This window comes from Coregonus clupeaformis, chromosome 7, assembly GCF_020615455.1.
Source record: "Coregonus clupeaformis isolate EN_2021a chromosome 7, ASM2061545v1, whole genome shotgun sequence".
In the NCBI taxonomy this organism is placed as follows: Eukaryota; Metazoa; Chordata; class Actinopteri; order Salmoniformes; family Salmonidae; genus Coregonus; species Coregonus clupeaformis.
The window spans coordinates 9,857,721-9,996,480 of NC_059198.1; the positions used below are offsets into that span (position 1 = coordinate 9,857,721).

General features: G+C 43.7%; 7 protein-coding genes, 2 long non-coding RNA genes and 3 other non-coding genes across 24 annotated transcripts in view; 5 read left to right on the plus strand and 7 right to left on the minus strand.

The window, feature by feature from the left end:
• The window catches only part of LOC121568986 (phosphoribosyl pyrophosphate synthase-associated protein 1), a 17,430-nt gene extending 11,792 nt beyond the window's left edge, over positions 1-5,638 (minus strand). The window contains exons 1-2 of one of the 2 annotated variants that reach the window (XM_041879538.2): positions 5,207-5,638; positions 4,583-4,635 (exon numbers count right to left, since the gene is read on the minus strand). In XM_041879538.2, coding sequence (XP_041735472.1) covers positions 4,583-4,635; positions 5,207-5,289 — 136 coding nt within the window. In that variant the 5' untranslated portion in view covers positions 5,290-5,638. The remainder of the gene's footprint in view (positions 1-4,582; positions 4,636-5,206) is intronic. The other variant, XM_041879539.2, reaches the window with a different exon arrangement.
• Positions 5,639-10,229: 4,591 nt separating this feature from the next.
• On the plus strand, positions 10,230-20,162 carry LOC121570399 (cytoglobin-2). The gene is made up of 3 exons (XM_041881858.1): positions 10,230-10,541; positions 18,821-19,052; positions 19,161-20,162. The coding sequence occupies exons 1-3, from the start codon at positions 10,399-10,401 to the stop codon at positions 19,317-19,319; spliced, it is 534 nt and encodes a 177-aa protein (XP_041737792.1). The 5' UTR covers positions 10,230-10,398; the 3' UTR covers positions 19,320-20,162.
• A 918-nt stretch (positions 20,163-21,080) lies between these two features.
• LOC121570398 lies at positions 21,081-29,104 on the plus strand. Of its 2 annotated transcripts, none has more exons than XR_006001449.2 (4): positions 21,081-21,267; positions 23,044-23,605; positions 23,707-23,750; positions 27,732-29,104. It is a non-coding gene; the product is annotated as an uncharacterized LOC121570398 (long non-coding RNA). The 2 variants fall into 2 exon arrangements; XR_006001448.2 differs by having other exon boundaries at positions 23,044-23,158.
• An 11,281-nt stretch (positions 29,105-40,385) lies between these two features.
• Positions 40,386-51,273, plus strand: LOC121568983 (fas-binding factor 1 homolog). 7 transcript variants are annotated; one of them, XM_041879533.1, is made up of 30 exons: positions 40,388-40,815; positions 41,070-41,094; positions 41,200-41,241; positions 41,865-41,943; positions 42,084-42,144; positions 42,240-42,290; positions 42,380-42,607; positions 42,748-42,787; positions 42,986-43,099; positions 43,204-43,348; positions 43,485-43,648; positions 43,734-43,827; positions 44,026-44,466; positions 44,597-44,659; positions 44,781-44,854; positions 45,816-45,865; positions 45,983-46,033; positions 46,193-46,324; positions 46,418-46,518; positions 46,617-46,823; positions 46,995-47,102; positions 47,595-47,734; positions 47,868-47,986; positions 49,217-49,339; positions 49,467-49,652; positions 49,895-50,071; positions 50,244-50,381; positions 50,613-50,712; positions 50,810-50,943; positions 51,112-51,273. In XM_041879533.1, the coding sequence occupies exons 1-30, from the start codon at positions 40,813-40,815 to the stop codon at positions 51,193-51,195; spliced, it is 3,474 nt and encodes a 1,157-aa protein (XP_041735467.1). In that variant the 5' UTR covers positions 40,388-40,812; the 3' UTR covers positions 51,196-51,273. The 7 variants fall into 7 exon arrangements, with proteins under 7 accessions (XP_041735471.1, XP_041735470.1, XP_041735467.1 ...); XM_041879534.2 differs by having other exon boundaries at positions 44,799-44,854; positions 50,807-50,943; XM_041879532.2 differs by having other exon boundaries at positions 43,488-43,648; positions 50,807-50,943.
• Positions 51,274-51,281: 8 nt separating this feature from the next.
• On the minus strand, positions 51,282-55,440 carry LOC121568985. 4 transcript variants are annotated; one of them, XR_006001317.1, is made up of 7 exons: positions 55,264-55,440; positions 54,628-54,701; positions 52,483-52,518; positions 52,155-52,216; positions 51,900-51,928; positions 51,628-51,687; positions 51,282-51,373 (listed from the first exon to the last, which is right to left on the minus strand). It is a non-coding gene; the product is annotated as an uncharacterized LOC121568985 (long non-coding RNA). The 4 variants fall into 4 exon arrangements; XR_006001319.1 differs by lacking the exon at positions 54,628-54,701; XR_006001320.1 differs by lacking the exon at positions 52,483-52,518.
• LOC121570811 lies at positions 51,769-51,841 on the minus strand. Its single transcript, XR_006001550.1, has one exon. It is a non-coding gene; the product is annotated as a small nucleolar RNA SNORD49 (small nucleolar RNA).
• Positions 52,297-52,369, minus strand: LOC121570812. Its single transcript, XR_006001551.1, has one exon. It is a non-coding gene; the product is annotated as a small nucleolar RNA SNORD49 (small nucleolar RNA).
• LOC121570810 lies at positions 54,459-54,528 on the minus strand. Its single transcript, XR_006001549.1, has one exon. It is a non-coding gene; the product is annotated as a small nucleolar RNA R38 (small nucleolar RNA).
• A 2,831-nt stretch (positions 55,441-58,271) lies between the features above and the next one.
• Positions 58,272-74,890, plus strand: LOC121570397 (sphingosine kinase 1-like). Its single transcript, XM_041881857.2, has 5 exons — positions 58,272-58,758; positions 68,343-68,492; positions 70,493-70,587; positions 70,750-70,865; positions 72,206-74,890. Exons 1-5 carry the CDS (start codon positions 58,332-58,334, stop codon positions 73,098-73,100), a joined length of 1,683 nt encoding a protein of 560 aa, XP_041737791.1. The 5' UTR covers positions 58,272-58,331; the 3' UTR covers positions 73,101-74,890.
• Positions 74,891-76,565: 1,675 nt separating this feature from the next.
• Positions 76,566-79,224, plus strand: LOC121570396 (serotonin N-acetyltransferase-like). The gene is made up of 4 exons (XM_041881855.2): positions 76,566-76,646; positions 77,090-77,377; positions 77,684-77,838; positions 78,023-79,224. Exons 2-4 carry the CDS (start codon positions 77,227-77,229, stop codon positions 78,476-78,478), a joined length of 762 nt encoding a protein of 253 aa, XP_041737789.1. The 5' UTR covers positions 76,566-76,646; positions 77,090-77,226; the 3' UTR covers positions 78,479-79,224.
• Positions 79,225-92,808: 13,584 nt separating this feature from the next.
• LOC121568982 (envoplakin-like) lies at positions 92,809-105,620 on the minus strand. Its single transcript, XM_041879530.1, has 21 exons — positions 105,470-105,620; positions 103,432-103,531; positions 103,019-103,173; positions 102,613-102,736; positions 100,651-100,782; positions 100,503-100,544; positions 100,037-100,306; positions 99,821-99,916; positions 99,616-99,726; positions 99,364-99,510; positions 99,089-99,243; positions 98,890-98,987; positions 98,566-98,738; positions 98,273-98,451; positions 97,977-98,115; positions 97,629-97,822; positions 97,361-97,511; positions 97,157-97,240; positions 96,932-97,039; positions 96,719-96,811; positions 92,809-96,613 (listed from the first exon to the last, which is right to left on the minus strand). Exons 1-21 carry the CDS (start codon positions 105,511-105,513, stop codon positions 93,116-93,118), a joined length of 6,093 nt encoding a protein of 2,030 aa, XP_041735464.1. The 5' UTR covers positions 105,514-105,620; the 3' UTR covers positions 92,809-93,115.
• A 6,489-nt stretch (positions 105,621-112,109) lies between these two features.
• On the minus strand, positions 112,110-117,721 carry LOC121568981 (probable ATP-dependent RNA helicase DDX5). 2 transcript variants are annotated; one of them, XM_045221136.1, is made up of 13 exons: positions 117,570-117,718; positions 116,586-116,760; positions 116,327-116,423; positions 116,079-116,212; positions 115,893-115,958; positions 115,667-115,808; positions 115,417-115,577; positions 115,141-115,313; positions 114,911-115,021; positions 114,762-114,823; positions 114,621-114,680; positions 113,143-113,361; positions 112,110-112,893 (listed from the first exon to the last, which is right to left on the minus strand). In XM_045221136.1, exons 1-13 carry the CDS (start codon positions 117,608-117,610, stop codon positions 112,478-112,480), a joined length of 1,857 nt encoding a protein of 618 aa, XP_045077071.1. In that variant the 5' UTR covers positions 117,611-117,718; the 3' UTR covers positions 112,110-112,477. The 2 variants fall into 2 exon arrangements, with proteins under 2 accessions (XP_045077071.1, XP_045077072.1); XM_045221137.1 differs by having other exon boundaries at positions 112,764-112,893; positions 113,130-113,361; positions 117,570-117,721.
• Positions 117,722-138,760: the final 21,039 nt, after the last annotated feature.

Genomic DNA, 138,760 nt, shown 5'->3' on the forward strand with positions numbered 1-138,760 from the left:
AAAGTTCCTTCATAGAAGTCGCTCCTCGGTAAGCATAATTCTGTGGGACTACAGGCCTTCTGTAGCTCAGTTGGTAGAGCATGGCGCTTGCAACGCCAGGGGTGTGGGTTCGATTCCCACGGGGGGCCAGTATGAAAAATGTATGCACTCACTAACTGTAAGTCACTCTGGGTAAGAGCGTCTGCTAAATGACTAAAATGTCAATGTAATTCAGATAATGCATGTCATAACAACAAGATGCCCAGCGCGTCAAGCCAAGCCTCCTCCTCCCTCTCTCGCTCTCAATTTCAGTCGCATCTCGCACCCTACAAGTGTCTGTCCAATCCATGTAAATAGCTTGCTTGGTCCATAGCAAGCTATTCTAGCTGCACTAATTGATGAAGTGATTTAATGTCGAGCTAAATGTTTAAAAAAAAATCAATTTCAGAGGTTTAAAAAGGAACAAAAATGAACAACATAAACCGTTAATTATTTTGGGTTCGAAACGGTTCACAACTTCATTTTGGTGGTAGGAACAGTGGAACAGAACAAAAAAAATAATAATATTTTCAGAATGAAACGATTGGAAAATAATTTTGGTTCCAACCCCTGGTTTCAACCAATGATTTATACAGTGCATTCAGAAAGTATTCAGACCCCTTGACCTTTTCCACATTTTGTTGTTACAGCCTTATTCTAAAGTTGATTAAATAATACCCCATAATGACAAAGCAAAAACAGGTTTTTAGAAATTTTTCCTAATTTATTAAAAAGAAAAAACTGAAATATCACATTTACATAAGTATTCAGACCCTTTACTCAGTACTTTGTTGAAGCACCGTGGCCAAGCACGCCTCCAACTAAATCATCAAGTTTGCAGACGACACAACAGTAGTAGGCTTGATTACCAACAATGACGAGACCGCCTACAGGGAGGAGGTGAGGGCTCTGGGAGTGTGGTGCCAGGAAAATAACCTCTCACTCAACATCAACAAAACAAAGGAGATGATCGTGGACTGAAACAGCAGAGGGTGCACCCCCCTATCCACATCGACGGGATCGCAGTGGAGAAGGTGGAAAGCTTCAAGTTCCTTGGCATACACATCACCGACAAACTGAAATGGTCCACCCACGCAGACAGTGTGGTGAAGAAGGCGCAACAGAGCCTCTTCAACCTCAGGAGGCTGAAGAAATTCGGCTTAGCACCTAAAACCCTCACAAACTTTTACAGATGCACAATTGAGAGCATCGTGTCGGGCTGTATCACCGCCTGGTAAGGCAACTGCACCGCCCGCAACCGCAGGGCTCTCCAGAGGGTGTTGCGGTCTGCCGAACGCATTACCAGGGGCAACTACCCGCCCTCCAAGACACATACAGCACCCGATGTCACAGGAAGGCCAAAAAAATAATCAAGGACATCAACCACCCAAGCCACTGCCTGTTCACCCCGCTATCATCCAGAAGGCGAGGTCTGTACAGGTGCATCAAAGCTGGGACCGAGAGAATGAAAAACAGCTTCTATCTCAAGGCCATCAGACTGTTAAATAGCCATCACTAGCACATTAGAGGCTGCTGCTGCCTATTGAAATCACTGGCCACTTTAAGAAATGGAACACTAGTCACATTAATAATGTTTACATATCTTGCACTACTCATCTCATATGTATATACTGCATTCTATTCTATAATATTCTACTGTATCTTAGTCCATGCCGCTCTGTCATTGCTTGTCCATATACAGTGGGGAGAACAAGTATTTGATACACTGCCAATTTTGCAGGTTTTCCTACTTACAAAGCATGTAGAGGTCTGTAATTTTTATCATAGGTACACTTCAACTGTGAGAGACGGAATCTAAAACAAAAATCCAGAAAATCACATTGTATGATTTTTAAGTAATTAATTTGCATTTTATTGCATGACATAAGTATTTGATACATCAGAAAAGCAGAACTTAATATTTGGTACAGAAACCTTTGTTTGCAATTACAGAGATCATACGTTTCCTGTAGGTCTTGACCAGGTTTGCACACACTGCAGCAGGGATTTTGGCCCACTCCTCCATACAGACCTTCTCCAGATCCTTCAGGTTTCGGGACTGTTGCTGGGCAATACGGACTTTCAGCTCCCTCCAAAGATTTTCTATTGGGTTCAGGTCTGGAGACTGGCTAGGCCACTCCAGGACCTTGAGATGCTTCTTACGGAGCCACTCCTTAGTTGCCCTGGCTGTGTGTTTCGGGTCGTTGCCATGCTGGAAGACCCAGCCACGACCCATCTTCAATGCTCTTACTGAGGGAAGGAGGTTGTTGGCCAAGATCTCGCGATACATGGCCCCATCCATCCTCCCCTCAATACGGTGCAGTCGTCCTGTCCCCTTTGCAGAAAAGCATCCCCAAAGAATGATGTTTCCACCTCCATGCTTCACGGTTGGGATGGTGTTCTTGAGGTTGTACTCATCCTTCTTCTTCCTCCAAACACGGCGAGTGGAGTTTAGACCAAAAGCTCTATTTTTGTCTCATCAGACCACATTACCTTCTCCCATTCCTCCTCTGGATCATCCAGATGGTCATTGGCAAACTTCAGACGGGCCTGGACATGCGCTGGCTTGAGCAGGGGGACCTTGCGTGCACTGCAGGATTTTAATCCATGACGGCGTAGTGTGTTACAAATGGTTTTCTTTGAGACTGTGGTCCCAGCTCTCTTCAGGTCATTGACCAGGTCCTGCCGCGTAGTTCTGGGCTGATCCCTCACCTTCCTCATGATCATTGATGCCCCACAAGGTGAGATCTTGCATGGAGCCCCAGACCGAGGGTGATTGACCGTCATCTTGAACTTCTTCCATTTTCTAATAATTGCGGCAACAGTTATTGCCTTCTCACCAAGCTGCTTGCCTATTGTCCTGTAGCCCATCCCAGCCTTGTGCAGGTCTACAATTTTATCCCTGATGTCCTTACACAGCTCTCTGGTCTTGGCCATTGTGGAGAGGTTGGAGTCTGTTTGATTGAGTGTGTGGACAGGTGTCTTTTATACAGGTAACGAGTTCAAACAGGTGCAGTTAATACAGGTAATGAGTGGAGAACAGGAGGGCTTCTTAAAGAAAAACGAACAGGTCTGTGAGAGACGGAATTCTTACTGGTTGGCAGTTGATCAAATACTTATGTCATGCAATAAAATGCAAATTAATTACTTAAAAATCATACAATGTGATTTTCTGGATTTTTGTTTTAGATTCCATCTCTCACAGTTGAGGTGTACCTATGATAAAAATTACAGACCTCTACATGCTTTGTAAGTAGGAAAACCTGCAAAATCGGCAGTGTATCAAATACTTGTTCTCCCCACTGTATGTATATATTCTTAAATCCCATTCCTTACTAGTTTTGTGTGTATTGGGTATATGTTGTGAAATTGTTAGATATTACTTGTTAGATATTACTGCACTGTCGGAGCTAGAAGCACAAGCATTTCGCTACACCCGCTATAACATCTGCTAAACACGTGTATGTGACAAATACAATTTGATTTGATTTGGCTGCCACCACCACGCTTCACCGTAGGGATGGTGCCAGGTGTCCCCAGACGTGACGCTTGGCATTCAGGCCAAATAGTTGAATCTTGGTTTCATCAGACCAATCTTGTTTGTCATGGTCTGAGAGTCCTTTAGGTGCCTTTTGGCAAACTCGAAGCGGGTTGTCATGTGCCTTTTACTTACGAGTGGCTTCGTTCTGGCCACTCTACCATAAAGGCCTGATTGTTGGGAGTGCTGCAGAGATGGTTGTCCTTCTGGAAGGTTCTCCCATCTCCACAGAGGAACTCTGGAGCTCTGTCAGAGTGAACATCGGGTTCTTGGTCACCTCCCTGACCAAGGCCCTTCTCCCCATATTGCTCAGTTTGGCCGGGCAGCCAGCTCTAGGAAGAGTCTTGGTGGTTCCAAACTTCTTCCATTTAAGAATGATGGAGGCCACTGTGTTCTTGGGGACCTTCAATGCTGCAGAAATGTTTTGGTACCCTTCCCCACATCTGTGCCTCGACACAATCCTGTCTCTGAGCTATACGGACAATTCATTCGACCTCATGGCTTGGTTTTTGCTCTGACATGCACTGTCAACTGTGGGACCTTATATATACAGGTGTGCGCCTTTCCAAATCATGTCCAATCAATTGAATTTACCACGGGTGGACTCCAATCAAGTTGTAGAAACATCTCAAGGATGATCAATGGAAACAGGATCCACCTGAGCTCAATTTCGAGTCTCATAGCAAAGGGTCTGAATACGTATGAAATAAGGTTTGTCTGTTTTTATACATTTGCAAAAACCTGCTTTCACTTTGTCATTATGGGGTATTGTGTGTAGATTGATGAGGATTTTAGAATAAGGCTGTAACGTAACAAAATGTGGAGAAAGGGAAGGGGTCTGAATACTTTCCGAATGCACTGTATACCAGTGGAGGCTGCTGAGAGGAGGACGGCTCATAATAATGTCTGGAACGGAGTAAATGGAATGGTATCAAACACGTGGTTTCCATGTTATTATTCCAATTATTATGAGCTGTCCTCCCCTCAGCAGCCTCCATTGTTATTGCATAATTGGTTTCAACTCACCTCTATTGGACTCTTGATAGACCACCGACTTGCCCAATTCAACTCCCAGTCGTCTGTGGAAAAACACACCAGACAAACCAGTACAAGAGGTATGACACTGTGATGTGTCTTATTCAGACAGGACAGAGGCCCTGCATGGACACTGATCCCACTCTGACTAAGCCTACTGTACCTCTACCATTTGATACCCAAGCAAAAAAGCTACATTTTGGAATGTGTTACATTGTAATTCCGAGACAGTGGGCCCACTACCTCGCACATCTAGACATGGGAAGAGTTAAGCTAGATCACAGGCACTCCCTCGCTGTTTCAATGTCACTGATAACAGACAGTTCCCAGTTTCACACAGCCGAGACACCCAACATTGTCTCACATTAAATAAATTCCCTTATGCCTCTGAATGTCATTGTCAACATCTAGCAGATTACCAACTCATAAACCCAATAGATGAATGACAGTAAGCAAGAACTCTGGCTAAATTCAAATGACTTCACCTGTGGTCATGCACCTGCAAACAGCAGCATACACATTGTAGCGTGCTAGCTAGCAACATTAGCTGGTTAGCTATCTAGCTAGCTATCATAACAACACGTACATTTAGCTATTACAATAAAATATACATACTCAGTTATCTTCTTGGCTAGTTCTGTACATGCTGCAGTAGAATTAGCAGAGAAGACCCGATAACCACTTTTTGCGACATTCATTCTGGCAGCTGGTTAGCTAGCTAGCACCTGTGTAAACCGCTAGTACTAACGGCGCTAGCTACTTCTCAAACTACCACACTTGCAGCTTGCTAGCAAGCTGAGTTAACTGTTCGGTAGTCATACGAAGAAAAACACAAAAACGTCAGACATTGATGTTAAAATGCACTTTGTTATTATTAGACCTTATGATCTCCCAAGATAGCTACGCTAGCTGAGTGAAATAAATTGATTGCGTCTAGCTCCTCGTTAGCTTTGCTGTCTGTCTGATTGTGTGTGTGGTTGGCTGGCTGTGCAAGAGATGAAAAAAAGAATCCTGAACCAAATCAAAATACCAATCTAGGAAAAGTCTTATTTAATTAATGTGACAGACCTGAAGCATGTTATTAGTTGTTATCCATTTGAGTTAGCAATGTATTTATTTTTAGGTGGAAACGGGAGTGTTTTTGAATCAATTAGTTATATTGATTCTTACACTGGGAGTCAAGTAGCCGGCAGATGGCGATATTGAGTCGTTTCAAGTCGTTACCGTCCATCTTATTCTACTAACCTGCTGCGTAAATTCTCTTAACCTGCTGCTTAAGTTTTCATTACCTGCTACGAAAAATCACTTCTGCTAGTCAAAACCGGGAGACTCGCCCTGAGAACAGTATTGGTTTCAACTAGTGATGTGAAGTTCGTGAACAATTCATTATTTTTGAACGACTCTTTTTACTGACTGTTCAGTTAATGACAATGACTTTAGTGGTTCGTTTGACCTGCTAGTGCTGGCTGTAATGAGTCCTACCTGCAGCAGGATTTATGAAATGTGAATGAGAGGCTTGTAAGAATCATGACTGTTTGGTGTTTTTAGTTCATCATTTGCTGGTCAGTGGTCCTGCATGCTCTGGGCATTACTTACTCAAATGAACGAAATGAGTCAAAAGATTTGTTATTTTGACTGAATGAGTCGAAAAGATCAGAGTCGGAGTTTCCAGGGATTTGAGGTCTTGCATGATGTCTACTTTGATGCTAATTAGCATTTTCGAATATGAGAATAAATAGAGCAGAATATGCTGATAAAACTCAGAGAGATTTACATGGTTATCAAAACGTCATACCAATGTAAGCCTACACGAAACACAGCCCTTATTTTAAGTGTTTATAAAATCCCCTATGGGGAAAAAAACGAATGGTGTAAAAATGATTGGAACCATTTCCCTGTTTGACCACTAGGTTTTATTAGTATTTTGACACCTCCACTGTTAGGGGTGAAAAAACAGTCTGCCGCAACCTGATTGGCTGAATGTGAAATACAACATTGGGGATTAGCATTTAGCCACTGTAGCAGGGCGGTGGAAAATGTTTTTTTCCGACATTCTCTACATTAAATAAAGCTAATGAGGAAAGTGAAGCCTATGCAGCCTGAATGGAGAATGTTTTAGGTAGGAAGAGGTCACTAGGGATACGAATGTATTGCCGGCTGCATACAATGCGTTTGGATGGTAAGATGAAATGACTCAATATCGCCATCTGCCGAACTTTGGGCTTGAAGTCAAGAGTTTAGTTGAACATCTGATTTGCTTCTTGCAGCAATTATCATGCGGATGGTACTGATGTGATGCACTACTGCTGTGTTGACAGGACATCTCTGATCTATATATACGCGGAAATCTAATTAGCATAATAAATATTAAAACAAACATCCAAATCTGTCAGTTTAAGCTATTGATATTGTAACGACCCTGTATTGTGTTCTGTGTTCATGGATGTGTTATCGTTCTCATGGGTACTAGCAGGGGTTAAATATGCCAGGACAGATGGAAAGGTTGGGGGGGTATGATGGGTAATCCCGCGGGGTTTTGGAATGATTAAATAGGGGTTACGGTCTCATCTCTCTCTCTTCTGTTCGGGACCATTGATTTGACATGTTCTATTTGTGTATGTTCGAGGTTTAGCGGCGTGGGCTGTGGCCTGAACAATAGCCCATTCAGGAATAAACCTGTGTTCTGCCTGTACACCTGGTGCCCGTCTCTCTTTTACTTTATGACCCAGCTGGGTCATTACAATATGTTTAGTTTTTTTTTGCATTGGATGCGTCTCAATCCACCACGTCTGCCTATGTCGCAATTTCGCATCTGCGGTGAAAGGTGACAGAGCTAGAGCGGTGTTTGTCAGACCATGAGACATCCCGAAAATCAGTCTTTTTCACAAAATCGTCTGTAGCGTCCGAACGGTTTGGCCTAGAAAACTATTAGGACCCCTCTTTTGGAAGATGAGACTCTCACGAACACGATGGTGTTCTCAAGTGTCTTGGGACTCTGAAGTCAGTACAGGCGATCTGCCAACTTCTGTCTGTAGCGTCCGAACAGTTTGGGCTACACACTAATATGCCAGGACATAAAGAGAAAGATCAGTGCTGCAACAAATATATTTTTTATGTGAAACACTTTGCAAGCCGTGTGAGTGTAAGCTAAAGCCTACTGAAGACCCTGGAAGATCATTAGCATCATGTGGAAAGCAGTCCAGAGTATCAAATTCACAATATCAATGACAGTGTCACAGTGGCACATGCTCCAGCTTGTTGTGCACTGCTCACCGCTTGACTAACCTACTCCCGATATATTTTTGATTGACAAAACAACATCCACACCCAGCAAACCTGTCCTTAATCCTTGGTTATTACAATGGTATGTGTTCAAGTGCACACTACTTTACTGAGATGACAAATTCCTTCAAGTTTATATCTTACAAAACGTCGATCCCTCTCATATGAAAGATTACAAATGAAAAACTGTCCTCTCTATGGACAGCTTTCATGTTTTACATAGATTTCCTTGACGGAATTTTTGAAGAACTTTTACAGAAATTGGACCTCACAAAGCAAGGTGTTCAACATGTATCAACTCAAGCTTGTAACCCTTATTACAAGCTTGTAACCCTAACCCATAAGACTCCTGAACAGCTAATCATGGCTACCTGGATTATTTGCACTGCCCCCCACCCCCACCCCACACCCCACACCCCATCTTTTTATGCTGCTGCTACTCTGTTAATTATTTATGCATAGTCACTTTAACTCTACCCACATGTACATATTACTTAAACTACCTCAACTAGCCGGTGCCCCCGCACATTGACTCTGCACCGGTACCCCCCTGTATATATAGCCTCCCTACTGTTATTTTATTTTACTTCTGCTCTTTTTTTCTCAACACTTTTTTGTTGTTGTTTTATTTAACTTTTTTTTATAAAAAATAAATGCACTGTTGGTTAAGGGCTGTAAGTAAGCATTTCACTGTAATGTCTGCACCTGTTGTATTCGGTGCATGTGGCCAATAAATTTTGATTTGATTTGATTTATTTGATAGTTTTTTCTAACTACCATGTAACCTACTTCCTGTTTACACATCCAATCCACAAGTCTCTTGTTAATTAGGTCCCCAACCCCCTATGTAGTTACTGTATCTATTATTGCCAAACCACAAGGAAGTAAAGAAGTGTAATGAATACTCGGACAGAGTGGTAAGATCCAATCGCAGAATAGCGATGCTTTATTAGAGTACAGACAAGGGAATAGCTTAATCGTGGTCGGGCGGGCTGTGGTCAAAACCGGGCCAGGCAGAGACAGGCAGAGGTACCAAGGGAGCGGGCTTAGTCGTAGTCGAGGTCACAGGCACAGGATCAGAGGACGGTAATCACTGGGGTAGACAAGTAGAGGATTAAGCAATTCGGGGAGTCAAACAACAAGGCACAGGTCGGATACACGGGTAATCAAAAACAACAAACTCTCTCTCTCTCTCTCTCGGAACAAAACGCTTAGCAAGTCACAATGGAACAATACCTCGCACCGACTGAACTTCTGAGCACACCTTAAATCCTACACTAATTACTGACAGGTGTGCTCAGAACTCAGGTGAACCAGATCGAGTCTGATGACTCCCCCTCTCTGTAGATCGGGGAAGTGTCAGACTCTGTCTAGACCCAGCCAACCCCCGATCCCTTACAAGAAGGAGATTGTGAGATAATAAGGTAACTTCTGCACCAATGTCAAAGCACAATCTCAAAAGAAAAAGGAGGGTAAAACTTAATTCATAATCCCTTCATAATTCTGTAGATAACACTGCCAACAGTTAACAAGCCAAGAAATGTCAGGGTTTGTAAACGTGCAACGTGATACTTCAGGGAGTGTGCCTGTGGACAACAGAAATACAATTCTAGTTACTGATATGATCTCTCCTTTTTTTATGGAGGAAGACTAAACCAACAAAAGACTGCTGCATTTCTAGCATACCTTAATCTGTTGAGCAATGCCCTTTATCTGTGTTCATATGAGAGAAAACATAACGTTTTGTCTAATGCAGATCATTTTCACGATGCCCTATAGCTGTTAACTGTCTTTTACTTTTAGATTGTGTATATTATGTGGATTGTTGTGAATTGTTAGATATTACTGCACTGTTGGAGCTAGAAACACAAGCATTTTGCTACACCTACAATAACATCTGCTAAACATGTGTATGTGACCAATAAAATTTGATTTGATTTGATTTCGATTTGTTTTTCACATATTACTCTTGAAAAATCTGAATGCTTTTCCTCTCAATATCCCCTCCCATAACACACACACACACACACACACACACACACACACACACACATGAACACACAAAAACATAAAATAGGCAAGTACCAAATTGGGAGAGGGGAGAGAGAGAGAGAGAGAGAGAGAGAGAGAGAGAGAGAGAGAGAGAGAGAGAGAGAGAGAGAGAGAGAGAGAGAGAGAGAGAGAGAGAGAGAGAGAGAGAGAGAGAGAGAGAGAGAGAGAGAGAGAGAGAGAGAGAGAGGGAGAGAGAGAGAGAGAGAGAGAGAGAGAGAGAGAGGTGTGTGGCTCCTCCTTACTCTGTGTGCACTCTCTTCCTCTCGCTTTTTAGTGTGTGCCTCATTCACTCACTCAGAAAAGGTTGAGAGAGGGGACCAGAGGGTCTCTCAGCAAGAGAAGGGTAATAAAAAGGGGATCGTTTGAACAAGAGAGTGACTGTGTAAACAAAGGGAACTGGGTGGGGGTTGTGTTCTTTGGGACTCATCACTTGTCTTCAACACACCGCTCCTGCAGCACTATAGGACTCCTGGATGGAGAGGGAGCAGGGAGAGGTAAAGGCAGATCGCCTGGAGGGCCCAGACCCACTCTCTGACTCAGAGAGAGAGATGATCAAGGACACCTGGGCCAAAGTCTACCAGAACTGCGATGATGTCGGGGTGGCCATTCTCATCAGGTAAACTTTACCTATACTCTCTTTCCCTTGTTTCTTGCCTATAACATCTTGAAATTGTCAGTCTAAAGACACTAATAAACTTGCCTAGGTGCACACATTTCCATTTGGGGAGTTGTGGAGGGCTGGTGACAGAAGAGCTGTAACTTATTGAATGCTAACACTTTCAACACACCACACACATATTGTTCTTGCTGTGTGAGTTTGCTTCTCCTTATTTATTACATTGCAACATGGCAATTGCACATGGCTCCTTATCTTGCTCATGGTTGTTTTTACCTAATCGTGTTGCAATAGTTGATTGTAATAAATAACAATGTTCTTGCAACCTAGATTACAATCTCTCCATGACCCTTGCATGATCCCCACTATAGGTGATGGGAACTAAAAGTTATTTTAACAAAGTGTGAAGATTGTAACATGACAATTGACTTGACTTGCGCGCTCTCAGTCTGTTAGAGAGGGCGCCATCACTCATCTCTGAGCTATTGCATCTGAAATTGGCTCCCTTACTATCCATATTCCTATCAGTTGGCAGAAGCAGAGGGAAAAGTGTGCAGCTCAATCCATCTTGCTGCTTATTCCAAGCTGACATATTTGGCTCTGCAGGTGCTCCCTCCCTGAGGGCAGATCATGTTTCACATATCTGCAGACCAGGGATCTCTGACCTAACTCACTGAACCCTCACAGGGATGTCTCTGTCTAATCCCTCATTGAGCCCCATGAAGATGAGTGATCAGGGACACTCCCTCCATTCATCATTACATAGTGGACAGGAGGTTATTATACTGTATCAAACCATTCAAAGGCAGATAGCTTTGGGTATACTACCGTACATGACTTACTGTATACTTACTGTCTATATATTACAGCAGACAAGCAGCAGCTAACCTCTGTGACCATTTGTGATGAGCAAGGCCTTTGGAGTGGTGAGGTTTGCACCATGAGACAGCATTGCCCCTCACAAGTCAATAACTATGTACCAAGAGAGTTTTCATCTATATTTTTTGTAGCCGTCTATTTACCACCACAAACCGATGCTGGCACTAAGACCGCACTCAACGAGCTGTATAGGGCCATAAGCAAACAAGAAAATGCTCATCCAAAGGCTCCTAGTGGCTGGTGATTTTGATGCAGGAAAACTGAAATCCGTTTTACCTAATTTCTACCAGCAATTTTAGATCACCTTTACCCCACACACAGAAACACATACAAAGCTCTCCCTCGCCGTCCATTTGACAAATCTGACTATAACTATATCCTCCTGATTCCTGTTTACAAGCAAAAACTCAAACAGGAAGTACTAGTGACACGCTCAATACGGAAGTGGTCCAAAGAAGCAGATTTTAATCTACAGGACTGTTTCGCTAGCACATACTGGAATATGTTCCGGGACTCATCCGATGGCATTGAGGAGTTTATCACATTAGTCTCTGGATTATAGGCAACATGCGGACTGAGCTAAAGGCTACAGCTGCCGCTTACAGGACTAAGATTGAATCCTACTACACCAGCTCTGATGCTCGTCGGATGTGGCAGGGCTTGCAAACTATCACAGATTACAAAGGGAAACCCAGCCGCGAACTGCCCAGTGACGCAAGCCCACCAGACGAGCTAAATGCATTAAATGCTCGCTTCGAGGCAAGCAACACTGAACCATGTGTGAGAGCACCAGCTGTTCCAGATGACTGTGTGATCATGCTCTCCGTAGCCAATGTGAGTAAGAACTTTAAACAGGTTAACATTCACAAGGCCGCAAGACGGATTACCAGGACGCGTACTCAGAGCAAGCTCTGACCAGCTGACAAGTGTCTTCACTGACATTTTCAACCTCTCCCTGAACCAGTCTGTAATACCTACATGTGTCAAGCAGAACACCATAGTCCCTGTGCACAAGAATGTCAAGGTAACCTGTGTAAATGACTATTGCCCCGTAGCACTCACATCTGTAGCCATGAAATGCTTTGAAAGGCTGGTCATTGCTCACATCAACACCATCATCCTAGACACCCTGGACCCACTCCAATTCGCATACCTCCCCAACAGATCCACAGATGACGCAATCTCTATTGCACTCCACACTGCCCTTTCCCACATGGACAAAAGGAACACCTACATTAGAATGCTGTTCATTTACTATAGCTCAGTGTTCAACACCATAGTACCCTCCAAGCTCATCACTAAGCTAAGGACCCTGGGACTGAACACCTCCCTCTTCAACTGGATCTTGGATTTCCTGCCGGGACGTCCCCAGGTGGTGAGGGTAGGCAACAACACATCCGCCACACTGACTCTCAACACGGGGACCCTCATGGGTGCATGCTTAGTCCCCTCCTGTACTCCCTCATTACCATCATTAAGTTTGTGGTCCTCTGTAGCTCAGCTGGTAGAGCACGGCGCTTGTAACGCCAAGGTAGTGGGTTCGATCCCCGGGACCACCCATACACAAAAAATGTATGCACGTATGACTGTAAGTCGCTTTGGATAAAAGCGTCTGCTAAATGGCATATTATTATTATTTGCCGACAACACGACGGTGGTAGGCCTGATCACAGACGATGATGAGACAGCCTATAGGGAGGAGGTCAGAGACCTGGCAGTGTGGTGCCAGGACAACAACCTCTCCCTCAACGTCAGCAAGACAAAGGAGCTGATTGTGGGCTACAGGAAACGGAGGGCCGAGCATGCCCCCATTCACATCAACAGGGCTGTAGTGGAGCGAATTGAGAGCGTCGAGTTCCTCGGTGTCCACATCACTAAGGATCTATCATGGTCCAAACATACAAACACAGTCGTGAAAGGGCACAACAACGCCACTTCCCGCTCAGGAGGCTGAAAAGATTTGTCATGGGCCCTCAGATTCTCAAAAAGTTATACAACTGCACCATTGAGAAAATCTTGACTGGCTGCACACCACTTCTTATGGCAACTGCTTGGCATCCGACCACAAGGCACTACAGAGGGTAGTGCGGACAGCCAAGTACATCACTGGGGCTGAGCTCCCTGCCATCCAGGACCTCTATACCAGGCTGTGTCAAAGGAAGGCCCTAGAAATTGTCAAAGACTCCAGCCACCGAAGTCATAGACTGTTCTCTCTGCTACCGCACGGCAAGCGGTACCAATGCACCAAGTCTGGAACCAGCAGGACCCTGAACAGCTTGTACACCAAGCCATAAGACTGCTAAATAGTTTGCTAAATAGTTAACCAAATAGCTACCCGGACTATCTGCATTGACCCTTTTTGCACTAACTTTATTTGAGTCATCACATATGCTGCTGCTACTGTTACTATCACTTTACTGTCACTTTATTCCTAGTTATATTTACATATCTACCTCAATTACCTCGTATCCCTGCACATCGACTCGGTACTGGTACACCTTCTATATAGCTAAGTAAATGTGAATTATTATGTGGATTATAATGGAAATTGTTGTAGGGATTTATAAAAAATGTAATAAGGGAAAATCAAGAATGAAATTTCAAAGTGGAAATTACAAACTTCAGAACCTCCAATACACTACAATTTGTAAATGTCCTGCATTGCAGTAAAGTTCTCCTGCAACAGGGTGATCAAATTAAGATCTTACACCTGTAGGAGTTGAAAGAAAGGTTGACAAAGAATATCATATGAAGATACGTGCTCTGTCACAGACTGATGTGTGTCAGTGTCTTAGTGCAATGTTGCAATTTAGATGTGTCAACGATCAGAGTACTGTACCAGCTTTGAAAACTGTAGAATAACTATAACTAAGCCACCACTTCAGACACAGTACAGATGTAGTAGGATCTTAATTGTATCACCCTGTTGCAGGATAGCTCTCCTGCAATGCAGGAAATGTAAAACTTGTAGTGTGTATTTGAGGTTAAAAAGGCTTCTGAAGTTTGTAATTTCCACTGAAATTTTAGACTTGATTTTCCTTTACGAAAAATGTATTAAACCCTACAAAAATGTTAATTAATTATAATCCTCATAATAATTCACATTTCCTGTTTCTGCAGGATTATTTTCCTACTGTAGAAAACTGGTTCAAAGGAAGATCCTACATCTGTACCATATGAAAAAAACATTTTCAGTATACGTTGGAAGATTCTAAAATTACTCCTGGAAACAATATGATTACCTAAATGATATGGTATTATACCTGAAGGCAAAATCGCACTGTGTGACCTGAGAATTTCCCTTTTTCTAGGACTTCAGAGTGTCTCTTACACACAGGTCTTATGACAGCTTGATTAGATGTCCTCTTCTTCCCTCCGTTCACGTCCTCTACAGTCTTTAGATCCTCAGCCAGGAATCCCAAGAATGAGGGGTAATCAATAGAGCCAAGTTAAATTATCCACTTGACCCCGAAAGAGCAGTTCCTATATTTTCAGTACAGTTACCTCCCTAGTCTATCCCAGCCTCTGTCTGCTTCCCTTCTGTTTTGATGTTAAGAACATGTTTATCAAAAGGACATAATCTTTGTCATAAATTGCAATGCTTTCATTTCATGCAATACTTGAGTACCGGTACTTAAAACCTCAAATTGCTCTGAGGCATTCCAAATGCCCGTAGTATTATATGGTGACATGGAGCACTTACAGGGAGTAAACTTTAGCTGTTAAGGGGTCTTTGAATCTTTGGAGATTTGAAGGCATGTTCAGGTATAATGTCAAACCTCAAACCTCAACTTCCTTCTCTCTCTGTCAGTTTAATACTAAAAGCTATGCTTGGTTCATTTAGTCCTCTAAAAACTAAAATATCCAATGCAAAATACCCATAGCTCTCTGAAAAGTATTGTATCGGTGATGCATCTCATTGTAACAAAATCCAGGGTATCCATAGGTAGTTGTATTTGCATTTATCAAATACCTATTCAATTTCCACTCAGGGCAAGTATGTAACTTTCATAATAACCATGAAACTATTTCAGAAATGAGCCCTATCCCAGAGTAGGATCAACAGGCTGATGATATAAAACACTAATGAGGCTATTTATATGCAGCAACCACAGGTCATGGGAGAGATTAAACACCACTGTCTTCACTACTTATGAGTGAAACAGACGATCTGGCTTTACAATTGAATGTCATTGAATTAGCACATGCATAGACCCTCCACTTTAAGCAGAAGAGAATGAGACACCCCCTCCTCTGTCTTCCTTCTCTGATTCCTCCCAACACTTGATTTCACAGGTGAAGATAGTGGAAGCAATGTGCTTTCATCGAAACACAATGCCTTCCCCATAGGGCATCCCTTTTCTGTTATGGGTTTAAAAGGATAGAGGTATGGGACATCTGGAACAGATACACACAGACAGCTGTATTGTATCTGTCCTGGTCACTGTAGGCTGTAGCTTATTGCTCAGTACTACTCTCTTTCACAATGTGGTCTCTGGTGGTCAAACCAGTTAATTCCACAAAGAAAACCTATATCATCATTTGAGGTATTCTGTTTTTAAATTATATAGAATTAGATGGGTGGTAAGTAAGGTATATGTCTTATTCTAATACATTGTTTGGGTGTTTACAAGAGCTGATAGGAATACACAAATACTGTAGCACACCAATGTTGAACATGAGTGTGGGTGTAGGTGCATCCGTCCAAACCAACCATATGGTATATCCCTATGATGTAGAGCTAATTGTCTCCAACCCCGACTAACACAGTGAGAGGGAAGCAGCAGATGAAGTCACTGCTGCCTGAGTACACACAGCCATTCTGACCGTTTATTTCAGTGTGTAATTACACGAGCAACCAACTAACCATCTCAAGCTCATTAGCGCACTTCACTGTTGGTCCACTAATCATACGGCCAGACATGGAGATTATGAAAGGCAGTGTGAGGGAACATGTTGTTGTAACCTCTCCAGTTAACTGATAATAAAGAGTGATTCATTTAATATTGACTTCAGGTGTCCCTGCTGTTGAATTTACACCACAGCAGCTTTGTGAGTTTTAGGGGAGCGCTGTGCAGCTTGTATCCAGTCACTGTCAGCCACTGAGACCAGACATCAGGGACCACATTGGAAACAATTGGAATCGCTATACCGTGTTATTGCCTGGGTTGTACTCAGTGGATATTCCAAATAAATCAATCACCGGGACCAACAGATCTCCTAGACTCAGGAGAACATAGCGGTAGCCACTGAAATGCCAGGATGTACACAGACCTGTAGCATGATGACAGGCTGGGTGTCATACTGAATGGATTCTTACCAATGCCTTGCTCTACATTGTGGTACATGATATAATTGTGCTATTTATTATTATTTTTATTCATTTTTTACATCACTCAGTTTGTTTTTGTTAACTGACAAACATTTATTCTGCCTTATCAGCTGGAAGAAATGTTCAGTTGAAGTCGGAAGTTTACATACACTTAGGTTGGAGTCATTAAAACTAGTTTTTCAACCACTCCACAAATTTCTTGTTAACAAACTATAGTTTTGGCAAGTCGGTTAGGACATCTACTTTGTGCATGACACAAGTAATTTTTCCAACAATTGTTTACAGACATATTATTTCACTTATAATTCACTGTATCACAATTCCAGTGGGTCAGAAGTTTACATACACTAAGTTGACTGTGCCTTTAAACAGCTTGGAAAATTCCAGAAAATGATGTCATAGCTTTAGAAGCTTCTGATAGGCTAATTGACATAATTTGAGTCAATTGGAGGTGTACCTGTGGATGTATTTCAAGGCCTACCTTCAAACTCAGTGCCTCTTTGCTTGACATCATGGGAAAATCAAAAGAAATCAGCCAAGACCTCAGAAAAACAATTGTAGACCCTCACAAGTCTGGTTCATCCTTGGGAGCAATTTCCAAACGCCTGAAGGTACCACGTTCATCTGTACAAACAATAGTACGCAAGTATAAACACCATGGGACCACGCAGCCGTCATACCGCTCAGGAAGGAGATGCGTTCTGTCTCCTAAAGATTAACGTACTTTGGTGCGAAAAGTGCAAATCAATCCCAGAACAATAGCAAAGGACCTTGTGAAGATGCTGGAGGAAACAGGTACAAAAGTATCTATATCCACAGTAAAACGAGTCCTATATCGACATAACCTGAAAGGCCGCTCAGCAAGGAAGAAGCCACTGCTCCAAAACCGCCATAAAAAAGCCTGACTACGGTTTTCAACTGCACATGGAGACAAAGATCGTACTTTTTGGAGAAATGTCCTCTGGTCTCATGAAACAAAAATATAACTGTTTGGCCATGATGACCATCGTTATGTTTGTAGGAAAAAGGGGGTTGCTTGCAAGCCGAAGAACACCATCCCAACCGTGAAGCACGGGGGTGGCAGCATCATGCTGTGGGGGTACTTTGCTGCAGGAGGGACTGGTGCACTTCACAAAATAGATGGCATCATGAGGAAGGAAAATTATGTGGATATATTGAAGCAACATCTCAAGACATCAGTCAGGAAGTTAAAGCTTGGTCACAAATGGGTCTTCAAAATGGACAATGACCCCAAACATACTTCCAAAGTTGTGGCAAAATGGCTTAAGGACACCAACGTCAAGGTATTGGAGTGGCCATCACAAAGCCCTGACCTCAATCCTATAGAAAATGTGTGGGCAGAACTGAAAAAGCGTGTGTGAGCAAGGAGGCCTACAAACCTGACTCAGTTACACCAGCTCTGTCAGGAGGAATGGGCCAAAATTCACCCAACTTATTGTGGGAAGCTTGTGGAAGGCTCCCCGAAACGTTTGACCCAAGTTAAACAATTTAAAGGCAATACTACCAAATACTAATTGAGTGTATGTACACTTCTGACCCACCGGGAATGTGATGAAAGAAATAAAAGCTGAAATAAATCATTCTCTCTAATATTATTCTAACATTTCACATTTTTAAAATAAAGTGGTGATCCTAACTGACCTAAGACAGTGCATTTTTGCTAGGATTAGATGTCAGGAATTGTGAAAAACAGAGTTTAAATGTATTTGGCTAAGGTGTACGTAAACTTCCGACTTCAACTGTATGTTTTTACAAACACAGTTATCTTGTATTTGAATAGCACATGCTTGTGCTCAGGCCATGGTTGAGTAAATGAAGCGTAACCTGTACAGATCCTGGAAAGTGGTTAAACATTAAAAGGGCAGTCATGCTCTGCAGCTGTTTCAACACGCTCCAATTATGTTTACTTATAATATCTCACTGGGCCAAGTACTGCACCTGGAGTTGAGGGATAGCTAGCCAGCTCTGGTGGAGGGCTGAAGGGCAATGAGATCAGGTGAGCAGCTGGTCAAACTCTGGTCTCCCACACTCCTCCTCTCCTCTACAGGCTCTTTGTGAACTTCCCCTCCTCCAAGCAGTACTTCAGCCAGTTCCAACAGGTGGAGGACCCTGAGGAGCTGGAGAGGAGTGCCCAGCTCAGGAAGCACGCACGCAGGGTGATGAACGCCATCAACACCCTGGTGGAGAACCTCCATGACGGGGACAAGTTGGTGTCTGTGCTGAAGCTGGTGGGCAAGGCCCATGCACTCAGACACAAGGTGGAGCCTGTCTACTTCAAGGTGAGGAAGAACCGGGCAACATGTTTTCACATAACTAGCCACCATTATCCACAGGTACACCAAAGCAAATGTATCACTCATTCCATTTCCCTATCTCTCTCTTCCCAGATCCTGTGTGGGGTGATTCTGGAGGTGCTGGGTGAAGACTTTCAAGATTACATCACTCCAGAGGTGGCAGGGGCATGGACCAAACTGCTGGATGCAGTCTACTGGCACGTGACAGGCGTGTATGAGGAAGTGGGTTGGGCCTCCAGTTCTGCTGTGTGAACCATCTGTCTGTCTGGGTCAAAGTGACCGTCAGTGACTACTGTGGACTCCCGGAGACCGACTGCTACTGGGCCTTGGTTTAGGAGTAGGACAATCTACGTCTGACCATTCAAGGGAAGAAATGTATCTTTCCAGAGCTCATAGAATCTTCCTATGTATCATCATGGCTCCCTCCCTGTATCTTTCCCATGCCCCATTGTGGGGTGTGTTCTTCTGATAGACTCTCTTATGAACGATGGGGTGGTGGTTTGTGCTGACTTTGGTTGGAATGTGTGAATGGGTATATGTTTATCTGCATTTATGTTTGAGGTAGAGCATAAGCCCTACACAGACTAATATAATCTTGGATGTTTCTTCAGTTACATTACCAAGAGATTATGTTGAAGATTGAGGATTGGCAGATATAAGAACTGTATGTAATGTCATAGAGACAGTCTACAAGTACACTCCCCTACACATGTTTTTATCTTTACACCAAAAACATACATACAGGGGAGTGTATGTCTTCTGCTAATCACTCACTTGTTAACCTGGGTTGTGCCTTTCTTTATCCCTAACACTGGCATCAAGGCCTTCGTTCATTTCATATGATGCTTTGCTGGTGTTTCCTGTACAGTATATTGTACTTCAGAATCAGATCCACTTCACTCTCTCTCACCTCGGACTGATACAAAATGAGAAATAACTTGTGAGGTGTGGTGTCCACATTTAAGCAATGTAAATGTTTCTTATCAATCCCTGTATCTGTATAATAACATATTAAACCAAAACAATTATGAGATCTATAATGGACGTCATGATCCTATTCATCCCATGCTCCTATTACATGCATATTATTCTTAATCACTTGTTTTTCACTGTGAAGTATTTGCACTCTCTTTCATCCTGCTGTGGCCTACTCCCTGTGAGTCAGCAGTCCTAAGGATAGGTGGATTAGCAGGAGGCCTAAAGGTATTTATACATGTCACGAGACCCTCAGAGAGAGCGTTGCTCAGTTCTGAATCCAGCCACCTCTCCCTGCACATCATTGATTGTTGTGGGAATACAAGTGCACATGTTGCCTTTCATTCCAGCATCAACAAAGACTTGTGTACCGTATGTGCTCTCCCATACCAACCTATATAGATATCATTACACAATAGAAGGTGCTGTAACAATACATTAGTATAATGAGTCTGGATTACTCAATGACTTCTATGAAGGTGCAATAGAACTGGTAGTGATATGTTATTTACATATATGCCGAATCTGATACTGAAAACAATGACATGAACTTGAACACACACAAACATTAAGACAGCTATGCTTTGTCCCCAAGGTGAAAGCTTTCCTTATATAATCTAGGTTTTTGTTACATAAATGATTTTACACAAGGTCAAGTTCAAGTAAGTTCAAGAATTCTAGTAGCCTACAAGTGCATGCATTCTTTGTTTAATATAGGCTACACACCCTGCGCTGTCAATGCACTGAGACATTACACAATAAAGACAAAACACTAATTGTGACTCTAAGCATGAGTGTGCTACTACAGCAAAATCAGGGTCCATGATAGCCCTGCAGTGCTAGTTCGACCCACACCACATGAATGGCCACAGCACATAGTGCCCCTGTAAAGCTACACTGGTGGCGATGGAGGGTTAAATGGTTGAGCTCAGACCACAAACACTAGGTTCTGTTTACCTCCTGCCCCTGCAACGGGGCCTAACCCTTCCCCTGATCTGAGCTAATCCCACAGGCTAATCTTGCCACTAGCTAGAGAGACACAGAAATTGTCTGATTGTTACCACACTCATTCTACTCTCCCTCAATGAGAGCAATGGTCCCAGTGTTCTAACCCAGCAGCAGCCCCAAGACGGGATACATGTGATAGGACTATGTGCACCACTACGATGGTCCTCACCACTATTGCTGTCATCCTATACAGAAAGTTCTCAAACCGAGTCGAACCGTAAGTACTCTTGTTTTTACTCTTTCTCATCCTCTGCCTCTTGCTCTGGTCACGTTCACTTCTTGAGGGAAAAGTTAGTTGATAATACACAGAGCCACATGTATCTGGTCACATGTACAGGTAAGGTTGATATACAGATTTTGTGAAATGTATCTTGGTTGGTTCAATACTTAAGTTTTTGGTTGCTTTGAACTTACCTCTTACATCACAGTGTTATGTCACACAGTGCATCAGAACTGTTAACGGTAGTGTATTTTGATACTGCCATGGAATTCTCTCATGGGATTTGTGTACTGTTTGTAAGTGTTCTCATGCCCTTCATAGAAAACTACAGCAAATGTCTCAATAGCACTTCATTATTTGAACAGATATCTAATTACTGTAGAAACTCTGTCTCAAATGGACAGAATACAACCTAAAGATGGCAGACCAATCAAACATGAAATCAAACATTGATCAACGTGTGATTACTCCAAGGGGCAATCATCTAAATGCTAGATCAATTATGCTATATCATTAAACTATCCTGGAAGTCATGGCTTGTCTTCCTCAAATAATACACAATCTTGATCTAACATCAAGTGGAAAGTTTCCAGGTTAGTGCTGCGGCTGCAACCTGGACTCAGGGGTAGACGTAGCATAGTAAACAAAAATCTGGGACACTCACATAAGTATGACATGTTACATTTGCTATGGTATGTATTAATTTGTGGAATAATTTGCTAAGTAGTTGAAAAATAGCTAAAAAGTAGTAAGTAGTTGCAAAGTTGTTAATTAGCTATAATGCTAAAGTTGTCCATGATGAAATTCGAACACGCAACCTTTGGGTTGGTAGTCGTTCATGTTATACCTCCCTCCTTTCGTTTTTGCCTTAAGTAACCTTCTGTCTTATGTAACCATACCAAACACATCATACTAATTTGAGTGTCCCGGACAGAGTGACTATATATTAACAAAATTGCATCTAATGTAGGGATGAATAAAGAGAAATGCATCTGAGCTCTTGAGTAGAGGGCTACTAATTGACTCAAAGTGCAATCCTCTCAGCCCCCCTGGCCTTGCATGACCACTCACATGGCAACAGCACATAATGTCATGTGGCTGCAGCAACATATCAAGCTCAGAAGCATGGACACATCTTCATTATTTGATCATATCAAATTAGGCTTCATAGTGACTATATATCAACAAGTTTTATCAGTTTTCCTGACAAGTCAAGGGTTGTAATGAAGCTGCAATATATGCTAACATCAACAACACTGGATTTGTTACGAATTCCAATTTGTTGTGGCTAATGTTAGCTAGGTGGCTAACGTTAGCTAGGCTAGGGGTTAAGGTTAGGGGTTAAGGGTTAAGGTTAGGGTTAAGGTTATTGTTAGGATTAATCTTAGGGTTAGGAGTTAGGTTAAAGGATTAAGGTTAAGGTTAGCTAACATGCTAAGTAGTTGCAAAGTAGCTAAAAAGTAGTAAGTAGTTGCAAATTAGCTAAAATGCTAAAGTTATCCATGATGAGATTCAAACACGCAACCTTTGGGTTGTTAGACGTTCGCATTATACAGCCCTCCTTCCGTTTTTGCCTTCAGTAGCCTTCTGTATTATATAACCAAACCAAACATAACATACAGTATCATACTAATTTGAGTGTCCTGGACAGAGTGACTGTATATTAACAAATTGCATCAGTCTTACTGGCAAGTCAAGGACTGTAATGAAGCTTCAAAATGTGCTAACATCAACAACACTGGATTGATGAATGTCCCTCAACTCCCATTTCAGGCACAATGTTGATGATGCCAATGAGAAAGAGGTGCCCTACACGAAGAGCAATGGAGTGGACCCTAAGAAATGACAACCCTCACAGCATATGCAGCTCTAGTCTATAGTCTACATGGTACATAAAAGTCAAATAACAAGTAGCCTACAGAACTGAATGCTGTCTGATATTTCAAGATGTGGAGAGGAATGCAAGAGGAGGAGAGGAAGCGAGAGGCAGGGAAAATTGAACATGTGGCAGAAGCAGAGATGCATGAAGTGAGAAGATGTATGCCCGTTCCACATTTAGCTTTCAAGTACTCACCGCTACGCTGCTCCCACTAAATTATTTAGTGGGAGAACAACAATCCATCAGCTCTGTGGAAGGTTATTATAAATGCATTACCTCCCCAAGCCTACCAGTTCAATGGAGTCATGCAGGGTCTCATAAATATGGGACAATAAAGGGACACACAAAAAAGACTCAGGATGAATGAAATAGGCTTTATTGTATTAGTGTGAACTTTCACTCTACCTGTGCGTAGAAGCTCTCAGATCTGAGGTGGGTCTTTTCAAATGAAGAGACGTGAGTTTATTCATTTATTCATAGCATGATATCTTCCTAAATGATTAATGTCCCCCCGCATGTCAGCTTTTATGTACCGTCTTTTCTCTCTTTTCTTCTAGACATGAACTGAAGACAGGTCTTCACCTTGATGGCTACACATCTGGTGAGTTCTCTCAATGGCTGCATCCTACAGTGCCTTGCAAAAATATTCACCCCCCTTGGGGTTTTTCCTATTTTGTTGCATTACAACCTGTCATTTAAATGGATTTTTATTTGGATTTCATGTAATGGACATACACAAAATAGTCCAAATTGGTGAAGTGAAATGAAAAAAATAACTTGTTTCAGAAAATTCTAAAAAATTAATAATGGAAAAGTGAAGCCCCTAAATAAGATATGGTGCAACCAATTACCTTCAGAAGTCACATAATTAGTTAAATAAAGTCCACCTGTGTGCAATCTAAGTGTCACATGATCAGTCACATGATCTCAGTATATATACACCTGTTCTGAAAGGCCCCAGAGTCTGCAACACCACTAAGCAAGGGGCACCACCAAGCAAGCTGCACCATGAAGACCAAGGAGCTCTCCAAACAGGTCAGGGACAATGTTCTGGAGAAGTACTGATCAGGGTTGGGTTGTAAAAAAATATCCGAAACTTTGAACATCCCACAGAGCACCATTAAATCCATTATTTAAAAAATTGAAAGAATATGGCACCACAACAAACCTGCCAAGAGAGGGCTGCCCACCAAAACTCACGGACCAGGCAAGGAGGGCATTAATCAGAGAGGCAACAAAGAGACCAACGATAACCCTGAATGAGCTGCAAAGCTCCACAGCGGAGATTGGAGTATCTGTCCATAGGACCACTTTAAGCCGTACACTCCACAGACATGGGCTTTACAGAATAGTGGCCAGAAAAAAGCCATTGCTTAAAGAAAAAAATAAGCAAACACGTTTGGTGTTCGCCAAAAGGCATGTGGGAGACTCCCCAAACATTTGGAAGAAGGTACTCTGGTCAGATGAGACTAAAATTGAGCTTTTTGGCCATCAAGGAAAACACTGGCGCAAACCCAACACCTCTCATCACCCCAAGAACACCATCCCCACAGTGAAGCATGGTGGTGGCAGCATCATGCTGTGGGGATGTTTTTCATCGGCAGGGACTGGGAAACAGGTCAGAATTGAAGGAATGATGGATGGCGCTAAATACAGGGAAATTATTGAGGGAAACCTGTTTCGGTCTTCCAGAGATTTGAGACTGGGACGGAGGTTCACCTTCCAGCAAGACAATGACCCTAAGCATACTGCTAAAGAAACACTCGAGTGGTTTAAGGGGAAACATTTAAATGTCTTGGAATGGCCTAGTCAAAGCCCAGACCTCAATCCAATTGAGAATATGTGGTATGAATTAAAGATTGCTTTACACCAGTGGAACCCATCCAACTTGAAGGAGCTGGATCAGTTTTGCCTTGAAGAATGGGCAACAATCCCAGTGGCTAGATGTGCCAAGCTTATAAAGACATACCCCAAGAGACTTGCAGCTGTAATTGCTGCAAAAGGTGGCTCTACAAAGTATTGACTTTGGGGGGGGTGAATAGTTATGCACGCTCAAGTTTTCTGTTTTTTTGTCTTATTTCTTGTTTGTTTCACAATAAAAAATATTTTGCATTTCAAAGTGGTAGGCATGTTGTGTAAATCAAATGATACAAACCCCCCAAAAATCAATTTTAATTCCAGGTTGTAAGGCAACAAAATAGGAAAAATGCCAAGGGGGGTGAATAATTTCGCAAGCCACTGTATGTCTCAAACTAAAACACCAGAAATGGAAAAGTACTACTGAATTACTGCTCAGCACTACTACCCGAGATCTACACAAAACCTGCTGGTTTTACTACTTGATTGCTATTGAGATGTGTAGTAAACCAGTAGTGATATATGTAGTAATTTAAGTAGCAATGAGTGATACATTGGGACGTTTCACTACTGGTGAACACTACATATTTCCTATTCAAGTCACTACATAATTCTCCCTTGATGACTACTGTGTAACTACTGAGCTTTTGGGTATCTACTACTCAAAACCTACACATATCGACACAATTCCTACATTTTCACTATTGAATTACTATGTAATGCCTACACATTACTGCTGTTTGCCTACTCAATCCCTATTGAATAACTACTGCCATTTGTGTGTGAAGTGTTATGTCACTACTGAATTGCTCCTGATCCTTTTTCATTTCCTACATAAACCATTTTGAATTACTATTGAAAACGGACACATTTACTACTGTTAAAAATCACTATTGACATCTTCAGTGTTCTGAACCCTGCTTTACCCCCTTCTGTCCTCCTGAGTGGCGCAGTGGTCTAAGGCACTGCATCGCAGTGCTAGCTGTGCCACTAGAGATCCTGGTTCGAATCCAGGCTCTGTCATAGCCGGCCGCGACCGGGAGACCCATGGGGCGGCGCACAATTGGCCCAGGGTAGGGGAGGGAATGGCCGGCAGGGATGTAGCTCAGTTGGTAGAGCATGGCATTTGCAACGCCAGGGTTGTGGGTTCGATTCCAGTATAAAAAATAAAAATGTATGCACTCACTAACTGTAAGTCGCTCTGGATAAGAGCGTCTACTAAAATGTAAATGTAATCTTGTTTGACTACTGTGTCACTACTAGACGAGTGCACATGTTATTTCCTCAAGTTTCTAACTGAAGTTATGTAATCAAACAAAATATAATAAGCTTATATATATTACCGCTTTTTTAAAATAAAATAAATTAAATATTAAATTACATATTTAAACTTTTGTTAATTCCTTTGAGGCCTTGTCTTCATTCAGCTTTGACTTAACTATATTCAGATCCTCTTTTTTGTTGCTGCCACATTACTCCACCATATACATTTTTGAAAATAAAGACAAGCACAAGAGACAACCAAATATAAGCATTATCAATCATTTGCTAACAGAGGTCATTTAAGACAACACAGAAATAAATTTAATAAACAATGTTAATCTTACCAACAAAGGCCTCCAGTCTTCTTATGGCAAGGGCCTCCTTGGCAATAGGTTAAAAGAGATTAGTAGAATGGGTAAGTATACCAATATGAACATACTGTACATTTGCATACAAACACACATACTTATTAGCTAGCATGACGAAAACAGAGGCTACATAGCTACATTCCAATGGGGCTAGCAAACAACTAGGCTAAACACAAGACCGTTTTGGCTAGCAATCTTTTTGATGTGGTAAAAAGTTATATAAACGGCTAAACAACAACATGAAACTATTCATAAAACATAAACTAAAGTTAAACTTACAGATGGTGCCAGCATAAGGGCTATTAAAGACAGGATGACGAAGGATGGAAGATGATTACATTCGGGATTGTCAAAAACAGTAGCTAGCCAACAACAACCAACTACTTCCTGTTTTGCCTTCATCTGCGGTTGGTTGGCAGTAGTGTTGAAATGACTTATTTCCTACCAACATCAAGCATAAAAACTCTACCTGATTACTATTGAAAAGTATGTGTAGTAAAGCTGTAGAATTTTGACTACTTATTTACTACCTGCATCATGTAGTAAAAAGCTCTACCTGATTACTACTGTAAACACTACTGTTTTCCTACTGAACACTACAAAACTCTACTTGTGTATCTTGAGTAGTGCATAAACTATACATTCACTACACAATCCCAAGTCTCTACATAGTCACTACTGCACAAATAGGTTTTGTGTAATAATTCAGTAGTACTTTTTCATGAGGGCTACTATACCACTGCTGAATGAAGCCCCTTGCTAACATGTTCATCTCCCGAGTGGCGCAGTGGTCAAAGGCACTGCATCGCAGTGCTAGCTGTGCCACTAGAGATCCTGGTTCAAATCCAGGCTCTGTCGTAGCCGGCCGCGACCGGGAGACCCATGGGGCGGCGCACAATTGGCCCAGGGTAGGGGAGGGAATAGCCGGCAGGGGATGTAGCTCAGTTGGTAGAGCATGGCGTTTGCAACGCCAGGGTTGTGGGTTCGATAAAAATAATGTATGTGCTAACTGTAAGTTGCTCTGGATAAGAGCGTCTGCTAAATGACGTAAATGTAAAATGATGTTAACTCCTGTGCTTTGGGTATTTTTCCAGTGTAGTTGGACAGGTCAAATATCCTATAACCTAAACCCCAAAATGGATATGCTACAGACGACAGCAGCAGCTTCATCTCAGTCATCTGGTATTGATGAAGCTGGCACCATTATCTCTCCAGTATTCAGAGACTGCACAGCGCCATGAAAGGCATCCGGAATTAATAACAGGCCAGGGCAGTCCAGCTCAACAAGGCCCTTTTCTATCACATCTTCAACCCTCCATCTGTCCTGCAGATCCCTCTAATGTTATTTCAGCAGAGGACAGTCCCAGGAGGCCTCCCTCCTCATGCTTGAGGCAGGAGAATTCCATTTCTGGGAATGAAACCTCAACCAATCACATCTTGGTGCAGCTGAATCTACAGTACAACATCTTGGTTTATTGTGTGTTTCTTGAGTTGGACGTTTCCTTAAGGCTTAAAGTAGGCCTATGGTCAATGTAAAACTGGTGGAAAGTGTTTCCGTGCCTCAACAAACAGCCACAATTATTTTATTTTATTGTCATTTTTGGTCTTTGAGCAAATAGGGCTATACAGATTTGTGTCCATTGAGTAAATTATAATGGCTTTTAAAGAAGAGGCAGAACTTTAAAATGATGCACTTTAAATGGTAGGCTGTTTTTGGTAATCTTTCACATTCCTCAAGTGACCTAAATCTTGTTTTTGACTGGCGCTTTGGATAAGCAATATGTTTAATATGAATCGCTTGAACCCATAAATATTTTACCAAATGTCAGAGAACATAAATGTCTTGTAGTGAAGATGTGTATGCCATGGCTACTCAATCTAAAGAGCAATGGAAAGAGGCATATGTTTTGTACCTCTCTGTCACTCCTCTCCAGTCACAATGCATTGTTGTGTGATGAAAGAAAGCCTGCAAGTGAATCACCTCTTCCCCTACACCTGTAGCATCCCGTTGGTCCCATTGAAGGAGCAACAGTCAGAAAGAGGTGTGTTACTAGTCTGCCTATGTTCAAAACACAGCTCCAACTTTACTTTACATTTTTAAAAGCTGCTTGGTGTCACCTTAGTAAACGTCTGCCTTGAGTCAGAGCCTGGTGATGATGGTGGTTACTGGTAGGACGGTTTGTTACAGAATCGACTTTCCTCTGACATGTCATCTTACAACCTGCTTCTTCTCTCTAAAGCAAAATGATGTCTGTTCTTTGCTCTCCCCACCTGATTGAAAAAATAGATTGAAAATGTTTTATTTAGTTTGTACATATTTTGATGGCCTTGGTTGTAATTTTCCCTTGTTGTAGGCTACCTACTCCCAAATGTTGCATTGTATGTACTGCATGATGACCATTACTGCATTACCACCTATGGGAGACCCTTCAGCATGTAACAAACACAGTCTGAGATATTGAATCTGTTCATGTTTATGTTTTTTTAATCACTCCAAACAAGAAGCATTAAGCGGATACCTCAGGAAGACATCACATGACCTCATAAGGATTAAACAGTGATCATTCCACTCCACAGTATTAATCCACAAACGTGAGCAGGTAAATATAGCTCTGCTGCTGACACAACAGCCTTGTGTCATTTACTTCCAATCTCACCAACCATCAACATGACAGTGGTTACTATAAAATCATTAGACTGGCAAATGACCCCACAAATTGATTGAAGGACCTTAAAAAAGGTCCATAAAGAAGTCAAACGAAAATACCTATGGTGTTACAGGCAACACAATATTATCTTTGCTAATAACACTAGTTTCATGACAAGAACAAGATGTTCCTGAATAAATAGTTTATAAATGCAGACTTTGGGACAGGGTATAGAAGACTTTCATTACCTCTGATCTCCTTTCAATATCACTACTCCTGAGTGGCGCAGTGGTCTAAGGCACTGCATCGCAGTGCTAACTGTGCCACTAGAGACCCTGGTTCGAATCCAGGCTCTGTCGCAGCCGGCCGCGACCGGGAGACTCATGGGCGGCGCACAATTGGCCCAGCGTCGTCCAGGGTAGGGGAGGGAATGGCCGGCAGGGATGTAGCTCAGTTGATAGAGCATGGCGTTTGCAATGCCAGGGTTGTGGGTTCGATTCCCACGGGGGGCCAGTATAAAAAAATATGTATTCACTAACTGTAAGTCGCTCTGGATAAGAGCGTCTGCAAAATGTAAAAATGTAATCTCCCCACCTCCCTCAAAACTACAAAAGGATGGCAATACCCACTAGAGATAAATGGACCAGGTGCTGTTACAACAGCCATGAACAACCCCAAAAAATTTAAGTGGTGGTTAGAGGTCCCTCCATCTTCTACAAGCCTCCTCAGAGTAAGGCCTGGAGTGGAGACATCTGAAAGGCCCTTTGAGTCCTGGGGGAGTGGTGGCGGGGGGGAGAAACATGGTGCTTGTTGGTAGGGCTGTTACTGTCCCACTGGACACACACTGGTTGAATCAACTCTGGCGCAAATGCAATTGAAAATCAAATCAAACACTTCATGAGAGCTCTGGCATTCAGAGTTTGAGCGGAATATATTGTGTTCATATAAGCCCATGTTGTACAACATTTCTACAGGCTACGCTTTGAAAACAGAGTTTTGATGGCCTATATTAAAAAGAGGAGGATCCCATAAGCTTTCTATAGGCTAGGCTTACTACATTGAACAAAAATACAAACGCAACATGTAAAGTGTTGGTCCCATGTTTCATGAGCTGAAATAAAAGATCCCAGAAATGATCCATATGCACAAAAAGCTTATTTCTCTCAAATGTTGTGCACAAATGTGTTTACATCCCTGTTAGTGAGCATTTCTCCATTGCCAAGATAATCCATCCATCTGACAGGTGTGGCATATCAAGAAGCTGATTAACCTCTACGGGATCGGTGTCCTGTATTCGGGACGGTTGAGCTAACGTGCGCTAATGTGATTAGCATGACTGTTGTAAGTAACAGCAAACTTTCCAGGACATAGACATGTCTTATATGGGTAGAAATCTTACATTCTTGTTAATCTAACTGCACTGTCCAATTTACAGTAGCTATTACAGTGACAAAATACCATGCTATTGTTTGAGGAGAGTTCACATCAAAAAACGTATATATTCACCTCTGAAGGTAAATAATGTACTTACATTCAGTAATCTTGCTCTGATTTGTCATTCTAAGGGTCCCAGAGATAAAATGTAGCATAGTTTTGTTTGATAAAACCCATTTTTATATTTAAATGTAGGAACTGGGTTCTACAGTTTGAACCCCTGCTGTCTCTGGCTCCACACCCACCCCGCCCGGCCATCTAGATGTGTGAAAGTTAGTGTATAAGCTAATGATCTATCATGTATGACATTCCTGGGAGTGTGTAAACTTACATTTTGTATTACCATATAATTTTTTTATGTTCTCTATAGTTAAGTACTTGAAAATGTATCAATTAACCAATTAGGCACATTTGGGAAGACTTGATATATTATTATTATTATTATATTATTGATACAAAATAGTCCAGTATTGCAATGCTTCACTGGATCAATCTGAAACTTTGCACACACACACACGGCTGCCATCTAGTGGCCAAAATCTAAATTGCGCCTAAACTGCAATATTATATTGTGGCCTTTCTCTTGCATTTCAAAGATGATGGTACAAAAATAACGCATGTTTTTGTTTGTATTACCTTTTACCAGATCTAATGTGTTATATTCTCCTACATTAATTTCACATTTCCACAAACTTCAAAGTGTTTCCTTTCAAATGTATCAAGAATATGCATATCCTTGATTCAGGTCCTGAGATACAGGCAGTTAGATTTGGGTATGTCATTTTAGGCGAAAATTGAAAGAAAGGGTCCGATCCTTAAGAGGTTTTTCAGGATTGTGCAATTGGCATACAAACTGCAGGAATGTCCACCAGAGCTGTTGCCAGAGAATTGAATGTTCATTTCTCTACCATAAGCCTCCTCCAACGTCATTTTAGAGAATTTGGCAGTATGTCCAACCGGCCTCACAACCGCAGACCACGTGTATGGTGTCGTGTGGGCAAGCGGTTTGCCGATGCCAACGTTGTGAACAGAGTGCCCCATGGTAGCACTCTGTTGGGGTTATGGTATAGGCAGGCATAAGCTACAGACAATGAACACAATTGCATTTTATTGATGGCAATTTGATACTGTACCTTGATGAGATCCTGAGGCCCATTGTCGTGCCATTCATCCGCTGCCATCACCTCATGTTTCAGCATTATAATGCACGGCCCCATGTCGCAAGGATCTGTACACAATTCCTGGAAGCTGAAAATGTCCCAGTTCTTCCATGGCCTGCATACTCACCAGACATGTCATCCATTGAGCTTGTTTGGGATGCTCTGGATCAACGTGTACGACAGCGTGTTCCAGTTCCCGCCAATATCCAGCAACTTCACACAGCCATTGAAGAGGAGTGGGACAACATTCCACAGGCCACAATCAACAGCCTGATCAACTCTATGCAAAGGAGATGTGTCGCGCTGCATGAGGCAAATGGTGGTCACACCAGATACTGACTGGTTTTCTGATCCACGCCCCTACCTTTTTTTTAAAGGTATTTGTGACCAACAGATGCATATCTGTTTTCCCAGTCATGTGAAATCCATAGATTAGGGCCTAATGAATTTATTTCAATTGACTGATTTCCTCATGAACTGTAACTCAGTAAAATCTTTGAAATTGTTGCATGTGGCATTTATATTTTTGTTCAGTATATAATTACTACTGTCTAAATAAAAATATTCAAAAATACTTCACCAGAGAGCATGACTTAGCAACACAGGAAGTTTAACTTTTTTTTAAAAATAGCTATGAGTGTGTAAGCCTATGCTTATTTGGGAATCCCGGAATTTGGCATCATGAACGGCAATATGTCTATCTGATTGAGTTGCGTCTGTCAGTGAAAAGCATCTAAAATATGTGTGAAGATAATGTGTCTTGAGTATAATTTAAAATGTTGCAACAAGAGGGGAGGGGAGAGGTGTGTGGAGAAGACATGTCTCTCTCCAGAATGCATGCACTCAGCTCTCCAGAATGCGCTCAGTGGTCTCCTAACAATTCTTGCGCATTCTTTGTTTCATTATGTGAATTGTTTGCCCTTTGTTTGTTTCTTTTTTTTTTTATCAATTCCCCATTACATACAGTACCAGTCAAAAGTTTGGACACACCTAGTCATTCAAGGGTTTTTCTGTATTTTTACTATTTTCTACATTGTAGAGTAATAGTGAAGACATCAAAACTATGAAATAACACATATGGAATCATGTAGTAACCAAAAAAGTGTTAAACAAATCAAAATATATGTTAGTTCAATGCTTTAATTTCTTTAGCCACAAATGGACCACAGTGTATCAATGTGCCAATATGGCAGAGGCTGGTGCTCTCGCCTTAGTTGATTTTTATAATTTTACCTTAGATTATTATGATTAACCACGTGACAATGATTTTCAGAAACAAAAACGTTATTGTTGAAATGAAACTGTTCCACGAAAATGCACATATAAAAATAATCATAACTGTCACGCAGATGGGTAGAAATGGTAGGATAAATTGTAATCTTCCCCAAACTTGAAACTCAGGAGCTGCCTATGGTCTTTACTATAACACCCATAAAAAAAATTATGAACTCACAAGCATGTGCACACATAGGAGGTCCCATGAAAAAACGTGCCCGCCTATGGAAATTTAAGGCCCATCCAACGGATTCATTCTGGCGCCGACCCTGGTGTGCAGTCTAAAGAAACAGTGCATGCATTTTTTTTGCAACTTTTGAAAATCATAGTCGCATGCATGTATCCTAGCCCATAGGCCTACAGTGGCTTGCAAAAGTATTCACCCCCCTTGGCATTTTTCCTATTTTGTTGCCTTACAACCTGATTTTGGGGGGGTTTGTATCATTTGATTTACACAACATGCCTACCACTTTGAAGATGCAAAATATTTTTTCTTGTGAAACAAACAAGAAATAAGACAAAAAAACAGAAAAGAGCCACCTTTTGCAGCAATTACAGCTGCAAGTCTCTTGGGGTATGTCTCTATAGCCTTGGCACATCTACCCACTGGGATTTTTGCCCATTCTTCAAGGCAAAACTGCTCCAGCTCCTTCAAGTTGGATGGGTTCCGTTGGTGTACAGCAGGGTTCTTCAATTCCGGTCCTGGAGGGCCGAAACACCTCTGTTTTTCATCCTCTCCTTCTAATCAGGGGCTAATTCAGACCTGGGACACCAGGTGAGTGCAATTAACTACCAGGTAGAAAAAAAAACAGAAGTGTTTCGGCCCTCCAGGAGCGGAATTGAAGAACCCTGGTGTACAGCAATCTTTAAGTCTTACCACAGATTCTCAATTGGATTTAGGTCTGGGCTTTGACTTGGCCATTCCAAGACATTTACATGTTTCCCCTTAAACCACTCAAGTGTTGCTTTAGCAGTATGCTTAGGGTCATTGTCCTGCTGGAAGGTGAACCTCCGTCCCAGTCTCAAATATCTGGAAGACTGAAACAGGTTTCCCTCAAGAATTTCCCTGTATTTAGCACCATCCATCATTCCTTCAATTCTGACCACTTTCCCAGTCCCTGCCGATGAAAAACATCCCCACAGAATGATGCTGCCACCACCATGCTTCACTGTGGGGATGGTGTTCTTGGGGTGATGAGAGGTGTTGGGTTTGCGCCAGACATAGCGTTTTCCTTGATGGCCAAAAAGCTCAATTTTAGTCTCATCTGACCAGAGTACCTTTTCCATATGTTTGGGGAGTCTCCCACATGCCTTTTGGCGAACATTTTATTTTTACATTTTACATTTTAGTCATTTAGCAGACGCTCTTATCCAGAGCGACTTACAGGAGCAATTAGGGTTAAGTGCCTTGCTCAAGGGCATAGTTACGTCATTTAGCAGACGCTCTTATCCAGAGCGACTTACAAATTGGTGCATTCACCCTATAGCCAGTGGGATAACCACTTTCCAAATATTTTTTTTATTTTTATTTTTATTTTTTTGGGGGGGGTAGAAGGATTACTTTATCCTATCCCAGGTATTCCTTAAAGAGGTGGGGTTTCAAATGTCTCCGGAAGGTGGTGAGTGACTCCGCTGTCCTGGCGTCGTGAGGGAGCTTGTTCCACCATTGGGGTGCCAGAGCAGCGAACAGTTTTGACTGGGCTGAGCGGGAACTATGCTTCCGCAGAGGAAGGGGAGCCAGCAGGCCAGAGGTGGATGAACGCAATGCCCTCGTTTGGGTGTAGGGACTGATCAGAGCCTGAAGGTACGGAGGTGCCGTTCCCCTCACTGCTCCATAGGCAAGCACCATGGTCTTGTAACGGATGCGAGCTTCAACTGGAAGCCAGTGGAGTGTGCGGAGGAGGGGGGTGACGTGAGAGAACTTGGGAAGGTTGAACACCAGACGGGCTGCGGCATTCTGGATGAGTTGTAGGGGTTTAATGGCACAGGCAGGGAGCCCAGCCAACAGCGAGTTGCAGTAATCCAGACGGGAGATGACTGGATTAGGACCTGTGCCGCTTCCTGTGTAAGGCAGGGTCGTACTCTCCGAATGTTGTAGAGCATGAACCTGCAGGATCGGGTCACCGCCTTGATGTTAGCGGAGAACGACAGGGTGTTGTCCAGGGTCACGCCAAGGCTCTTCGCACTCTGGGAGGAGGACACAACGGAGTTGTCAACCGTGATGGCGAGATCATGGAACGGGCAGTCCTTCCCCGGGAGGAAGAGCAGCTCCGTCTTGCCAGGGTTCAGCTTGAGGTGGTGATCCGTCATCCATACTGATATGTCTGCCAGACATGCAGAGATGCGATTCGCCACCTGGTTATCAGAAGGGGGAAAGGAGAAGATTAGTTGTGTATCGTCAGCGTAGCAATGATAGGAGAGGCCATGTGAGGATATGACAGAGCCAAGTGACTTGGTGTATAGGGAGAAAAGGAGAGGGCCTAGAACTGAGCCCTGGGGGACACCAGTGGTGAGAGCACGTGGTGCGGAGACAGCTTCTCGCCACGCCACTTGGTAGGAGCGACCGGTCAGGTAGGACGCAATTCAGGAGTGAGCCGCGCCGGAGATGCCCAGCTCGGAGAGGGTGGAGAGGAGGATCTGATGGTTCACAGTATCAAAGGCAGCAGACAGGTCTAGGAGGAGAGAGAGTTAGCTTTAGCAGTGCGGAGAGCCTCCGTGACACAGAGAAGAGCAGTCTCAGTTGAATGACCAGTCCTGAAACCTGACTGGTTTGGATCAAGAAGGTCATTCTGAGAGAGATAGCAAGAGAGTTGGCTAAAGACGGCACGCTCAATAGTTTTGGAAAGAAAAGAAAGAAGGGATACTGGTCTGTAGTTGTTGACATCAGTGGGATCGAGTGTTGGTTTTTTGAGAAGGGGTGCAACTCTCGCTCTCTTGAAGACGGAAGGGACATAGCCAGCGGTCAAGGATGAGTTGATCAGCGAGGTGAGGTAGGGGAGAAGGTCACCGGAGATGGTCTGGAGAAGAGAGGAGGGGATGGGGTCAAGCGGGCAGGTTGTTGGGCGGCCTGCAGTCACTAGTCGCAAGATTTTATCTGGAGAGAGAGGGGAGAAAGAAGTCAAAGCATAGGGTAGGGCAGTGTGAGCAGGACCAGCAGTGTCATTAGACTTAACAAACGAGGATCGGATGTCGTCAACCTTCTTTTCAAAGTGGTTGACGAAGTCATCCACAGAGAGGGAGGGGGGGGATTCAGCAGTGAGGAGAATGTGGCAAAGAGCTTCCTAGGGTTAGAGGCAGATGCTTGGAATTTAGAGTGGTAGAAAGTGGCCTTAGCAGCAGAAACAGATGAAGAAAATGTAGAGAGGAGGGAGTGAAAAGATGCCAGGTCGGCAGGGAGTTTAGTTTTCTTCCATTTCCGCTCAGCTGCCCGGAGCTCTGTTCTGTGAGCTCGCAATGAGTCGTCAAGCCACGGAGCTGGAGGGGAGGACCGAGCCGGCCGGGAGGATAGGGGACACAGGGAGTCAAAGGATGCAGAAAGGGGAGGAGAGGAGGGTTGAGGAGGCAGAATCAGGAGATTGGAGGGAGAAGGATTGAGCAGAGGGAAGAGATGATAGGATGGAAGAGGAGAGAGTAGTGGGAGAGAGAGAGCGAAGGTTGCGGCGGCGCGTTACCATCTGTGTAGGGGCAGAGTGAGTAGTGTTGGAGGAGAGCGAGAGAGAAAAGGATACAAAGTAGTGGTCGGAGACATGGAGGGGAGTTGCAGTGAGATTAGTAGAAGAGCAACATCTAGTAAAGATGAAGTCAAGCGTATTGCCTGCCTTGTGAGTAGGGGGGGACGGTGAGAGGGTGAGGTCAAAAGAGGAGAGGAGTGGAAAGAAGGAGGCAGAGAGAAATGAGTCAAATGTAGACGTAGGGAGGTTGAAATCCCCCAAAACTGTGAAGGGTGAGCCATCCTCAGGAAAGGAACTTATCAAGGCGTCAAGCTCATTGATGAACTCTCCAAGGGAACCTGGAGGGCGATAGATGACAAGGATATTAAGCTTAAATGGGCTAGTGACTGTGACAGCGTGGAATTCAAATGAGGAGATAGACAGATGGGTTAGGGGAAAAATTGAGAATGACCACTTGGGAGAGATGAGGATTCCTGTGCCACCACCCCTCTGACCAAACGTGTTTGTTTATTTTTTTCTTTGAGCAATGGATTTTTTCTGGCCACTCTTCCGTAAAGCCCAGTTCTGTGGAGGGAATGGCTTAAAGTGGTTCTATTGACAGATACTCCAACCTCCGCTGTGGAGCTTTGCAGCTCATTCAGGGTTATCTTTGGTCTCTTTGTTGCCTCTCTGATTAATGCCCTCCTTGCCTGGTCCGTGAGTTTTGGTGGGTGGCCCTCTCTTGGCAGGTTTGTTGTGATGCCATATTCTTTCCATTTTTTAATAATGGATTTAATGGTGCCCCGTGGGATGTTTAAAGTTTCAGATATATTTTTTTATAACCCAACCCTGATCTGTCCTTCTCCACAACTTTGTCCCTGACCTGTTTGGAGAGCTCCTTGGTCTTCATGGTGCCTCTTGCTTGGTGGTGCCCCTTGCTTAGTGGTGTTGCAGACTCTGGGGCCTTTCAGAACAGGTGTATATATACTGAGATCATGTGACAGATCGTGTGACACTTAGATTGCACACAGGTGGACTTTATTTAACTAATTATGTGACTTCTGAAGGTAATTGGTTGCACCAGATCTTATTTAGGGGCTTCATAGCAAAGGGGGTGAATACATATGCACGCACCACTTTTCCGTTATTTATTTTTTAGAATTTTTTGAAACAAGTTATTGTTTTCATTTCACTTCACCAATTTGGACTATTTTGTGTATGTCCATTACATGAAATCCAAATAAAAATCAATTTAAATTACAGGTTGTAATGCAACAAAATAGGAAAAACACCAAGGGGTATGAATACTTTTGCAAGGCACTGTATATGTTTGATAAGGTTAGTATCACAACTAAAGTGGCCAAATAACTCTAAGCGTAGCCTATAGGCCTAGGACCCCATGAACAGGGTTGGAGAGCCCATAGCCTACAGAGCTTAGTGAAACATGTATTCTTATAAGCCCAGTCATTGCGCAATCTCATGTGAAAACAGAGTTTTGACAGGCCACTATTTCAAAGAGGATCCCAGCTTTCTCGTGCTGCTATATTTACTGCTGGTATAATTCTTAAAATTAAGCACATTAATCCAAGGGCGAAAGTGTGGTGTAGATATTGGAACTGATTTGTTTTAGGAAAACAGCTAACTTCCTGCATTTCAACACGCTTGCCATGGGGCAAAGAGAAAAGTCTGCAGTTTTATAATGCTATTCTACACATTTTTTCATTAGTTTTATAGCTAATTTCCTGCAATTCTTCACATTTTGCCATGGGGGAGAGAGAAAAATGTGCTGTTTTATAGCTCACCTCATGCTATTCTTCACATTATGAGAGAGCATTTTGCAGTTTTCAAGGTAATTTTCTACTACTCTTCACATTTTGCTATAAGGCTGAGAGAAAATGTTGCAGTTTTAAAGTAACAGTCCCATGAAAATCTCACTTTTAAAAGTTCATATTCTGTTAGCTCATACCCAAATAATGTTGTTGACTCATCCTATACTCGTATTGGTGGCCAAAGCATGAATTTGAGAAAAAAACACTTCAAAAACCTCACCTCAAACTTGCATCTCAAACAGACCGTTTAAAAAATGCTTGCTATTTCCTCATAGAGGATGATGTCATCCTCCTGAGGAGGATAAACTGGCCAATCAGCGGTCTACTCGCATGAATATTTTTAATGACCGGTATACACCCACACCATTCTGTTGTTGGGGGTACACCCACACCAATCCAACACAGAAAAGCTGCTTTTTAACATACGTAATTACAGGAAAACTATTTCACTCATATTGTAATTAATTATAGGTCATATTTCACAGAAATCTGGAAACACTGGACAGTTACTTTAAAGTTCGACTTTAGGCAAAACCACAAACATAACGGCTTTAAACAGTATAACTGATCAATGCACTATCATACCACGTCATTTAATGCTTAAAAACTAAAACTAAAATATGAATGAGATATTTAGCTACAGAAGTGCAATTTCTTACCAATCTCTACAGCTTCCGTCCAAAAACAAATCCTGTGAAATGACCTCAACACATACTGGAGGAGTTACTGGCTAGCTACAAGTGGCTAGCTTAGCTAATGAACAAGCTACGTAGGTCGTGGAGCGCATGACCAAAATGACAAATTGATGAACCCCCTAAAGCGTGATGGAAAAGCTGCTTTTTAACATACTTAATTACATTTTATTGTTTGAAATTATACAGTTCTGTTTGAAAATTCAGAAAGAGGAGGAGTTAGACAGTTTTTTGTGCCCAAAGTCAACCTTAAAAGCTAATTTCCTGCAATTCTACACATTTTGCCATTGCTTATGACATGTTCATATGCTATCTGGGGGGGCCCAACTAAAAAATAGAAACATTTAAAGGAATTATTGGGGGGGGGGTGACAAATCGACCTGTTCTAAATATTGGAGTCGCATCATGCAGCCTTAGAATGCATTAGAAATCAAAACATATAGCTTAAGGTTTGTATCACAACTAAAGTTGCATAAATAACTCTAAATTAAGCATATAGGAGGACCTGTTTCAAATTATCACTTTGTTAACCTCGCTCAATACAGAATAGCCGCATGTGCCCTTGGAAATCGTTTGGGAAAAATATATTTTATATTTTATTCAGCTATATTCAATTGTATTCTTCTTACTATAAAATAATATAAAATACTGGCTGTATTTCTGCATTTTGAAAGTTATATATCTTGGAAACTTGATTGCTGACATGCAAAACATTTTGGGACTATATCAACAATTGACTAAAGAAACAAATACCAAAAGTTCGTTTTTGGGTGGAGTTTTCCTTTAATGCAGCTGTTTGTGCCACTGAGATTTTGTTGGGTATAGTTGATACAGTCCATCACCACCACTGACTGAATGATTAGCTATGTAGACCTATTAACAATGTTGTTATATAATCAGTTACTTCGCTTATGTACTCCAATACTGACCTGTAATGAAATATTTAGCTAGATAAAGACAATATTTGTTATTCTATATTCTGCTATATTCTGCTAACGCCACCTGGTGGTGACCAAACAGAATGTTTACCAAAAATTCACTATGACTGGTATTGGTAAACAGGAAGTGTACGTTGAAAATGTTACAACAGAGTAACCTGCGGGTAAACACACTGATATAAAAGCATATGGATTGGTATTTTGTTAGCTTTCATTGGGGGATGGTTAGAGTTACTGTAAATGTGTAAATTAGTATTCAGTCATTCAACCGGGTCAATCAGTACGTTTCGACTTTCTAGCTAGCTAGTCCACACTAGCTAGCATTATTTGTCCGTTGTTTCTAAACGCTTAAAAGGTAGCTAATTACAAAATATGCTAGCTACAGTAGCTCCGAAGCGTCTAGCCAAAGCAAATCTGCAGAGGTGTTGGGATTTCCCTTCGCTGTGGTTACCAATGGTCACGGTGACGCTTTACTTTAGATAGATAGCTAGCTAACGTTAGCTAATTAGATTTGCTCAGATTTAACGCTGCTGCTGTCAGAGAAACATCATGGTAAGTATCGTACACTATCTAAGTCAAGATAAGAGTCATTTATCACAAGTCTCCTAATAAATCCTTGGTCATTCTGAAAGATCCACCCTCTTAAGATGTAATAGTGCTCAATGTAGGTTGTTGAGAGTTAGCTAATTCCTCACAGCAAGATAGCTTCTAGCTAAAGCTTACACCTATTCAAGTGCCAGTCACCCCCATTGACTGCAGTGACATTTGTTTTAAAACCCTAACCTATGTGTTCCTAATCGATACAGGCTAAACAGAAGAAAGGACAGAAGAGTAAGTCCCTCTGATGTTTTTCTTTACCAATTGAAATCATGCACAATACAACTTGAATGGAGACAAGCGCACAGATTCATTCAATATTATGTTTTTGTACTACAGGTTCAATTGATGATATGTTAGGAGACCTGTTGGGAGATGATGGTATGTGTTTACATCCCTACAACAGCTCTATGACCATTCAAACTGACAATTAATTAGTATAATATACTGTAAATACACACTGTGTAGTGAAAAGGCTTCTCAACAGCTTCTACCCTCAAGCCATAAGACTCCTGAACAGCTAATCATGGCTACCTGGACTATTTGCACTGCCCCCCCCCCACCCCACCCCACCCCACCCCACCCCCCTCTTTTACGCTGCAGCTACTCTGTTTATTATTTATGCATAGTCACTTAAACTCTACCCACATGTACATATACATACATACACTAACTGTAAGTCGCTCTGGATAAGAGCGTCTGCTAAATGACTAAAATGTAAATATTACCTCAACTAGCCGGTGCCCCCGCACATTGACTCTGTACCGGTACCCCCCTGTATATAGCCTCCCTACTGTTATCTTATTTTACTGCTGCTCTTTAGTTATTTGCTTTTATTTTTTTACTTAACACTTTTTTTATTTGACTTTTTCTTTAAAAAACTGCATTGTTGGTTAAGGGCTTGTAAGTAAGCATTTCACTGTAATGTCTACACCTGTTGTATTCGGCGCATGTGGCAAATAACATTTGATTTGATGGTACATTTTTCCTGTTTATTTGTACAGATTTCCCAGTGAAGGCCAAAGCTCCGGCCCGTGAAGCAGGCAGACTAGGACCTCCTCTACCATCACAAAGTGGAAAACGGTGAGTTAACTGGGACTGAAAGAATGTACTGCCAGAACAGAGATTAGTCTCAACTCTTTCTTTGACTTTCTTTCTTGACCATTTAGACAGAGGATACTGTCACAGTCAGCTTGCTAATTCTATGCGTTTCGGTTCTCCAGCTCACTATTGGGCGACGACGACTTCTTCAGCAAACTGGCTGAGGAAGCTGAAAATGATGAGGTGAGTTGGCAGGTCATACATTAAGGATTGCAGGGAGGCAGTTGACTGACTATGCTTTCCTTCATATACATATTTTATCTTCACTTCCAATCCAGGGCTCTGATGTTTCTGAGGCTGATCCCACAGCCTTACTGGAAAGTATGAAGGTAATGATGCCTTGTTCTAATTACAAGTTACTCCAGGCTTTATGTGTGAACATTCATAACCCAGCTGTGTCTGTTCTATCCTTACATAGGACATAGATGATATGGACGCTGATCTCTTTGGATCAAAGAAAAAGCCCAGTTCAGCCCCAGCTCAGAGTAAATGCTCCGGCATTGGAGGACCTACGAAAGATCCTCCTAAATCAGGAAACAAGTTAAAAGGAGGGGGAATCTCAGATGAGCCAGCCATTGAGGAGAAGAAGCCCAGTTCTGCTCCTGCATCCACAGCACGTGGCTACAAGAAGTTCAGCTTCACTGGTGAGCTGACTGTCCTATCTGGTCTCTTTGGCTAGTCTGGCTACACCATGGGTTATCAATGACCCAGGCCAACAAATTTGTATTAATACAATAGAAATATACATAATTGTACATTATTTCTCCCTATTGCTGCATTGCTTCAGATGATGATGATGATCTTGCCCCAACAACTGACAAAAAAGGTACCAAAGCTAAGATGGATGTTACAGTTGGACCTGTGTATACACCAAAAAATATCAGGTCAACTGTAAAAATCCATTAGAGTGGCCCTAAGTGTAGTGAAAATCTGTTACTATTTAAGTAGAGATCTTAACAGACCATAGAGCATATCAATATCAAAACAGTATCCCCAGCTCTGATATCATGTCTGTTGTCTACAGACTTTGATGATCCTTTGGCTGACCTGTTAGATGATCTACCCATAGAAGACAAAAAGGAACCAAAAATCACCAAAAAGGCCCCAGACTCCCCTATCATAAAGAAAAAAGAAACAGGTTGGTGAACTTTTTTGTGTCTTTTATTTGTGTATTTATACATTGTAACATACCCAAAAGAAGAGATAGCCAGAATGTATCAAATGCATACATTTCTCTTGTAGCCTCACCAGCTCCAGTTCCAAAGAAGCGGGATGACCTTACGTTTGATGATGACGAGGATGACCTAATGGATGCATTGGGGTTTGGAGAGAGTCCCAAACAGAGCCCTAAGAAGACGGAGACAGTGCTTGTACCAAAGAAAGAGAGGTAGGGTCTGAAATGCCTCAGTCAACATCACACGTTCCAACCAAGGCTATCACAAAACCTATGGACTATGATAAACCCAACAAAAAGTTCATTTGAAATGCACCCTCCCTGTTCCTCTGCCCTGACTGTCTACCAGCAGTGAGCTCCCTCAGAGAGCACGCACCAGGCTAGATGAGATTCTGGGGCGCGGGACGTCCCCTCACCTTCTGGAGCGCCCTCCAACAGGGGAGAGGAAGGACCCTCCGCAGCAGCAGGAAAAGCAGCAGCAGCAACAACATCAGAAGACCCCCACTACTAAAGGTAGCTAACACCCAATGTTTTTGTACTGAAAGTGTGATGTGGTATTCTTGAATGAATGAAACAAGAGTTTGTTTCCCTTTGTCAGACCCCTTCCTAGAAGAAGACCTGACGTTTGGTTCTTATCAGCCCACACTGGTCACTACACCTGAGGGACGCCACTCACGCAGACAGTCGGTCAGGTAAGTCAGAGCTCAGCAGGAGCCCTCCTCATAGTTTGGTTTGGTCAAAGCCTGGATCAATGCATAGTTCGGTCAATAAAAAAAGTCCATCATATTTGGAGATAATCTGAGTTCCTGAAGTTTATCTATGTAGGCTACTGGACCAGAGTGTATGACAAAGGAAATGGCCACCATCTAAGATTAGCCACTCGTTTTCAGATTCTCCACTGAGGACATCAGTGCCTCTTCTCCTGAGAAGAAACCCAAACCCATCACGCTCACCACTACCTTCCCCCGGCCTGCTGCAGACTGGCTGGGGCTCTCGCAGGATGATGAGGAGGAGGAAGAGAAGGAAAAGCCCCCGCCTGTACCAGAACCCTTGAAGACCCCCTCCTCTTTGTCAGTGGGAAGTAAACCCTCCTCATCTGGCAACCGCATTCCACAGCCATTGACAGAGACCCCAAACACCTCTTCCAAACCCCCCAAGCCAGTAGGACCCAGTGCAGAGGTCTCTGCCAGCCAAAAGGATGAAGATGATTGGCTATCAGGGGCATTGAGCAGGAAGAAGACTCAATCATCCACACGGTCAGAGGAAAAGAAGACAACCCAGGAAGACTTTCTGGGGCTTGGAGATGAGGTGGATCTGGAGTCGTTTCTCAGGTAAGGCTAGGACTAGTGTACTCTACAGGGCAGGCAGGGTCATACCAACACAGTTCTAAAGAAACGCCTACATTAGAAGCGACTGCTTACATCTCAGTATGTTGACATTGATTGTCTGTTACTTCCTCAGTAAACGTGGTTCTTCACCAGCTTCCAGGAGGAAAGATGCATCTACCCCCAACACGGAACCAGGGTATGATCAACCTTCATCTAAATAGCTGTGATGTATAATATTACCACTGCAATATTGCCCCAGTGAGCCATATGAGTTGTGGTGCTTTTGGACATTGAAGTCAGGATTGTATTCCTTCAAGAGATTCTCCTCTGCCCAGGGAGCCCAGCCCTACTGCTCATTCTACCCCATTGAGAGAGGACCAGTCCAGGCCTGGTATGTTACACTCACTCCTATCTTAGAGGACCCAACTAACCATGTCCCTTTCCCTCTACGTTGTGCTATTCAACTTCTAACTCAGGGGAGGCATCTTTTATAACAACCATGTTTTGTTTTTCCAAGCCAAGTCCCTTTCTAGTCATTTGGCTGACCCAGAGCCTACTAGAATGTCTACCCCTATCCCAACTGACCCTCCTGACCAGACACAGGAAACCAATCACATATTCACCGGTGACCCAGATGAGCCAATATGGGCAAAGAGTCATGCCCAGCCCCGACCAGCTCATTCCACTGCTGAAGAAACTGAGCCTATCAGGCAGAATTCACACATAGACCACACCACTCACTCACCAACACCTAAGACCCGTACTGAGCGTGTCTCACATCCACAACCCACAGTCCTGTCAAAGGCATGCATCAGCTCTCCTCTCCCCACAGATACCAGTCGAGCAGTCCACTCATCTCCTCCACAATCACCCACAATAGTCATCCAAAATCCGCCCACCAAACCTCAGCCTTTCCCTTCCTCTCAACCAGTCTCCCCCTTTCCATCCACAGCTGTGTCTGCTAGAGTAGGCTTCTCTCCTGACCAGACCCCAGACCCCTCTCCCCTGCCAACCTCTGCTACTGCTAGCATTAGCATCCCCCTGCCCCAGCAATACCACCCACCAGCCCTGCAGGATCACAGGGGGCCAGGATGGCCAAGTCCAGCAGAGCTGCCCCCTAACTACCCTGTTCAGCAATGGCAGTCTATGTCTGGCCCCATGCCCTATGCTGTGATGCCTGGCTCTATGCGGTGTAGGTACTCTTAGGGAAACATAGGGATAGCTTGTGGACAGTGTAGTCATTTTGAATAATTTTCTAACTGTATTAGTATTTCTGATAGTTTCTTATTAATCACTGCAATTGATGATGGGCAGATTGTCCAGATTGACACATACTGTTCTTGGTTTCCCAGTGCCACAGCAAAGCCAGATGCAGAACACTGCACCTGCTGTCCAACCACAGGTATGTAGAGGCCTTTCTATTTTTAGTTTATATGCCCTAATGTCATTATGGATGATTTATGTTTGGAAACCAGAAGTCACCTTTTTAATTGTTTAACTCTTCCTCTCTTTTAAACAGGTGTCTCTTTCAGCAGACAGTTTTCAACAAATGTTACTACAACAGCAGCAGGTAAAACAAATCTCCAATCACAGTTACTTTTTCATTTAATGGAAACACTTCGCATTTAATTAGTTTTACTAATGTGAACACAGATACCTCAGGTTTTATCAGATGTTCTCTTTTGTGAGTCTTGGGTAACTTGACTTTGGTACCTGTCTCTGTCCGTAGTTGGTGCAGTCCCAGCTGCTGGGGTTAGGGGGAGCTGTGGATGTAGTTGGGCTGCAGAGACAGAAGAGAGAGACTGAGAAGCAGAATGGAGATCTAGCTTTACAGGCACGCATCATCAAACTGGAGGGACAGGTATTTATCAGCTGTCATTTTTACAGTGCTCTTCCTCTTTCTGCCACTTTCATAAACAACATTCAGCTCTGACTACTGCATCTTCTCTTCCAGGTGAGATCTCTACAGCTGGAGCTACACCAGAACCAGATGTTGCTGGAGAGTGTTCAGCAGAGACACAAGCAGGACACTGAGCTCATGGAGAACACACACAGGTATGACAGGAGCTCTGAGACCTATAGAGGTCCTGCCACCACCACACAGACTGAATCACTACCTCTTTACCCAAAAGAGTGTGTGTTGCATCCACCAGGGCTCGTGTGAAGCTGCTTGAGGATTCTGCAGCACAGCGAGAAGCACGGGCACGACAGGAATGCGAGGATCTAGCGGAGCGCCTGGCCACCGCCACGCGTATAGCTGAACAGGAGCGTACAGAGCTGCAGGCACAGCACCAGCGCAGACTGGCCCAAACCCAGCAGGACAGAGACCGAGAGGTGGAGAGACTCAGGGACCTACAGAGGTAGGGGGCTACAAGATACCACATTAGAGAACATGAGATTGTGGCCATCCCTGTATTTTCTCCCTAAAGCCCAGCTATTTTCACTGCTTGTGGATAACAAAATGTATCTTATCTTTATTTCCATAATGTTCCTTAATTTTTCCTTGCTTTGTCACTGTTTCCTTCCTCTAGGAAGTCTATTTTGGAGATGAAGAAAGACCATGAGGATCAGGTCCAGAGGCTGAAGAGATTGAAGGATGAGGAGATTGATGCTGTGACCAGTGCCACATCACAAACCAGGTCACATGCATTTCTACTCAATACTCTTTTTTTTGTACTCCTGAGTGGCGCAGTGGTCTAAGGCACTGCATCGCAGTGCTAACTGTGTCACTAGAGATCCTGGTTCGAATCCAGGCTCTGTCGCAGCCGGCCGCGACCGGGAGACTCATGGGCGGCGCACAATTGGCCCAGCGTCGTCCAGGGTAGGGGAGGGAATGGCCGGCCGGGATGTAGCTCAGTTGATAGAGCATGGCGTTTGCAACGCCAGGGTTGTGGGTTCGATTCCCACGGGGGGCCAGTATAAAAAAATATGTATTCACTAACTGTAAGTCGCTCTGGATAAGAGCGTCTGCTAAATGACTAAAATGTAAATGTAAAAAATGTTTTAACCATACTCTAAGTCTCCAATGTTTGCATAAGAATTATACAGAGGACATGCAACATGTAACCAAACTCGGAACTAACTGTAAGTTGACATCATATAGCCTCTTATTCTGTGTATTGGTGTTGTAGGTCCCTGACAGTGGTGATTGAGCAGATGGAGCATTTCTCCCACAGGCTGGGGGACCTTTCGTCTCGGGTGGAGAGCACCCATGAGAACACAGCTCAGGGGCTGGAGCAAGGGGCACGGCAGAGAGACGAACAGCTCCGAGGTATCATACCACTACTCAGTTTTATGAAAAGAAAACAATGATTTTCATAATAAAGTAGTTTCTATTTATTTTCCATTGAGTCAGTGAGAATGTCCTGATGTTATGTGAAAGTCAGCTTGTCTACTTGTCTCAGTGATGCAGGACCGTCTGGGCCAGCAGCAGAGGGCCATGGCAGAGGAGAGAACAAGGCTCAAAGAAGTCATCGCCAAGATGGACACCCAGCTGGCTGAGCAGCAGAGGCAACTAGAGAAGGTCAGGAGTCACTAAGAGGCTTTGACTGTGCTTTTATGACAGGTCGTCATTGTAAATACGATTTTTCTTAATTGACTTACCTGTATAAATAAAAGGTCAAATAAAATTTATGCCATATCACTCTGGAACAAAATTAATGGGATCGTAATGGAAAACTTGCCTTGAGTGACTTCACTTGAGGTCTTGTGTGTCAACACAGGGCTCCAGACTTACATTTTCCCCTGGTTGCACTGCTGCCAGTAACGTTTTCTTTTGGTGGCACCCCCCAAAAAAAATCTGCAGTGTCACAATAGAGTACATTTGAGTCATCATCTTATAATAAAGCATTGTGAATGACTTTAAGTGTAATAGACAAAGTTATTCAATAAATAAGTTGTTACATCTAACATGTCCAAGCAATATTTTTTTATGCAACCTAGTCCACAAGTACACTATTTTTGTTAGATTTTACTGTCGATCTCCAGAAATGTCTGCGTGTTTTGTTCAATAGAGATGAATTTGCCTTCATCTTTGTGCGAAATATGATATAGGCCTAATTCAATTGGTGCTAATTCACCACCTAAGGAAGTGGAAACTCAACACATTAGCTAGATCGCCAACTCTAAATATAACACCCACTGCTAGTAGCATGTATTAATCTAACAGTAAATGTAATGTCCTAAAAAAAATTTTGCAATGAGGCCTAGTGCACTTAGCGATGGCCGATGCGCAATTTCGCACAGCTCAATAATCATTGTTAAGAATTATACCTACAGAAAGCGGAGACCCTCCTCCATTTTTAATATGGACAACTAGCTTGCTTCCAAAGTTGTTATTTTCTCCACAACTGTATTTTGAAATGTTATACAATCCCGAGGGGCACACAAGGGGGAGAGTGAGTGAGAGGATCGCTCATTACAGCAGCCGGCCCCACCGAAACGGGCAGGCAGTGATTCAATAGGAATCAAGAGGATAACGCACTTTACTGTTTAACAAATTCATGGTTTTATCCGCCCCAAAAATAGAACATTTTGATTGAGGTGACCAGGTAGAAGGTGCAGCTCGCACCAGTGCCACCAACAAAAAAATGTACTTGCACAGCCAAGTCAAAGGGTCGCAAAATGCAACTAAATGGTCACATTCTGAAGCCCTGTAACATTTTATTCACAAAGATAGGTTTGTTCTTGCATAAATGGTTCGCTTTTCCTTCCATTTCCCCAGAATGTTGAATATGATGATTGTGTGTTGTAGGAGCGCTGGAGGGTGAATGCGGAGCAGGCTAAGGCTGACTCATCTCAGAGAGGCCTGGACGAGGAGAGACGCTCTCTGACTCAGCACATCAACATGGAGAGAGAGGAGCTGGAGAGGGCAAAAGTAAGACAGAGAGATACACTGAGAGAGAAATGGTAAACGATGTCTGCCAGATCTCTCCTTAACATGTATAATTTAGATTAGAAGACCCCCATCGATCCCTCGCTACTCCCCCTTTCTCCATGTCTAGAGTGCCCTGTTGGAGGAGCAGCAGCAGGTAATGCAGCGCTGTGCGGAGGAGAGGAGGACGCTGGCGGCTGAGTGGACACAGTTCCACGCCCAGGAGAAGCAGAGGCAGGACCGGGCAGAGCGGGAGGCCAGCCGGGCGCTGGAGAGGGATGCCCACAGAGAGGGCTCCATCATCAGCATGGCACAGGTACTGCAGACTAGGGGCCAGGATAGGACAGCATGCAAAATGCCAGTGTTTTTTGTTACTAGGCAAGTCAGTTAAGAACAAAATCGTATTTACAATGACGGCCTACCCGTTTTACCATGTACTAGTTCAGGTAATGGAGTGCACTCTACCCAGTCGTCATTACATTTCACTCACTTATTGATCTCAAGCAATTGAGATTTGCAGAGCTCTGAAGCAGGCCCAGTCTTCTCTGTAATCACCAGGAACAGGTGGACCTGAAGCTGCGTGCTGGGGAGCTGAAGCAGCGTGAGGAGGCTGTAGTGCGGGAGAGGGAGGCTCTGGAGAGACAGAGGGAGGAGCTGGACAGGGAGAAGGAGAGGCTGAGTGGTACAGGCCTGCGGCTGAAGACACGCGCCCAGGAGGTGGAGGCCTTCAGTAAGGTCTGGACCACAACACCTCACTACAATCACTATTAGCTAGCTACGGTGTGTATCACTGGGTTGAGACACACACGCAGGTTGTCAATTATGTATATAAATAATTGGTTGTTGTATGCGATAAAGTGGAGGTAGCACAATGTTGTGACCGGGCACCTTGCTCTGGTGTTTGCAGCTGGCGTCAGAGAAGTTTGAGGAGGGGGAGAAGGCCCTGCAGGAGGCCAGACAGGTGGAGACGGAGCACCAGACCAGGCTGAGGAGCATCCACTCCCAGATGGAGAGACTGAGACAGCAGGAGCAACACCTCCATCAGGTCAATAAGTGGATGGTATACCAGACAATCTCAGAACTCAAGGCCATTTGATAGTGTTCCAGCAGAGGAGCTATAGGACAGGCACATTATGGTTGGAATGGTAACATTGATGCTGTTCCATTTTTCCATTCTAGCCATTAATGAGCCTGTCCTATAGCTCCTCCGAAGTGTACAAATCAAATGTAACCCATCCGTCCTGCACCAGGCTCATTGAAATGTCCCGTTCTACAGGAGAGAATGAAGATGACAGAGCAGCGTAGAGAAGTGGAGAGACTGAAGCACAGCCTTCCAGTCACTCCTTTTCCTCAATCTATGGCCCCCATATTCACAGGTGGGCTGAGCCCTTAAAACATTTTCCCATGCATTAACACTCAGAACAGTATCTTTTACAATATTTTGATACTGCAGTTATCCTTTTACTGTAGCAGACGTCAGCCCAGTGTTGTCAGTACCGCAGATTGCGTCAACCCAGGCTGTTCCCCAGCCCTCACTCCTGTTCGCCGGTCCTGGTTCTACGGAGCTCCAGGCCAGATTGGCCCTGCTCAGGCACACAGCAGAGAAGGTAACTAATGCATTACTAACCAAATTGAGTGTGCTTACAATCAGTTTAAAGCATTTTACAACACGCCGGTCTGAAAGTTACCCTTGATGTGTTAGTAAAGATGGAACAAGCAGATTACTTTCAAAAATCTTTATTGTAGATAGAAATGTACTTGTTTTATCCTCTTAGGATCGTGACTTTCTGCAGGACGAGCAGTTCTTCTTGGACACACTCAAGAAAGCACCTTACAATTCAGCCTTTCACACAGATTAACTGTGCAGGGGTTTAGAGCCCCGTGACATCCTGGTTTTAAGTACTTCAATGTGCCATTAAACTTGACATTTTCTAATATGTTTGCATTGAACTTGTTTATTTTAGTCAGTCACTGATCAGTCATTTGGTGAATTTCAGTTCTTGAATCCTGTTCTTGGCACCACTTTCACCCTATGACCTAAAATGAAAAACATCTAGTAAGCCAAGGAAGGGTTCCAGCAGTCAACTGTTATCTTACAAAAACAGAAATTGAGTACATATGGATCTCCCATCAAGCCTCAGGGGTTTCAGTAAGTCAACACTGCTGTTCAGACAGGGATAACGTGTTTCATCACAGGCTTGTTACCCTCTTCACATCTGCACCTCTATTTCTCAAACCATCTAATCATCAGCCATAAGACTAATTCAGTTCATGGCCAAAGTAGTAGTTACCTGATCTCATTCCATTGGAGTTACTTGTATTTTCAGGGGGTCACATCCAGGTTTGTAGACCTGTAGAGAAATGTCCCATGTTTTTAATTTGGTTCAATGCTACAATTGCCAAAAGCATGGCAACATTCAGGGCTGTGGATTTCTCAGAGCAGCTTTATCCAGCGTCAGTTATCGCATCAGACGGCACTTCCTATGCAGCAATTTCATCACTGAAACCACAGGCACCATTATGTCCAGTGTAAAGTAAACCCAAAACATAGATGAGCACTTACCAATCAACTGTCCCCTTGACCCTCTGGCACTATAAAAAAAATATATATATTAATACATGTTCATCATTAAATACTTTAATCATTATCCCACAATATGAATCTCCCATCAAGTCTCAGGGGTTTCAATAGGTCAACACTGTTCTTCTGACAGGGATAACATGTTTCATCACAGACTTGTTACTTACACCATCCACAGCTTAACTACCATTACCATCAGCAATCTGACCAACGCTTAATGTCCAAAGTAGTGGTTACCTGCTCTCATGGGAGTAACTTCATTGAATCATTTTCATGGCATCACACCCAGGTTGGCAGATCTGTAAAAGAAATGACCATGTTAGTTTGGTTCTCATTACCACAATTGTCAAAAGCATGTGTACATTCAGGGCTGTGCATTTCTCAGAGCAGCTTCAGCCAGCGTCAGTTATCGCATCAGATGGCACTTCCTATGCAGCAATTTCATCACTGAAACTACAGGCACCATTATGTCTATAGTGCATAGTAAAACTAAAGAATGTCTACTGGATCAATTCAATGATCTTTGAGTCACAAGAGACCATAGAGGCTCTATCTAAGCACTTACCAATCAACTGTCCCTTCACCCGCCGAGGCCACAGCACTATAAGAATATATTTCATCAATATTAGTCCATTACTGCATGACTTCAATTAATCATTTAGCAGACGCTCTTATCCAGAGCGACTTAGTTAGTGCATACATTTCTTTATACTGGCCCCCCGTGGGAATCGAACCCACAACCCTGGCGTTGCAAACGCCATGCTCTACCAACTGAGCTACATCCCTGCCGGCCATTCCCTCCCCTAACCTGGACGACGCTGGGCCAATTGTGCGCCACCCCATGGTCTCCCGGTCGCGGCCGGCTACAACAGAGCCTGGATTCGAACTAGGATCTCTAGTGCCTTAGACCACTACGCCACTCGGGAGCAGGGACGGCCTGTTCAATAGGGCGATATGGGCGACGCACTGCCAAACGGGAAAAGGAAGGGATTTTTTTTCTAATCAATTATATCACGGCAACAGTAGTTATCAGTGTTGTAATCTATACGTCTGATCTGCCACAGTGCCACACTGCCACTAAATGTCGAATCAGGCTAAAGTCGTGCTTCAAATGGCTCCACCCCCTTTTGGGGCGATTTCAGTCAGATTGAAAATCGCCCAGAACTTCTGTCATAGACTCCCATGTAAAATCTATTTTTTTCAAATTTCAGAGCCTTCAATACAATCTCAATGGGTGTCTGTGGGCTTGCACTTACGCGCTTTCGTCACATGAACGTAACTAAGAAAAGAGAGGGTAGCAGCGTCAATCAATTCACTACTACTATCAACATGGCTAGGCTTCAGTGCAACTCGATTGTGTCTTTGAAAGAATTTCCTTTTTGTCGGCGAACAAATGAAGATAAATTGGCAACGAAACAATTAGGACCTCCCAGACCAAATTTAATAATTCAACAGGTTTCTACTAAAGGGGGGAAGTCCTACACCCGAGGATTTTCCAAAAAATGGTACGAACGAAAAAATAACATTGCCACTCAACTGGATGAGGGATACAGGCTAGCTGTCCGCCGCCACAACGATGAGGTTAGTGTTGATAATCACAAGTTTACTGGAGAACTGAGACCAAGTAGAGACTTTGGACAGGGTGGATATGGTTATATTGCGATATTGTCAATACAGTATATCGTAAAGTATCACTATGTAACTCGATTTCTTTCACCCCAATCCCTCAAATTAACGGTAAATAACTGAATTGTTTGCCCCACATTTAGCTAAGATGATTAGCTAGCCAGCTAAAATGTTTTATTTAGTTAGCAGTCGCATCTACAATAGTTTACTGTCAATAACATGTCTCCAAAAATGACGTGGTGTCTCCAATTGTGTTGACATTTTACAATTGCGATGCGCATCCATGAGTATCCACTTTCTGTAGCTCAGCTGGTAGAGCACGGCGCTTGTAACGCCAAGGTAGTGGGTTCGATCCCCGGGACCACCCATACACAAAAATGTATGCACGCATGACTGTAAGTCGCTTTGGATAAAAGCGTCTGCTAAATGGCATATTATTATTATTATTATTATTATTATTCCAGCCTTGTGTAGGTCTCCAATTTTGTCCCTGACATCCTTGGAGAGCTCTTTGGTCTTGGCCATGGTGGAGAGTTTGGAATCTGATTGATTGATTGCTTCTGTGGACAGGTGTCTTTTATACAGGTAACAAGCTGAGATTAGGAGCACTCCCTGAGATCAGTCAATAAATGATTCTGGTATTGACTTATATGCTGCCCCTGTCTTCATGTTGTTGCTGGACATATCTTTTTAAAAATGTGTGTAGGTCACCTAAATCATCAGAAAAATTGCCCCTCCTGAGAATTTTTTCAGGAGCCGCCACTGCTCGGGAGATGTAATCATGATCTTGCTATGCAACATAGCTACATTTAACCTTGAGAAACTATTCCACACAATACATTATTCACTCACTCAACTGACCCAAACTAAGCATTACTGCCAAAACGTACCCATTCAAATCATATGAATCTCCCATCAAGCCTCAGGGGTTTCAGTAAGTCAACACTTGTTCAGACAGGGATAACTTGTTTCATCACAGGCTTGTTAATTAAGCATCTACATCCTTTACATCTGTTCAAACCATCTGACTATCACCAAACTGCCCAATTTAAAGCTGGTCAAACGAGAATGGAGATTGTTTTACCTCGAGTGGACCCAGGCCATAGGACTTCTGACGTCAGTCCACATCAGTTAAGATGGGAGTCCGTTCAAATCGCTCTGAAAGGTGCAGACAAAGATCAGACGGATAGGTCTCCTGTAGCTCAGTTGGTAGAGCATGGCGCTTGCAACGCCAGGGTTGTGGGTTCGTTTCCCACGGGGGGCCAGTATGATAAATGTATACACTCACTAACTGTAAGTCACTCTGGATAAGAGCGTCTACTAAATGACTCAAATGCAAATGTACATTGTAGCTAACCACCTGCAAGAAGATACAATTTACAGTGGAAACGATGTAGCTAACAGTTTCTGCGCTAGTAAATTAATCATAACTCGCTTAAGTGTGCCGTAAATGTTGGCGCAGGCCACGTTTCCCCACCTCAGGCGACCTGCACAACACTAAACATAATGCCTCCAACACTAAAACCTATTAGGTGATAAGAAAAATCAGTTATCGTATGTTCTAACCTGAGCTACAGAAACACCAGGGTTCTACAATTTTATTTAAACAGGCAAGGCCTAGACTTTTGGTTAGAAAGTTAGCTAACGTTAGCTTGTCGTGTGGCTAGCAGTTAGCGAACTAGCTACTTCTGCACGTGGCTAAAATTCAGTGGTTACTTACAATTTACATTCATGGTGGCTGGTCGACATTCGAGCTCGTAGACCGTTTTTGAAGCATTATGCTATGATGAGTTAAGGCAGATAGTTAGCCCCAAAAAATTTAATCGACCAGACAGTCTCTGCAGTCCATATGTTCAGTGTTTGAAAAGCGTGTGAAAGACTGAATTTGTTCTTATGGTAGGTATTTATAAATGTCAATACGTCATGCCCCCCATGTGACCAATCTTGGACCAGTAGGGAGAGGGTTTTGCATTTTCCAGCGCAGACTTAAAGTGGCGCACTTATCCGGAGGGCTACACATTTAGCGGTTGGATTGGGTGACTTAATTTCTTAATCAGTGATTGCAATCTGTCTCACTGAATGCACCTATTAATACATATTTGTGATTTCATTTACATATTTTTATTCTTTCTTTGCCCTCTGCAGCAAGCCAGTGTCCCTTGGTGCACATTTACGCACGTGTGGCAGACTGGGGGGCATGAACTCCAGGACATAGCAGGCATATATCCGACTTTGTGAAATAATAATGGAAACACACTACCAGTCAAAAGTTTGGACACACCTACTCATTCAAGGGTTTTGCTTTATTTGTACTATTTTTTACTTTGTAGAATAATAGTAAAGACATCAAAACTATGAAATAACACATATGGAATCATGTAGTAACCAAAAAAGTGTTAAACAAATACAAATATTTTATATTTGAGATTCTTCAAATAGCCACCCTTTGCCTTGATGACAGCTTTGCACACTCTTGGCATTCTCTCAACCAACCTGGAATGGATTTCAATTAATAGGTGTGAATTCTTAAAAGTTAATTTGTGGAATTTCTTTCCTTCTTAATGTGTTTCAGCCAATCAGTTGTGTTGTGACAAGGCAGTAGATAGCCGTATTCGGTAAAAGACCAAGTCCATATTATGGCAAGAACAGCTCAAATAAGCAGAGAGAAACGACAGTCCATCATTACTTTAAGACATGAAGGTCAGTCAATACGGAACATTTCAAGAACTTTGAAAGTTTATTCAAGTGCAGCCGCAAAAACCATCAAGCACAATGATGAAACTGGCTCTCATGAGGGCCGCCACAAGAATGGAAGACCCAGAGTTACCTCTGCTTGTCACGACTTCCGCAGAGGCTGCCCCCCCCCCTCCTGGTTCGGTCAGGCTTCGGCGTTTGTCGTCACCGGAGTACTAGCTACTGCCGATCCCATTCTCATCACTCCACTTGTCATCTCTTGTCAATCACACACACCTGGTGCTCATTCCCCTAATTAGTATGTGTATAAGTGTTGCCTCTGTTCCCCTTGTCTTTGTGAGTGATTGTTTGTTGTGAGAGCGTGTAGCTCGGTTGAGCTACTATTCACTGTGTTTATGCAAAGGTGGATGTTTTCCCTTGTAATAGTTTTGTTTGACACTTTGGGTGTTTGATTTATGTAAACGGAATAAACTCTGGACTTCGGTATTTTACCTCCTGCGCCTGACTCCTTCATTCACACCTCGTCACACTGCTGCAGAGGATAAGTTCATTAGAGTTACCAGCCTCAGAAATTGCAGCCCAAATAAATGCTTCACAGTTCAAGTCACAGACACATCTCAACATCAACTGTTCAGAGGGGACTGTGTGAATCAGGCCTTCATGGTCCAATTGCTGCAAAGATACCACTACTAAAGGACACCAATACAAAATAGACCTGCTTGGACCAAGATACATGAGCAATGGACATTAGACCGGTGGAAATGTGTCCTTTGGTCTGGAGTCCAAATTGGAGATTTTTGGTTCCAACCGCCGTGTCTTTGTGAGATGTGGCGTGGGTGAACGGATGATCTCCGCATGTGTAGTTCCCACCATAAAGCATGGAGGAGGAGGTGTTATGGTGTGGGGGTGCCCTGCTGGTGACACTGTCTGTGATTTATTTAGAATTCAAGGCACACTTAACCAGCATGGCTACCACAGCATTCTGCAGCGATATGCCATCCCATCTGGTTTGGGCTTAGTGGGACTATAATTTGTTTTTCAACAGGACAATGACCCAACACACCTCCAGGCTGTGTAAGGGCTATTTGGCCAAGAAGGAGAGTGATGGAGTGCTGCATCAGATAACCTGGCCTCCACAATCCCCTGACCTCAATCCAATTGAGATGGTTTGGGATGAGTCGGACCGCAGAGTGAAGGAAAAGCAGCCAACAAGTGCTCAGCATATGTGGGAACTCCTTCAAGACTGTTGGAAAAGCATTCCAGGTGAAGCTGGTAGAGAGAATGCCAAGAGTGTGCAAAGCTGTCATTAAGGCAAAGGGTGGCTATTTGAAGAATCTCAAATATAAAATATATTTTGATTTGTTTAACACTTTTTTTGGTTACTACATGATTCCATATGTGTTCTTTCATTGTTTTGATGTCTTCACTATTATTCTACAATGTAGAAAATAGTAAAAATTAAGAAAAACCCTTGAATTAGTAGGTGTGTCGAAACTTTTGACTGGTACTGTATATACACAAGTAGTCTAGACCTAAATGATTGATTTGAACAACATGATGAGATATTCTGACCATATAGCCTACAAATAGACAAATGAGAGCCTTGGTTTAAAAATACCTAATTGCATTTGGTGAGGCTATAAGAGAGTAATTAATCTAAAGCATTGCATCTCGTCTTTCCTAATAATATTCTAACATCAATAGATCGCATTATTTGCTAGTGGTAAAATGGGGCCTTGAAGTAGCCTAGCCTATTCATTATCCATGAGGTAAATAGCAAAGTGGTAAATAAGCCTAACTGATAAACAATGTAACCAGTAGCCTGCAGCAAAATGGGTTATGGTAATATTTGCTCAAGATGCAAAACATGTATTACATTCCATGAGAATGGGTGGATTCCTGACATGAGGCATCCTTGTCCAACTTTGATTTCTCAGTGTGTGTGATTCCCCTTTCAGTCACTAGGAAGAGACCTTTCAACAAGGAAAACAGCTGGTTGACTCCGGGTCCAACAGCAGTCAAACGGGAAGGGGTAGCCAGCCGCAGTCTTCCTCATCGACCACACACGGATCTGCGGATCACATCGTCCACGGGATGGATAAAGACATCGCCGAACCGGACCCATCCCGTCAGCGCAACGGTGTGGTGGAAGGGCTTTATGGAGAATTCACGGACTCGCTCAACGCAAAGGTCAGATATTCTGTGAGTTTGACGGAGAGTGCTCTCACTATTCAAAAGATATCATCGTCACCTGGTCAGGATAAGGTGGTTTTCAACTTAACTGACTGTCTTGGCTGCCGGGCTTATAAAGTGGAGGACGAAGCAGACGTTGGGGCGTTCGTTACAGCCTATTTCTACCCGTTCAAGAGACGATGGATGAGCACAGGCATGGCCCGGCAGAAAGTAGAGCAGTGCTTTCGGGTCGCACTGGTCGAGGACCCTCTCACTAATCTTCAAGAGGCAGAGAGATGGGCGCGTGCCATCAGAGAGGCTTCTATCCGCCAGATACCCCGACGACATGGTGAGAAGCAAGGCTTCATAGTTGAAATAAAACAGTTGTTTCTTTCTGGTATAGCTATGTTTGATGAGGGCGTAGGTTCTAATTTAATTTAGTCAAACAGCATCAGACTTAAGGCTATGTATATGGATAGCCTGAAAAGTCTGTCATCATTGCCATATACTGTGGGTATATATGTTTCCTCATTTATTTAGTATGAATTTTATACTCTGCCCAGGGAAATCGGGCTTATAAGTTAAGTTCAAAATGTGAGGGTAACTTTCCATCACCTTTATCCCATACTGCACCTGAGGTCCAGTAATTCCCAACCTGCCTACTCGGTTTCTATAGAATAGGAGAGGCTTACGTGCCAACTGACTGTCCTGAGACTGGGCAAGTTTGGAGAAGGAAATGGAATGTTCTGGAAATGGAATGTCATTCCTCTCTCACACCCAAGAACCAGCTTTACCTGCTGTGGGAGGATGACTGCCACGTACCGTTCTCTGAGTGAAATCATTTGCATAGATTTGCAACTGTGAGATTTCTGCATAATTTGTTAGGGGTAATTTAGTAATCCCACAAGCAACATTGCTGAACCCAAGTAGTCAAGTAATTGAACTGATCATTTTTTATCTAATGGTGCTTATGCCCAATGTCTTGGATCAGGAAAACCCTTATTACAACACAACCCTATTCAAATGCCTGCTTTTGAAATCTCCAGTCCATGTCATAGACCTAGGTCCATGTGCAGCGACCCAACAGACCCTACTGAATCAGTTCTGAACATGAAGCAGAGTGCTGCTTATGCTAATTATCCAGTTATCACTCACTGAGGAGGAGATCATTTGTTGTGGATGAAGCTGCCACAGGGAGAGCCATATGCAAAATATTATACTGACATTCTGTCAGAATATCACACATTATTTTGAGTTGAGTTAATCCAAGTTATTGCTACAAGATTAAATGTTGAGCATTAGTGTGCGCTTTGTTAAATTGCATTATTAGATTGGTTTATTCGGATCCCCATTCGCTTTTGCCGAAGCAGCAGCTATTCTTTCTGGGGTCCACACAAAAACATAGAACACGACAAGTAACAAAACACTGATAAACAAGAACAGTCACACAAATAAGATAGGAGTGCATGTGCCATTGGCCTAAATATGCAGAATTAAAGGGAATTTCCATCTGAACAAAAAGGAGAGCAGTCGAGGATATAGTCAATCATAAATCAATTTGGTTTAATACAAGTTACAACAAGGAGACACCCTCAAGCATAGAAACATAGAAAACGTCTAACGGTCCTTCTCTGAGAAGGTACTTATATATTAATCAGACATTACCAAATGTTCTCTAAATATCAGGCCGAGAGCCTTGTCCGAAGTCAAAACAAAAGACAGTGACTTTGCCAGCTGCTACAGAATCACACAGTGTTCATAATGTCATTGTGTCCTCAGTCCTTGTGCCTTCAGTAGCTCTGGCATCAATCACTATCAAATGATATGAGAACAATCCATAACATTCAGTGACAAGTCTAGTGACCATCAACCCGTACACAAATGAGTGTCATAAATAGAACACTGGAAATGGTGTATTACAGAACGGGGAAACATATACAGTGGGGGAAAAAAGTATTTAGTCAGCCACCAATTGTGCAAGTTCTCCCACTTAAAAAGATGAGAGAGGCCTGTAATTTTCATCATAGGTACACGTCAACTATGACAGACAAAATGAGAAAAAAAAATCCAGAAAATCACATTGTAGGATTTTTTATGAATTTATTTGCAAATTATGGTGGAAAATAAGTATTTGGTCAATAACAAAAGTTTCTCAATACTTTGTTATATACCCTTTGTTGGCAATGACACAGGTCAAACGTTTTCTGTAAGTCTTCACAAGGTTTTCACACACTGTTGCTGGTATTTTGACCCATTCCTCCATGCAGATCTCCTCTAGAGCAGTGATGTTTTGGGGCTGTCGCTGGGCAACACAGACTTTCAACTCCCTCCAAAGATTTTCTATGGGGTTGAGATCTGGAGACTGGCTAGGCCACTCCAGGACCTTGAAATGCTTCTTACGAAGCCACTCCTTCGTTGCCCGGGCGGTGTGTTTGGGATCATTGTCATGCTGAAAGACCCAGCCACGTTTCATCTTCAATGCCCTTGCTGATGGAAGGAGGTTTTCACTCGAAATCTCACGATACATGGCCCCATTCATTCTTTCCTTTACACGGATCAGTCGTCCTGGTCCCTTTGCAGAAAAACAGCCCCAAAGCATGATGTTTCCACCCCCATGCTTCACAGTAGGTATGGTGTTCTTTGGATGCAACTCAGCATTCTTTGTCCTCCAAACACGACGAGTTGAGTTTTTACCAAAATGTTCTATTTTGGTTTTATCTGACCATATGACATTCTCCCAATCCTCTTCTGGATCATCCAAATGCACTCTAGCAAACTTCAGACGGGCCTGGACATGTACTGGCTTAAGCAGGGGGACACGTCTAGCACTGCAGGATTTGAGTCCCTGGCGGCGTAGTGTGTTACTGATGGTAGGCTTTGTTACTTTGGTCCCAGCTCTCTGCAGGTCATTCACTAGGTCCCCCCGTGTGGTTCTGGGATTTTTGCTCACCGTTCTTGTGATCATTTTGACCCCACGGGGTGAGATCTTGCGTGGAGCCCCAGATCGAGGGAGATTATCAGTGGTCTTGTATGTCTTCCATTTCCTAATAATTGCTCCCACAGTTGATTTCTTCAAACCAAGCTGCTTACCTATTGCAGATTCAGTCTTCCCAGCCTGGTGCAGGTCTACAATTTTGTTTCTGGTGTCCTTTGACAGCTCTTTGGTCTTGGCCATAGTGGAGTTTGGAGTGTGACTGTTTGAGGTTGTGGACAGGTGTCTTTTATACTGATAACAAGTTCAAACAGGTGCCATTAATACAGGTAACGAGTGGAGGACAGAGGAGCCTCTTAAAGAAGAAGTTACAGGTCTGTGAGAGCCAGAAATCTTGCTTGTTTGTAGGTGACCAAATACTTATTTTCCACCATAATTTGCAAATAAATTCATTAAAAATCCTACAATGTGATTTTCTGGATTTTTTTTCTAAATTTGTCTGTCATAGTTGACGTGTACCTATGATGAAAATTACAGGCCTCTCTCATCTTTTTAAGTGGGAGAACATGCACAATTGGTGGCTGACTAAATACTTTTTTTCCCCACTGTACATATGCTAAGCATTGTATTAATTACTCTTAACTGAATATCAACTTTATTCATCTTAAATATTCCCCATTACACAGAGTGAGTGTGTCCATAAAACAGGGGTGTCCATAAAACAGGGGTGCCTGCCTATTATCAGCTTAGGGGCCCATGCTTAGGGGCACTCTCTAGACCCCTCAGCTGCATAGTTCTAGAGGAAACGGATATTTGATTTGGCAGTGACGGATTTGGAATGTTGGTTGCCAGAGATGGAGTCAGGTGTTGGTGGAATAAGGAATGAGGTCGCCCCGTGAATTGCCCTTTAGGTGTCCAAGGCAACTGAGACTAGAGTCTTTGTGTGAGTTGCACCCTAGGCCTGGAGCCAGCAGGAGTTGGAGTTTCAGAGCTTTGCCAAGCAGACAGATGGTAACCTGACCTGAGAGGTAGCTGGTAGCATTATTTCTGACCTGCTGGACTTCAAAAGCCAGCAAAGAGATTTTTTCAAATGTCAATTCGCATATATTAATGAAGTGTCTATCGATAGCCTGAAAGTGATATTTATGTTAATTCATTTCATTTTATCTGGTGACGCAGCTGGATAGGTCGGATTAAGAAGGCAATTGCTTTTTTGCTGTAAGGTTTATGTTTAGGGAAAGCTATCACACACTTTCAGTGCATAATACCACAGAATTTTGTTGAAACTGTAGATGCTAAATATTCCTTTTCCAGTTGTTTTATTGAGGTTCAGACACAGCTTGACTGTGTAATGACTGCACAGTGTGTGTTTAAGTATCTGCAGTCTACCATTCAGTTCCTGTCACAGCCAGGTCATAACCGACTGAATGAGGCGTAAATAATGGAATCCTCATACAATGTGATTCACCTTTGCACATCAAAGGACATGGAAGGTAATATCCTGCTATTTGCAATGCTTAGAGGTACCATAAAAATAATATCTGCATTTTTGTAAGGAAATTCAGTCTGTCTTGACTTTCGGGATGGTAAAAAGTTTTCAGTGTAAACTGAAACGACTAAAACCAGATATAAAGTATGTAGAAAAGATAATGGAGCTATATATTTTTTAATAAGATCATCTTTGAGAACTAAAAAATAAATAAGTAGACAGTCAGGTAGAATCTAACAATTGATTTTGTTATAATGTTTGAGTCACTCGGATAGCATAAGAACACGGCATAAGCCATTGCAAAATGTGTAGAATTGCAGGAAATTAGCTCTAAAACTGTAAAATGTTCTCTCCGCCCCATGGCAAAATGTGTATAATTGCAGGAAATTAGCTTTAAAACTTCAACATTTTGTCTCTCTGTGTGTGTTCCACAGAGAGGGTATGTATCTGTCACTGTGATATCTCCCTACAGCCCAATGCTCTGCTGACGCCACAGTGTCTCTCAGTGATGGAGACAAGAGCTGAACGGTGCCCCCGCTACATCAGTGGCCTCTCACCCCAGCCAGGCTGGTCCCCCGGGGCCCTCATCTCCCACTCTGCTCCCTCAGACAGGCCTGCCTGTGACAGGCTGTCAGGGCCTCTGGCTCTACCTCTGTGGGCTGGGTGTCTAACCCCCCACCCTGATCTTGGACTTAAGCTTGCTTGCAGATATGCCAGCTATGTCTGAGTCATGGAGGTAGTGTTACACCTTGGGGACACCTGAGACAGCAAGATTTCACTAAAAGCCATTTTCACAAACATTGTTTTTTGTTTTTCTCAGTGTTCTAGCTAGTTTTCACTTATAGTGATGTCATAGCAATAATGCAATAAGGTGTGGACATAATGAGAGATATTATGTTCTAAATTCAGGTGTTTGGTAATACTATATTTATTGCTTTAGTACTAGATTGATTGTACACAGCAAAGTTGATGAGTTAATCAGTTCAGTTCATTTGATCCTAGCCTCAGTACTTGTTAGTACTCACACTCACTCAGCCACCTCACCTCTCTGTTGACCCTTTTCCTCAGTGAAACACACACACTAGCTTGCTTGTCAGACAGCCCTTCAGCATGAGTCAGGGTCACATCTGTCCACAGGCACTTAACCACAGCCTCAGACACACACACACACAGACACACACACACACACACACACACACACACACACACACACACACGGTCTAAAAGGTTGTTTCTACAGAAATGTCCCTGGGCAGCATTTTACCAAATATCACTCAGGGAATGGGCATCAAAGCATTCATTATTAAATCAAAAACAACATTGAGCTGGCTCCTCATTTAGGGCCCTCACTGTTTCTGTAACTAACTTGGCTGGTGAAGATCACCGCCTGCAACAGAAGCCCTGTTCATACCTACTGCTAACATGCGCCTTTTGTGCTGATCTTGCCAACATTCTGATTGTGCCCACATTTGTAGACAGGTGTAGACGATGAAAAAACACATTGTGATCTGATTGTAATCAGATCTTCCTGACCTCCTCCGGAGGTAGTCAGGCACGGATTGTGTCTGGATATCAGTCAAGTGTAAACAGATCTGGAATGGTCAAACTATTTAAATCATCATTAGACCAGCCTCTAACACCATTGACTTATGGGATCAGCAACTGTCTTAAAATACATTTTTTAAATATTATTTTGAAAGAATATCTGTCAAATAATTTGCTTACAGGGAGGCACCAGCTAATCTGGTCACAATGCGGACACAGTGAACGGATAAGAGACACATTTTAATACAATGTGTAGACACGACAAACCTTGATCACATAGTTATTGGATCATATTGATCAGATCACATTTTAGTGCAAGGTGTAAACAAGGCTATAATGAACCCTGTATGACTGCTATACAGAAGCTACTGAAACTTTCGTAACTATCAAGCTCTGATAACTAACTTAAATTCGGATAGCTTTGCTTTCGTGCTGTATCCATGTGAAGGAGTTTTTTCCTGTGATAAGTGAAACACCGAGCTATACAGTATTTCTAGTTGCAGTCCATAGGTGCACAAACGTACACTTATTTTAATGTCAACCTGATATGTTTTCCATACCCAGTTTTACCATAGATGGACCTAATAATGATAACCGGTCTTTGACTGATTAGATCACCTGTGAGCACATATGTTAGAGCACACCTCTTATTGACCCAGGAACCATGGAAATGCTTCCTCAATGTATACTCTGAGGTTTCTGGGAGCTGAAGGCTTTTGAACAATGGTAGGCCCTATGTTTGAAAGTTTTAGCCCCAAGCAACCGTTAATGTACTGCTACAGGAGACTGAAGGAGTCAGGAGCCAGGAAACACAACAGAATATAGCAGAGCATGACATTAAAAAGTAATAAAAAAAGACAATGGCAACCCTTTGTATGAATGGGGAAGAGTTAGCACGACTGTGTTTTGATACTGTCTTAATACTGCTCTTTCTGTTGGTTTCACACCTCACTTTGAGATATTTCGGTACCTCTGCTGTCCCTGCACAGGAGCCAAATGAGTAGGAGGTGCCACTCCAGGTCAGCCGGCTGGTAATTGGGTTTCTGGGCGGTGACAGGGGAGGCCACTTCCGCTCAGACGGAACTGGGCATGAACCAGACAGAGGGGCCTTGTGTGTAGGCACAGTGGCACAGCAGGGTAAGGATGTCCTGGTGCCAGTCCTGTTGGCATGAGGCTACAGGATGGCATTTTACAGGGCAGCGCGCTGGCTCTTCCACTGCTCCCAGGATTCCAATTAGGCCCATGGGACCGGTCCCAATGCCCAGCAGGACTGGACTCACACTCACTGGGGGGCCACAAGGAGCCCCAGGGGGCCTGTTTTCTTCTAATGGGAAGCTGCTTCTGCATGTGGCACGTGCAGGGTTCAGAGGGTAATGCTCAACTGCCAACCTTGATCCGGTGCTGATAATGTCTGACAGGGTTCATTTGAGTCTGAAGTACAACTCATAACCACAAAAAAAAAGTGTAATCTCTCTAGGGCTGACCCCATTTAGTCGACTGGTCGATTGTTTGGTCGATAGGCTTTTGGTCGACCGAGATTTTCTTAGTCGAGCAGTGGCAAATATACAAAAATAATGTCACACGAGACACCTGTTTGATTCACGCCTGTTTGAGTGGACTAATCCATTGCAGAGGCCGCGGGGATGGCAGACTACAGTATCACCAGTAGTACATTTACCATAATTACCATAATTTCTAATCTAGAATGTTTGTTTGGTTATGGTAATTTCTGTTAATGCATTCCATATATTATTATCAAAAAGCATAGCAGTTGAACGGTGTTTCCTCTGACACATTGGTGCGGCTGAAATCCGGGTTAAGTGAGCGGCCAGGCAGGTCATGTTTCGGAGGACGCATGACTTGACCTCCGCCTCTCCCGAGCCAATTGAGGAGTTGCAGAGATGAGCCAAGGGACCTAATTCGGGGAGAAAACAGGGTAAAATAAATATGCTTGTGGCCGTACCACCCTGAACATGCCTGTTCAGGGTCGGGCCTGGTTAGTACTGGGACGGGAGATCGTCTGGGAATACCAGGTGCCGTAAGCTCAAAAAAACATATCAAAATATATCTCCCGAGTGGCGCAGTGGTCTAAGGCACTGCATCGCAGTGCTAGCTGTGCCACTAGAGATCCTGGTTCGAATCCGGGAGACCCATGGGGCGGCGCGCAATTGGCCCAGGGAAGGGGAGGGAATGGCCGGCAGGGATGTAGCTCAGTTGATAGAGCATGGCGTTTGCAACGCCAGGGTGGTGGGTTTGATTCCCACAGGGGGTATGATTTTAAAAAAATGTATGCACTAACTGTAAGTCACTCTGGATAAGAGCGTCTGCTAAATGACTAAAATGTAAATATATATTATTATTACAGTCTTACCGTTGTCATTGTAGGAGTGGAAACGTTGTTTGCAGAGCGCACAACCTAGGCTACACTTTATTTCATTCCATTTACGAGTTGTCAATTTATTCACTGTCTTTTGTTTGGAGTGCTCCTGTCAATCTTGAGTAACGACACGCACCTGATTACGCATAGAAGTAGGCCTAGGCTACCTGGACTGCGTGAAGTTACTTTTAGATAGAATTGTGATTAACCACATGACATTGATTTTGCGACATGAAGACTTTATTATAAATTAAATGAAACTGTTCCACAAAAATGTACATATGAAAATCATAACTGGCACGCAGATCAGGTAAATGGTACGATAACTTGGCACTCCAAATGTAAAAGGTTGCCAACCGCTGGTGTATCCTATTACCGGCAACTTCAGGAGCATAATGGCAGAATCTGCGAAGCCCAGCAGCAGCGGGCAGTGAGAGAAGGAGGGTCGGGTCGGGAACAGGTTTTATTCTTCTGGTTAGGCTATATTTATCCCCTCTTTAGTAATTTGTGTGTCTTCATTTTTAATCGCAGTGCTTAAAGCATCAGACAAGCTCAGTAGCCTACATATAGTTTAATTTATTCAAACATATGGTGTGTCTATATATGGAAAAATACACTTTTTAAAATTTGGAACAATCGATTGGTCGAAAGAACAGACCACTCTCGGTCGACCAAGATTTTTTTTTGTCGGGGACTGCCCTAAATCTCTCTCTTGTGATTCACTATGGCCTCTGAGAAGACAGTGTCCCCTGTGCAGAAAGACAAGGGCATCTATAGTAACTACAGTATCATAGGCTAGGAGTTCATCCTGAGTTAAATAACAACAACTGTCTCTGAATGTATCTCTCATGCCACTCTGCAACAGCTGAACAAGTTCTGCCAGCTTTTAATTATTCCGTTGGTGTCTGGTGATAATTCTAAAGATAACCACACAGAGCATAACAGAGTAGCATTACTTAAAGAAATTCTCAGGTACTTTTGTATGCTTTTTAGCCAGTAGTTCTGAAAGTAGCACTCATGAGCCAAAAGGGGTCCCTGATTTTGTGGCTAATTGAGGTAGAACAGTAATTCTGCTCATAGATTATGCATGTATGAACTACAGAGTGACACATCCAGCCCAAAGAGGGAGGTTTAAAAAATACTTAGTATTCGCCAAAGTTCCGGAGCATGTCTTCAACTACAACATTAGGCGAATGACTTGAGGTGAGCATGTGTTTTGTAAGACTTACATTTCTGGGGGGAAATAAGTGGATCACAAAAACAATAACTTCAAGCACCATCTGTGAGTGAAGGGTGTCACTGCCCTTGGCATCACTGTTTAATGCTGTCTTTTTGAACAATGGTTTTCTGCAAAGGGATCTAGAGGGTAGAGACCCCTTTCATAACCCCTTTCATTGATGTCAGTAAAACATTTTGGAAGAGTCACATGATTGATGTTTCCTTGATACTAGAAAATTAAGTGGAGCAATTCTTCCCATGACAGCTTGAGAATACCAACTCACAAACTATTCCTTCTTCCCTCTTCTGTTGATCTACATCTCTCTCTATTGCTGTCTTTTTCTATTCTCTCTCTCTCGCGCTCTCTCTCAGGTGTGGTGTACTCTGAGGTACGGCGGCCCTGCAGGGTCATGGTGCTGGTGAACCCCCAGAGTGGGCGGGGGCAGGCGCTACAGCTTTTCTCCGGGCACATAGAGCCCATGCTCACCGAGGCTTCAGTCCCCTACACATTGGTCATCACTGGTCAGTCCCCTACACACACTGGTCAACAATCAGTCCCTTATACACCTACCTCCCCGAGCCCTATTATCTCACTGCCCTGATTACACACACACACACACACACACACACACACACACACACACACACACACACACACACACAGTGTGTGACTCTGCACTGTCCTGTCGGATCCCCTGCTCCCAGTATTATGTACTCTCAACTGCTTTTCCCTTACAGTAGCAATGAGGTCAAAGTCACTGAATAAAAGTCAGGTCCCTTTGAGCGAGCAGGAACAATCCAAGGAGCCAGAAACACTTTTAAAAATCACTTCAGCTACACATCAACCCCACCACCTATACTTCACCAGCTCCCAGTACAGCTGACAAAAAGCTATCTCTGCCATCGTTACAAACCATCACCAAGACACCTACGAGTTGTTCATTGCCGTCTTAATCTTTGAAATAACTGAAAAGGGAGAGAACAGAGAGAGAGGAGAAAGAGTGTGAGTGCAGTCCTAGAGGACATGGGGAAGGTTAGCATCTGGATGGTGATGAAAAAAGACAGTCTAATTACCGACGGTCGGCGTGGCGGTGCCGACCTGGGGCTGCTGAGAGCTGGGGCTGGGAGAATATGGGTCACCAGAGGCTCTCTCAGCTAGCGCTCAGCTAGCACTGCCTCCCCTCCACTGCCTGGGTACTGTAGCTAGCCTGTCTGAGTGGATTAACCAGCGCCACCTCGCCGCCCTGCCTGCCTCCACTTAGGGAATGGAGCCCTGCAGAACTATCATGTCACCTACTAGTCTATGCCAGAGGACTACGGCACACTGAGAGGATCGTGTTTCAGCGAGGAGGTGAATCTGGGGTTTTCTGTGGTGTGTGTTCATGTGCGTGTGTGCGCCTGCATGCGTGTGTCTCCCTCAGGAACTGATGTGGAAAACAGTTCAATGTTCAAGTAGCAATGTATTCAGGAACTGAGAGCAGAAAACAGTTCTATTGGGCATGCGTTGGTATCATCCTAAACCAAAAGGGACCTTGGTTCATATCACATTAACAGAAAGTAGCTACCAAGCTATAGCTCATCAGAAGAGAGGATTACATAAAATCCAGAAAGTCAAGAGATAGAAATAGTGTGTACTGTTTAATGGGACTTGGTGCGGTAGCCCATGCTTGTGTGTGTTTGCGTGTGGCAGTGACCCTGTTAATAAGGAGAGGGCTGGGAAGTGCAGCCTCAGCCTCAAGCCAGCAGCATAGAATGCTGAGTCAGCCGCAGCAGCCTCCCTCAGCACAGGACCGCATCACTGCTCTCTCAGTCTCCCCACACATACCAAACAGCATGGACTTAAAGGAGACTCAGTGGGTGAGGGAGGGCTAGGGGACAGGTAAATGTTATGTTAGCAAAGGAGGAGGAGAGGAGGGGGGTGGGGGTGGATGTAGTAATTGAATTTTCTGGTCGTTTTTCCAATCCTCGAAATATACAGTAACTCTAGCAGAAAAATAATGCCCTTGTGATGACAATGCCTCAACACACCCACACAGACACAGGCATAGACACACACAATTGCAGAAACAAACAAACACAGTACTGCCTTTAGCAGAGCAGATCATTGCTGCAGAACACAAGTCTCAGCTGGCAGAATGGTGCTAGACATTGTGCTTAGGGGTAATCCAATAAGACCCCCTGCAGCGCGACTGTCTCAAGGACATCTCCAATAAAAACTCCACTAAACAAACAGAGTCGGCCCCAGTCGTCACATTAACCATCACACCAGTGGCAGATGTTTGCACTAAGGCCTGGCTGCTTTGAAGACTGCCATCGGCCGGTTGAATAGTCACTGCATGGTCTAATGTTATATGTATGGACTGATAGAAGGGCATTGAATCCCTTTTCTCTCTAATCTCACTGATCCCTCCCTGGGGGCTTCTGGTGAAGGGAGGTCATCTCTCGGATCTTATTCTCTCTCTCTTTCCTCCCTCCTTCTCCCTGTCCCTCTCTCTCATGGCGTTTCTCACTATTCCCCACAGAGCACCAGAACCATGCGAGGGACCTGGTGAGAGAGACTGATCTGTCACAGTGGGACGCTCTGGTCATCCTGTCAGGAGACGGGCTGCTGTTCGAGGTGCGCCAAGTATAGACACCGCATTAACACATTTCCAGCCTAGCTAACTTGTCTAAAGTCTCCCTAAGACTGTTTGAATAAGCAGTGGGGTTTGTGGGGTACAACTCTCAGTTGGAGGATCATGGCCTGATGCTGTTTGTGTGTGTTTGCCTGTCCTGTCAGGTGTTGAATGGTCTTCTGGAGAGAGAGGACTGGGAGGAGGCCATCCAGACCCCACTGGGCATCTTACCAGGGGGCTCGGGAAACGCCCTGGCAGCCTCTGTCCACCACTACACTGAGTAAGTCCACTAATGAGACATTTAAATGCATAGAATACAGTAGAATGGAATACGATAGGAAAACCGGCCTGGACAAAGAAGGTGATTTATTCATTTTCTATGGATGTAATTATCACATTGGCTGACTGGGCAGAGCAGGCACATTTCTCCAGAGACAAGGGAGAGATATGGGTCCCAGTGTCTGCTTCAGCTTCACACTTCATAAAGTCCAAGAAGAGTGATTATTTGAGGGTTGCTGATAACTACTTTTAATGGAGTGATGTAATGGGTTTTAGAGCAACTGGAAATTCAGTGCACTACTACTAGTGTCTTATTACTGGACCGCCTTTATTACTGCTGTTTGTGAAATATGAGCCCCCTACTTTTACAACATCAACAGAAAACAACAACAAAATACACAGAGAGTTGTATAACATCAGATATCTATCACAGTTTAATAAAGCTTTGCAACTTATGAACAACCCTAACCCTAACACCCCGGTTCAAACCTAACCCAGCTAACCGTAGCAACAACCCTTACCCTAGCCATAACCCTAACCCTAGCTTCATGTCCACACCCCGGTTCAACCCTAACCCCATTATCTTACAGTCAGACAGTGCAGATGGTTATGTTTAAAGTACTGTAACTGTCCAGTGTTTCCAGACTTCTATGAAATATTACCTATAATTACTTACAATATGAGTTAAATAGTTTTCCTTCCAAAAATTTAAAAAAAGCAGCTTTTCTGTGTTGGAATGGTGTGGGCATACCCCAACAACAGAATGGTGTGGGCGTACGGTATACCGGTCATTACAAATATTAATGTGAGTAGACAGCTGATTGGCCAGCTCATCCTCCTCTAGACCGCTGATTGGTCAGCTCATCCTCCTCAGGAGTATGACATCATACTCTATGAGGAGATGCAAGCATTTTTGAAACGGTCAGTTTGAGATAGTTTTAGTTGGGGTTAATTAAGTGTTTTTCTCCAAGTTATACTTTGACCACAAAAATTTGTCAACAACCTTATTTGGGTATGAGTTAGCAGAATATGAACTTAAAAGTGAGATTTTCACTGGACAGTTACTTTAAAACAATGGGATTAGGGTTTAACCGGTGTGTGGACATGAACCTAGGGTTAGGTTTAGGGTTATGGCTAGAGTTAGGGTTGAACCGGGGTGTAGCCATGAAGGTAGGGTTAGGGTTATGGCGAGGGTTACTGCTGTAAGTACAATGTATTACCATTCTAGGGTTAGGGTTAGGGTCATTACTTTTAGGTGAAGGAGTAGCTCCGGCTCAATTGAACCACAGACTGATACCTAACTGCCCCAGTCTACTGTGAGCTGACTACTACTCCCTGCAGGTCTCCCCCGGCCTTGGGTGAGGAGCTGCTGCTGAGCTGTGGCTTCCTGCTGTGTAAAGGCCTGGTGTCTCGGCTGGACCTGGTCTCTGTCCACCTGGCCTCCAGCCAACGCATCTTCTCCTTCCTCTCCCTGGCCTGGGGCTTCGTGGCCGACATCGACATTGAGAGTGAGAAGTACCGCCTCGTGGGCGCCATGCGCTTCCTGGTGGGTACGCTGGTGCGCCTGGCCTCCCTCAGGGTGTATCAGGGTAGGCTGGCATACCTGCCTGTCAAGGAGGCCCTGCAGCCAGGCCAGGGCACCAAGGCCCATGCCCCTCCCTCCACACCCCAGCACTCCTCCCTCTGCTCATCTCTACCCTGTGGGCCCAACAACTCCCCCAATCAGAACTCTCGCCACAACCACAGCACAAACTCCAACCACAACACCGCCCACAACTCCTCCAACAATGCCATCACCACCATGAAGACGGAGCCCCAACCAGCCAACCAGAAGGGGCCTCCTGACTCACTCCTAGCAGACCTGGGGCAGCCTGTGCCTGAGCATTGGACAGTAGTGAATGAGGAAGACTTTGTACTGGTATTGGCCATGTTCCAGTCCCACTTGGCTGAGGACATGTTTGCCGCCCCTGGGGCCGCAGCAGACGATGGCTTCATCCACCTGTTGTATGTGCGTGCAGGCATCTCCCGGCTAGCCCTGCTCAGACTCTTCATGGCCATGGAGAAGGGGGCCCACCTGGCCATTGACTGCCCACACCTTGTGTATGAGAGGGTGAAGGCATTTCGCCTGGAGCCTCTCACCCCTGAGGGAGCGATCACTGTGGACGGGGAGATGGTGGAGTACGGGCCAGTACAGGCCCAGGTTCATGAAGGAATCGCCAGGCTCATCTCAGGCTGAGAATCTACTCGGAGCGTCTGTCCTCCCCACAGCTCTGACTACTCGCTCCCTTTCTTACTCTGTCTACTGTATATACAAAGTGCCAAAGACATTATATCAGCATTTGGAAAATCCCCCCTCTATTTTTCTACAGATACATTCGGTATCTATCTCTGTGTCCTATTTTTCATAGATCCCTCCCTTTCCTCTCCATGCTTCATTCAGGGTCAAAGCCATGGATGTTCTTGCAGCTGGCTGGTCTCAGCTAAGAGGGTGTGGTGAGTGGTGTGTTTAGTAGGGAGGGGCCCACGGCTGAGGAGTGCATTGTGTGCTCTGCTGTCTGACTTAATAAGTGTGACACACGTGAAGAGAAGCACATTCTTCTGTCCCACGAGGATGTGGCAGGCGACCAGCTCTACGTCCGCTATCTAGCCCCGGGGTAATCATTCTGTGGAGGATGAGACACGGGCCTGACATGAAGGCCTTCCCCCCTCATGATATACTTTATACACTCATTGATATAGGTTTTCTATGGAGAAGCACAACGTGGGAGAATGCAGCATTGTAGACCTCCACCAATGATATTAAGTTACTCTTCTCTCTCTCTCATCAGTGAAAACCTCCACTTTACCTCTATGTTTAATGGATGGGGTGGAAGGGGTTAGGTGCTGGTGAGGTCGTGTTAAAGCAGCCTGGAGGTTCAGGAACCTGGCCAGCTGAGGTTACCTTCAAATATATCTCGCCTGTCTCCTACCCAGCTGCTGCTGCAGCTCTAGCCAACATGCTTCTTGGACCACCTCCTTCCTGACACACACACACACACAGGCTTAACACTCCCTTTCAGATCTGCAGCACTTAGCAAGAAGGAGGGGGGTGGTCTGCTACATATGATCCCTCTCTTCTAGCTGTCTTAATATTGTACTCCCTCCTCCTTCACAAGATTTCGGAGCCATCAGCACCTAATGTGTCCTTATTCTTAAGCTTTATGGGTGAATGAAAAATACTAGCTGATAGAAAATAATATAAAAGTTTCCGTTTTTTTCTGTCCAAGCACACACTAAGAAGAGAAACAGGATTTTGCACTACGCAGCACTGCATGGTTCAGTGGGTTTTGCAAATTGACTTGATCAATAGGATCTGGAGAGACCAGGCCAGAGTGCTGTGCTCTCCACTGTGGCCTTTTTCTTGTCAGGGCGGAGATGATGAGCATTAGTGCACTGGAGCAGAGACGAGGTCAAATGTGAGCATTATCATCAGTTCTCCTCGCACCAGTTCATGCCAGGTCGAGTTCACCCCAGAGGTATAACAACTACTGGCTTAACTAATCCCAGAGCACACCCTTGGTTTGGTTTGACTCAAAATGTCAAATGGGTGGAATGGTTTTAATGTACTGTATAATGAATCTAAAAGGATGCTTAAAATGACTCTACTTGAAGGTACGCTGACTGCAGATGTAATATTAACTTCTCCCATTCTGATTTCCATCTTCCATTTCTGTGCCTGTACCTGACTTTGACATGCCTTTAGATAAATAAAAGTTCAAGTTTTATTTGTCACATGCACAAGTACAGTGAAATGCTGAACTAGCCAGCCCTACCCAACAGTGCAGTATTCCATATAAAAAAGTATAACTAATAAGGAAAAAAAACAAGGGAGAAAAAAAACATGAGAAATAACTAATAGGAGAGGAAGCTATATACAGGGTCAGTGCCAGTACCACATTTACAATGTACAGGGATACTGGAGTATTGAGTTAGATATGTAAATGTAGGGAGAGATTAGGAGAAAGTGACTGGTATCAGGATAAATAATGTATTATTATAATATTAAACATACTGTACCTTTCACCCCATACATTTGACATTTACATTTGAGTCATTTAGCAGACGCTCTTATCCAGAGCGACTTACAGTTAGTGAGTGCATACATTATTCTTATTTTTTGTTTGTTTTTTCATCTTTTATATATATATATTTTTTTTATTACTGGCCCCCCGTGGGAATCGAACCCACAACCCTGGCGTTGCAAACACCATGCTCAACCAACTGAGCTACATCCAATACATACCTATCTACCTACCTAGTCCTCATTTGTCAGGCTCTGCCGGTGGTATTGACAAGGCCATAGACCATGCAGACACAAGGAAAAGCACATATCCAAATTGAGAGATTAGCTATGCAAATTCTTTCAATGTGGCCCGTTCTGGGACGCCTCACTGCTCTTTATGCAGTGGGAGGGGTCCCCCTATTGGATTTACCTTAACCAGTCATTGCAGTGCAAGTGGTGGAAGTTCTGACAAAGTACTTGCACATTTGTTTCTATGGTACAATACAGTAGTACTGTATAAAATCTTATGATAACTCACTTTCATTCTTTGTATGTTTGGTTGCATTGATTCACTAGCATGCTGGTATGCAGGTAATGAAAACAACATCCATTTTGAATTAAACTACAATCACTTATCATATTTCCATCTGATTATCAAAAACCTGCATTTGAATCACCTCAGGTACGGTAGCTCATGCTAGACTGTGTATACTGAGCATAATCTCTCCTCAACCGAACAGACGAGGACATCCATTGCTGACCCTGGCTGACCCTAGTGGCAAGATACTTGTACACCAATACAGACTGTTATGTAATCTGTACACAAAACAACTGGTCTCAACACATGTGAGTGGAGTAATTGCAATTGTGTTGAACTACTGTTATCTTCTCTGTCCTGTATCCTTGGCTGGTAGGGTGGACTGTGGAGTGACTACATTATAGTACTGTTATTGATATTCAAATACTGCTATAGTCTTCTCATTGCTTTCATGTCATTTTCTATGTCATCATTCCCATGTTGGAGAGAGATCTATATTTAGTAAGAACCACAACTAAATACATGAATCCTGCTGTATTAACTGTCTGAAGGGTAATAAAATTCCAACATTCTTCAAGAGTTCTGTCTTGTTCATTATTAGCATCCAGCTTTTCCAGAGAGCATCAACAATGTTGTCTTTTTAGTTTTTATATTAAGTGAAAATGTTAATCCAGTGGTTAATATTGGCCATTACAGGTATTGTATATTTGAGGGTGTATTATAGTTCTGCTTTTAGGACTATACTAATCTTATCCTCATGATGGCAGTGTTCCAATGTAAGTACTGCTAATAGCTTCTCTCCCTCTAGCCATGGAACACATTCTAAAAATCCACCTGTTGAGAGAGTAACCACTAAAGCATATAATTGGTAGGCCTATACTGATCAGACCGGGTATACAGAACTTGGCTGGAGTAAGAGTTGACCACAATTACTCCATGCCTATATCTCCCAAATATACAGGAGAATATCCACTTTGACATGTGTCAGTCAAACTCAAGGTATGACGATAGAAGCTAATACGCCGAGTTGTGGAAACAATTTATATAATCCTGTCACGTGACATAGTAATAATCACTGGCTTTATAATGAGGTGGACATCTTTCAGGACACGCAAGAGAGAGAGGAGGGAGAAGGAGATAAAGAGAGGGTGAGATAAGACAATAAGACAGGGAGAGAGAGTGTTCAGCTGAGATTGCATCAGGTAAGTAATGCAACGTTCTTTTCAGTTACAGTGCTCTTGTTTGTTACCATGTAATTTCAGAGTATCTGCATATGACTATATCTGCATATGAGTATCTGCATATGATTGCAATCAAATATCGAATGGCAGAGGAAAAATCATATATTTTAAATTCATTACGTTCAGTGTGTTAATTCTCTATTCAGTGTTACATTAATTCTCTAGACAATTAATAGACAGGTTGTCACAACACTGCCATTTGTGCGTAAAGCAGCTGACCTCAGGTCGCTTAATTTCTGGTTTTGGTTAATTGCTCTCCACTCTCCCTCGCTCCAAATTCCATTATTTCATTCATGAGCACCGACGTCGTACTATTCATATTCGAAATGGTAAAATGACTCACATCTACATGGACCACATCCTATAAATACGGATTCTACTCACTCTTGGTCATCTGTGCACAGGCTGTCCCAACAAGAGGAGGAAAACTGAAGATTAACCTGCGCATAACAGCCAAGAGAGAAGACTTGTGCAAACAAACCCCTAGAGAAGGAACAGAAGAATATCGAAGTAATCCAACTGGAGTTATAAAAGTGGTAAAATGTCACTAGTGGGCGCCCTGCCTTTCCTGAAACCGCGCCTATCCCCTTCTGTTTCTCCTGGGCGCCAAAGAAGACACACACTGCCAGCAAGCGAATTCCGACCGCTCGACACGCAAGATGCCATCAGCGTGTTCGAAATCGAGAAAGAGGGTAAATTGTCCATAGATTCAGTTATAAATGTGTGTATGTATTATGTGTTATGAATTAATGGCACGAATATACAATGTATGAGTGGTATCAGGGGTACTCAAGGTGCGCGTAAAACTCGTGCCAACAGCCTCTCCATGAGCTTAACGCACGTTGACTGCGGCGCTCTAGTCTGTCTCTTACTTTCCAAAACATTTGTATTTATCCCTCGTTCTGGCTTTAATGCACTGATACGGATCCGCCTTGGCATTCTTATATACAGTAAATCCAAAGATTATGAAAACGTGTCTCTCTCTTTTCCTCCACCAGCCTTCATCAATGTGTCAGGAGACTGCCCACTCCACCTTGATGAGGTCCGTCATTTCCTCACGCTGTGTCCAGAGCTGTCCATGGGCTGGTTTGAGGAGGGGAGACTAGTAGCTTTCATCATTGGGTCCCTATGGGACCAGGACAGGCTCACCCTAGTAAGACACCTTCTATGATGTTATATAATTTCATATTGATTCATAGGTCATTTACTCTATATCTTACTGTGTTTTTATTAACTCACTGATAGTTTTTCAAACTCAGGTGCTCTGTATTACATCACTGTACATATTATTGAATGCACTCTGCTTGAGCTACATTTGCATTTTTCCTTTGCTGCAGGAAGCCCTAACTCTTCACAAGCCCAAAGGCTCCACAGTTCATATCCATGTGCTGGCAGTCCACCGGACCTTCCGGCAGCAGGGCAAGGGCCCTATCCTGATGTGGCGATACCTGCAGTACCTGCGCTGCCTGCCCTATGTGCGCCGTGCAGTGCTCATGTGCGAGGACTTCCTGATTCCCTTCTACCAGAAGTCTGGCTTCAAGGTGCAGGGCCGCTGTTCCATCACGGTGGCATCACTGACCTTCACAGAGATGCAGTACCCTGTGAGGGGCCATGCCCTCATGCGCCGCAACAGTGAAGCTATTGGTTTTCCTCAGACTGCGTTATTATTGGAAGAACAGACTCAGAGGCTTGAGTCTGTGTTATTATTGAAGGAACCGATTCAGAGGAGTGAGACTGCATTGTTATTGGAGGAACAGACTCAGAGGACTGAGCCTGAGCCTGCTGATGTGTAAATATTTTTTTACTGAGTCAGATATTAGATTCCTGCTGTACAAATCAACTATGATGTAAAATAAACTGACGTATACATTTACATTTATATCGAAGATGGTAGTCTAAAGTACACACCATACATGCATGACCAATGCAGGGAGTCTTTAAGCTTTATTACAATGTTTTTAATTTCAGATATGTAACGTTATTTAATATGTGAATATTTCAACGTTAACTAGCTACATGCTAATGAATGTTAGAACAAATATTGTGTGACTTCTGTCTGTGTGAGATTATATTTTTACTGCAAATGTTCCCATTTTATTTATCATAGGTTTTGTCTGAAGGTTTGGGCTGCAAGCCCCCTCCTTACCGCATCTCTGACGGTATGGACTGACGTCATTGACTACCAGGCTTTAGCAGCTCAACCGTGCCTCTTTATCTCTATTAGTGGGCATTAGCTATTGTAAACGTCTGAGGATTTACAAGAGGATCCTTTCATTGGACTGCCAGTAGATCTAGTGACCTAAGTTAACAAGCCTGTTTTCATACCATGAGAAAAGTAGGCTACATACACACCAATTTGGATTAAATTGTTACTGAAACTGCTTGTCTATTCATTTCTCTTTGGGTCATATGTGCAGAGCGTTGATCAAACCATGTAATATATTCTCTTACTCCACCAGAACCTGTCTTACCCTTGAAACCAATCATATCTTTAATAAATATGTTTTTGTACTGTTTTTGTAATTAGAAAATACAATAAAGATGACAATTTACTAACTTTCTGAGCATGTCCAATTTGGATAACTCTGGTATAATAGTTTAATTTACTGTTAATTAATTTAACCATATTTAGTCATAAGAATACACAACATCATACGCATACTTTGGCTGCGTTTACACAGGCAGCCCAATTCTGATCTTTTGCCCATTTATTGGGCCTCTGTGGTTGTCCCACCTAGCTATCTTAAGATTAATGCACTAACTGTAAGTCGCTCTGGATAAGAGCGTCTGCTAAATGACTAAAATGTAAATGTAAAGTGCAGGGGCAGACCTTTGACTCAAATTGAAAGTTACAGATCGTGTTTATAATTCCTGACCGTGTGCGTTTCGGTGAGGGTGAAATAGTAATCTTTTGGAATTCAGAGGAAATAAAGTACTGACTGCCATATATTAGTGTTGTCTTTTTACATTAAGTGTATTACATTAGGTGTAAACCTGCTTAAATTGATAATCTCTCTCAAGGTGGTATTTATTGGAGAGACAGGTGATGAGTGGGCAAAGCCTTCCAGAGTACATTTTTCCCAATTAAGGCATACTGTCACCCTGTCAGTCTTCATCCACAAACCTGCCAGGTGAACAACTGAACCCACACGGAAGGGTAAATCTGGGCCAAGGAGATAAACTCCCCTCACTCATTTATATAGTGTAGTGTATGAAGAATTATGACTTTGCTAATGTTTTCAAGTGGAACCTGAGAGGAGGTTTATTCAGTTTTAGAGGGAGCCGTTTTAGAGTGACACCATAGAACAGAGGAAGTCTGTTAGGTGTCCTCCTGGGATTGGTCTGTAGGGGAACACCCATATCAGATTACATAGCATATATACCACAGTTGGGAGAAAGGAGGTCAGAATAATCATATTAGAGATGGGGCGATTATTCTCCGGGTATCTGCAGGTATCTGTAAATCGACGCTGTAACCCTTTGTTATGAATAAACCTTATGATAAAAATACAGCGTCAGCGGGTCCTCCTTGGTCACACAGCATAATTAGCAACGTTAACTCGACACTACAAAATGGCGGCATGGAATTTGGGACGGAATTGCGTTTTTTCTCAGCGTTTCATTCAATCAATCAATCAATCAATCAATTTTATTTTATATAGCCCTTCTTACATCAGCTAATATCTCGAAGTGCTGTACAGAAACCCAGCCTAAAACCCCAAACAGCTAGTAATGCAGGTGTAGAAGCACGGTGGCTAGGAAAAACTCCCTAGAAAGGCGAAAGCCTAGGAAGAAACCTAGAGAGGAACCAGGCTATGAGGGTGGCCAGTCCTCTTCTGGCTGTGCCGGGTGGAGATTATAACAGAACCATGCCAAGATGTTCAAAAATGTTCATAAGTGACAAGCATGGTCAAATAATAATCAGGAATAAATCTCAGTTGGCTTTTCATAGCCGATCATTAAGAGTTGAAAACAGCAGGTCTGGGACAGGTAGGGGTTCCATAACCGCAGGCAGAACAGTTGAAACTGGAATAGCAGCAAGGCCAGGCGGACTGGGGACAGCAAGGAGTCACCACGGCCGGTAGTCCCGACGTATGGTCCTAGGGCTCAGGTCTCTCAGTTGGCTTTTCATAGCCGATCATTAAAGAGTTGAAAACAGCAGGTCTGGGACAGGTAGGGGTTTCGTAGCCGCAGGCAGAACAGTTGAAACTGGAATAGCAGCAAGGCCAGGCGGACTGGGGACAGCAAGGTGTCATCATGCCCGGTAGTCCTGACGTATGGTCCTAGGGCTCAGGTTCTCAGAGAGAAAGAGAGAACGAGAGAATTAGAGAGAGCATACTTAAATTCACACAGGACACTGGATAAGACAGGAGAAGTACTCCAGGTATAACCAACTAACCCCAGCCCCCCGACACATAAACTACTGCAGCATAAATACTGGAGGCTGAGACAGGAGCGGTCCGGAGACACTGTGGCCCCATCCGAAGAAACCCCGGACAGGGCCAAACAGGAAGGATATAACCCCACCCACTCCGCCAAAGCACAGCCCCCGCACCACTAGAGGGATATCCCCAACCACCAACTTACAATCCTGAGACAAGGCCGAGTATAGCCCACAGAGGTCTCCACCACAGCACAAACCAAGGGGGGCGCCAACCCAGACAGGAAGATCACGTCAGTAACTCAACCCACTCAAGTGACGCACCCCTCCCAGGGACGGCATGAAAGAGCACCAGCAAGCCAGTGACTCAGCCCCTGCAACAGGGTTAGAGGCAGAGAACCCCAGTGGAGAGGGGAACCGGCCCGGCAGAGACAGCAAGGGCTGTTCGTTGCTCCAGCCTTTCCGTTCACCTTCACACTCCTGGGCCAGACTACACTCAATCATATGACCTACTGAAGAGATAAGTCTTCAGTAAAGACTTAAAGGTTGAGACCGAGTCTGCGTCTCTCACATGGGTAGGCAGACTGTTCCATAAAAATGGAGATCTATAGGAGAAAGCCCTGCCTCCCGCTGTTTGCTTAGAAATTCTAGGGACAATTAGGAGGCCTGCGTCTTGTGACCGTAGCGTACGTATTGGTATGTACGGCAGGACCAACTCGGAAAGATAGGTAGGAGCAAGCCCATGTAACGCTTTATAGGTTAACAGTAAAACCTTGAAATCAGCCCTTGCCTTAACAGGAAGCCAGTGTAGGGAAGCTAGCACTGGAGTAATATGATCAAATTTCTTGGTTCTAGTCAGGATTCTAGCAGCCGTATTTAGCACTAACTGAAGTTTATTTAGTGCTTTATCCGGGTAGCCGGAAAATAGAGCATTGCAGTAGTCTAACCTAGAAGTAACAAATGCATGGATTAATTTTTCTGCATCATTTTTGGACAGAAAATTTCTGATTTTTGCAATGTTACGTAGATGGAAAAAAGCTGTCCTTGAAACAGTCTTGATATGTTCGTCAAAAGAGAGATCAGGGTCAAGAGTAACACCGAGGTCCTTCACAGTTTTATTTGAGACGACTTTACAACCATCTAGATGAATTGTCAGATTTAACAGAAGATCTCTTTGTTTCTTGGGACCTAGAACAAGCATCTCTGTTTTGTCCGAGTTTAAAAGTAAAAGTTTTCAGCCATCCACTTCCTTATGTCTGAAACACAGGCTTCTAGCGAGGGCAATTTTGGGGCTTCACCATGTTTCATTGAAATGTACAGCTGTGTGTCATCCGCATAGCAGTGAAAGTTAACATTATGTTTTCGAATAACATCCCCAAGAGGTAAAATATATAGTGAAAACAATAGTGGTCCTAAAACGGAACCTTGAGGAACACCGAAATGTACAGTTGATTTGTCGGAGGACAGACCATTCACAGAGACAAACTGATATCTTTCCGACAGGTAGGATCTAAACCAGGCCAGAACTTGTCCGTGTAGACCAATTTGGGTTTCCAGTCTCTCCAAAAGAATGTGGTGATCGATGGTGTCAAAGGCAGCACTAAGGTCTAGTAGCACGAGGACAGATGCAGAGCCTCGGTCTGACGCCATTAAAAGGTCATTTACCACCTTCACAAGTGCAGTCTCAGTGCTATGATGGGGTCTAAAACCAGACTGAAGCATTTCGTATACATTGTTTGTCTTCAGAAAGGCAGTGAGTTGCTGCGCAACAGCTTTTTCTAAAATTTTTGAGAGGAATGGAAGATTCGATATAGGCCGATAGTTTTTATATTTTCCGGGTCAAGGTTTGGCTTTTTCAAGAGAGGCTTTATCACTGCCACTTTTAGTGAGTTTGGTACACATCCGGTGGATAGAGAGCTGTTTATTATGTTCAACATAGGAGGGCCAAGCACAGGAAGCAGCTCCTTCAGCAGTTTAGTAGGAATAGGATCCAGTATGCAGCTTGAAGGTTTAGAGGCCATGATTATTTTCATCATTGTGTCAAGAGATATAGTACTAAAACACTTAAGTGTCTCTCCCGATCCCAGGCCCTCGCAGAGCTGCAGATCCAGGACAGCTAAGCCCTGGAGGAATACGCAGATTCAAAGAGGAGTCCGTAATTTGCTTTCTAATGGTCATGATCTTTTCCTCAAAGAAGTTCATGAATTTATCACTGCTGAAGTGAAAGCCATCCTCTCTTGGGGAATGCTGCTTTTTAGTTAGCTTTGCAACAGTATCAAAAAGAAATTTTGGATTGTTCTTATTTTCCTCAATTAAGTTGGAAAAGTAGGATGATCGAGCAGCAGTGAGGGCTCTTCGGTACTGCACGGTACTGTCTTTCCAAGCTAGTCGGAAGACTTCCAGTTTGGTGTGGCGCCATTTCCGTTCCAATTTCCTGGAAGCTTGCTTCAAAGCTCGGGTATTTTCTGTATACCAGGGAGCTAGTTTCTTATGACAAATGTTTTTCGTTTTTAGGGGTGCAACTGCATCTAGGGTATTGCGCAAGGTTAAATTGAGTTCCTCAGTTAAGTGGTTAACTGATTTTTGTCCTCTGACGTCCTTGGGTAGGCAGAAGGAGTCTGGAAGGGCATCAATGAATTTTTGTGTTGTTTGAGAATTTATAGCACGACTTTTGATGCTCCTTGGTTGGGGTCTGAGCAGATTATTTGTTGCGATTGCAAATGTAATAAAATGGTGGTCCGATAGTCCAGGATTTTGTGGAAAAACATTAAGATCTACAACATTTATTCCATGGGACAAAACTAGGTCCAGAGTATGACTGTGGCAGTGAGTAGGTCCAGAGACATGTTGGACAAAACCCACTGAGTCGATAATGGCTCCGAAAGACTTTTGGAGTGGGTCTGTGGACTTCTCCATGTGAATATTAAAATCACCAAAAATTAGAATATGATCTGCTATGACTACAAGGTCTGATAGGAATTCAGGAAACTCAGAGAGGAACGCTGTATATGGCCCAGGAGGCCTGTAAACAGTAGCTATAAAAAGTGATTGAGTAGGCTGCATAGATTTCATGACTAGAAGCTCAAAAGATGAAAACGCCATTTTTTTTTGTAAATTGAAATTTGCTATCGTAAATGTTAGCAACACCTCCGCCTTTGCGGGATGCACGGGGAATATGGTCACTAGTGTAACCAGGAGGTGAGGCCTCATTTAACACAGCAAATTCATCAGGCTTAAGCCATGTTTCAGTCAGGCCAATCACATCGAGATTATGATCAGTGATTAGTTCATTGACTATGACTGCCTTTGAAGTGAGGGATCTAACATTAAGTAACCCTATTTTGAGATGTGAGGTATCACGATCTCTTTCAATAATGGCAGGAATGGAGGAGGTCTTTATCCTAATAAGATTGCTAGGGTGAACACCGCCATGTTTAGTTTTGCCCAACCTAGGTCGAGGCACAGACACAGTCTCAATGGGTATGGCTGAGCTGACTACACTGACTGTGCTATTGGCAGACTCCACTAAGCTGGCAGGTTGGCTAACAGCCTGCTGCCTGGCCTGCACCCTATTTCACTGTGGGGCTAGAGGAGTTAGAGCCCTATCTATGTTGGTAGATAAGAGGAGAGCACCCCTCCAGCTAGGATGGAGTCCGTCACTCCTCAGCAGGTCAGGCTTGGTCCTGTTTGTGGGTGAGTCCCAGAAAGAGGGCCAATTATCCACAAATGTTATCTTTTGGGAGGGGCAGAAAACAGTTTTCAACCAGCGATTAAGTGCTGAGACTCTGCTGTAGAGCTCGTCACTTCCCCTAACTGGGAGGGGGCCAGAGACAATTACTCGATGCCGACACATCTTTCTAGCTGATTTACAAGCTGAAGCTATGTTGCACTTGGTGACCTCTGACTGTTTCATCCTAACATCGTTGGTGCCGACGTGGATAACAATATCTCTATACTCTCTGACTCTGGCTCCAGAGGCAGACAAGGGTGAGTTTGCTCTCAAATTTGGGCTCTGGTCGGTTCGTGTGTCTGTGTGTGTGCGTTGAGAGAATGGACCATTAAAGAACTTGCGTGTGTGCGTTGCTGATGTGCTGTGAGATAGGAGTCCGTTCTAAATTTGTTTGCGCTGGTAAACAACGCAAAAAAGGGGGAGTGTCTATAGAGATATTTTGCTTGAATTAAGTTCAAGAAGAATAGATTGAGAGGAATAAGGCCTAGGAATATGTGTGTAACTTAGAACCGCTGCGAATCTACGGAAACCCTCTTAAGGAGGTGATCATTATGATGGGCCAAAAAATCCTATAACACGTTAGGTGAAGTAGGTAAGTCCAGGGGGCTTGAGGCTGTGGTATATATTTGGTTGTATGTTACCTCTCAGCTTGTGGTTGACGAATCATTTGATTGACGTAACCGCTCATTGAATTTCCGCGGGAACTCGTGGTAGCAGAAATTTAGGAACAAAGGAATTTTACGACGCGGCGGAGGTTAAAATGCCAAATGCTACATGCTAAATGCTTCATGCTACATGCTAACTTATACATGCTACATGCTAATTTGATGCGTGCTACGTGCTGTATTTTTACCTTGGAGGTCCATTGGAATGGATCGAGCCTCCAGAACTGTGTTTAGGATAGCGTGGGATTTGTGTCCTATGATTTGTGAGCTCTGTTAAGTGTTATTGTTTGTCTATGAGGGGTAAAAGAGAGGAAATACAGCGGGACTGTTAACTTTCTGTTGCCTAGCGTGGAGAGAGCTGGGAGAGAGCTCCTTCCACTGTGAAATCGCAGTGATGTTTGGACTGCGCATGCGTGTGATTTTATGACTAGAGTGACGTAGGGGTAAATATGCCACTCCTCTGCTACACTCCTCTGCGGGGAGATACAGACGAACGAAGAGAGAGGAGAAGAGTTAGGCTAATGGTGTATTCTGGTTGTTAAATCGGCGGTTGTTTAAAGATGAAACTATTTGAGACCTATCGAATTGATAAATGAGAGAGAGATGTTGACGGATTAAAAAAATAAATAATAATAATAAAAATAAATAAAATAAAATAAATAAATAAATGTTATTGAGCTATTTATATTATTCCTGAGTTAATTCTTAGCGCGAATGTGAACGGAGGAATATTGAATGTTTGTACTGATCAATTGATGGAATTGCATTTTGGAGTTTTTGTGCATGAGTGGGTTTGATTAGAGTTGAGTGGGGGAATCAAGTACTGACATTATTCTGTAAAATTAAGGTAATTGAATGCTTATTAAGCAATGAGTTTATGAGTATTGTAGTGTTGTAGGATTAGAAGTCTTTATTTTTTGGATTGCTCTGAAGTTGACTACTTTCATTTAATTTCCTGATTGGATGTGGTAAGATTGCCATTAATCAATAATTTGGTAAAATAAAATAAAATGAATAAATAAATAAATGGATGAATAAATTAATTGATTAATTAATTAATTTGGGGAAGAAAAAAAAAATTATATATATATAATTAGAAAGAAAAAAAATAGGGAGGAAGCCATAGGCTATATAGTCTAAAATAATGAAATAATTTACAATAAAGGAATATAACATAGTTGTTACAAGGGGGAAAAAGGACATCAGAACTATGAAAGTAATTACACCTGTTGATATAGTTGAAAATAGTAAACCTTGCAATACTATTAACTAAAGGTTATCTGGAAAAGGGAATAAAAGTTGGCCTGACATTGAACAAACATAGCTAGTAGAGGGAATTTTAACCCTGACGTCATCAACATGATGAAAGTGATTGAATAATAGAGAGAGAGAAGCAGAAACGACCATAAAGATGAATCCAAAACTCCAAAAGTAGGAAGAGAAAATGAGATGTCTGGAAGAAGAAGATGATGAAGATGAAGAAGAAGATTATGATGATCAGAGTGATTGAGAAGAGATCATGGGTGGATATGACTCTGTGATTAGAAGGAAGAAGAATACAAGATATTTCAGTTCTGATGAAAGCAAAGATGAAGACAAAGATGAAGATCTGGAGATTAAAGGTGCTTCATATTCAAGAGGATTTTATTCTACAATGATTAGTAAAGAAGAAATAGAAAGAGATATAGACTGATGTGTATTATGCCTGGATAAGGGGAATAATTTAGAAGAGACAACGAGAACTGGAACAACAACTCAAGAAGCTGAAGATACAGAAGAAGAGAGAAAAAACTGCTGAGAAAAGGATCCCAAGAATTGGAGGAGAAGTATACATTGAGGCGAAGGAAAGAGAGCACAAGTAAGAAGATGATGGAAGATGATATTTCGAGGACAGAACTTAGAATATAAGCTTTTGAAGAATACCGATATGTAAACAACAAGAAAGAACAGGACCAAGAAACTCTCAGAAAACTTGATGAAATACAACTGGGGGAGAAGAAGAAGGAGAAGAAAAGCTTTGGTTATGAAGAATCAGTGTGCACCAAATCAACAATCACTGCCATAGCTTCAACTGAACGAGGTCAAATGCAATTGTACCAGCCACAACTAGTGGTATAAGTTGTTTCATATCCATAGATAGTTTCTGGAAAGAGGAAATTTCAGAGGAAGATACAGGAGCAAGTGAAGAACCCTTAAAGGAGCAAGGATTCTAGGAGTGCCTAGAAGATCCGAAGGGGGGTGTCAGCTGGTAGCACCAATTAGGAAAAAGATCCAACAATTGAAGTGAAAATAAACAAAGGACTATGGGAAGTGATAGCGGATAGTGGAAAAGCTTTTATCTGTGTTCAGCCTGAAGAGGTTACACATCTCACTATGTAAAATTGACTAATTAGGATAGGAATTTGAGGGAGTAAAACAGTTGATTACTCTTAAGGAACCAATTGAGATCTGCTATGAAAAGAAAATTAAAATACCCATACTGGTATCAGAACATATACCTATTGCATTGTTGGGAAGAGAAGCATTGTGTAAGTTGAACTGTACAATAAGATGTACACCAGACGGCTGTCTGGTAGAAGATTTTAAAAGAGTAGGGTTTTTGGGAATCATATTTGCTTGAAAAGATTGTTCTCCTTCCTATGGGACAATCTGTCTGAAAAATAATGTTAAAAGGGGTGACTGTTATTCTTGGTTACATTCCTACACCAAGAGATTTCAAATTAGGCTAAAAGATGCTCAATCGTTTGCCAAGTCTGTGTGTAAAGAAATCATAAGCAGGTGGGGACTTCCCGATCACATATTCTAAAATTAGTGGTAAGGGATTTTGTGGATAAATCAGTGAAATGGTTTTTTTAAAGTTAGGAGAAAAGTCAGATTAAAAAAAAAAAAGTTAGGAAAACTAGGGTTGAAGGAACTCTAGGACAGTTAGCTAAGCTTCAATGTTAGTAGTAAGAGAGAGAGAACAGTGGTGAAGGAAAATTTATAGTTTAGTGGGAAGATAGATATGGTAGGAGTTTAGATCTGTTAGGAGCAGATGCATTGAGAAAGTATGCGTTGCTGAATGATAAGAGAAGATTGAGGGTGATTGAGTATCTATATTTACAATTCCCAGCAGGAAGATCAAGGTAATTGTAAGTGTATTTTTTATAATGAAAAGTTTGAAAGTGAGGGATTAGAGTTAGGACTGAGAGTTAATGTAGTGACACTACTGGTGATAGATGGAAATACAAGTAAAGAGTTCAAAGCTTAGGGGAAAATGGATGAATCGACAATGACATCAACACTTTAGTATATTATAACAATAGTGAGAAGCAATTTAACTATTTAAACATTGACAGTTATTAAAGCTATAAATATATCACATTTGATTACAAGGGAGCCAATAGCTCCAGCACCAATTTTAGAGGAAAAGACTGTTATTAGGGTTAGGATGGGTGATACAGCTCATTTTCCTTGTAGTTGTGGAAACATTTGTTTAGGCCTAGGTTTAAGTGTTATTGGTTAAATGAATTAACCTAGGTGAATTTGTTAGATAGGAAGGAAAATCAGTTAACAGCGCTTCATGAAGCATTGGAGAGGTAACCAGTGAAGGCTAAAAGCTGTTTTTGTTCTAATAAAACATATGATGGATATGAGTTATTTAGGGTTTGTGGTGAGAGTATATATTCTTACCTATGGATGGATAGGATGTTGTTACATGTTGAAGTTGAAGCTTCCATATGAGGTTTTTAAAATTAAAAGAGGGGAAGCACAGGGAAAGAGATATCTGATTCTGAAAGAGAGAAGTTTCATAGTCTGGGAAGCCTATCATTGGAGGATAAGTCTAAGAGAGAAGTGGGGACTTTTTCCATGGTATGGTGTAAAATTGGGAAGATAATATAGATAATATTACCTATAATTTGAAGGGTTTTGCAAATGAAACGATAAGAGGGTTTAACCTTCTGTGAAGACTCAAAGGAGTATTGATAGATATATTTCAGAGGTTTCAATATTAGGGTGATTTTAGTATTTTGTTATGAATCAAAGGGGGGAATAGAATGTGATTCATGTAGATTCATTTTATATATCATTTTTATAATTTTAGTTGATATTGATGTTTTAATTTGAATGTGTTGTTTTGCAAAAGATACTGTTTGGTCTTTTCTTTTCTTCCAGAAGCATATGGGGGAATATGTAGAGATTGAAATACTCAAACAAGGACAATATGAAGGGACAATATGAAAGGACAATATGAAGGGACTGGAGGAGATGGAACAAGGAAGGTGTGGAAATGTTCCGATTCCATCATCAACGATGCATTGGAAGTCGACACTGCTGAGGAGATGAAGTGTAGTGGACTACATTCCAGTGTCTGCAATGAAATATAGACATATTTGCATGTGTAATACATAATTTGTGTCATATTCTTTCTGTATTAGGTATTAATTTTTGTAGAATGATATTTGATGTTATTGGATACATGTGGGGATCTCAGATGTTTTTGTTTATTTCGTGAATGCTTAGGGACATGGAGTCTAGGCAGGGATAGAGAGAATCCACAGTAGGGTCCGATGGGTCGACCAGCCTGAGTGTGGACATTTTGGATAGTATTTTGTTTGCTGAGGCTTTCATGTGCATTTAATTGCATCATAGTTTCAAATTCATTGATATAGATTGATGAATTGATCTGGAGTACTTAGGTGGTTGCCTGGGGCAGAGGGGCCGTGAGAGAATTTTACTGTCTTGATTGATGGATGGATATTTGGAAAGAAGGCTGCCAGACAGGTTTTTCGCTCTCACACTCCATAAAGATTTGTTCATGTTTCATAGAAATGTATTTACACTCCATAGAAAATTGTTTTGGTTTATTGTTAAAAATAATCAATAAGAGAGATTGTTACTTGTCATAATCCTATTCTTTTTGTTTCGAGACTTTTAGTTAGTCTCGAAGGGGGGAATATGTAGTGTATGAAGAATTATGACTTTGCTAATGTTTTCAAGTGGAACCTGAGAGGAGGTTGTCGTGGTAGAAATATTTACATTCCCAGACCAGCTGCAGGGAGTTTTTATGAAAAACACATAAATGTCTCTGCTCTGTATTCACCCTTCAACTGGTTCTCAATCCATAAACATTTTAAGGCATATAGGTTTTTAATTTTACAACATATCCGTGCTTATCACTAATATTATTATTTTACCTTTGACCTCTCCCTACATTTGCCTTAATGATACATAAAATAATACCATAAGGTTTATTCAGTTTTAGAGGGAGCCGTTTTAGAGTGACACCATAGAACAGAGGAAGTCTGTTAGGTGTCCTCCTGGGATTGGTCTGTAGGGGAACACCCATATCAGATTACATAGCATATATACCACAGTTGGGAGAAAGGAGGTCAGAATAATCATATTAGAGATGGGGCGATTATTCTCCGGGTATCTGCAGGTATCTGTAAATCGACGCTGTAACCCTTTGTTATGAATAAACCTTATGATAAAAATACAGCGTCAGCGGGTCCTCCTTGGTCACACAGCATAATTAGCAACGTTAACTCGACACTACAATAGAACCAAGTCTACAAAGTAAGCGCAATTATAGCATGATCCGATTTTTCATCCTAAAATTGTATCATGACACATTATTTAAATCCCATCTACAATGAGGGAGACAACCACCACCATACATGTCAACAAAGCCATGTAAACATTTCTATGGTGTGTTTGAACTAATTCTAGCCACAGAACACCTAATTCCATCCTTTACGGTTAGTAATGCGTGCATTTTCCCTTGCTGTTCTGAATGTATTAGGGTTGGGATATTTTCTAGCCATTAGTGAGGAGTGCTGGTGTATAATGTGTTTGCTGAGGTCACAGTAATGAAAGAGCATCGACTCCCCCAGCCATCAGTGTTAGAAGCGTGAGCGGCACTAAATTGCATTAAATGAAGGACAGGTGTCAGTGACGCCTATTCATCCCAATAGTGGAAACATAGTGGTGCAAATGCTTCCTCTTGTGTGCAGTGGACACAGGATCAGTGCCAAAGACAGTGGCATTATGGAAATAATCACACAGTAATACAAAAGGGCCTGCAATTACTTTCGTCATCCATTATGCTTTGTTTACAATTACTGAAAACAACTTACTGTACTTTCAATGAGGTGGACGGACGATTCCATGCCACACCATCTTCCTACTGCAATGAGTGAGTTGTCATCATAATGTATACCATAATTTATGTCCTGTATTTGTTATGTGTGTTTTCAGTTATGACAGTTATTCAGAAAGCATGGCCAAATCAACAAAGTGGCTCCTTAGACCTTTGACTACTGTTTAAAAGAACAGTATTACAATGATCAATCTGCCACCCAGGGCATTCAAGTTGTGTTGCTTGATGGTTTTTCTAAATGAATTGCTTTTTGGAATTTAGGGGTCATCTACCTCAGCATGGGACCACAGTAAGTCATTTCACCAACCAGTGCAAAATACAATAAAACATTTGGACCTAATGGACATCTTCACCATCGTCAAATGCATTCTTCTCATAGCTAGGCTGTGTTCTGTAATCTCTCATTGTTTTTAATCCCTATATCATTTTAACCAGTTATGGCACCAGGTCACTCATTTTACAACCTCATTTTACGACCCCACTTACGGGAGGGGGCCACTTCCCCTCCAGACAGGCGCATGTCCAATAATCCCACAAAGCCCTGTCAGTAACCAACTAATCTGTTTACTAGACATCCCATCAGAGGGGATCACTTTCCCCGACTCTCACCAGTCCCCACAACACCTTTCACCTCTCACCAGGACAAGGGGAGGGACATTTACATCTGTAGAGCCTTATTTACTGGCATAACGGCCCATTCTGGTTGGACACACAGCAGCACAGAAGCTCTCAACATTAAATCCACTGTGTATTGCATTAGCCTGCTACCTTGTTTTATGGTTCTGCCATCATGTGAGAATGTCAAAACATGGACATCCTCGTTATCATGTGGTCTCAGCTGGGTCACAGAAGTGAAATTGACAATGGGCAGCACACTAAACACCAGGTAAGAGGGGGGGCACTACCATTACTGAAAAGGCAATGCTATACCATGAAAGGCTAATCCATGAACATCCTTGGAGGTCATTTTCCTGCTAAATTTTTTCTTTTTTATTCCAGTGAACTCTATTTTTATTTTATTCGTTTTGTACTTATTTTTCTATTCTTATTGTTGTCGCATTGTTTAGAGGTGAACATGCAAGTAAGAATGTCCTTGTACTGTGTACAGTACACCACAATGTATTCCTGTCCATATGACAAATAAACAACTTGAACTTCAACCATTACCACCATCATATAGGAATAATCACACACAGAGACCAACGTTTGTTTTGAAAAATATAATAATGAGTGCTTATTTGAAAGTTTATTGGAATAAATGGCTCTCACAATACTGAAAAACAAATCAAAGAAAGCTCTTGAGAATCATAGCATCACTAAAGAACAGGTCAATGTAGACAGTACAACCTAGACATTTTCTGACTTCAACAATCAGAACTATAAAAATGTTCTACCTTTACCATAAAGACATCATAAGAATATGTTTGTGTTGTTGTGATCTGAATTCTATTTCTATTTGGCACCTGGAGCTGTAGCATCACTCTAGATCTGGCATGTGTGTCAGCCACATGTCTAGACTTGGCTGTAGGAGCCAGAGAATCGATAGTTGGAGTATGATGGTGCATCTCTGGAGTCACTGCTGGAGGATGCAGGGAGCAGCAAGAGTCCTGTAGTGACATCTTTTTTGCAGCGATCCATTGCCTCCTTGTAAGAGATCTTCTCTTTCGTGATGGGGTCAATCAACTCTTTGGTGTGGGCAGACTTGTCTTGGAGGTTCTTGGCTACTGTGCTGTCGATTATCTTGGTGTTAAGAGCATCTTGGACACTGATGCGACCAGCTTTATGGGGGTTCACCAGCCCCCCAGTCAGGTACTGTGCTTCCATGTATCTCACGGCACTATCCTGAGGTATCCAGCCTTTCTCAGCCGCTTGCCCTACTGCGAGACGTTCCTTGGTCACAGGATCCTCTACTCCAGTGAAGGCCTTCTGAGCATTCAACAGCAGATGCATGTGACTTTTGTCAATGAGACCCAGCTCAACTGCCTTGTGAACAGAGAACTTGTCCTTTCTGTTGAGGTCGACGATGCCACCCGTGGCTGCCTGTGCCTCCAGGAGCTTCTGGGCTGTGTTTGGGTCAATAAGGTTTCGAGTCAGGGCACTACGCACAGACATACGGCTGTTGGTGGTGGTGTCCAGCACCCCAGAGATTGGGAAGAGCTCATCACCGCTAAAAGTATTCAGGTTGCTACTGCTACCGTATCTATTGTTTGTGAGATTTGAGTAGGAAGACCTGAGTGATGAGGGCATTGTGCTCAAAGAAGATGCCGCAGTGGTCTTTGTCGGTGTCCTTGGTGTTGCGATTGGACCAATGTAAGGCTTCGGTTTGGAATCCCCAGCGACCAGGAGAGCAAATTCTGAGATAGGCATTTTACCCTCCTTGTAGCGGTGCAGATCGGACTGGGTCAAGCGGCCATCCTTTAGAGCATTCCTGACAGAGAATTGCTTTCCACTCTTGCGATCTTGCAGAATCGAGGTCTCCCCATCTGGACCCATTGAGGTGATCTCCTCCCAGTCACATTCTAGCTCCTGAAGGTGGATGTACTGGTTGCGGTCAATCAGACCCTCTAAGTAGGCATCATATGGTGCCATGTCTTTGCCAGTCTCGGGGTCAAGGATGCTGATTCTAGTGGAGAGGTTGGTCTCTCTGGTATGTGTCTCAGAGTGATCCTCTTTCTTCAGATTGTTCTGCAGCTCCATAATGTAGGTCTCCTTTTGGTGTATCCGGTCTTTTTCATCCAGGATGTCCTTCTCTAGACGTTGTACCTCAGAATCCATCTTGAAGCCCCTTTGCCTGTTTATCTGGTTTCTCTCACTCATCAGCTTGGACTGCAGCTGGAACGATATGCTTATGTCCTGTTTCTCAGACTCCAACGTCCTCAGTGTTTTGAGGAGATTTTCCTTCTCTCTGATCAGGGAATCTCGATTGAGGGTGATGCTTGTTTCTTCGTGAGAGGTGCTTGACTTTGTGGTCTGGAGCCGGGTCACTTTGGTATTAAGCCTCTGGATTTCATCTTCTTGGTCCCGTCTGGAACTTCTTTCCTGTAACACTAGTTCTCTGAGATGGTCCCTCTCAGCCTCCACATTCTGGTCCTTCTCCACCCGAATCACCTCTTTATATACAGTCTTTTCAATGGACTTCTCCTTGCGCAGGATGTCCAACTTGATCTTCAGGTTTCGGATATCCCTTTCCAGACGACTGATGTTGGTTTCCTCCGTATCCATGTCTGTGCGTAAGCCACTGGTTAGTTTCTCAAGCTTGGGGTCTCTCTCCACTTTGAGGACTTCCTCAATAATGATCTTCTCCGCAATGGGTTGAGGGGTATTTTCAAGCTCAAGGATGCGAGATTTGATCTGTCTAAGCTCTATTTCTACTTGGATTTTCTTTTGCCGGTCGTCCATCAGTGCCAAGTTTCTCTCTTTCTCCTCAACCAGGGCTCTCAGCTGCCGAACTTCCAATTCCAGTTTTCTACGGGATTTAACCTCTTCATCCAAGTTCTTGTTCAGCTTTTCATGCTCCAGGATTTGTTTTGGATCCTTCTCAAGACGCACCACTTCCTGCATCACAATCTTCTCCTCTGGTTTCTGCCTTTCCAGCATGATGTACTTGTTCTGCAGGTCAAAGACAGTTTCCTCCACGTTGCGTCGTTTCTGGATTTCCTCCCTCACATCTCTCCTCAGACGGTCAGCCTCCTTCTCCAGTAGGGGGTCATTTTCGTATTTGATCAACTCTTTATTTACAAGCTTTGTCTCTAACTTAGACTTTTCGACCTTCCATTCATCTCTCTCTTTGCGCAGGCGGCTCAGCAGATCAAGGGTGCTGTCATATGAGACCCGCAGAAGGGAAACCTGGTCGTTCAACCTCTTCATTTCCCTGATGACCTCTGGGCTCTTCTCCTCTTTAATCACTTCCTGGGTCACTTCCTTGTACTCCAACTTGGGTTTCTGGGAACGCAGAGTTTTAAGATCCACCATAACTGAGTCGATTTCTTTCTCCAGATCAGTGCAGTTTCGATTAGAGTCCTGCAGCTCTTTCCTTAGCCTCACCAGCTCCACCTCTGTCTCAGGGTCCACCCTGTAGATCTCATTGATGATCTCCTTGACCTCAAGCTTGGGCCGCAGCTTCTCCACTTCACTGTAGCGGATCTGGAGGCTGGTGAGCTCCTTCATCAAATCACTGTTTATCTTGTTCTCCTCTTCCAGGCTGGTGTGGATAGTCTTAACCTCGTCAATGAGTTTAGGGTCCTGTTCCACCCTCTTCAGCACCTTGGTAACAATCTTAGGCTGGATAGTGGGAATGACCCTCTCAAGTGTGTTTATTTGGCTCCTTGTGCGGAATATTTCATCATTGAGGGACTTGGATCTTAACCCCTCCTCTGAGATCTCGGTCTGAAAGGTCAGAACTGCTTTCAGCATCTCCGGGTCCTTCTCCAGTCTCACCACCTCCTTTTTCACTACTCTCTCCTTGATAGTCGGTCTCTTCTGTGCCAGAACTGTGATCTCAGTCTTCATGTGGACCGTCTCTGTATCTCTCACCTGGACCTCCTGCTCCAGCTTGCGCATCTCATCTCTCAGCTTGGTGGCCTCCTTGTCAAGCTGGGGGTCCCTCTCAAACTCAGTCAACACCTTGGTCAACAGCCTAGGTTTGACATTTGTCAGCTCAGTCTCCCGGCGGATGATATTCTCATTGACAACCTTTATGTCTGTCCGGGTACCAGAGCGTTTTACAGTCTCATCTTGGATTCTACTCTTCAGGGACACCAGGTCACTCTCTAGTTTGGGGTCACGGTAGTACTGCACAACTTCCTTCTCCTCCATTCGTTCCACGCCTCTGCGGCTTTTCAGTGAAATAAACCTCTTTCTGTATGTTGCTAGGTCATTCTCAGCATGGGAGCGCCTGGTGATCTCATCCGCCAGCTCTCTCTTTAGAACGTCTGTTTCCTCCAGGTCTTTCTGCTGACTCTGCAGCTGCCGCTGCTGTTTCACCACCACCTGGCTCACCTTCTCTTCATTCTGTTCAGAGCAGGTAACAGTGGACAATTTAGTGTAACCTATACTACTTTATGATGGATTACCGAATCCACTGTGTTGATGTTTTACAAAGTAATTGTGTCATACCTGGGCAATTATGTTCTTAGCCAATCCCATCTTGTTGAGAAGCTGATCATTCTCTGCAGACACCTCTGAGTAGAGGTTCAATAGAGCTCTCTCCTGAAACCGAAACACACAGCCTCTGGTCAGATCATGGATCTTGAATCAATGCCCCAACTTGAATGCAAATTAAGTCAACTATAGGATGAGGATTGTTGCAGTCTCTCAGGTCCACAATACCTTTTTCAGCACAGCGTCAGCCATGGAGGATGTGTGACGTCTTTTGGCATCTTCATCATCCACATCTTTCAGTGTACCACGGTACTTATCAGATTTGCCCTCATACTCCTATGAGACATGGTGAATATTTGTTTACTTTTTTAAGAACAACATTGACCAAAACCGTTCAACTGATATGGACATTTATAATGTTAGCTCTGATTAGATTTAATTTATTTTACTCACATTGAGTACATTCTGCAAGTCACGGGACTGTTTCACAGCTAGGCCCACATCATCTGATTTCCTTTTTATGTCCTCCACCACTCTCTGAAAAGAAAACAAACACACAATAAGAACAAAATAAACATTCTGCAGAAAACTGAAAATGTTCATAGCAGACACATTTATTGAGATAAAAAAACACCAAAATTAAATAAACCCACAAACCTTCTGAGAGTTCTGCTTGGAGTTAATTTGAGAAAGTCCATCACTTGGCTTGATCGTATTATTAGGCAGGTTGGTCAAAAAGAAGTTCAATGATTGGACAGAGCTCTGGAAGCCTTGATTCTTATTGGTTGCCTCTTGCATCAGAAATGTTCTATAACAATATATATATTTGTATTAATCATCAGTATATCATAGACCACAGAAGTAACCACAGACACAAGACACATATAACTGTTACATATAGTTGAGGGACAAATGGGTTTCTCACCTCTCCTGTAGCTGACTGTTGACGTTGGCATAGCGGTTCTTCAGGTGTTTGACCTCTGTCTGCTGGCGGCGGATGTCTGGGCAGTACTCATGGAAGCCCTTCTGCAGGGAGCTGCTCAGCTGCTCTGTGGACTCCAAGTCCCTGCTCAGCTTCAGCATCTCGTCCTGCTTTAACGCTACATCCTTCCGCATGTTCTGTTTGTAGGACAAGGGAGAAACACAGGGGACGGATCAAAGAGGATGGGTCAATCAAACAGAAAACTTACTGCAACTTGTAAGAGTCCATCATAATGACATGAATTGAACATGTGATGAACTTTAAGTGGTCATATGATTGAAACAGTGTTACCTGAAGCTTCTGGATGCGTGTCTGGAGGATGTTGGGAACATCAGGGATGGCAGCATCTTCAGCCAACTGCTCCTCAAAGCCAGAGACTGAGTTGTCTACCATATTGATCTGCCTCTCCAGGAACATGGAAGCTGTGGCTCTGGTCAAGAGAAAGGAAATTAGTGAGTGAGAAGAATCTTGAGGAATTGGATGTAAAAAATAAAATAAATAAAAAACAGTTTAAAAAAAGAACATATAGACAACCCAACCGTTACACAGCTTTTTTATTTATTTCACATTGTAAACTAAATTCATACTTTTTGTTGTACAGGTCACAGAGGACGTTGGTGTCGTCAAACTTGTTGTTAAGACCACTCAGTTTGAGGGACAGGGCGGAGGTGGTGGGCCCAAGGTGCTTCTGGGCTAGGATGGGTTCCATATCTCTCTGGACCGCTGCCTTCTCTGCCTCAAGGTTCCTCACAGTTAGGGTGGCCCTCTGAAGGGAGAAACACACCAATGATATTACACTCTGGAACCACACTGTATATTATAATTATGCTATGTAGCAGGCTGCAGTGGTCTGAAATAATAAAAAAAACTATCCTTTCACCTCATGCTCCTTCAGCCTGTTGGCCAGGTCACGTGTGGGGTCACTGCGATCCAGAGGGGCCCTCAGCCGGCTCAGGATGTCCTTCTCACTGTGGTCCAGGTTCTTGCTGATCTTGTCCAGCTGGCTGGCCAGCACTGTGGTCTTTGGGTCCTCTGGGGAACTAGCCACAGGGGCTGAGGAGAAGCAGAGGGCACAGTGAGAAATAAGGGGACAGGAGAGGGCCACACTGAATCTAGTGCCCTGTATCTACTAGGGTCCCACTGTGAGTTCAAACTAAGTGATTTCTGCTAAAGTTCTGAACAAGTGGAGTGATGTTCCACTAACCTGCTCTCACTGAGCGCACCACCTCCACACTGGGGCTCCTCAGGGAGGCCATCAGAGTAGTTCTCTTTCTCTTCAGGTTAGAAAGCTCTCTGTCCAGACTGGACACACAAACACACAATGACATAACAGTTTGCCTGTGACGGTGGTTAAGTTTTGGGTCATTGTAATAAGGAGAGTGCACTTTTCTCTCTCTCTTTACCTTTCCACTTTCTCAAGGGCCTCAGTGTCTGGTGGTGGGACCAGGAAGCAGGTTCCAGGCAGGGTTTTGGTCTTCCCAGTGCTGGTCTGGACCTCCCAGTTCTCATTGTCTGAGTTGGACTTTAGCATGAGCTTCTCTGCTTGAGACACTGAGTCCTAAGGGTGACAGGAGTTTGCATCATTATATTGTTCTACAGCTGTCAATTGACAGGACATTAGTTTGCCCTTTAGCTTCTCAGAACTCTCACACTGCTATTCTATGAAGCTATTTTATACCTCTCCGTTGGTCCATTCACACAGGGACACCACGGGGGTGGGTTTGGTGGGGCGGAGACGCCGCAGCTTCAGAGGGGCGATGGTGCTGCTGAACTCCCTCAGGGCTACGAGGCGCTGTTCGTTCCTCTCTATCGCTCTCTCATCACCCTGAGGATATGAGATGCAGAAGAGTATATTAGAGAACAGATTGAAATAATGCTGTACGTCATAGAAACTACTGAACTTAGATACAAAGAATAAACCAAATCTCACCTCAAGCTGTAGCAGGATCTCTGGGTTGCTCTTGTTGTCCAGTGATTTGGGGTCCAGATTAGAGTTGAGTCTCTTCATGGACTCAGACAAAGTCTCTACATCCAGCTGGTACTGTAGGTAGGAACACACATAGGAGCAATGTTACATTGAGCCATGACAACAAGCCATAAGAAACATAATTTCCAAGGGTTAAGAGATGACGTACCTTCCTGTAGTTGTCTATGTTGTCAAGGTGTACCTCCTGGCAGATGCACAGGTTGAGGAAGCTCTGCCACTCATTCTGCAATGCGTCGCTGTGTGCCTGAGACAAACCAAGCATATTGACCCAGGGAAGATCAGAGTAGATGATGAATAACCCAATGTCCTATACTTCAGCTATTACAATGGGAAAGGTTGACATTTTGTAGCCATATAAACATACCCGTATTGTGGAGCTGGCAGGGTGCTTCATTTCAAGGAGATGATCCCCATCCATCTGTAGCTGGATGGTCTCGCTCTCATGTGTTAGCAGAGTGTTGTTTTTGAATTTCTCGTACTCCATGCGCACCCCTGGGGGGTCCAGCATGCGGTCGCTCCAGTCCTTCTTGAGGATCCTCTCCTGGTACTCGCTCAGGTAGACAAGCTCCTTACTGCAGCCCTGCATGTAGTCATACAGAGAGGCCAGGTACCTGTGTCTCCACAGGGAGGCCTCCTGCACCACACAGCATGGGGAGAGACAGAGATCAGTCACACCTGGACTATCTTATAGTCAACGGTGGAGAGATAACACAGGCACAAAGGTTCAAATACAACCACAACAGTGTAGCATTTTGAGCCCCTTTGACATGTCAGAGCCATACTTTAATGCACACACATATTTATTACATAACTTCTGGACAATAACTCACCAAGAGATCTGTGTACTGTCTCTGAATGGTAGACAACTTTGCCTGTGGACAGAGCGAAACAGAACATGACAATCATTGTTTAGAGTTTATCCCTAGTTTTGGTGAGAAGGAGAATGAAGAAAGCAGCCGAGGGCTTTGTAGTCTTTACCGGAGAGCCTGTGCTGCTGCTTTTCATTTGGGAGCCGTAGGCCTCGATCTCCTGGTGCAGGATGTTATGAGAGGCAATCTGCTTCTCCACATCAGACAGGTTGGGCCCATACCCCTCTGCACTTATCTGCTTCTATAACACACAACACACAGGTACAGTAAATCCTCTAGAGTTCAGCTAAATGTTGACCTCAAACACGTCTTGTTAACTTTGTTTGGCTGTTTTCCCCCTGGGGATAATAAAGTTTTGTACCACTACTACTACATTCTGAAATACACTGCTCAAAAAAATAAAGGGAACACTAAAATAACACATCCTAGATCTGAATGAATGAAATAATCGTATTAAATACTTTTTTCTTTACATAGTTGAATGTGCTGACAACAAAATCACACAAAAATGATCAATGGAAATCAAATGTATCAACCCATGGAGGTCTGGATTTGGAGTCACCCTCAAAATTAAAGTGGAAAACCACACTACAGGCTGATCCAACTTTGATGTAATGTCCTTAAAACAAGTCAAAATGAGGCTCAGTAGTGTGTGTGGCCTCCACGTGCCTGTATGACCTCCCTATAACGCCTGGGCATGCTCCTGATGAGGTGGCGGATGGTCTCCTGAGGGATCTCCTCCCAGACCTGGACTAAAGCATCCGCCAACTCCTGGACAGTCTGTGGTGCAACGTGGCGTTGGTGGATGGAGTGAGACATGATGTCCCAGATGTGCTCAATTGGATTCAGGTCTGGGGAACGGCGGGCCAGTCCATAGCATCAATGCCTTCCTCTTGCAGGAACTGCTGACACACTCCAGCCACATGAGGTCTAGCATTGTCTTGCATTAGGAGGAACCCAGGGCCAACCGCACCAGCATATGGTCTCACAAGGGGTCTGAGGATCTCATCTCGGTACCTAATGGCAGTCAGGCTACCTCTGGCGAGCACATGGAGGCCCCCCAAAGAAATGCCACCCCACACCATGACTGACCCACCGCCAAACCGGTCATGCTGGAGGATGTTGCAGGCAGCAGAACGTTCTCCACGGTGTCTCCAGACTCTGTCACGTCTGTCACATGTGCTCAGTGTGAACCTGCTTTCATCTGTGAAGAGCACAGGGCGCCAGTGGCGAATTTGCCAATCTTGGTGTTCTCTGGCAAATGCCAAACATCCTGCACGGTGTTGGGCTATAAGCACAACCCCCACCTGTGGACGTCGGGCCTTCATACCACCCTCATGGAGTCTGTTTCTGACCGTTTGAGCAGACACATGCACATTTGTGGCCTGCTGGAGGTCATTTTGCAGGGCTCTGGCAGTGCTCCTCCTGCTCCTCCTTGCACAAAGGCGGAGGTAGCAGTCCTGCTGCTGGGTTGTTGCCCTCCTACGGCCTCCTCCACGTCTCCTGATGTACTGGCCTGTCTCCTGGTAGCGCCTCCATGCTCTGGACACTATGCTGACAGACACAGCAAACCTTCTTGCCACAGCTCGCATTGATGTGCCATCCTGGATGAGCTGCACTACCTGAACCACTTGTGTGGGTTGTAGACTCCATCTCATGCTACCACTAGAGTGAAAGCACCGCCAGCATTCAAAAGTGACCAAAACATCAGCCAGGAAGCATAGGAACTGAGAAGTGGTCTGTGGTCACCACCTGCAAAACCAGTCCTTTATTGGGGGTGTCTTGCTAATTGCCTATAATTTCCACCTGTTGTCTATTCCATTTGCACAACAGCATGTGACATTCATTGTCAATCAGTGTTGCTTCCTAGTTACATTGTGTTGTTTAAGTGTTCCCTTTATTTTTTTGAGCAGTGTATAAGTTACTCCAAGCAACTAGGAGTTAATACCAAAGGTTTGGTTGCACCAGTAGAAAGCAGTGATCAACCAAAGTTGTTATATAATGGCAGTACAGTACTGTCTACGCCATACTGGTCTTGAATAGAGTATTACCAAGGATATGGCAGGCTCACCTGTTTCTCCTCCAGCACCTGAGTCCAGTCAATCCTGGGAGTGAGCTCTACCTCCTGCACTGCCTCATACAGGTCCCGGTACATGGTACAGTCCTTAGACCAGCGGTCATGGAGGTTTCTCACACTGAGGACCAGAAAAAAATGAGAATTAAGAGGCATATTAAAAGAGGGAAAGAGAGAACATGAGTGTTCAGAACATTCGCTGAGAGCCTCTGGAAAAGTATCTCTGTCACAAAACCATTGTTTCATGTTCTAAGGGTGTGTGTATGTGTGTGTGTGTGTGTGTGTGTGTGTGTGTGTGTGTGTGTGTGTGTGTGTGTGTGTGTGTGTGTGTGTGTGTGTGTGTGTGTGTGTGTGATTGTGTGTGTGTGTGTGTGTGTGTGTGTGTGTTCTTGCTGGAACTCACTCGCTCTCTATCTCTCCAGCCTGTGGGTGTGAAAGCTTCTTGGCCCGGTCCACATCCAGGAACAGGTCCTTCAGCAGCCCCTCAGCCTCAGCCAGGATCTCTGCATTCTTCTTCTGGTGCAGTAAGGGCCTGTGCTTCTTCTCATTCACTGTGTCCTGGAACAGAAATGGAAACAGACAATGGACTTGTAAATGCTACACAAGGTACTCCCCATCATGAAACATTTGTGTTGAATTGCACCTTGATAAAATATCTGTGGGGGGATTGAAATGTTTTTGCTTGATGAAGTGGAATTTAGGAATGCATATTTCATTGAATAGGGCAGTGTAAATGTTAGGTAAAGGTGTATGTATGTATAACTGTGTAATTACATACACACGCAGTGTGTGGGTAGGGATGGTAGGACCTCTTACCACAGCCATCAGCTCCTCAGAGCGCAGCACATTCTTCTCCACCTGGTCTGCATTGCTCTGCATGCGCGCCACCAGCACGGCCACGTCATTAGCTTGGCTCCTGGGAAGAGAAAAGTCAAACCTCCATTCACATCAGTGTAATTGACACATTGCTGAAACCAGTAGGCCTATCTAAGCGAGCTCAGTAGAACAACCTGAATGTTCAGGAACCAGATTCCAGGTTTGGTAGAATAATCAAAATGAGAACCAGCCTCAGGCAGAACAAAAAGGAATCCTCCCCCATCCAACTCTACAAAGGACTGTCACTCATCCACACTCATCTAGTAATCAACACATCTTTAAGTCTGTGTGTTCTTGTACTTATTGTTCTGTCATTCCTACTAGTAGTCGCTGTTATGAAAGTCAGCTATTTATTCGTACACACCCTCACATTGACGGATTATTGAGGAGTGTCCTCAGGAATTTAGAGTGAATGGGTGACATGGCACATAGAATTCTACTGATGTCCCCATGAATCACTTTGATCAAAGGTAATAGCTGATGAATGCAATTACATTCCAATGGGACAATAAAACTAATAGCGATAGTGGGGGGAGAGATTTACTGTTTAAATATTATGGTATCCAGTATCTCATACATGCCTTGTTGCATCAGGACAGCTTTGAGTCATTTAGACAACTGCTTATCTCTGTTAGTATATGTCGTAAAATGACAAAGTCCACATAGCTGTAGGAGCCATCTAGGTTAGCAGACATATCCTGTCATATCCTGTCATATCCTAAAGAAGGTTAAAAGGAGTTGGATAATGCATAGCTACAGTACCAAAGCAAACAGCACACACACATGTCAGGGTGAGTAGGAGTGTGGCAGGCAGGCAGTAAAAGGAAGCCTAAAAGTCACCCTGCTGGTTCTAGAAGACAGAGAGCTGCAGTGGATCCAGACTCTACACCCTGTCATTCCTTTAGTTTAGAAATGCCCTAGGCATAATGTCAGCCCTTTGGCTCCAAGACACACCCCAGCGTAGGAGTAATGTGGAGTGTGTCCCCGCAAGTGACATGTGATGAGTGACACAGTTCAGTGACGTAAAGGAACTGAAAAATAAGCCTCAGATTATTGATTTATTAAGGCACACTTGAAAGGAACATAGTACATATTGCACAAAGACATCTTATCTATTCATCTCTATGCAACTTTGTATGTACACAAATCTGATTGAACCTATTTAAGCAACAGCACATACCCTCTTCTCTATATAAACATAAATCCTGAGTCTTCCAGCGATGTACCTCAACACATTCCAAATCTGCTGTCTGTTACTCACAGTCCTCACTGAACTTATGTGAGATCACACTTCTTCAACCAGTGCTTTTATGTGCTCTGGGCTCTTTGTTACCAGGACAGGCCACCTTAGTGTAACATAGTATTATCCATCAGAGCTATTGTTGCTCTGTCTACATAATTAGTCAGAGCAGCCATCTATTGAATACTGAGAGCAATGTGGAGAATCAATGCACATTAATGTTACACCCCATTGCTAAAGGCACACGAGTGGTGTGGTTACATAAAACACAGTCCAAATACCAATGAGATTTCTCTTTTCTCAGAAAAGTAAACGAATTGTGACAGTTACTACGTACATTGTTGTCTTGTCTCGTCATCAATCGGCGGCAGATAAGATACATTTTATGCTTATATAAGGTCTGTCCATTTACTTGACATGAGATGTTTCCAATATTAAGTGCTCATAGATCAAATATGATACTTCATCTAAATCATCTACTGCATTGTCTTGGAAGACTGCAGACTCTTAAAAATACACTCCAAGTTGGACTTAGAAAAGACCAGTCAACAAATGCCCACATGTGCAGTGGACGAGATTCCAGGTCGCCCCTCCAGGGAACACAAGCAGGCTGGGATGCAATGAAAAAGATAAATAAGAGACAGTGAAAAGAGAAGGAAAGAGAAGGAAAGAGAAGGAAAGAGAAGGAAACACGACACACAAACACATAAAAGTTCAGGCAACGGAGGGCAGACTCACTGGGCGACTTTCACCAGGTCGTACTCCTTCTTCTTGCTGAACATCCTGGGAGGCTGTGTGTTCTGTCAGTCCCAGTGCAGTTCTCTTACTCCTCACTTCCCTCTTCTCGCTGTACCTCTCTCTCTAGCCGTGTCTCCTCTCTCTAGTTAAAGAGCAGCCACCTGTCTCAGCTCCACCCCAATGAACAGGTGTGTCATCATGAAGGCACTAGACCAGAGGAACAGACCGGATAGACCTGTTCCTCTCTGCTGCTCTCCATCCCACTCTCTCTCTCTCACTCACATTCTCTCCATTCCTACACACCTGCATTCCTATATTTTAATATATTTACTTTGTCTTACCTGGGCATAATAAATAAAGATAGTTTTTTTATATAGACATTGTTGAATAGGCACTGCTTTTCCAAATCAAGGGAGTCCAACACTAAGAGAGACACATTATTATAACAGTGTGATTCCTCATTGGTAGACTTCCAATGGAGGAACACTGAAATGTAGCAGGGCCAGTCACCTGTTAGATTCCAGGGTGCTACTCACTCACATTTACTGACTTCAATCAAACCAATCTAAATTCATTTCCACCTTCAAACATTGGAGATTGAATTATCTAGTAATGACATTAAACCACTGAATAGTTGTCATTACAAATAGAATATCTAGATTCTAGACATATTTGGGATGAAATGCCAGAACACCAAAAGGCTATAGTGTAATGCCAAACAATATACTAACAGCCACTTCGGCCCAAAGTTCACACTGCATAAAAACATATCCAACAAGAATCATGATAGTTACTACTACATATACCTTTATTGAAGGTTGGGCACCCCACATTCCAACTGTGCTATCCACCCAACAAGCAAACAGAGAAGGACAATAATATTTAGAGAGAGTATCATACTAAGAGGGTGTGATCTGTGGGTAGTAATAATATCACAAAAATGTCCAAGGAAAACTTAAAAGCTATCTGTAGTACTGTTATGACACCTATTTAAATGTAGTGTTAGCTTTTACACACTAGCCCACTACAGACAGGGTGTAGTGAAACTGGACAAGTTAAAACAAGTCTATTATCTAACAACAACCTAAGATAATAATCAAAACGTGACAACTTGATAAGCATTTGACATCACCATTGATCCTTTATTTTGGAGATGCTTTGAGTATGTCAGGAAGTCAAAACTGCACAGACCAACGTGAGTGGTCGTGCTGGTTTGCATTGTATTGTGTTTGTAGCTTAGCCACAGGGCACGGCATCGGACACTACAGTACAGTAGGCTACAGTTCCTCAGGCTTCTGAGTATCAGTGATTATCAGACACACACCCTGTTGAATTACCCCTCTTAGTATAAGGAGTCAAGGTCCCCGAGAGGAATGCAGAGTACCCTTACTGCTGAGGGAAGAGCTGGGGCCTCTGCTGATGGTAGAAAGACAAACATGTATGTATGTGCATTGTGCCCACATAATCCCAGAACCTAATCAAATCCAATTGTTTTTGTCACATGCTTTGTAAACAACAGGTGTAGACTAACAGTGAAATGCTTACAGGCCCTTCCCAACAATGCAGAGAGAAAGAAAATAGAGAAATAATAGAAAAATTATAACACGCAATAATAAAAGTAATAATAGATACACAATGAGTAAAGATAACTTGGCTATATACACAGGGTACCAGTACCGAGTTGATGTGCAGGGATACGAGGTAATTGAGGTAGATATGTACACATAACTAAGAATAAAGTGACAAGGCAACAGGATAGATAATAAACAGTAGCAGCAGCGTATGTAATGAGTAAAAAAAAGTTAGTGTAATAAGGGTCAATGCAGATAGTCCGGGTAGCTATTTGGTTAACTGTTTAACAAACTATTTAGTAGTCTTATGACTTGGGGCTAGAAGCTGTTCAGGGTCCCGTTAGTTCCAGTCTTGCCATGCGGTAGCAGAGAGAACAGTCTATGACTTGGCTGGCTGGAGTCTTTGACCATTTTTAGGGCCTTCCTCTGACACCACCTGGTATATAATTACACAAGCATGTGCAATCAATAGAAAAGTGGGTGGTGGGAGTTTATGTCTGAGTTATATTAACGCTACTAATGCACAATGTGTTGTCTACGGAGTGAAAGCTGTGGTTTAGCATGCTTTTGAGTATCATGCTTGACGTAGGTGTGTCTGGCTCACATCCAGAGCAGGTACTCTCCTGACCAACGGCAACATGCCAGTAGAGAAACAGGCAAGATACTAAAGATACAAAAAGTGAAGAGTGATGAACGAAGAGGGAACTACAGGTAACTGCCAAAATAAAGGAAATATTTGAGTAAGTGAGGGATGCAAAGTATATTGAAAGCAGGTGCTTCCACACAGATGTGGTTCCTGAGTTAATTAAGCAATTAACATCCTTCATGCTTAGGGTCATGTATAAAAAGGCCCAGTTATTATTTTGGCTACCATGGCTAGAAGAAGAGATCTCAGTGACTTTGAAAGAGGGGTCTCAAAGATGGATAGGGGGTTTAAAGGGTGTGTGGGTCTCAGTCACCAGATCTCAACCCAATTGAACACTTATGGGAGATTCTGGAGAGGCGCCTGGGACAGCGTTTTCCACAACCATCAACAAAACACAAAATAATGGAATTTCTCATGGAAGAATTGTGTCGCATCCCTCCAATAGAGTTCCAGACACTTGTAGAATCTACGCCAAGGGGCATTGAACCTGTTCTTGCAGCTCGTGATGGCCAAACACCCTATTTAGAAACTATGTTGGTTTTCTTTATTTTTGCAGTTACCTGTATGCCATACACTAAATGACCAGAAGTATGTGGACATCTACTTGTCGAACATCTGTAGCTCAATTGGTAGAGCATGGCGCTTGTAACGCCAGGGTAGTGGGTTCGATCCCTGGGACCACCATACGTAAAAATGTATGCACACATGACTGTAAGTTGCTTTGGATAAAAGCGTCTGCTAAATGGCATATTATTATATTATTACTATTATCTCATTCCAAAATCATGGGCATTAATATGGAGTTGATCCCCCCTTTGCTGCTATAACAGCCTCCACTCTTCTGGGAAGGTTTTCCACTAGATGTTGGAACATTGTTGCAGGGACTTGCTTCCATTCAGCCACAAGAGCATTAGTGAGGTCGGGCACTGATGTTGGGCAATTAGGCCTGGCTCGCAGTCGGCGTTCCAATTCATCCCAAAACTGTTCGATGGGGTTGAGGTCAGGGCTCTGTGCAGGCCAGTCAAGTTCTTCCACACTGATCTCGACAAACCATTTCTGTATAGACCTCGCTTTGTGCACGGGGGCATTGTCATGCTAAAACAGGAAAGGGCCTTCCCCAAACTGTTGCCACAAAGTTGGAAGCACAGAATCATCTAGAATGTCATTGTATGTTGTAGCATTAAGATTTCCCTTCACTGGAACTAAGGGGCCTAGCCCGGACCATGAAAAACAGCCCCAGACCATTATTCCTCCTCCACCAAACTTTACAGTTGACACTATGCATTGGGGCAGGTAGCGTTGTCCTGGCATCCGACAAACCCAGATTTGTCCGTCGGACTTCCAGATGGTGAAGCGTGATTCATCACTCCAGGGAACGCGTTTCCACTGCTCCAGAGTCGAATGGCGGTGAGCTTTACACCACTCCAGCCGACACTTGGCATTGCGTATGGTGATCTTAGGTTTGTGTGCGGCTGCTCAGCCATGGAAACCCATTTCATGAAGCTCCCAACGAACAGTTATTGTGCTGACGTTGCTTCCAGAGGCAGTTTGGAACTCGGTAGTGAGTGTTGCAACTGAGGACAGATAATTTTCCCGTGCTACACACTTCAGCACTCGCCGGTCCCGTTCTGTGAGCTTGTGTGGCCTACCACTTCGCGGCTGAGCTGTTGTTGCTCCTAGATGTTTCCACTTCACAATAACAGCACTTACAATTGACCGGGGCAGCCCTAGCAAGGGATCAGAAGTCTTGATGAACTGACTTGTTGGAAAGGTGGCATCCTATGACGGTGCCACGTTGAAAGACACTGAGCTCTTCAATAAGGCCATACTACTGCCAATGTTTGTCTATGGAGATTGCATGGCTGTGTGCTCGATTTTATACACTTGTCAGCAACGGGTGTGGCTGAAATAGCCGAATACACTAATTTGAAGGGTTGCCCACATACTTTTGTATATATAGCAGTGGAGGCTGCTGAGGGGAGAACGGCTCATATTAATGGCTGGAATGGAGTGTAATGGATGGAATGGAGTGAATGGAATGGTATCAAACCCATGGACTATGTTTTTGATACCATTCCATCTACTCTATTCCAGCCATTATTATGAGCCGTTCTCACCTCAGTAGCCTCCACTGATGTATTGTGTATGTTCACAATGTCATCTGTTGAGAAATTATAAAAGTCTCATCTGAGTACACTGTCTAATGTCTGTGAGTAGTAATGCTGGAATCTTCTCTGATGTTTATCACCATGTTAATTGTTCAATTAAAAAAGATGTAGGCCTATCTCACTTCATAATCATAGCTAAGAAATACTCACTCTCTGAGTAAAGCAGCAGTGCTGGGGATGACAAAATCACATCTTTCAAAGTTCAGGTTTTCGTAATGTGGTCATAAGGTGTGGGCTACCGGGGCTGCATATTATTGCATTGTAAATGTCCAATCTCATTTACTGACTTAACAAGTAACCCCACCACACCCCTCCCCTATCCCATACCACACCCCTCCCCTATCCCACAACACTACACCACAGGGCAGAACACATACCTGGTTAAATTCCACATTGTGCAAGCCTGGCTGCCATTCATCTGGGAGAGGCTCAGTCAAGAACGCACAAATCATTTACACCTCACAGAGTCTGTACACAGAGAGAACCCATTTCAGTCGAGGTATGTAACTTGAGACACTGAAGAGCAGGGCTTGAACTACATTTACAAGGGATATGGGAGCATAGCAAACAAGGGCACCCCCTTAATCATTGAAAATATCTAAAAGGTCCCCAAGAATAGGTGTTTAATACTTATGATGGCGCAGGCCACTATTTTTAGGGAACTGTCTATTCCATGTCAAATCAAATGTTATGTTCCTAGCTCCAACAGTGCAGTAATACCTGACAATACAAAACAATACACACAAATCCCCAAAATGAAAATAAATATAGAAATATTAGATTGAGCAAAATGTCAGAATTCGGAAAAATTTAATTTCCATTCAGATCACGGCTCTGAAAAAATCTACCTCTCACCCTCAAGCCATCTATAAGAAACTGAGCTCATGAGTTCCATGCTTTTCTCCAGCGGGGTGAGACATCACAATTTGCACTCACCATCTGCTTGCATTGTTTGCCATCAAGAATGCTTACAGTACAAGGTGTGTTAAAACAAATTGAATACAGTTGGGAACCAAAACAAAAGGACAATTGGATCTTTCCAGAAAGGTTTAATTGGTGTTTACCTGTAAAATATGTATCATAAGTGTCACTCCACCCAAACAAGTCCCTGCCAACACCTCAGTGGGAAGACAGACAAGGCCAACCAGTTACCCAACCCTCACCACCCTGCTAAGAGAGAGGATGGTTTTATGTGCTGCTCAGTTAAAGCAGGCAGAGAGATTCATTTATGTAAGTAGTGGAGGTGAGTGAATCCAGGCCCTATAATGATCAAGTCTTCAATGATGGATGGCATCAGATGAAAAATTGACTACTCTGTGACTAGTAATTTTCCTTCCAATAAAAATACCAGAGGACACTCCGGTCTAAATTTTTAGATGGCTGTGTTCAAGACATGACAGCTGGTAGTGTTTCCAGTATGCAGACAGGCCACTCCCTCCTTACTGCATTAGGTTAAGTATTATATACATCTCCACTAACAGTGGAAGAAACCACTACTCACAGAGTTGAATAACTACTGAGGGCGCTAATGGTTATAATGAAAAAAACCAGCCAGGTCAGCTGAGAGCCTGTCCTAGCATTGCACAGAGGACACAACACCTGCTCGACAGATGGGGGGGGGGTCATTTAATATTTTACAATGTGCCTGTGTACAGTGGTATAAAGTAATTAAAGATACTTGAAAGTCCCACTTAAGTATTTTTTGGGTATTTGTACTTCACTATTTGATTCTTAGTGGCACTCCATGCTCCTTTTCACCTCATTCTACACTAGATTGTCATAAAAGCACATCAATAGGCAGCCCATCTAAGTCATGACAGCACAAGTGTGGGGGGGGGGCACTTTCATTTTGTTCTCTATTGCTCTGCAAGGTGGGAGGCCGATGACATCACGGATTCCCCAGACCAACTCCTTGAAGTTGCAATTGTAAAAATACTGTATTTATAGTTGTAAATCACAGGAGGAAGTCTTTAAATCCAAGTATACTATAGCATCAATTTGGCATAACTGCAAACCTCAACTCATGCATATTCAACCATAAGTATTTTCACTTATTTAAGACATCAGCCATGTTCATATAACCTGCTAGACAAAACTAGGTATGTTTAGATTGGACCTTACACTGCCAAAGTAATCCTAGAGTAATTCCCTACTACTCCCGAGCGTTCATCCATTTACCAGATGTGGAGGCAAAGTGGAACAGACTCAAGCGTTACTGAAATTCATGTAAAGGTGTAAAAGAATGCAAGAGAAAATATGTGTTCTTGGTTTTTAATTCGAAAGGCCATGCAGTGCCTCCCAGTTAAGACCTTAACATATCACTTTAAATGGTACAGGTGGGACAAAACAATACATCTGCAATTAACTAGTACAAAATAACAAGACTAAACGTTACAGAGGAATGAAACAAATTAAATAAGTAAAAGAAAGCAAAACTGTGCGCCATCACTATTGCTGCACTGCAGAACCCACCCCTCCCCCCCCCAGGACTCGATAGAGGTTCAAAAATCGGTTGAACCCGGTTGTGTAAAAAATAAAACATAACAGTACAATTTTGGATAGAGTATAGGACTAAACAGGACAAAAAAGCATGAAGTTACCATCTTTACTTTGATGTGCATGTTCACTGTGGGAATTGAGGGGGCATGGGGTAGGGCACCATGGGCGGTGGTGCTTGTTGCTGTGTGAATGGGAACTGTTGATGGCTCATGCCATTCTGTGCACCCCCCTGGTTGGCACCAAACTGTGGGGCCTGGAAGTTCTGCGTTGGGAACGCCCCAGCCTGGCTGGCACCATAGTTTGACTGGCCATTGCTGCCGAAGCCACCACCGCCAAAACCATTCCCGCTTTTGTCAAAGCCACTTGTCCCATAGCCTCCGCTTTGTGAATTTGTGCCAAAGACCTTCTTTGGTCCACTGTCAAAACCTCTATCGTTTTCCCTGTCCCTAAAGCTACTGAAGTCACGCCTGCCCCCGGAGGAGTACCTGTCCCGGCGGTCATCCCTAAATCCACTACCACCTCTGCCTCCCCTTGAATGACCTGAAAGGAAAACACATGAACAAATTAGAATGGGCTGTCATGCAAGTTGGTGTGACATGAAATGGGTACATGGGAAAACAGACACATGGTAGGGGTAAATAAACAATGGTTTCAAGACAAACTAACGTGAACATCTATCAAGATCCCATAGCTTTGACTGTGCCAAACCCATCCACGTCAATAAAAAAAAAAGTGAAAAAAATGGCTGCAGCTGAACCACAGTTCCTGTATCTCACCAATTAGATTTACCTCCTCTGTCCGCCATCTGGAGGAGTTTAGGGTTGATGGCCTGGTTGGCCTCACGGAGCACAGCGACGAGGTCGCTGGCCTGTCTCATGTTGTTGGGGGTGAAGAAGGTGTAGGCTGTGCCAGTCTTTTGGCTCCGGGCTGTTCTGCCGATGCGGTGGATATAGTCCTCAGAGTTGTTGGGGTAGTCAAAGTTGATGACAAATTTCACATCTTCAACATCTGTAGGATGTGTTGCAGTGTGGCAACAAAAGCAGAGGGAGCGCATAAAGATGCACACCACAACAGCCAGACCAAAAGAGCAAAGTTAGTACAACCATTCACTGGATGTAGCTGGTTTTTCCACAAGGCTGTAAAGAATAGCATTAGACAACTTTAGAAAGACTTAATCCGTGGGGATACTACGGTGGGAAGAGAGAAACGATGCACACTCCAAACGCTTCCAATCCAGATAACCCCTCACTTAATTCTCAACATCCCCCAAAAACAAGGGATCAGAAGTCTTACCATAAAGGAGTATGCATTCACTAGTCCATTCCCATTGCAGCAAACTCCCCACACAATGTCAAGTGACCGCCGGGTGCTTCTACACAGTAAGGCCGCTATACGCACTGTTGCCTCCTCATGTGCCAAAACTAGGACCGTATGGTGACAACGAAGGCCCTTTCTTCACACACTCATAAGAAGCTTGCTATAAAGGCCACACTGCAACGTCTTGCCAAGACCATAAACAATTGGGGGGGACCCTAAAAATGGAGCCACTTACTCCTGTGACCCATAAAAAAAAAGTAGCCCCAATCAAGGCAAGATATTCCCAGAACCAGTGTTCACTTGATCAAATGTCTCGTTGGCAGGTCTCGACATGACTTGAAACTCAGGTGAGGGAGGAGTGCGAGCTTGGATTTTGTCCCCAGCCAACTGACATGACCCACTGACACTAAGCGCCAGTAGCCATATCATTACAGAGGTGAACGTGTAATTGGACTTACAACTGCTCTCAAAACAGAAGTTTAGGAAACTGCCTCATTTATGTCACACGTTCTTTGAGAAAAGCTACACCTTCCAGAACTCAATGACTTGCAATACAATGCCCAAACCGACATGCAAGACATGGAAACAGCAGAGCCTGGTGGAGACATGAGCTTGGGTGTGAAGCAGTCCAAACCGATGCCAGAGAACAGCTGCATTTACAGGGGTGCGGCTGCTAACCCTCATTTAGGCCCCCGTTTGGGCAGCCCAGCGTGATATTCAGCACTCAGGCCCCGCCACCTCTGTATGTGACTGGGTGACGTCCCAGTCAGGACACCTCCAAGAGTCCTCCTTCCCCCTCTGGAGACCTGGGCGTGTCATGCCAAGGCCCTGCCTCAAAAGACTGCTCCTTCAGATAGGGGAGAAACTCAGAAGGCAGAAGAGTTACAGAAAGAAACACTTTCTTTCAGAGAAAAGTTGGTACAAGGGACCAAGGACAGAATGAAACTAACCTAGACCCCTGGAGGCGACATCTGTGGCAATGAGAATCGGCGCCTTTCCGAACTTGAACTCTGAAAAAAGGAAAGGAAATTGTTAACTGGCCATAAAAGGTCAAGGAGTCATACTAAATTGTTAATGTGGCTAAAACTCACCATTGAGCACCCAATCCCTCTCCTGCTGGCTCTTGTCTCCATGGATGCCCATTGCTGGCCAACTAAAGGAGGGAGCAAGTGTCAATTGAGTCCAGTAAAACACATGAGTACCCTGACAGTTTCAAGAACTAAGTATTGATGCCACTTACCCATCCCTCCTCATCCTCCTAGTGATCTCATCACACCTCCTCTTGGTCTCTGTAAATATTATAGTCTTGTTCTCCTTCTCACTCATGATCTCCTCAAGTAGGCGGAGGAGTCTGAAAAGGGAAGGCAGTGAAGGATTAAAATTAGTGACTTAACACTATCGTCAAAGTCATATTTTCCACCCAATACATAGACAAGTATAGAAATGCCACAGATCAGACACACGACTCACTTGTCTTCCTTCTCTCCATCGTTGCAAACATCCACAATCTGCAGGATGTTGTGGTTGGCACTCAGCTGCAGAGCTCCCACATTGATCTGGACGTAGTCCTTCAGGAAGTCCTCGGCCAGCTGGCGCACCTCTTTGGGCCAGGTGGCACTCCACATCAGAGTCTGTCGGTCAGGCTGTAGAGAACAGGGAAGGCATCAGAATTCTTCCTTGACAACTGTACCAAGTGAGATAGCCAGACTATTATTAGCACATCTAATGCATCACAACAGAACTCACTCGGATTTGGTCCACAATTTTTCGGATTTGTGGCTCAAAGCCCATGTCGAGCATTCGGTCAGCCTCATCCAGAACCAGGTAAGTGCATCTACGCATGTTGGTCTTTCCTGCCTCCAGAAAGTCAATAAGCCTGCCGGGTGTGGCAATGCAAATCTCCACACCTATTTATATATATAAAAATAAACATATTGAGCACCAGATAATTCCATAGATTCAATTCAGCCAAAAACAGAGCTGTTGTGGAACTTACCTCTATCCAGGTCTCGGAGCTGTGGCCCTTTGGGTGCGCCCCCATAAACACAGACAGACTTCAGGCGAGAAGCTCTACCGTACTCTGCCGCCACCTGCTGGACCTGCTGAGCCAGCTCACGGGTCGGGGCAAGAACTAAGCACTGAAAGAAAGATTGAATACCATAAATCCATGTTGGGTGGATGAGAGATTAGATACAAGTCTTTGAATATCCATGGGTACTTACAATGGGTCCATCTCCACGTTCCAGGAAAGGCTGGTGGTTAATGTGCACGATTGCAGGCAACAAGTACTACAGGGGAAAAAAAGACATTGCATTACAGTAAAGAAAAAGACCACCAGTCCCCTTATTTTTAAGAGCAATTCTAGGTTGTTGGAATAGTCAAGACTCAGATTCTCACAACACACTTACCGAGAGAGTTTTCCCAGAGCCTGTCTGTGCAATGCCAACCATGTCCTTGCCACTCAATGCCAGTGGCCAACCCTGTGCTTGGATGGGTGTTGGTTCTGTCCAGCCTGCTTTGTTAATGACATCCATCACGTAGGCTGTGCAAAGGGGTGGGGGGGTAAGTACATGAACACCAACCCAGATTGAAGACAAGTCTGGAGCATAAATAAATACTTCCACTAATATATGCCACATTCAGTTGATGTACTTACTTGGAAAACTGGCTTCATGGAACTTCATAATTGGATTAGGGCAGTCCCTTCCCTTCACAGTAACAGCTTTAGTACTTCTGTACTGTGCAACCTCTTGCTGCAATGACATGTAGAGACTCAGATCAATTGGCATGGCAATGAAAAAGGCCATTGCTGATTGGGCAACAAATGAACATGTGCAAGAACACTTTCCAATGGCCATTATGTAACATTTACAGTAAGTCAACTGTATCTGGATTTTGACCACTAGAGTACATACCGGAGATCTCCGAGTAACTTCGGGGTGCTCTTGGTAAAAGTTCTTTTCGAATTTAGAGAGTTCGTCAAGGTTCCAGTGCTTCTTGCGCAGTCTGTCGCCGGGATTACCAAACTTTCCCCCACCTCCTCCTCCTCCTCTTCCACCGCCTCCAAAACGAGGTGGTCCGCTGCCATAACTGGGGAAATTAATGATCTAACGTTAGTCACTCCAACCAATGTAAAAAGAGATAGGATACCAGCAGAAACTCGCTTGCTTAAGCGCAAATCAAGTTTTACCTTTTAGATTTAACAGAACATTGTTTAGTGACCGCTAACTAGCAGTCAGCTAGTTCAACATTAAATTATAAACGTCAATGCAATGCAGAGTTCCAAGTTAAACAAAACTATAAGAAATGCTTGTTTTATTGGACTCTGCGTCACGTTAAGACAGCCATCTTCAATGTATCCGGATTCCGGCAGAGGAACAATGAAAAAAACCGGCCGGCATTTTGTATCCGCATTCAATAATGCCACATGGCGTACAAATACATTTAGTCGGTTAGCTTGCCTGTTATCGGACACTTGCTGTACTATGTGGTACATAGTTAATGTTCCAAAAATTTCATACATTTGAAAGTTATTTGGCCGATTACAACCCCTGGCTAGCTTGTTCGCATTTTAGTTAACAGGCCGCCAGCTAAGAATTTACGGATTCAGCAGGTCAGGCAGAAAGTGTCTTGCTAGTTTAATGACGAACCGAGGCCTTTAAAAACGTTGGTCCCTACTGATTTGAAAATACTTAAGGTAGATCATAATTTTGATAATTTCCATTTAGAGTAAAGTGAACTTACAGACTGTCGTATTTAATCATAAAAAACGACATATGCCTCGCTAGCTAAACAACGAGTTAGCTAGCTACCGTTATCCCGTGCGTCATGGCATCCATTTCTGGCGAGACAACACGAGGTGTTAAATTCGCCTAAAATGTATTAATTCAGACACTTACCCTCTATCTCTACCACGATCTCTGTCGGAAAATCCAGGCATCTTGTAAACAAAGTGTATAAATAAAAACGATAAACTACGTCTGAAAATCCGATATCAGACCCGACCGGCAGTGATTATGCTGAAATGCCGGTGAACTGAAAAAGAGAATCCGCTTTTATTGCATGAGGAAGTGTCACGTTATGTCTGAGTGAAGTATTAATCCGCCGTGAACTGACATTGCATAACGTAACATTCAATGCTATTTGAAAGGAACACGTGCCGATTTTGCGTCTATGGTCCGAAAATTGTGTGAAATAGAGGGGGTAATTCTGTCGCAATGTGTTAATATTGTTAAAGCTGCCTTTTTTATTTATTTTTTATTTAACCTTTATTTAACCAGGTAAGCCAGTCGAGAACAAGTTCTCATTTACAACTGCGACCTGGCCAAGATAAAGCAAAGCAGTGCGGTAAAAACAACAACAACACAGAGTTACATATTGGATAAACAAAACGTACAGTCAAAAACACAATAGAAAATCTATATACAGTGTGTGCAAATGTAGTAAGTTATGGAGGTAAGGCAATAAATAGGTCATAGTGCAAAATAATTACAATTTAGTATTAACACTGGAGTGATAGATGTGCAGAATATGATGTGCAAATAGAGATACTGGGGTGCAAATTAGCAAAATAAATAACTATATGGGGATGAGGTAGTTGGGTGGGCTAATTACAGATGGGCTGTGTACAGGTGCAGTGATCGGTAAACTGCTATGACAACTGATGCTTAAAGTTAGTGAGGGAGATAAGAGTCTCCAGCTTCAGAGATTTTTGCAGTTCGTTCCAGTCATGGGCAGCAGATAACTGGAAGAAATGGCGGCCAAAGGAGATGTTGGCTTTGGGGATGGCCTTATAGATAAAGTATTTGTATCCCATATGAAAATCCATTATTAAATTTTTTTTTTTTTTAAACAAATGCTATTCCAAATTTAATCTCTAATACGACAGACTGCAATTGTGCCCAGCTGGTCACATTTTATCAGGTGTATCACAATAACCACGTTTCCATCCAGTTTTTATACGAGTAAATTCATACCGTATTAACAGCTGCGATGGAAACAGGACGTTTCGGTACAATTGTATAAATGCCGAGAGATAATTTGTTCGTTTGACATGGTGGGATCTTTTTGTGTCCGTAAAATTAATTATGCGATAAATGGCGGTGGAAACGCCTTTATGCGCAAATATGCACGCGACGATATGGTATGACTCAGGAAACCATTCCGTTTATTAGGCTACATATGAAATACGTTTTTATGAACTTCACAGGTTGGTGATCTTGATGCTACTTTCCAATAAATATTGAGGGTCTGATTATGACATGATCGATGCTTGACTGCCGTTTGACAAATAAACACATTTTCGCTCTTAGGTGTATCAGAGCGATATATTTAGACATAGCTCTCTGGGTGTATCACTTGGGATTATTTAATGAAACCTGTTGGCGAAAGCATATGTAAAAAAGCAAAAAAACAGTTGTGATCCGGTTGCTTTGCGTTTACCATAAGTGACGTCAGAGCTCAAAGAAGGCACATCCAGTAAAAAAAATAATGGCTAGATGGCAGTCTCAAACTAGTGAAGTTGATGGTGCACCCCCACCTACACACAATACCCCTTAGTGTCAGGGCAATGAAAAGCTGAAATATCTCGAGTTATAATACGTTTTCTACCCCTTTGTTATGGCAAGTCTAAATAAGTTTAGGAGTGAACATCTGCTTAATAAGCTGCATGGACTCACTGTGTGCAATAACAGTGTTGAACAGGGGCGGCCTGTTCAATAGGGCGATATGGGCGACGCACTGCCAAACGGGAAAAGGAAGGGATTTTTTTTCTAATCAATTATATCACGGCAACAGTAGTTATCAGTGTTGTAATCTATACGTCTGATCTGCCACAGTGCCACACTGCCACTAAATGTCGAATCAGGCTAAAGTCGTGCTTCAAATGGCTCCCCCCCCTTTTGGGGCGATTTCAGTCAGGTTGAAAATCGCCCAGAAGTCTGTAATAGACTCCCATGTAAAATCTATTTTTTCAAATTTCAGAGCCTTCAATACAATCTCAATGGGTGTCTGTGGGCTTGCACTTACGCTTTTCGTCATACGTTACGTAACCATGAACGTAACTGAGAAAAGAGTGGATTGTTTGAAAGAAGTTCCTTTTTGTCGGCGAACAAATGGAGATAAATTGGCAACGAAACAATTAGGACCTCCCAGACCAAATTTAATAATTCAACAGGTTTCTACTAAAGGCGGAAAGTCCCTACACCCGAGGATTTTCCAAAAATTGGTACTGAACGAAAAAGACATTGCCACTCACTCAACTGGATGACGAGGGATACAGGCTAGCTGTCCGCCGCCACAACGATGAGGTTAGTGTTGATAATCACAAGTTTACTGGGATGTGGATATGGTGTAATAAAGGCAGTTTATTCAGAGGTAAATATATCTGGAATCGCGTTCACGGACCCGTTCGTCAAACTCTTAGGGAGCTATAAATTAAGCCCCATTACTTACCATATCAGATAAGAGAAATTGCTGCAGCTACATATATTTTACATCCTGGCCCTACATAGTTCACTATTTGCATCACTTACCAAAATATTACATGTGGTCATATATGCTTGGAAAGTGGAGATGCCATAGAACGTCAAAAAAGTAAACATTGCTGGAGACACATTGCCGTTTTGGAGAAGACATCGCGTTTGCTAGCGAAGAGATTTGTTGTGGCAAATGAACTTGGGCTGGGAATTGCCAGGAACCTCACGATAAGATATATGCATCAGCATTGCGAGTCTCATGATTCTATACGTATTGCGATTCGATACTGTGATTTTATTGCGCACCATATGTCTGTTGCAGAGGGATCAGAAAGCCATGAGAACGAGTTTTGATCAGTCATGGAAATAAAAGTGCTGAAAACAAATTTGCTCCCAATGTGAAAAGATTGAGAACAAGCTATGAAGGAACAATAATGGTGTTTTGGTGCAGGTACAGCCAACTAGCGCTAAAATATTGCGATATTGTCAATACAGTATATCGTAAAGTATCACTATGTAACTCGATTTCTTTCACCCCAATCCCTCAAATTAACGGTAAATAACTGAATTGTTTGCCCCACATTTAGCTAAGATGATTAGCTAGCCAGCTAAAATGTTTTATTTAGTTAGCAGTCGCATCTACAATAGTTTACTGTCAATAACATGTCTCCAAAAATGACGTGGTGTCTCCAATTGTGTTGACATTTTACAATTGCAATGCGCATCCATGAGTATCCACTTTCTGTAGCTCAGCTGGTAGAGCATGGTGCTTGTAACGCCAAGGTAGTGGGTTCGATCCCGGGACCACCCATACACAAAAATGTATGCACGCATGACTGTAAGTCGCTTTGGATAAAAGCGTCTGCTAAATGGCATATTATTATTATTATTATTATTATTATCTGAAGAGAGCCCCGAAACATTGTGTGCAGACATTTTATGCAATAAATGAAGTAGGTTCAATCTAGTAGTTCTGATCTTCTGATTGGTCCTGATGAGTTGGGCGAGGTCCCCTGCAGGCTACTGTCACTGTTGCATTGGCTCTGAGTCGGGTTCTCTGTCTTCAAATGTTCAGCCTAAGAGAGGGGATTTTTGTGTGTGTGTGTGTGTGTGTGTTTAACAGTGATGATGTGTGTGTGTGTGTGTGTGTTTAACAGTGATGATGTGTGTGTGTGTGTGTTTGTGTGTGTGTGTGTCCTCAGAGCAAGAACTCGTGAGTTGGAAGAACTGAGAGGCCTATGGCGTGGGTGTTGTCCTTGGCCACCTGCTGACAAGGCTGACAAGATAGGACCCTTTTGTCCATTGTTATTGGATAGGAACAGAACTTATAACCAGCTCCTGACCTAAATAGATCTTAGCACAACATTTTACTCAACATATCATATTCCATATTCACTATAACAAATATATTTACTACGACATTAGCAAGAACCGCCACATCCTCAGCCGGCTAATCCAGTGTGTGAAGTTTTGCGGAGTGTTTGAGTTAGCTTTGCGAGGCAAAGATGAAACTGAGGGCTCCACCAACCCTGGTAAGCCAACACTTTTGAGATCAGTCAATAAATGCTTCTGGTATTGACTTATATGCTGCCCCTGTCTTCATGTTGTTGCTGGACATATCTTTTTTTAAATGTGTGTAGGTCACCTAAATCATCAGAAAAATTGCCCCTCCTGAGAATTTTTTCAGGAGCCGCCACTGGTGTTGAACATAATTTTTCAACGACTACCTCATCTCTGTACCCCACACATGAAATTATCTGCAAGGTCCCTCAGTCCAGCAGTGAATTTTCAAACACAGATTCAACCACAAAGACCAGGGAGGTTTTCCAATGCCTTGTAAAGAAGGGCACCTATTGGTTAAAAAGAAAACAGATATTGAATATTATTTTGAGCAAGGTGAAGTTATTGACTACACTTATATCAATACACCCAGTCAAAGCAAATCAAATTGTATTTGTCACATGCGCGGAATACAACAGGTGTAGACCTTACAGTGAAATGCTTACTTACAAGCCCTTAACCAACAATGCAGTTTTAAGAAAGAATACCCCCCAAAAAACACAAAAAAACACAATATAAAATAATACAAAATAAAAGTAACACAATTAAAGAGCAGGAGTAAAAATAACAATAGCAGTGCCTTGCAAAAGTATTCATCCCCCTTGGCGTTTTTCCTATTTTGTTGCATTACAACCTGTAATTTAAATTGATTTATATTTGGATTTCATGTAATGGACATACACAAAATAGTGCAAATTGGTGAAGTGAAATGAAAAAAAATAACTTGTTTCAAAAAATTCTAAAAAATAAATAACAGAAAAGTGGTGTGTGCATATGTATTCACCCCCTTTGCTATGAAGCCCCTAAATAAGATCTAGTGCAACCAATTACCTTCAGAAGTCACATAATTAGTTAAATAAATTCCACCTGTGTGCAATCTAAGTGTCACATGATCTCAGTATATATACACCTGTTCTGAAAGGCCCCAGAGTCTGCAACACCACTAAGCAAGGGGCACCACCAAGCAAGCGGCACCATGAAGACCAAGGAGCTCTCCAAACAGTCAGGGACAAAGTTGTGGAGAAGTACAGATCAGGGTTGGGTTATAAAAAAATATCAGAATCTTTGAACATCCCACGGAGCATTATAAAAAAATGGAAAGAATATGGCACCACAACAAACCTGGCAAGAGAGGGCTGCCCACCAAAACTCACGGACCAGGCAAGGATGGCATTAATCAGAGAGGCAACAAAGAGACCAAAGATAACCCTGAAGGAGCTGCAAAGCTCCACAGCGGAGATTGAAGTATCTGTCCATAGGACCACTTTAAGTCGTACACTCCACAGACCTGGGCTTTACGGAAGAGTGGCCAGAAAAAAACCATTGCTTAAAGAAAATAATAAGCAAACACCACTGGGGGAGGGGGGTGTAGAAGGATTACTGTTAGACTATTCCAGGTATTCCTTAAAGAGGTAGGGTTTCAAGTGTCTCCGGAAGGTGGTCAGTGACTCCGCTGTCCTGGCGTTGTGGGGGAGCTTGTGCCAGAGCAGCGAATAGCTTTGACTGGGCTGAGCGGGAACTGTGCTTCCGCAGAGGTAGGGGGGCTAGCAGGCCAGAGGTGGATGAACGTAGTGCCCTCGTTTGGGTGTAGGGTCTGATCAGAGCCTGAAGGTAAGGAGGTGCCGTTCCCCTCACAGCTCCGTAGGCAAGCACCATGGTTTTGTAGTAGATGCGAGCTTCAACTGGAAGCCAATGGAGTGTGCGGAGGAGCTGGGTGACATGAGAGAACTTGGGAAGGTTGAACACCAGACGGGCTGCAGCGTTCTGGATAAGTTGTAGGGGTTTAATGGCACAGACAGGGAGCCCAGCCAACAGCGAGTTGCAGTAATCCAGACGGGAGATGAAAGTGCCTGGATTAGGACCTGTGCCGCTTTCTGTGTAAGGTAGTGTCATACTCTGCGAATGTTGTAGAGCATGAACCTGCAGGATCGGGTCACCGCTTTGATGTTAGCGGAGAACGACAGGGTGTTGTCCAGGGTCACGCCAAGGTTCTTTGCACTCTGGGAGGAGGACACAATGGAGTTGTCAGCTGTGATGGCGAGATCATGGAGCGGGCAGTCCTATCTCGGGAGGAAGAGCAGCTCCGTCTTGCCGAGGTTCAGCTTGAGGTGGTGATCTGACATCCACACTGATATGTCTGCCAGACATGCAGAGATGCGATTCACCACCTGGTTATCAGAAAATTAATTGTGTGTCGTATGCGTAGCAATGATAGGAGAGACCATGTGAGGATATGACAGAGCCAAGTGACTTGGTGTATAGAGAGAATATGAGAGGGCCTAGAACTGAGCCCTGGGGGGCACCAGTGGTGAGTGCACGTGGTGCGGAGACAGATTCTCGCCACGCCACCTGGTAGGAGCGACCTGTCAGGTAGGACGCAATCCAAGAGTGAGCAGCGCCGGAGATGCCCAACTCGGAGAGGGTGGAGAGGAGGATCTGATGGTTCACAGTATCAAAGGCAGCAGATAGGTCTAGAAGGATAAGAGCAGAGGAGAGAGAGTTAGCTTTAGCAGTGCGGAGAGCCTCCGTGACACAGAGAAGAGCAGTCTCAGTTGAATGACCAGTCTTGAAATCTGACTGGTTTGGATCAAGAAGGTCATTCTGAGAGAGATAGCAGGAGAGTTGGCTAGAGACGGCACGCTCAGCCATTAAACTCTGTAACTGTTTTAAAATCAGCATTGGCCTCATGGTGAAATCCCTGAGCGGTTTCCTTCCTCTCTGGCAACTGAGTTTGGAATGATGCCTGTATGTTTTAATTTCACCCATCTACCAATAGGTGCCCTTCTTTGCGAGGCATTGGAAAATCTCCCTGGTCTTTGTGGTTGAATCTGTGCTGAAATGCACTTCTTGACTGAGGGACCTTACAGATAATTGTGTGTGGGGTACAGAGATGGGGTAGTCATTCAAAAACCATGATAACCACTATTATTTGACACAAAGTGAGTTGATGCAACGTATTATTGTCACACCCTGGCTCTGGGGACTCTATATGTTGAGCCAGGGTGTGTAGATTCTATGTGTTTTGTGTTCTATGTTAATTATTCTAGTTGTTCTGTTTCTATGTTGGCCAGAGGGGTTCTCAATCAGAGGCAACGAGTGTCAGCTGTTGCTGGTTGTCTCTGATTGGGAACCACATTTAAACAGGCTGTTTTCCCACAGTAGTTGTGGGATCTTGTTCCTTTTGGTTTGTTCCGTATGGTTTATATTGTAGCCAAGGACTTCACGTTTCGTTATTGTTTGTTGTTTTGTTCGTGTGATCATAATAAAGTAAAGTATGTTCGCTCATCACGCTGCGCCTTGGTCTACTCCGTTCAACGATCGTGACAGAAGATCCCACCATACCAGGACCAAGCAGCGTGTCCAGGAGCAGGCAGCCTGGACGTGGGAGCAGATATTGGACGGGCAGGGGTCCTGGACCTGGGAGGAAATCCAGGCCGGGATGGATCGCCGTCCGTGGAAGGAGACGGTGGAGGCGCGACGAAGAGAGGAGCAACGGCGTAAACAGTGTCGTCGTCGGACGGACGAGAGGCAACCCCAACATTTTTTTAGGGGGGGCACACGGCATGGGCGACGGGGCAGCAGGAGGCAGCTACAGGGCGTATTGGGAGGTTGGGTGAGGAGGCCACCAGGTTAAGGGGGCTATTGGTCCAGAGGGAGCAGGTGTTAGTGGTTCAGAGGGTGGAGCTACTGGAGGCGATAAGGGAGAAGGTGAGAGTAGAGGCACGGCGAGAGGAACTGTGTAGGCAGCTGAGGGAGCGGAGGGTTATGAAGAAACCCAGTCCCGCTCCTCACACCAAGCAAGTGGTGTGCGTCACCAGTCCGGTCCGGCCCGCTCCTGCTCCCCGCACTAAGTTGAAGGTGCGCGTCGCCAGCCCGGCCCGGCCTGTTCCTGCCCCTCGCACCAAGCCTACGGTGCGCGTCGCCAGCCCGGCCCGGCCTGTTCCTGCTTCCCGCACCAAGCCAATGGTGCGCGTCGCCAGCCCGACCCGGCCTGTTCCTGCTTCCCGCACCAAGCCAATGGTGCGCGTCGCCAGCCCGACCCGGCCTGTTCCTGCTCCCCGCACCAAGCTAATGGTGCGCGTCGCCAGCCCGGCCCGGCCTGTACCTGCTCCCCGCACCAAGCTAATGGTGCACGTCGCCAGCCCGGCCCGGCCTGTTCCTGCCACTCGCATCAAGCCTACGGTGCGCGTCGCCAGCCCGGCCCGGCCTGTTCCTGCCACTCGCACCAAGCCTACGGTGCGCGTCGCCAGTCCGACCCGGCCTGTTCCTGCCACTCGCACCAAGCCTACGGTGCGCGTCGCCAGCCCGGCCCGGCCTGTTCCTGCCACTCGCACCAAGCCTACGGTGCGCGTCGCCAGCCCGGCCCGGCCTGTTCCTGCTCCCCGCACCAAGCTAATGGTGCGCGTCGCCAGCCCGGCCCGGCCTGTTCTTGCTCCCCGCACCAAGCTAATGGTGCACGTCGCCAGCCCGGCCCGGCCTGTTCCTGCCACTCGCACCAAGCCTACGGTGCGCGTCGCCAGCCCGGCCCGGCCTGTTCCTGCCACTCGCACCAAGCCTACGGTGCGCGTCGCCAGTCCGGCCCGGCCTGTTCCTGCCACTCGCACCAAGCCTACGGTGCGCGTCGCCAGCCCGGCCCGGCCTGTTCCTGCCACTCGCACCAAGCCTACGGTGCGCGTCGCCGGCCCGGCCTGTTCCTGCCACTCGCACCAAGCCTACGGTGCGCGTCGCCAGCCCGGCCCGGCCTGTTCCTGCCACTCGCACCAAGCCTATGGTGCGCGTCGCCAGCCCGGCCCGGCCTGTTCCTGCCACCCGCACCAAGCCAGGGGTGCGAGTCGTCAGCCCAGTACGGCCCGTTCCTGCTCCACGCACCAAGCCAGGGGTGCGCATCGTCAGCCCGGTACGGCCCGTTCCTGCTCCACGCACCAAGCCAGGGGTGCGCATCGTCAGCCCGGTACGGCCCGTTCCTGCTCCACGCACCAAGCCGGGGTTGCGCATCGTCAGCCCGGTCCGGCCCGTTGCTGCTCCACGCACCAAGCCAGGGGTGCGCATCGTCAGCCCGGTCCGGCCCGTTCCTGCTCCACGCACCAAGCCAGGGATGCGCGTCGTCAGTCCGGCACAACCCGTGCCTGGGTCACCGGTGCCTGGTCAGGTACCGGTCAGCTGCTCCACACCGGAGCCTAAGCAATCCGCTCCTACGATATCCAGTCCAGCTCCAGCCAGCGGGGCCAGACCGGACCAGGGGCGCTACGGGGGGATGGTTGAAGGGTGGGGGTCAAGCCCAGAGCCGGAACCGCCTCCGAGGAGGAATGCCCACCCAGCCCTCCCCTGTTTGGTCTATGTTGAGGCGCAGTCGCAGTCCGCGCCTTTGGGGGGGGGGGGTACTGTCACACCCTGGCTCTGGGGACTCTATATGTTGAGCCAGGGTGTGTAGATTCTATGTGTTTTGTGTTCTATGTTAATTATTCTAGTTGTTCTGTTTCTATGTTGGCCAGAGTGGTTCTCAATCAGAGGCAACGAGTGTCAGCTGTTGCTGGTTGTCTCTGATTGGGAACCACATTTAAACAGGCTGTTTTCCCACAGTAGTTGTGGGATCTTGTTCCTTTTGGTTTGTTCCGAATGGTTTATATTGTAGCCAAGGACTTCACGTTTCGTTATTGTTTGTTGTTTTGTTCGTGTGATCATAATAAAGTAAAGTATGTTCGCTCATCACGCTGCGCCTTGGTCTACTCCGTTCAACGATCGTGACAATTATGTGACTTGTTAAGCACATTTTTACTCCTGAACTTATTTAGGGTTGCCATAACAAAGGGGTTGAATACTTATTGGCTCCAAACATTTCAGCTTTTCATTTGTAAACATTTCTACAAACACATTTCCACTTTGACATTATGGGTAATTGTGTGTAAATCAGTAACACAACATCTAAATTGAATCCATTTTAAATTCAGGCTGTAACACAACAAAATGTGGAAAAAGTCAAAGGGTGTTAATACTTTCTGAAGGCACTGTATGTGTGATCAAGTTTAATATGCAGAGAGGTGTACCACTGCGTGGATCTATGAAATAACATCAATGTCAAAGTTGGTTGTAGGCTACCACAGAAACAATCTGTTTTGGCCTATACCGTCCATCACACTACCAAAAATTACCTTATGAATGCCCATTCCTTTGTCTGAGCAACTAGATACTGATTCCCATGCCCCCTCTCATCACCACCTTTCCCCATCATCATTGATGAAACCACTTCAGTTCACGCCTCTGCTGCTCAGGACATGCCAGACTCATTCTAATTCAAATAAGGCTAAAATTAAAATGCAAAGCTTTACAGCTCCGACTTTGTCAAGATTTAAAAGCTAGTTAAAGGATGACATAAAACTAGTGTGACATACTATAATCCTTCATCTTCTATGAAACACGGCCCTAAACTGACCTCTTTATTGTATCATGGTAATAGAATAAGTGTAGTATTGTGTAGCTCAATTGGTAGAGCATGGCGCTTGCAATGCCAGGGTTGTGGGTTCGATTCCCACGGGGGACCAGTATGAAAAAATGCACGCACTGACTAACTGTAAGTCGCTCTGGATAAGAGCGTCTGCTAAATGACTAAAATGTAAATGTAAAATGTACTCCTGATTGTTTTTACTGCTCTTATACTGTATGTAAAATGACCAATGTCATCTTTCTCATTTCCAAAGTAACCCTTCTCGTATCCCCTTTCCTGATCCGAAGTCAGAGACACATTAGCAGACAATACTCTTCATGTACTACTCTGTTCTCAATTACAGTTGCTAAGGAAAATAACCTCTCCCTCAACTTCAACAAAATGAAGGAACTGATCGTGGACTTCAGTAGACAGCAGAGAGAGACAGCAGAGACACCACACCAATGGGACTGTAGTAGAGAGAGTTTTAAGTTCCTCGGCGTCCACATCACCGAGGACCTGTCATGGACAAACAACACCACCACTCTTGTCAAGAGGGCGCAACAGCTTCTGTACTTCCTAAGGTGGCTGAAGAAATTTGGCATGCCGCCCCGGGTCCTCTCCAAATACTACCGCTGCACCATCAAGAGTGTCCTGACCGGTTGCATCAAGTCCTGGTATGGGAATTGGTCCGTCCACGGCCGCAATGCCCACCAGCGGGTGGTGAAGACAGCCCAGTACATCACTGGGACCGTGCTTACACCCATCCAGGACATCTACTTGAAACGGTGCACGCAACATCATCAAGGAAGGCACGCAGCATCATCAAGGACCCACACACACCAACCATGAGCTGTTCTCTCCCTTACATTCGGGCAGACGGTATCGGAGCATGAGGTCTGATACCAACAGGCTCAGAGACAGTTTCTATCTACAAGCCATCAGACTGCTGAACACTTCAACAGGACTGACCACCTGCTGATTCTCCGCACTTTAGCACACATCACAAATGCTGCTACCAGGCTCTTATTATACTGCTCAATTTATACACTTGCAATTTATGCACACCCATGAGTCAATACTTTGTAGAAGCACCTTTGGCGGTGCTTACAGCTTTGAGTTGTCTTAGGTATGTCTGTATCAGCTTTGCACATCTGGATTTGGGGATTTTCTCAAGTTTTGTTAAGTTAGATGGGGAGCGGCGGTGAACAGCAATCTTCAAGTCTTTCCACAGATTTTCAATGGGATTCAATTCAGGGCTTTGTCTGGGGACTGAAGGACTTTCACATTCTTGTTCTGAAGCCATTCCAGTGTTGCTTTGGCTGTTTTTTTAAATTTTTTATTTCACCTTTATTTAACCAGGTAAACCAGTTGAGAACAAGTTCTCATTTACAACTGCGACCTGGCCAAGATAAAGCAAAGCAGTGCGATAAAAAACAACAACACAGAGTTACATATGGGGTAAAACAAAACAAAGTCAAAAATACAACAGATATACATATATATACAGTGTGTGCAAATTTAGCAAGTTATGGAGGTAAGGCAATAAATAGGCTATAGTGCAAAATAATTACAATTTAGTATTAACACTGGAATGATGTGCAAGAGATGATGTGCAAATAGAGATACTGGGGTACAAATGAGCAAAATAAATAACAATATAGGGATGAGGTAGTTGGGCGGGCTAATTTCAGATGGGCTGTGTACAGGTGCAGTGATCGGTAAGGTGCTCTGACAACTGATGCTTAAAGTTAGTGAGGGGAGATAAGTGTCTCCAGCTTCAGAGATTTTTGCAATTTGTTCCAGTCATTGGCAGCAGAGAACTGGAAGGAATTGCGGCCAAAGGAGGTGTTGGCTTTGGGGATGACCAGTGAGATATACCCGCTGGAGCGCAGACTACGGGTGGGTGTTGCTATGGTGACCAATGAGCTAAGATAAGGCGGGGATTTGCCTAGCAGTGATTTATAGATGGCCTGGAGCCAGTGGGTTTGGCGACGAATATGTAGTGAGGACCAGCCAACAAGAGCGTACAGGTCACAGTGGTGGGTATTATATGGGGCTTTGGAGACAAAACGGATGGCACTGTGATAGACAACATCCAATTTGCTGAGTAGAGTGTTGGAGGCTATTTTGTAAATGACATCGCCGAAGTCAAGGATCGGTAGGATAGTCAGTTTTACGAGGGCATGTTTGGCAGCATGAGTGAAGGAGGCTTTGTTGCGAAATAGGAAACCGATTCTAGATTTAACTTTGGATTGGAGATTCTTAATGTGAGTCTGGAAGGAGAGTTTACAGTCTAACCAGACACCTAGATATTTGTAGTTGTCCACATACTCTAGGTCAGACCCGTCTAGAGTAGTGATTCTAGTTGGGTGGGCGGGTGCAAGCAGCGTTCGGTTGAAGAGCATGCATTTAGTTTTACTAGTGTTTAAGAGCAGTTGGAGGCTACTGAAGGAGTGTTGTATGGAATTGAAGCTCGTTTGGAGGTTTGTTAACACAGTGTCCAATGAAGGGCCAGATGTATACAAAATGGTGTCGTCTGCGTAGAGGTGGATCTGAGAGTCACCAGCAGCAAGAGCGACGTCATTGATATACACAGAGAAAAGAGTTGGCCCAAGAATTGAACCCTGTGGCACCCCCATAGAGACTGCCATAGGTCCAGACAACAGGCCCTCCGATTTGACACATTGAACTCTATCTGAGAAGTAGTTGGTGAACCAGGCGAGGCAGTCATTTGAGAAACCAAGGCTATTTAGTCTGCCAATAAGAATGCAGTGGTTGACAGAGTCGAAAGCCTTGGCCAGGTCAATGAAAACGGCTGCACAGTACTGTCTATTATCGATCGCGGTTATAATATCGTTTAGGACCTTGAGCGTGGCTGAAGTGCACCCATGACCAGCTCGAAACCGGATTGCATAGCGGAGAAGGTACGGTGGGATTCGAAATGGTCGGTGATCTGTTTGTTGACTTGGCTTTCAAAAACTTTTGAAAGGCAGGGCAGGATGGATATGGGTCTGTAACAGTTTGGATCTAGAGTGTCACCCCCTTTGAAGAGGGGGGATGACCGCGGCAGCTTTCCAATCTCTGGGGATCTCAGACGTTACGAAAGAGAGGTTGAACAGGCTAGTAATAGGCGTTGCGACAATTTCGGCGGCTAGTTTTAGAAAGAAAGGGTCCAGATTGTCTAGCCCAGATGATTTGTAGGGGTCCAGATTTTGCAGCTCTTTTAGAACATCAGCTGTCTGGATTTGTGTGAAGGAGAAGCGGGGGGGGCATGGGTAAGTTGCAGCGGAGGGTGCAGAGCTGGTGGCCGGGGTAGTGGTAGCCAGGTGGAAAGCATGGCCAGCCGTAGCAAAATGCTTGTTGAAATTCTCGATTATTGTAGATTTATCGGTGGTGATAGTGTTTCCTAGCCTCAGTGCAGTGGGCAGCTGGGAGGAAGTGCTCTTATTTTCCATGGACTTTACAGTGTCCCAAAACTTTTTGGAGTTAGTGCTACAGGATGCAAATTTCTGTTTGAAAAAGTTAGCCTTTGCTTTCCTAACTGCTTGTGTATATCGGTTCCTAACTTCCCTGAAAAGTTGCATATCGCGGGGGCTATTTGATGTTAATGCAGTACGCCACAGGATGTTTTTGTGCTGGTCAAGGGCAGTCAAGTCTGAGGAGAACCAGGGGCTATATCTGTTCTTAGTTCTGTATTTCTTGAATGGGGCATGTCTATTTAAGATTGAGAGGAAATTACTTTTAAAGAACAACCAGGCATCCTCTACTGACGGAATGAGATCTATATCCATCCAGGATACCTGGGCCAGGTCAATTAGGAAGGCCTGCTCGCTGAAGTGTTTTTGGGAGCGTTTGACAGTGATGAGGGGTGGTCGTTTGACCGCGGACCCGTTACGGACGCAGGCAATAAGGCAGTGATCGCTGAGATCCTGGTTGAAGACAGCGGAGGTGTATTTAGAGGGTAAGTTAGTCAGGATGATATCTATGAGGGTACCCATGTTTACGGATTTAGGGTTGAACCTGGTAGGTTCGTTGATAATTTGTGTGAGATTGAGGGCATCTAGTTTAGATTGTAGGATGGCCGGGGTGTTAAGCATATCCCAATTTAGGTCACCAAGCAGTACGAACTCTGAGGATAGATGGGGGGCGATCAATTCACATATGGTGTCCAGGGCACAGCTGGGGGCTGAGGGGGTCTGTAGCAAGCGGCAACAGTGAGAGATTTATTTCTGGAAAGGTGGATTTTTAGAAGTAGAAGCTCAAACTGTTTGGGCACAGACCTGGATAGTATGATGGAGCTCTGCAGGCTATCTCTACAGTAGATTGCAACTCCACCCCCTTTGGCAGTTCTATCTAGACGGAAAATGTTATAGTTGGGGATGGAAATTTCAGAATTTTTGGTGGCCTTCCTAAGCCAGGATTCAGACACTGCTAGAACATCAGGGTTGGCGGAGTGTGCTAACGCAGTGAATAACTCAAACTTAGGAAGGAGGCTTCTGATATTTATGTGCAGAAAACCAAGACTTTTACGGTTACAGAAGTCAACAAATGATAGCTCCTGGGGAGTAGGAGTGATACTGGGGGCTGCAGGGCCTGGGTTAGCCTCTACATCACCAGAGGAACAGAGGAGTACTAGAATAAGGATACGACTAAAGGCTTTAAGAACTGGTCTTCTAGTGCGTTGGGTACATAGAATAAAGGGGGGCAGTTCTCCGGGCGTTGTAGAAAAGATTCAGGGCATTATGTACAGAAAAGGATATGGAAGGATATGAGTACAGTTCAGGTAACCCTAAGCGTTGGGTAACAATGAAAGAGATAGCGTCATTGGAGGCATCGATTGAGCCGGTCTCGGCGTGTATGGGGGGGGGAACAAAGGAACTGTATGAGGCAGTTTGAGAGGGACTAGGGGTTCTACATTGAAATTGTATAATAAGAACTAACCCAAACAGCAATAGGCAAGGCATAATTGACATGGGAGAGAGGCATAAAGCAGTCCCATGTGTTATTAGAGAGAGCTAAGACACAACTGGAAATAGCGATAACGTTTGGGCTAAGACTAAACAGAATAAACAGGACAGGATACCGTGTAAAGGAACAGTCCAGCAGGCATCAGCTGTGCAGCTGAGTGATCATAAGGTCCAGTGAACAGCAATATGTGAGTCCGAGAGCAGTTCAAATTGGTGCTTCAGCACAGCTAGCAGGGAGCACAGTTGTGGTTTGCGTGTGCTAGCGGGCCGGGGGTGGCAGATGGATCTTCGTGGTCGTCGCAACGGGAAGCCTGTTGAAACCACATCAGACTATTTCGTCGGCAAACCAGTCGTGTTGGATCGGCGGGGCTCAGTGTCAACACTAGGAGGTCCCGTCCGGTTGACAGAGAGGTAGATAGCCGGGAGATGGGCCTGAGGCTAGCTCAAGGCTAACTGGTGCTTGCTATAGGGCAATGGTAATGGTAATCAGCCAACAACAGGTTGCAGCTAGCTAGCTGGTTGTGATGATCCGGCGCTAGGGTCCAGTGATTCCGGCAGAAAGTCCAATAAGCTCTGGGTCGATAGCACGCTGGGTCGATAGCACGCTGTGCAGACTGGCCGACGAATTGTCCAGGCTAGAGCTAGAGCTGGCTGGTGGATAGTGTAGGCCACGGACAATGGTGAAGACGCTAACGGTGACTAATAACAGGTAGCCACTATTTTCAGCTTACGGTTCTTGATGAAGGTTATAAAGAAATAATAGAATCCTTTCCACGTTGGGTGAGGCGGGTTGCAGGAAAGTATATTTAGTTAAAGAATGAAAGTAAAAAAATTGAGAAATATAGACAAAAAACAAGAAACGGGATATTTACACAGGACGAAAAATACAAGCGACCGCACTGCTACGCCATCTTGGAAAATCTTGGCTGTATGCTTGTGATCTTTGTCCTGTTGGAACATAAATCTTTGCCCCAGTCTAAGGTCATTTGGACTCTGAAGCAGGTTCTCATCAAGGATTTGCCTGTATTTGGCTCCATTCATTGTTCGCTCTATCCTTACTAGTTTCCCAGTCCCTGCCGCTGAAAAGCATTCCCATAGCATGATGCTGCCACCACCATGCTTCACAGTAGGGATGGTGTTAGATGGGTGATGAGCTGTGCCTGGTTCTCTAGACATAGCGCTTTGCATTCAGGCCAAAGAGTTACATTTTTGTCTCATCAGACCACAGAATCTTTTGCCTTATGCTCTCAGAATCTTTCACGTGCCTTTCTGCAAACTCCAGGCAAGCTGTGATGTGCCTTTTTATAATATAATATAAATAATATATACTGAACAAGATTATAAACACAAGATGTAAAGTGTTGGTCCCATGTTTAATGAGCTGAAATAAAAGATCCCAGAAATGTCTCTCAAATTGTGTGCACAACTTTGTTTACATCCCTGTTAGTAAGCATTTCTCCTTTGCCAAGATAATCCATCCACCTGACAGGTGTGGCATATCAAGAAGCTGATTAAACAGCCAGATCATTACACAGGTGCACCTTGTGCTGGAGACAATAAAAGGCCACTCTAAAATGTGCAGTTTTGTCACACAACACAATGCCACAAATGTCTCAAGTTTTGAGGGAGCGTACAATTGGCATGCTGACTGTAGGAATGTCCAACAGAGCTGTTGCCAGAGAATTGAATGTTCATTTGTCTATCAGAATTTGGCAGTACATCCAACCAGTCTCACAACTGCAGACCACATGTAAACACGCCAGCCCAGCCATGGAACTCTGTAGTTCTGTCAGTGGTCATTGGGTTCTTGGTCACCTCCCTGACCAAGGTCTTTCTTGCCCGATTGCTCAGTTTGGTCAGACGACCAGCTCTAGGCAGTCTGGGTAGTTCCATATTTTTTCAATTTCCAATGATAGAGACCATTGTGCTCTTGGAAACACTCTAGAAATTGTTTTATACCCTTCCCCAGATACAGTGGGGGAAAAAAGTATTTAGTCAGCCACCAATTGTGCAAGTTCTCCCACTTAAACAGATGAGAGAGGCCTGTAATTTTAATCATAGGTACACGTCAACTATGACAGACAAATTGAGAAAATAAATTCCAGAAAATCACATTGTAGGATTTTTAATGAATTTATTTGCCAATTATGGTGGAAAATAAGTATTTGGTCACCTACAAACAAGCAAGATTTCTGGCTCTCACAGACCTGTAACTTCTTCTTTAAGAGGCTCCTCTGTCCTCCACTCGTTACCTGTATTAATGGCACCTGTTTGAACTTGTTATCAGTATAAAAGACACCTGTCCACAACCTCAAACAGTCACACTGCAAACTCCACTATGGCCAAGACCAAAGAGCTGTCAAAGGACACCAGAAACAAAATTGTAGACCTGCACCAGGCTGGGAAGACTGAATCTGCAATAGGTAAGCAGCTTGGTTTGAAGAAATCAACTGTGGGAGCAATTATTAGGAAATGGAAGACATACAAGACCACTGATAATCTCCCTCGATCTGGGGCTCCACGCAAGATCTCACCCCGTGGGGTCAAAATGATCACAAGAACGGTGAGCAAAAATCCCAGAACCACACGGGGGGACCTAGTGAATGACCTGCAGAGAGCTGGGACCAAAGTAACAAAGCCTACCATCAGTAACACACTACGCCGCCAGGGACTCAAATCCTGCAGTGCCAGACGTGTCCCCCTGCTTAAGCCAGTACATGTCCAGGCCCGTCTGAAGTTTGCTAGAGTGCATTTGGATGATCCAGAAGAGGATTGGGAGAATGTCATATGGTCAGATGAAACCAAAATATAACTTTTTGGTAAAAACTCAACTCGTCGTGTTTGGAGGACAAAGAATGCTGAATTGCATCCAAAGAACACCATACCTACTGTGAAGCATGGGGGTGGAAACATCATGCTTTGGGGCTGTTTTTCTGCAAAGGGACCAGGACGACTGATCCGTGTAAAGGAAAGAATGAATGGGGCCATGTATCGTGAGATTTTGAGTGAAAACCTCCTTCCATCAGCAAGGGCATTGAAGATGAAACGTGGCTGGGTCTTTCAGCATGACAATGATCCCAAACACACCGCCCATGGCAACGAAGGAGTGGCTTCGTAAGAAGCATTTCAAGGTCCTGGAGTGGCCTAGCCAGTCTCCAGATCTCAACCCCATAGAAAATCTTTGGAGGGAGTTGAAAGTCTGTGTTGCCCAGCGACAGCCCCAAAACATCACTGCTCTAGAGGAGATCTGCATGGAGGAATGGGCCAAAATACCAGCAACAGTGTGTGAAAACCTTGTGAAGACTTACAGAAAACGTTTGACCTGTGTCATTGCCAACAAAGGGTATATAAAAAAGAATTGAGAAACTTTTGTTATTGACCAAATACTTATTTTCCACCATAATTAGCAAATAAATTCATAAAAAATCCTACAATGTGATTTTCTGGATTTTTTTTTCTCATTTTGTCTGTCATAGTTGACGTGTCCCTATGATGAAAATTACAGGCCTCTCTCATCTTTTTAAGTGGGAGAACTTGCACAATTGGTGGCTGACTAAATACTTTTTTCCCCACTGTATATACATACACACTACCAGTCAAAGGTTTGGACACACTCATTCAAGGGTTTTTCTTTATTTTTACTATTTTTCAAATTGTAGAATAATAGTAAAGACATCAAAACTATGAAATAACACATATGGAATCATGTAGTAACCAAAAAAGTGTTAAACAAATCAAAATATATTTTATATTTGAGATTCTTCAAATAGCCACCCTTCGCCTTGACAGCTTTGCACACTCTTGAATTCTCTCAACCAGCTTCATGAGGTAGTCACCTGGAATGCATTTCAATTAACAGGTGTGCCTTCTTAAAAGTTTATTTGTGGAATTTATTTCCTTCTTAATGCTTTTGAGCCAATCAGTTGTGTTGTGACAAGGTAGGGGTGGTATACAGAAGATAGCCCTATTTGGTAAAATACCAAGTCCATATTATGGCAAGAACAGCTCAAATAAGCAAAGAGAAACGACAGTCCATCCTTACTTTAAGACATGAAGGTCAGTCAATATGGAACATTTCAAGAACTTTGAAAGTTTCTTCAAGTGCAGTCGCAAAAACCATCAAGCTCTATGATGAAACTGGCTCTCATGAGGACCGCCACAGAAATGGAAGACCCAGAGTTACCTCTGCTGCAGAGGATAAGTTCATTAGAGTTAACAGCCTCAGAAATTGCAGCCCAAATAAATGCTTAACAGAGATTCAAGTCACAGACACATCTCAATATCAACTGTTCAGAGGGGACTGTGTAAATCAGGCCTTCATGGTCGAATTGCTGCAAAGAAACCACTACTAAAGGACACCAATTAGAAGAAGAGACCTGCTCGGGCCAAGAAACACAAGCAATTGACATTAGGTGGAAATTTGTCCTTTGGTCTTGAGTCCAAATTTGAGATTTTTGTTTCCAACCGCTGTGGGTGAACGGATGATCTCCGCATGTGTATTTCCCACCGTAAAGCATGGAGGAGGAGGAGGTGTTATGGTGCTTTGCTGGTGACACTGTCTGTGATTTATTTAGAATAAACACTTAACCAGCATGGCTACCACAGCATTCTGCAGCGATACGCCATCACATCTGGTTTGGGCTTAGTGGGACTATTATTTGTTTTTCAACAGGACAATGACCCAACACCCCTCCAGGCTGTGTAAGGGCTATTTTACCAAGAAGGAGAGTGATAGAGTGCTGCATCAGATGACCTGGCCTCCATAATCCCCCGACCTCAATCCAATTGAGATGGTTTGGGATGAGTCGGACGGCAGAGTGAAGGAAAAGCAGCCAACAAGTGCTCAGCATATGTGGGAACTGCTTCAAGACTGTTGGAAATGCATTCCAGGTGAAGCTGGTTGAGAGAATGCCAAGAGTATGCAAAGCTGTCATTAAGGCAAAGGGTAGCTACTTTGAAGAATCTCAAATATAAAATATTTTTTGATTTGTTTAACACTTTTTTGCTTACTACATTATTCTATATGTGTTATTTCATAGTTTTGATGTCTCCACTATTATTCTACAATGTAGAAAATAGTAAAAATAAAGAAAAACCCTTGAATGAGTAGGTGCCAAAACTTTTGACTGGTACTATGCGTGTATATATATATATATATATATTGTGATGTCACGAGAGGCTACACAGCTTTCAGCGGGATTGCTCAAGTAGTGCAAGGAGACCAGGTTCAACCAAAACAAGGATTTTATTAAAGGTCTTGGGAAACTAACGAAAGTATAACACAATTCTGTACTCTGGTGGCTCTTTCAGGGTTAACAGTACAGGGATGTCTCTTCCACATCCAAAATCATAACTCTCCCTCGCTCAAATAACTTTTCCCCAGTCTTACTGTATTCCACGTTGCAGCTAGTGGCCAACCCAGCAAAACGTCCTTCCAAATGTCCCACACGTATTTCCACAGGTGCATATATCCCAAAGGTGAGTATTTCCCAAAGGTAAGTATCTCCAAATCCTTATATTCCTCATGGAAGTGGACGTGCAGCACTCTTGTCCTCCAGAGAGCCCCGCTTGGAGACTGTGTCTCTTCCCTTCAACAAACCTTCAGCTCATCAGCTCCTGATTGGTTTCAGCTGCGTGGGAAGATTGGCCATAGAGGGTTGGAG

Bases quoted from the DNA above. Each gene is read 5' to 3' on its own strand.
- LOC121570396 (XM_041881855.2), top strand. From the start codon at position 77,227: ATGTCACTAGTGGGCGCCCTGCCTTTCCTGAAACCGCGCCTATCCCCT. The intron at 77,378-77,683 runs GTAAATTGTCCA...TTCCTCCACCAG, and splicing joins GTTCGAAATCGAGAAAGAGG to CCTTCATCAATGTGTCAGGA. The intron at 77,839-78,022 runs GTAAGACACCTT...CCTTTGCTGCAG, and splicing joins ACCAGGACAGGCTCACCCTA to GAAGCCCTAACTCTTCACAA.
- LOC121570399 (XM_041881858.1), top strand. From the start codon at position 10,399: ATGGAGAGGGAGCAGGGAGAGGTAAAGGCAGATCGCCTGGAGGGCCCA. The intron at 10,542-18,820 runs GTAAACTTTACC...TCTCCTCTACAG, and splicing joins GGGGTGGCCATTCTCATCAG to GCTCTTTGTGAACTTCCCCT. The intron at 19,053-19,160 runs GTGAGGAAGAAC...CTCTCTTCCCAG, and splicing joins TGGAGCCTGTCTACTTCAAG to ATCCTGTGTGGGGTGATTCT.
- LOC121568983 (XM_041879533.1), top strand. The intron at 45,866-45,982 runs GTATGTAGAGGC...TCTTTTAAACAG, and splicing joins CACCTGCTGTCCAACCACAG to GTGTCTCTTTCAGCAGACAG. The intron at 50,713-50,809 runs GTGGGCTGAGCC...TTACTGTAGCAG, and splicing joins TATGGCCCCCATATTCACAG to ACGTCAGCCCAGTGTTGTCA.
- LOC121570397 (XM_041881857.2), top strand. From the start codon at position 58,332: ATGGATAAAGACATCGCCGAACCGGACCCATCCCGTCAGCGCAACGGT. The intron at 58,759-68,342 runs GTGAGAAGCAAG...GCTCTCTCTCAG, and splicing joins CCAGATACCCCGACGACATG to GTGTGGTGTACTCTGAGGTA. The intron at 68,493-70,492 runs GTCAGTCCCCTA...TATTCCCCACAG, and splicing joins CTACACATTGGTCATCACTG to AGCACCAGAACCATGCGAGG.
- LOC121568982 (XM_041879530.1), bottom strand. From the start codon at position 105,513: ATGTTCAGCAAGAAGAAGGAGTACGACCTGGTGAAAGTCGCCCA. The intron at 99,511-99,615 runs GTGAGATTTGGT...TCATATCCTCAG, and splicing joins AGATCCTGCTACAGCTTGAG to GGTGATGAGAGAGCGATAGA. The intron at 97,823-97,976 runs GTAACACTGTTT...TCCTACAAACAG, and splicing joins CACGCATCCAGAAGCTTCAG to AACATGCGGAAGGATGTAGC.
- LOC121568981 (XM_045221136.1), bottom strand. From the start codon at position 117,610: ATGCCTGGATTTTCCGACAGAGATCGTGGTAGAGATAGAGG. The intron at 116,761-117,569 runs GTAAGTGTCTGA...TAATTTCCCCAG, and splicing joins GATCGTGGTAGAGATAGAGG to TTATGGCAGCGGACCACCTC. The intron at 116,424-116,585 runs GTATGTACTCTA...ATGTCATTGCAG, and splicing joins AAGTTACTCGGAGATCTCCG to CAAGAGGTTGCACAGTACAG.